The sequence below is a fragment of the Phoenix dactylifera genome, chromosome 7 (genome assembly GCF_051530095.1).
Source record: "Phoenix dactylifera cultivar Ajwa chromosome 7, Ajwa_hap1_PhDact_Kaust_v1.1, whole genome shotgun sequence".
Lineage (NCBI taxonomy): Eukaryota > Viridiplantae > Streptophyta > Magnoliopsida > Arecales > Arecaceae > Phoenix > Phoenix dactylifera.
This window is the reverse complement of record NC_143196.1, coordinates 27,752,343-27,896,521: the sequence shown is the minus strand read 5'-3', so window position 1 is coordinate 27,896,521 and position 144,179 is coordinate 27,752,343. Positions and strand designations below refer to the sequence as shown.

Sequence of the window (144,179 nt, the reverse complement as noted above, 5' to 3'; positions counted from 1 at the left end):
GAAGTGGGCAGAAAATGTGTCATCTTAGAGAACCGATCCACTACCACGAGAATGGAATCATGCTTACTTCTAGTCTTTGGCAATCCTAGCACGAAATCCATACTAATGTCCTGCCAAGGACGATCTGGGACAGAAAGGGGGGTATATAAACCAGTGTTTTGTTTGCGCTGTTTGGATAGATGACAAGTACGACACTGACCAACAATTTTTGCAACATCCCGTTTTAAACTAGGCCAATAAAATCTTTGTTCGACCATATCAATGGTCTTATTTCTACCAAAATAGCCAGCTATTCCTCCCGCATGAAGTTCCCAAACTAGAAAATCTCTAAAGGATGTTTGAGGGATACACAGCTTGTTTCCTCGGAACAGGAAGGCATCAACCACAAGGTAATCACTATTGTCCCTGGTGCAACTTTCTAACACGCTCGCATAGATCTCAACGAAGTCTGAACAAGTTGCATAATCGTCAATCATACGTTCAAATCCAGTAACATTTATGCTTACTGAAAAAAATAATGCTACACGTCGGCTTAAGGCATCAGCTGCTTTGTTGTCAATACCTGCTTTGTGACACAACATGAAAATATATTCTTGAAGAAATTCAGCCCATTTTTCGTATCGTGAACTCAATTGTTTTTGGAAATTTAAGTACCTCAAAGCTTCATGGTCGGAATATAATATGAACTCCTGAGGTAGCAGATAGTGACGCCAGTGACGCAGCGCTTGTACAACAGCATAAAATTCTGTCATAGGCAGAATATTTTCGTTTGGCATCATTCAGCTTCTCACTGAAGTATGCGATAGGATGTTTTTCTTGGCTTAAGACACCACCTATACCTATACCAGATGCATCACAAGAGACTTCAAAAACTTTAGTGAAATTGGGGAGGCATATTACTGGGGCTTCTGTCATTCTAGTCTTGATCTCTTGGAATGCCTTTGAGGCCGCAACGGTCCAGTAAAATTCACCTTTTCGGATACAATCCGTAATCGGTGCAGTGATCGTACTAAAATTCTTGATGAACCTCCTATAAAAGGTGGCTAGGCCATGGAAGCTTCGCACCTCAAATAATGTAGTAGGCTCGGGCCATTCAAGAATAGCTTGGACTTTCTGTGGGTCTGCTGAAACATCCTCAGAAGACACAACAAATCCTAAGAAGATTACACGATCAGTCATAAATGAACACTTCTTAAGGTTCGCATATATGCTTTCTTTCCTTAGTGAATTGCAGACCAAACGTAGGTGTTCAAGGTGTTGTTCCTTGTTTTTGCTATAAATTAAGATATCATCAAAATAGACTACAAGGAATTTTCCCATGAAAGGTCTTAGCACTTGGGTCATAATTCGCATAAATATGCTAGGTGCATTTGTCAACCCAAAGGGCATGACTAGCCACTCGTATAATCCATCCTTGGTTTTGAAAGCTGTTTTCCATTCATCACCCGGGCGGATACGGATTTGGTGATAACCACTCTTAAGGTCAATTTTGGACAAGATGGTGGCACCTGCCATCATGTCAAGCATGTCATCCAATCGTGCAGGCACTGCACACGGGCTAAGACTCTCTCGGATGAACCCCTTTTGGAGTAGTTCATCAACTTGCCGTTTCAATTCAGCATGTTCAATCGGATTGAGTCTATAATGAGGCAAGTTCGGAAGAGTCGCCCCTAGGACCAAGTTTATGGCGTGCTGAATGTCATGCATAGGGAGAAGCTCATCAGGAAGGTCCCCAGGAAAGAGATCCTTAAATTCTTCTAGAACATGATAAACTTCTTTCAAAAAATCTATTTGAAAATTAGGAACAACTTCTTTGGATACTAACACAATGACTATGGATTCTTGGGATGCTGCTTTCTCAAATTCCTTAGGACTAATGATTTGAAGGCGCTTTTCAACCTTCACATCCTTCTTTCCAGCAATAGAAGGCCTAGGAGGCAAAGGGTTTAGTCGAATTTTCTTTCCTTGGTGAACAAAAAAACAGGAATTGGATTTGCCATAAATGGTCACATCCAAATCATAAAGCCACGGTCTACCAAGGATGATGTGTCCAACGTCCAGGAAAATAACATCACACCAGACCTTATCATTATATTCAGAAAAGTTGATTTGGACTAGACAACACTCAGTGACTGGTATAGCGGTTTTATCCACCCAAGACACATTATAAGGGTTAGAATGAGGCACTGTCTTTAACTGTAGCTTCTTGACAGTTCTTGTGGATACAATGTTGACACTACTCCCACTGTCAATGATAACCTTACAGCTATGTTCGCCACATTTGATGTAGGTGTGAAATATGGATCAACGCCTTCAGTCATCATCTTTTTGCTTAGGTTGTGTAAGGACACACCTAACTACGCCTAAAGGGGTGGAACCCTCAAATGAGCCAGGTTCCTCACCTTCATCTGACTCTTCAAGGTCTATCTCTGGTTCATGGACCAACTCATCCTCTTGATCATTTCTATCTTCTTCGATGACCAGTGTTTTCTTAGTAGGACATTGACTAGCTCTATGCCCAAAACCAAAACATCTGTAACACTGATCTCGAAAAATTTTGGGTGGGTCACTTAAAATTCTCTTATTCTTTTGATCATTAATTTTTGGGGATTCTGTCACTGGATTTCTAATATTAGGCTTACTCCAAGTGTTAGTTTGACTACCGTGGGTGAACTTATGATTGGTCTCCTTAAGATCAAATCATCTAAAGGTTGTCTTATTAGTATAACGCTTGATGTCTTGGATAAGTTGATAGGCATGTTCTAATGAATTGACCTCGCGTAGAATAAGCTCTTTTTGTAAATCATCTCGCAATCCGGACCTAAACCTAGAAAGGGTCAATTCCACACTCTCGCGTGCATCGCATCGCATAAAGAACTCATCAAAACGAGCGATGTACTCAGACACAGGTTTATTTCCTTGAATCAGCCGTTGCCACTAATCTAACAGGCGACTCTTATAGGATGTTGGGAAATATTTTTCTTTTAACTTCTCCTTCATTTCATCCCATTGTACCATAGGGGGTTGACTAGCTCTAGCAAGCATATTTTCTATTGTATTCCAATACAACTTTGCGGGACCAGTGAGCTTCATTTTTGCAAAATGAACTCTGCGATCTTCAGATAGATTATACCATTCAAAGTAATGGTCCATATCAGCGAGCCAGTCAATGAAGACTTTTGGGTCGAGACGACCATCATAACTTGGTGCATCGATCCTAATACTGCACATTACATGCTCATCTGGTGTCTCACGCGCTCTTAGATAGTCCCTTTGGTGTTGTTGCCCAATGCCTCTGGGGCGGGGCGGTTCAAACTCACCAAGTTCAGACTCTCCATCGTTGTGAGTAACTTGGAGGTTGGTGATTGAATTTTCAGCCACAGTCAAGCGGGTATTCAGCCTAGCTTCAGGGTCAGTGATCCTTGCCCCTAATCTGGTTTCTAATGCTGCTATGGCATCTAATACCTGTTGGTTTGGGTTGGTAGACATCTCATGTGAGTAGGATGTACCACTACGAGTTGTCATGCTCTAGACTACGAAAATCCTAGATATAAAAATAGCTTTCAGATTAAATTTAACAATTTTGACTAAAAGTCTTATGTCAGAGTCTTGGTTGCTCTCGAATTTGCACAGGTTATAACTAAATATCAGGACCTTAGATACTGCTAACCTTGGTCTGGGTTATGCAAAATCTTCGCAGGTTAATCTAACGAAAGTGGGGTCCTTCAAATTGATTTGGATTTCACCATATTCAAGTAAAATTCCTAGTTGCCTTTTGAGGATTTGAAAATAATTTATAAGGCTCAATATGTATTTTCAAGGGGCATAGGCTATTACAAAATTAAGGTCCTATCTTAAACCGACAACATGAAGTGAAAACAATAATAATCTAAAGATAAACTAGTTTATAGGAAAAGGCTGAAAAATTATTTAAAGAAAAGATACGACCTTTTCTTACAGATCTGAGTCAGTGGATGAGTTTGGATGTCAGAGTGTAGGATGCAGAACCGGAGCCCGACGATTTGTAGAAGATGCTGCTGGAAGACGGTCGACTACGGGTATCGTTGTGGAAGCCCAACTTACTGCAGGGTCTGGCTCCAAGTACAGGGGCCTAAAAGCTGGGCCCGCAAGACAATGGGCCAGAGGATCAACTGGGCTCGCATGACAACGGGCCAAGCACTGGGCCGACCCGCTCGCCCGAAAGCAGGAATTTAGAAGGGACCCGAAGCTTCTGGAATAGCTTCGGATCCCTCTGAGCAATGGAGAAAAGGGCTGAGGGAGATAGGGGGGAGAAGGGAGGAGCGATGTCGGAGGGTGGCGATCTTGGTTTTGGGGAGCGAAGGAAGCGGCGACGGCGGACGATGGAGTCGGCAATGGAGGAGGAGGTGGTGGTGGCAACGGAGAAGATGAAGGGGGGGTGGCAGTGTGACCGAGGCAGCGGTGTGTGCGGTCATGGAAGTGAGCGGCGTCGGCGAACGAGAATGGCCTGGCGGCGGAAAGGAGAGGCGGCTTGGCGGTAGCAAAGGGGAACGCAGCGACCTGCCGGCGGCGGCCCTGTGGACGGCCGGTCGTGAAGAAGAAGAGGTATTCTCTTTTCTAGAATACCTCGGATGCAGCACTGTCTCATGAGAGGGGTGGGAGGCGACGGAAGCGTGGGTGCGGTTGTAAGAGCGGCGACAGCGGCGGTGGTGGTGTGGCAGCGATGCGTCACTTTTTTTTTTTTGGAACAGCACGTGCAAGTCACGTGCTTTCGCCTGAGGTTGTCACGTGCGGGACTCACGTGAGGGTCATGTGACCCTTTCTTCTTTTTTTTTCTTTTTTTTTTCTTTATCCCGGAACGGATCCGGGTTACTGACCGAGGGTTAACGGGTTTGGAGCTTACCCGTTTACCAACTTGAAACTCTCCAACAGTTTCAAGTGAGCGTGCCGAGATTTACGCCCACGGTTGCTGGCGGTTCCCGGCGGCCGATCGTGCCGAAGTTCATGCTAGCAGTGTGGGTGGATCTTAGTGGCCAGTGGTGATGGCCGGCGACCGGTCACCTGCTCTGGCACTGGGTCTCTTCTCACTAGTAATGTCTTCCCATCTCTCTTCGTGTGCGCGGTGGCCGGCGGGCGCTTCAGCGGGTCCGAGGGACAGAGCCGAAAGAAGGGCGGCGATGCTCCTCTTCTTTTTGGCAACGGGAGTCACTCGTGGTCCATCAGCACGCTCCGGTGTCCGAGGTCGGGGTACCGTGTAGATTTCGTGTGCCCACCGAAATCCTGGGATCCGGCAGTGCTCCGCCATACATCGGCATGGTGCTTCTGTGGAAGGAGAAGTGGCCGAGAATGGAAGTGGAGGACCAGCCGCAGAGGCTTCTGCTTTTTTTTTTTTTGTCTGGTGCGAGATCCGAGAGAGAGGGAGGAGGCAGCAAAAGGTGTTTATTTTATCTGAAACCGAAAGAAGAAGAGAACAGTAGGAACAGTGGAAAATATAGAAGAGGGATCGAGGCTTTAGCAACAGTGGCAAGCCTGCCTAAGCTCTGATACCAAACTGATGCGGGACAGATAATTTAGGAAAGAAAATATGAATTGAAAGGGGAGGGGAGAGAAGTTCTGGAGTCTACCAGATGTCAAGACAAAGTTTTCATTTCCAAATTACTCTACTAAAACAGGAGATATGGAGGTGCCATATATAGCCCCCTATGCAACTACCCATGATCCCCACAAATGATCATGTAACTACCCATGATCCAACAACATCATGGGTCACTACACTAGCTAAATACAGTCATACAAGCCAGCAACTAATAAAAGACGAAAATACATAATAAATAAATAAAAATACACAAAAAAAATAAAACTAGGGTGGCCGAAGTGCTATGTACGCCGGCGACGCCTATGTACATGCTGGAAACGGAGGTCTATGTCCCCACCAACTCTGATATGGGACAGATGATTTAGGGAAGAAAATATGAATTGAAAGGGGAGGGGAGAGAAGTTCTGGAGTCCGCCAGATGTCAAGACAAAGTTTTCATTTCCAAATTACTCTACTAAAACAGGAGATATGGAGGTGCCATATATAGCCCCCTATGCAACTACCCATGATCCCCACAAATGATCATGTAACTACCCATGATCCAACAACATCATGGGTCACTACACTAGCTAAATACAGTCATACAAGCCAGCAACTAATAAAAGACGAAAATACATAATAAATAAATAAAAATACACAAAAAAATAAAATTAGGGTGGCCGAAGTGCTATGCACACCAGCGACGCCTATATACATGCTGGAAACGGAGGTCTGTGTCCCCACCACATAACCCATTAGGTCATAGCCAATAAGAAGAGAAACAAATTGTGCGTGCCATGAAGCAAAGTTGGACGACGAGAGCTTCAAAGGAAGCTGGGTGGCTGCGTTGATCGAGATTAGCTGAGACATGGTGGTGGTGGGACTGGTAACCACAGCAAGGGTAGCACTGGATGAATCGCTAGAGGCCATGGGAGGAGATCGATTTCTTCTCGTTGGAGGAAAAAACGTGCTCTGATACCATAAAGATTTTGTAATCTCGATAACTTTATAAATGGAGTATGTGCAGATATATAGTGGAAAGAACAACTGAATGGGAGTGATCGAAGGGATACATAGTTAGTCATATCCCTGTAGATATACATGAGCAATGAACCATATACAGGAAGATCGGATGAGAGTGTGCAAGTTAAAATATCATCTGATATCTCTGTTACCAACCACAAGTGGCCATAAAAAGTTTCTAGCACTAAGAACCTATACTCCTATGGAACTCGAAACACATTTGAAATATAACCTAAGTTCCACTTAAAAGAATAATAAAAGCATTTTGTTTGCTCTCACAGGCATGTTTACGTGCGTGATGACTCACATACACGTAGCTTATAGAAGTAATCACCAACATGACAAGCATATATACAACTTATTAGCAACCATTTATAACTACAAGTGAAGAGGAGAAGCATGTGCACATGAGAAAAACTAGTGCAATTGATGGCTGGTCCTCATAGCAGCGATTGCACTCACTGGGTCTAGGCTCTTTGGGCAGCTAGCCGTGCAACTCCTTATAGTCCTGGACCTGCACAACCTCTTCTCATCTTCCGTCAGTGCTTGCAGCCTCTCTTGGGTGAAATCATCACGGCTTCAAAGATACTGTTGGGGGAAAAATGGACCACCCCACAAATACAATTAAAACACCCAAATCCGACAGGAGGCCTGAGCTCATACAGGCCGAGCTCATTTAGGCCGAGCTCAGAAGACCGAGCTCATGCAGGCCGAGCTCATGAGGCTGAGCTCAGAAGGCCGAGCTCATGCAGTCCGAACCGAGCTCAGAAGATCGAGCTCATGTAGGCCGAGCTCATGAGGCCGAGCTCAGAAGACCGAGCTCATGCAGGCCGAGCTCATGAGGCCGAGCTCATGCAGTCCAAACCGAGCTCAGAAGACTGAGCTCATGCAGGCCGAGCTCATGAGGCCGAGCTTAGAAGACCAAGCTCATGCAGGCCAAGTTCATGAGGCCGAGCTCAGAAGGCCGAGCTCATGCAAACCGAGCTCAGAAGGCCGAGCTCATGCAGGTCGAGCTCATGCAGGCCGAGCTTATGCAGTCCGAGCCGAGCTCATGCAGTCCGAGCCGAGCTCATGCAGTCTGAACCGAGCTCATGCAGGCCGAGCTCAGAAGACTGTCGAGCACAGAAGGCCGAGCTGACCTCAGAAGGCCGACCTCGTCGTCCACATGCTGCGGCCATGCCCTGTAACAACCTTACCGCACCATGCTTTACTTGCCGGCCACGCCACGACATATCAACCATGGATCATACCCTGCTACGACTGTAAACACCTCACCATTCCCAAGAATGGACTGCACTGCGTGCCACAAGCAAGCTTTAGCTGCGCGCCATCTCCTCCCATGATTGGAACGGGTCATCCACGGCAACTCATTACTTCACACGCCTACGTCCAATCGTAACGGTAACCTATTAATTCGTCCAGTTACATCACAGATAATCCTGCCACTCTCCCTATAAAAAGAAAAACTTTTTCCTCCCAAGAGGAGGTTTCGAATTTCTACATGCAGTCCATCTCTTTCTCCAAAATTAAGCCCCCCTCTGACTTAAGCATCGGAGGGCCGACGCCGAAAACCTCGGCCACCGGCTTGTTGCAGGTATTCCGGAGGATGCCGCCCGCCGACGGACCGCCACCCGCCATTCCAGCATCGGAGCTTCTCCTTCTCAGCCGACAGTCGCCCCCGAGTCTAATTTCCAGCAACAGTTGGCGCTAGGGGAAGGGCCCGAGTCGTAGCCATGAAGCTAAGGAGTAAGGAAGCCTCTAACGCCTCTCGGCATCGCGTACCAAGTCCTGGACACTCAATCCAGAACCCATCACCAAGGCCTCCGGTGGATCCAGTCCCCCCAAGTTCAACCAGAGCAGTTCAACCTGCTTGTTCAACAAGTCCAAGCACTCACTGCGGCCGTTCAAGGCCTACAGCAAATAGAAGGACAACCTCTACTCCCTCCTCACGAGCATGAGTCCTCAGGACGCCACTCGCGATGTCATTTCTCTGTAGAGCGTCGCCACCACCGAAGCTCCCACCGAGCTCGACCCCCAAGCCGAGAGGGCTTGTCACGCATCCATTATCCTGAGAGCTCGCGCCGAAGCCTGACGCCTCAAGTACGGGAGCACCCATCTGAGGCGGGGTCCGCCCCATGCCAAGCTGCAACAGGAGCCCCACCCGAGCTCGGCAGAAAAGTCGAGGACTTGGAGCGGCAGATATAGATGCTTCAAGATCGAGGCCCATAGCGAGACGTCGACCTTGACTTTACAACAGAATCTCCATTCCCTCAATGGATCATGGATGAGTCAATCCCCCAGAGGTTCAAGATGCCACAGATTGAGCCATATGATGGCTCATTCGATCCTCTTGATCATTTGGAGAGCTACAAGTCCCTTATGACACTCCAGGGAGCCACAGACGCTCTACTCTGCAAAGCCTTCCCAGCAACTCTCCGCAAGACAGCTCGTTTTTGGTTCTCCGGACTAAAGCCCAGCTCGATTCTCTTCTTTAAACAGTTGGGCAGGCAGCTCGCCACCCATTTTGCTGCTAGCCGGCGTCAGCGCCGGACCTCAGACTCCCTCTTCGCCATCACGCAGAAGGAGGGAGAATCCTTAAAAGACTACATCAGTCGCTTTTCCTCGGCCACATGGGAGGTTCGCGATCTCGACCAGTCAATCGCCATGTCGGCATTGAAGACTGGAGCTCGGTCCTGCAAATTTCTCTTCTCCATCGAGAAGAGCTTCCCCGCCGACTTTGTTGAAATGTTGGCCCTAGCTCGCAAGTACGCCAAGGCTGAGGAAGCCATGGCCTCTCAGTGGGAGGCAGCCGAACGACCTGCCAAGATGCAGAAGACGCGCCACGAGGAGCGCTCCCAACCAAGCAGCAGATCCCCCTGGCATGAGAAAGAGCCTCCTTGGCCCAAGAGCCTAGCTCACTCGAGGTCTCCCCTCCAAAAGTTTCAAATATACACTCCCCTCACATCTACCCGAGCAGAGATCCTCATGGAGATTGAGAGTCAGGGCTACCTCCGACCTCCATTGAGAATTCGACCGACAGAGTCGCGGAAGCACTCGAAAAAGTACTGCCACTTCCACCGAGATCGCGGCCATGATACGGAGGATTGCTACGAGCTCCGTGATGAGATCGAGGCACTTGCCCGCCGAGGTCGGTTGAGTTGTTTTGTCCATGATCATGCCTACAGGAGAGAACCTGAGGAGCAAAACCCAGTGCCGCGTGAGGAGCAGAATGACAACTGACCTCTCGCGGGCATCAACAATATCATCAGAGGGCGGGCAAGTAGAGGCGCCTGAAGCAACGAGCTCGGAAGAAGGAGCTTCCTCAAAGCATCCGTGCATTGCGAAAGTCATCTCCTTTTTCGATGAAGACCAAAGGATTTTATGACGACGTTGTAGCTATTTCCTTCATCATTGCAAGGCTTTAAAAAGAATTTTAGTACATAATAAAAGCTTGGCTGATGCCTTATTTTGTAATGCCTTTCAAAGGATAAGCACTCCTCTGACTAGATTCACAGTAGATTCCACCCCAAGAAAGTACTATGAAGTTAAATTCTCTCATGGTCCAGAAGGCGGAGCTCATGCAGGCCGAGCCGAGCTCAGAAGACCGAGCTCATGCAGGCCGAGCCGAGCTCATGCAGGCTGAGCCGAGCTCAAAAGATCGAGCTCATGCAGACCGAGCTTAGAAGGCCGAGCTCATTTAGGCCGAGCTCATGCAGTCCGAGCCGAGCTCAGAAGACCGAGCTCATGCAGACCGTGCTCACGCAGGCCGAGCTCATGCAGACCGAGCTCAGAAGAACGGGCTCCAAAGGCCAACCTCAGAAAGCCAGTGCTGAGCCAAGTCTTGAGGGACTTCGAAGCTCGAGAGCTATCAAAATATCTCCAAAAGGTACAGGACGCCACTTTGGCTTCAAATAATTTCAATATTTTATTTATTTCCAGGTCGGAGAATCCAAAAAATGACTTACAGGTATCTCTATCTCCAACGTCGCCCCGTTCCGAATAAAGGCGCACGATCGCCAATGGACGAAGTCCGTCTCCTGTATGTGTCTCCAATGATGCCCCAACTAAGCTCAGGACACCTGTTCGACGTCATTCGACGATATTCGACGTCCTTCAACGCCATTCGATGCCATTCGATGACATTCAATGCCATTCGACGATATTCGACGCCATTCGACGACATTCGACGCCCTTCGACGACATTCGATGCCCTTCGACGATATTCGATGCCATTTGACGCCATGTCAACGCCGTTCGACACCCTGTAACGCCATTCGACACCTCCTACGACAACACGCCCCGATCTGAGTGGGGGATCCCTGCTGAGTCGACCACAAGCCAAAGGAGGCTGCTGAGTCGACCTGAAGCACTTAGCTCCAACTACATGAGAGGTACACCCTACTTGGCACGTACATCTCCATAGACATTTGGCTATATTACAAGATGATCGACGACTGAACTACTTCCTTCGCTCGAGCCAAAAAGCAGCTCGAACTCGAAAGTCGGGGGGTAGTGTTGGGGGAAAAATGGACCACCCCACAAATACAATTAAAGCACCCAAATCCGGCCTGAGCTCATGCAAGCCGAGCTCATGAGGCCGAGCTCATGCAGGCCGAGCTCATGAGGCCGAGCTCATGCAGTCCGAGCCGAGCTCAGAAGACCGAGCTCATGCAGGCCGAGCTCATGCAGGCCGAACTCATGAGGCCGAGCTCAGAAGGCCGAGCTCATTTAGGCCGAGCTCATGCAGTCCGAGCTGAGCTCAGAAGACCGAGCTCATGCAGGCCGAGCTCAGAAGACCGAGCTCATGCAGTCCGAGCCGAGCTCATGCAGGCCGAGATCATGCAGTCCGAGCCGAGCTCATGCAGGCCGAGCTTAGAAAGCTGCTGAGCACAGAAGGCCAAGCACAGAAGGCTGAGCTGACCTCAGAAGGCCGACCTCGTCGTCCACATGCTGCGGCCATGCCCTGTAGCAGCCTCACCGCACCATGCTTTACTTGCCGGCCACGCCATGACATATCAACCACGGATCATACCCTACTACGACTGTCAACGCCTCACCATTCCCAAGAATGGACTACACTACACGCCACAAGCAAGCTCTGGCTGCGCGCCATCTCCTTCTATGATGGGAACGAGCCATCCACGGCAACTCATTACTTCGCACGCCCATGTCCAATCGTAACAGTAACCCATTAATTTGTCCAGTCATATCACAGGTAACCCTGCCACTCCCCCTATAAAAAGGGAAACTTCTTCCTCCCAAGAGGAGATTTCGGATTTCTACATACAGTTCATCTCTTTCTCCAAAATTAAGCCCCCCTCTGACTTAAGCATCGGAGGGCCGGCACCGGAAACCCTGGCCACCGGCTTGTTGCAGGTCTCCCGGAGGATGCCGCCCGCCGACGGACCGCCACCCGCCATTTCAGGATCGGAGCTTCTTCTTTTCAGCCGACGGTCGCCTCCGGGTCCAATTTCCAGCAATAGGTACATATATAAAAAGGAAGAATTTTTATCAGCAACCATCAAAAGGTTTTCTTGATCGAGCACAAGAAATGTTAATAAACTTCGTCGTATCACCTATCCGAGATCCATCAATATGCATGTAGTAAAGCAGCTGGACCTCAGAACTCTTCTGAGTTCCACCAATAGGCAGGGCCGGCAGCACCGCAGCAGGCACAGAGAATGCACTCAGGGCCGGAGAAATTCTCTCCCACTCTCTTGCTTCTTTTGATCTTGAGCCATGGCTCAATTAACCTATATACATCATGTTGAGATCCATGGACTAAGCTTAAACAAAATCAGTCACTAAAGATATGACTACAAAGCTGTAAACATGACCTGAAAATCATCAAACAGCTCCTTAATTACTAGGAGAATAGAAAGACTGTAGGCAATTGAATTGGCATGACTATTTATAGCTCAAGCATAACCTACGTGGAATTCCGTTGATTGAAACCTGGTTAAACTTACATACTTCGATATATAAGCTTGACTCATGCATTACCTGACCTGAAACATTTTTGAAAAGTTAATGGTATTTCAAAAATAATGCAACGCTAGCACGAGTGCAAATGTACTCGATTAATTGTTCACTATACAGTCCATCTATATTTATCATGGGTGTTCTATGGAGACCAAGTCAGTAATATGCACGACAGAGACCGACCACAGGCAAAACATGCCAAATAATAAAACCCACCGTTTCCACATTAATTCCTTATCACTGGAATTATGTGGAAAAAATATAAGATGATGTTTTTTTTTAAAGACTATATACTGACTCTTACGAAATGGAGGCACAAGTAGTTATACTTGTATTGGTGGTAGAAAGTTGTGAGATCCACCCGCCAAGTCCTTGACGACAAACATTGAGGGAGAGGAGTTATCATAGTGGCGTTGGAAGTATTGGTGTCGATGGGTTTTAAACAAGCCACCGTGTTGATCCCACCTATGTTCATGGAGCAGGAGCCACAGATGCCGGGGTTTCACCGATATATCCTGAAGTCCTCCACCTTCTTGGACTTGTCTGATCTAGACATCTCCTTCTTCCCTTCTACCCTATCTGGAAGCCTTGCATAGTTCTCTACAATGTCCTTGACATCCTTCTGCCCCTTTCCTTTAATATAGCTCGTCACCTTGCTTACCCCATCACCAAACCAGCCCTTCAATGGCCCCACTCTCTTCAACATCTCCCTCTCCTCTCTACCAAGGAGAAAGGTTTCACTTTATCTGATCATAGTTTTCATGGTGTATAGATGTGTGACATGTAACAGTACTATGGTAGGGAATGGTCACTAATGAGGTCAAGGAAGATCGGCCTCCGACCCGCGCGTCCAGCGTTACAGAGAGATCTGCCGCCCTCCGACCTCATCCCTACCGGTCTCAGATAGCGGAGGCGACTGCTTTTCCTCAGAAGTATTGTCCGCTTTGAAGGAGGTTTCATAGTCTCTTCTCAATGCACGGTTTTGCCCCACAAAAGGCGCCTCTGAAGAGAAAGGGGTAGTCCCTCTCCATTTAAGGAACAGACCTCTTTGCTATCAAGTCGATGTGGGACTAAGTTCGGATCCTTTATTCCCACAACAGTCACTTTACCATGGTAGCGCTGCAAGAAAGTGTGGTGGCACGTGCATGGGTTAGTGGACACGTAGCTAGGAAGATAGGAAGACAACTGTTGCATGTTTGCCGCCTGGACAACTAGAGACCACCTCTGAAAAAAGGTGGTTTGGCATACAAAGGAACTGGCTTAACCCATCGATTACAAATACTTGGATTACTTAGCCAACTTCCCTTCTGAAGCACAATGGATAAATCCAGAGGCCTGTATTGGCTAATTCTCATGCAATCCCAAGATGTGAGGTGACATGCCTAATAAGCAACATTGGCAAGCTTCACTAGAAGGGAAGAAATTAATCCTATGGAGCAGGTATAGATAAGTTGTGTGGGCTCTAAACCATAATCTTTGAAGTTCAATTCAGCTGCCATTTTTTTTTCTTTTTATTACAAAGGCAAGACCAACACTCAGAACAGCAGTATAAAATAGGTCAGGGCCTCAATGACTCTGCACCAGCTCCCACAACTGGGCAGGAAAAGACACTACTCAGTCTTTGTGACCCAGCTTCGGCCAGGTAGCGGAGTCTCCTAGAAGTATAAGGCTGATCCGGTCAGTGAAGTCTCGAAATATGAGTAAAGATGTATATTACGCCCACTGCCTCAACCTCCACCTTCACCTCAAGTAACCAAGAGCATTCAGGCTTCCCCAATCCCTCATTGTTTCCTATCTTCGGTCTCACCACATGTGACAACCCGAGTTCGAAACCAAGGTAGAACCAAACGTGATTTGCTTGAAATATAGATCCATTCAGCACACTTAGTTAGTCTGATCCACGTTTTGGGGCCCAGCCATCTGCAATATACATTGATAAGGAGAAGTTTAGTTTTCCATGGGCGTGAATCCTTCTTTTGATGTCAAATCTCCAGTACACATTAAAGCTAGATACATATGCGCATGGAGGCACATATATGCTTCCCTTGCAAGCAGAAAATACCTAATCATCTCAAGTCTAACACGCACGCACACGCATGTGCGCATATATATATATATATATATATATATATATATCTTGAAAGCAGAGAGTATCTATGTATCTTAAGTCTAAAATTAATAATGAAGCATATAAACCAAACATCCATACCATTAATCATGATTTATACTACTAAAAGTATCTATAAACCTAATATCATATATCCTGATGGATCTAATTTATGCATTATGCAAAAATAGATAGTTTCCATTTTACTAGTAATGATGATTTATACTTGTTAAAAGATGTATAAATTAAAAATAAATAAAATTTAATTCTTAGACCATAACAAACAATGGTCCCATATCATTCTAAGAGTACATTTCGGACCCACTTGGCACATAGTTTAGAGACTATAAAGATACTTGTTTTTTTTTTATTATTTCTGATCATTTTTAACAGCATATATCATGATCAATGGTGCATAACTTTAATTTCACTACAGGAATATTCATTTTTCCCGGCGCTTTTTGGAACCTTTACCGACGCTTATTAGCGTCGGCTAAAGTTCCGGCCACGCTAATCGAAGCGTCGCAAAAACGTCGACGATACTTGCGTGGGAAAAATTTTTTCCGACGCTTTTGGAAAGCGTCGTAATATGTTAGTTTTTAGCGACAGATTTTAGCGACGCTTAAAAGCGTCGCTAAAATAATCAAAGCCGACGCTTATAAGCGTCGGCGTTAGCCAATATTTTTTTAAAAAAAATATTTTTCTCACTGGGTGGACCTGGGGAATGGTGGGGAGACGAGTGAACTCCAGAAGGGGATACCGGAAGCAAGTACCCGGCAGGATTCTCTCATCCATGGCCTATGATCAATCGAAACCAAGAAATCACCCAAAAATAAGACGAAAACGAGGACGACTCCTCCTCTTCTTCGTCTTCGCCTCCCCTGGCCTATGCACGGAGGGGCGAGAGACCCAAACACCAAAAAGAGGGCTTCGGGTTTTCTTTCCTCCAGTACGCCCCAGATCTCCTCCTTTTCCTCCTTTGCCTGGAGTCAAGTTTCTCAAAATAGACAGAAAAATAAATAAACAAGGAGAGGAGAGGAGATCTGAACACCTGGAGCCACGGCCCGCCCCTTCCCGGCCACCGCCTGTCCCCGATGGCGTGACACCGGCGCTCCGGCCCCCCTGCATATCCGTTTACTCCTGTCACCCCTGCAACAAAAATAAAGAAGGGGGAGGCGGCGGATCTACTCTTCGGAAATATAACAACCATTCAAAGACAAACTTTTACCCACCTTGCAAGATGATGCCCCAAAACAGCAGCTTGAGCGTCCTGACCACCACTCTCCTCACAGCGAGAAGTCGGTTCGGTATCCTCTGCATCCAAAACAGAAAAGAGTTTTAAGATTACCTCCACACCGGCGGCAATGGAAATGATTCGAAAAAGAAACCCCAGACCTTGAGAGAGAGGGGAATGGCCATCCCCACAATGAAGAGAAAGAAGGGCATCACGAAATCGGCGAGGTTGCAGCCATTCCACGGTGCATGTCCGATCACCGGCCACTCGCCCCCCGCTCCGTCCACCAAGATCATCATCTGCGGAAAATACCAGATCAGAAGGCTGTGCGTCAACCAGAAAGGAATGAAAGGATTCTATACCGTCCGATTTTTTTCGTAGGATTATCTTCGAATTCGGGAAGCGGGAGGGGTGAAGGAGAGGGAGTACCGCGACGGTGAGGCCTCGGAAAATGTCGAGCGAGGCGACGCACTTCGCCCGGCGGGGCTTCTCGGCCTCGCCGGCGGCGGCGAGGAGGCGGTCGGGGTCCTCGTCAGCGGCGGGGTGGGATCGACGGAGGAGATCTTGGCCGGTGGCCATTTCTTGTTTTAAGGATTGATGTCGGCGCCGGAGGGAGGAGGAGAGGAGAGTGGCTCAGATCCAAGAGAAGGGGGAGGGAAGAGAAGGATTAACGTCGGCGCCGAAGGGAAGAGGAGAGGAGATGATATAAGAGCTAGGGCATCGGGAGGAGTTTTGAGGTATAGAGATGGTTTTGGCCTCCGACGACGCTTATAAGCGTCGTCGTAGATCCCAATTTTCCACAACGCTTAAAAGCGTCGTCAATTGCAAAGCTATACCGACGCTTTTTAGAAGCGTCGGCAGAATTTTGCGCGGGACCAACATTTCCCGACGCTTTTCCCTAGCGTCGGGAAAAAAGCGTCGGGAAATATTACTTTTCCTGTAGTGTTTGGATCTTTAGTTTAAAGACTGCAAAGACGCTCTTTCCTTTTCAAGCAAAGTTGAAACTCATAGCCCAAAGTTGACTCACATTTTACTAATTTCGTGACTCAGTTGAGTTACTTCAACAACTCAGACAAGTCAAATTTCAGTTATTTTAGAGTTCTCTTGCCAATGCATCTAGTTTGGGGAAAAACAATAACAATATAGCTGATGAAAAAACATAGTATAACCTATTTAAATTGAGATATCAAATCACATTGCTCTTGATTGAAATATTATATTTTAAAATTGTTGGGGGAAAAATGGATTGCCCCGAAACAGTTGGAACGCATCGCCGGCACGTGATGACAGGTGCCCCGACAGCAACCCTCAGATGCGCCCGACCACGAGGTGCCCGACCTCGGATGTGCCCGACCGTGAGGCACCCCACCCCGGACGCGCCCGATTTCCAGGCGCCCGACCTCGAGACGTCCGACCTTAAGGCGCCCGACATCGGCATCCCCAACCTCAGCGCCCAAAGCCCTGCGGCCTTGCAGCCCCTAGTCTCGGTCAAGCCAACTCCGATCGACCTCAACCCCGAAGAAGACCCAGTCAAAGGACGAAGCAAACTCCTTCACTCCGTCGGGAACCAAGCCCCTCTCCTCCTCATCCAAGATCCAATCCCGTGATCTCCGCCTGAACAACTGTCAGCAATTAATGCGCATGGCCTTCACAGATCTCCGGCTTACTCAGCAATTAATGCGCATGGCCTCCACAGATCTCCGGCTTCTCAACAATTAATGCGCATGGTCTCCACAAATCTCCAGCTTACTCAAACTCTCAGGCCCTCCACGGCAACCAGTTGACTCACTCAACTACGTCCAGTCACCCACAGCAACTCATCGGCTCTAGTATAGCCCTCCACGGCAATGCATTAATTCACATGATCGTGCTCAATCATGACGGTAACTTATTTAATTCGTCCGGTCACATCACAGGTAACCCTTTATCCCTCCTATAAAATGGGAACCTCTTCTCCTTGAAGGGGGATTCTGATTTTTAGACTCGGATATACAACTCATCTCCCTTTCTCCACTAAAGCCCCTCTCTGACTTAAGCATCGAAAGGCTGGCACCGAAAAACCCGGCCACCGGCTTTTTGCAGGTCCTCCGGAGGACGCAGCCCGCTGACGTAACACCAAGCACCGAAGCTCCTCCTTCCCGGCCAGTGGTCACCCCCGGGTCCAATTTCCAGCAACAAAAATATATAGAGATAAATTTTGAGCTAATTTGCTTGTTTCTAAGGGTAGATGAAACTAAAATGACTTAAGGCTGTTAAAATGGTTTTTTCATTTGATCATGGATAAACAAACTTAGAAATTTGTGATTTTTGGTTTCTAGCTATTTAATATACCATAGGTCATGATCAATAGTGATTTTCATTTTGAGTTGCCCTTGATTAATGTCCATTATGAAGCATGCTGGTAATTCTATATTTTAGATATATTACTCATATGCTTCTACAAAACATTAAGACATATTTGATTGATCGAAATATCTAAAATTAATTTGAATCAATATGCTCAAATCCTCTAATAATATTAACGAAGATTATATAGGTGTCATAAACTCATTTGTGGCAAATACATGCAAAACCCAATTATAAGAAAATAATAATATCAAAATATTCATCCAATAGTCCAAGATGTCAAAACAACCCATCCAACATTCCAAGATATCATAAACTCTAACACAAAAAGAGAAACACTGAAAATTTTATTTTTTTTCTTGCTCATTGCATGTGTATTAATTAATCTTTCAATTTATGCAACAAGATCACAACTATCTCTAGACAATGGAGGAATAGGATCTCGCTTCTGCAACACTTCCTTGTCTCTTAACTCTCACAAACTCGGCAATGACTTAGCCTAACTCAGCGATAACTCAGTCTAACTTGGCATTGACTTGGCCTAACTATGAGGACCCATGTGGGCGTTTGTTTAGTCCCACATTAGTTATTCGCCGCATAAATCTTGGATGCTTATACAGGATCAAAAAACTTAAATAATATCTTTCGACTAGCCATTTTGGGTGAGGTTCTGAATTGTTACAAATGGTATCAGAGTGAATTCGGCCCATAACCTATGTAGACTAGAGGACACTGCAGTGTGGGTTCATGGAGGCTGACCACGAGTCGATCGTGGTAGTTGTAATTAGATTTGAATGAATTTGAACCCTTAGTTTGATGAGGACGTCAGGGCTTAAACGGAGGAAATATGTGAAAAACCGTGCGGGCGTGTGTTTAGTCCCACATCGATTATTCGTCGAGGAGATCTTGGATACTTATACATGACTAAGAAACCCAAAAACTATCTTTCGGCTTGCCATTTTGGGTAAGGTCCTAGGTTGTTACGAATGGTATCAGAGCAAACTTGGTTTATAGCCTATGTGGACTAGAAGAAAATGCAGCACAAATTTATGGAGGCTAACTACGGGCCAATCGTGGTGTTTGTGATTTGATTTGAATGGATTTGAACCTTTAGCCTGATGAGGACTTCAGAGCTTCAACGGAGAGAATATGTGAGGATCCGTGCGGTGTAGTCCCACATCGGTTATTCACCGGATAGATCTTGGGTGCTCGAGATCAAGGAATCTAAATAATACCTTCCGGCTGGCCATTTTGGGTGAGATCTTGAGTTGCTACACTAACTAGGTTAATTTTCTTGAGTCACTAATTCATGTTGCTCATTTGTTAATGCTATCCGATTCACCTTGACTTTAACCTTGACGGCTTTAGTTTTTGACTCGACTCAGCCAAGTCATAAGTTGTGACTCACTTGAGTTTTCCAACCTTATTATTGAAAGAAGCAAAAAACCATATCCACCTCTCTCTCTCTCCCTCCCTCCCTCCCTCCCTCCCTCTCTTGCACGTGCGCATGCGTGCATATATATATATATATATATATATATATATATATATATATATATATATATATATATATATATATATATATATATATATATATAAAGCTTAATTGAATCATCCTAGCTAGTCTCACGTATTTATTAGTGTCTCAAGGTAATTAGTGTGCTTCAGTTTTCTCCTAGTTGGAAGAACGGCACCAAATGTATTGTTTTTTTTTTTTTTTTTTTTTTTTTTTTTTTTTTTTTTTTTTTGCTTAAACCAAATGTATTGTTTGCACGAGCCCTTGGAAACTAGTATTGACCTATTTTTGTTTCAATTACAAGCACAAGCACTTCCAAGAGTTCGCGTGCGACAACTCAAAACTCTGAGAACACCTTAATGGGATTCAAACTTGCCACCTCATCTAAGGGAAAGGCAGTCACCAATTTAGGGTAAACACTAGTTGATAAGTGACATAAAAGTTGTAGATCTTAAAGAGAGCATCACAATATTTATTAGATTGACGTTGAACATATTAAAAAATTGATGATCCCGCGTTTTGCCTGCTTTCATCTTCCATGTACGTAGATGTCGTAAAGCGCAGCAAGTGAACTACATTTTTGAAAGGAAATATCATAGCATACGAACCGTCCCCAGTCTGAAAGAGTTGGGACATAAGAGTTATAAATTCTAGTATCTTATATCTCATCAGCAGTGGTAAATTTGGCACTGACATGCTTCTGGTCTGGTTTGAGACAGCACTAGTTGCTTGTAAGGCCACAGAACCTAGGAAAAGACAGGCAAATTAAAGATAGAAGAAGCCAGACTTTAGTGGTGAAGGTTATAAATGAGTTGCTATCATCTAACATAACACCATAAACGTTCTTTCAGTTACCTCTGCCCAAACTTGCGTCATCCCAGAACCGGCAGATACTACAAGCAAGTCTATATCCGGTGGTACGTACTGGAGTTAAAACCTGTACAAGAAAAATTAGAGAAGGCGACACGATGACTAGGAGAAAGTTTTAGTTATCGTTGTTTGGAAGCCATCACTCTTTTTCACATTCCGTGCTGGACCAGGAGAGTCCTCTATAAAGATTACGAGATCTTGGAAGATTACAGCATTAGGTTTTGGTCAATTATTGTTATTAGGGAGGAGAGACTACAATTGTTGAATGCCAGATGCATAGTTATGGACTTACAACCACACAATGTTATATATAATTGATGTTCGATGTTACTATATATATATATACACACACATATATATTTGAGTGTCCAATTATCTCCCCAAAGATACATATCTTATATATCGATTGGAAAGAAAAGGGAGGATTTTATGCCATGCGAGCAGCCGATAAGATATTTGAAGGAGACATGTCAGCAAAAGATAGAAGTAAAAGCCCAACTTATGCCGAGTGATATGTGTTGAATGTGCCAATACTAGCATTAATCCATACATATAGTCCACATTGTTGATAAAAAAAAAAAAGAAAGCTATAGTATGTTTTCATATTTTAGTGAATAAAAAGATGCATCAAGATCTAGCAATTAACCATTCTTGTTGATGAGCCGAATGTGTCTATTTTCTGGCTTAGGACAATCAGCTAGGGGACATTGTATGTCATGATATATGGCAGTGGCAAGCAATAAAAGCAAGCCGTGTGGGAGTTCAACTCTTCATGTTTATATACTCATGTAGAGCTCTCAATTTTTACTATCTCAAGCACATTAGTACGTTAGAAAATCAATAAAGGCAATCCAATGAGGTGGATAATTGATACAAGAAATAAATTTCAAATGGACGTCTTCCACAAGTTCAGGGATTGTAAGATTCCACGACGGTACGTGCACGGTCAAGCTAATGTGATCCATGGGTTAGCCTTCACGATGGGCGACAACCTGACAGGTCCAAGCAATGTTGGTGGTCAAATTCGCCGGTGCAGCAGATGGACGGGATGGTGACTTAAATCTTTTCTTCTCGTGCATTAGAACTCTCCAGTCTCCATGTTGATCTGTTGTTCTCTCCCATAGGGTCATTAGCTAGTGGGTTCCACCTACCAAACTCCGTGATGGACGATCCACTGCCAGCCACGTAATCCTGTTCTAGGTTGGCTGTACAGAAGCACCAGCCAACCTAAAAGTCAGTTTCATAATTGAATGACCATGTAGAGGTAGTCCTTCGTTTTTTCTTTTTAATAAATCAGTTAAAATAAACTAAACTAAAAGAATACAAATATATCTATCAAAATCAAAAAATAAAATATTTTAACATCCAGCCAATTATCGTATTAATTTTTTTTAAATATGTAATATCTCAGGAGCAAGCAAAATAGGTATCATTCATCAGTAATACTGTAGAAAGGGATCAGATTTAGCATATATTTATGGTGATTATATGGTGGAGGATTTGATAAAAGCATCTCTTTTATTTATTTTTAGACATGATCCGACGTACTTAGCTATAATGCTAGTTTTCTCTGTCGAGTATCCAATGCTGACGAGGTGCAATATTATGTCTCAAGTGGGTCTACGTTGACGGGTCAACGGAGGTGACCGGTCAAGGAATCAAGTTGTAGGGAAGGACCAAATTACAGGGTTGAGGGGTTTGGTTTGAGTCCACGATGGGTACATCCATTAATGCTTGGTAAATTATGCAACCTTGGTTCCATGCACGACACTTGTCCTTTTGATGCCTAGTGTTCGGTGGCCACTCGGTTGATGGAACTGCAAGATTTGTCTTCTGTACCCCATGATTTAACTCAACTAGGATGACTTGCGTTCTTTGCAAGCAATGGATTTGAATAAATGGAGGATACATCTGTAGCTAATGGTTGCAACGAACTTGTGCTTAGCTCAACCAATCTGACCTTCCAAACTAAGAGAAGGTGAGAAAAATTAAAGGAAGATTTTAAACACTTGCCTTTATGAAAAAAAAGGGAATGATATAAAGAGATATGGAGGGTAAAGGTATGAACCATTAACACAGAATAACCGCTTTAAAGATAGGACTGGAACAAGGTTGAAAGGTACATAGGTTGGAGGAAAATGGTGTAAATGGTTCCACCAAACAGGTCCAACAACATGAAGCAACTCTTTTTAAAAGATAAAGAAACTAAATGGTGGTTCTAGGTGTCTATGTATTAAAGGCTCATTAATTGTTACAAGAACATTAATCGTGACCATGTGATGTGAGATTGATATATGTAAAGAATGAAATATAATTATAATTGAATCAAATGAATTGTATTCTGAATGATAAACCTTCTAAATTAGTGCTAATAATTTTTGAACCTAATGTTGGTTCTGGCATTTATTGAAACTATACCGAGCTACCTCCTATTTCATCTCTTGGTCCTTTCTATGTTGGACCGGATGTAGGTTGCATAGACCTATATCCGACTCTATGACATATCCCAGACTCAAACGGTGCCTATAGCAATCTAGCGCTAAACAAGATTCTTAAAAATAAGCTTAATTGATCTATTCACGCTAAACATGTTCAAATGGTCCCATACTAAACTAATTAGATGTACTCAACACTTTCAATAAGTTCATCAGAGATCATAAAATTCCCTATGATCTAATGATCAAATCATGCTCAAGAGCACCCATGGGCATATTTAGTAGCCCAAACCAAACAACATAACAGATCTATGTCCTCAACTGGAGTTGATAGGTCTAAAGGCAACCTAGATTTGCATTATATCGAAATAAAGGTGCAGCTTCATCAAAGGGGCTAGATTAAGATTAACTAAAAAATTATATTTGTTAATTATCTTTTCTATAATCCAAATTATATATCGAGGGGAGAGAGAGAGAGAGAGTAGTGCCATACTGCCATCTCCACCAATATTTCCCCAAACACCTCACCCATCAGTACCTTAGCCTAACCAGCCCTCTAACCCTCTTCTAACGTCTCCGTTCTTGCGCATCCCGTTCACACGTCCTCCCAAATGACACAAACCCTCCTTCCCAGCTCTCTCTCTCTCTCTCTTCAACTTTGACCGGCTACCGCCTATCAACGGCCCCCACCGGGACCCACCACCTTTGCAATCTCTGGAGGATCTTTTAAGTGGAAACGTGAGCTAAAGCCGCCCTCTCTTTTAGACAGAAGCTACAAAGGACCACCTCCTCCTTTCCTCTTCCCTCTTCTCTCTCTTCCCTTCCCAAACCCCCCCACCCCTTCCACCTATCAAAGATCGAACATGCCAACTCCGAGATCTTATGTTTAGATCAAACACCAAAAAGAAACCCACCCAAAAGAACCTTTCTCCCCTTCTTTCTCCTCCTCCTCCTCCTCCTCCTCCTCCCATCCTATGTGCTGAGATCCGCTCTCATTAAAGAGGCAGTACTTTCTGCAACTCCCTCTTCTAGGATGATCACCCCATTTCCCTCTTAATTACTCCTTCTCCAGAAGGAATCTATCTCTCCACTCCTTTTTGCCTCGTATTCTCTCTCCTTCATGGATTCCGCAAACAGCGGCAGCATCCAGTCCTCCAGCGGCGGCGACGAGGAGTACGACTCCCGTGCCGACTCCATCTCCGCCCTCTTCTACCCCACCTCCTCCTCGTCCTCCGCCGCCGCCGCCGCCGCAGCTGCCGCCTCCCTCCCACCTCCTCCCCCTTCCTCCTCCTCCTCCTCGTCCCACCACCCTAACCCCTCCTCCTTCTTCGACTCCTTCTCCTTCCTCGACTCCTCCCCTCTCCTCCCCCTCGACTCCTCCTCCTCCCCCTGGCCTCCACGCCCCCTCCGCCCCTCCCCCGTTCCCACCCCCGACTTCCCCCATCTCAACTCCTCCCTTCCTCGCGGTCCACCAATCGTTCAATCTTCGGTGCAGCAGCCGCCCGAGAATTCCACCGCCATCGCCGCACCGCCGCGGAGCTCCAAGAAGCGCTCCCGCGCCTCGCGCCGTGCCCCGACCACCGTCCTCACCACCGACACCTCCAACTTCCGTGCCATGGTCCAAGAATTCACCGGCATCCCGTCCCCTCCCTTCGGCGCCGCCGCCTCCCCCTTCTCCCGCTCCCGCTTCGATCTCTTCCATTCCTCCTCCTCGCCCTCCTCCCTTGCCCCTCCTTACCTCCTCCGCCCTTTCCCCCAGAAACCCCCCGCCTTAGCTTCTCCCAACCCTTCATCATCTGCTACCACCATTACTGCTATAATCGATGCTCTTGCTTCTACTACTAATACCATTTCTAATGCCAAGGCCAGCGCTACCATTCCCATAACTAGCGCTCCTGCTAGTATGGCTAATTCTACTCCAACTAATAATAACTACCAACTGCCTTCGCCTGATCCTGGCCTTGCCAGCCAAAACCAGTCTCTCTTCAACCTTCAAAGCCAAGGCCCCGTCATCAACTTCCAATCCCTCCTCACCCAGAAGTACACTCTCCCCACCGCGTCACCGGCCTTCGCCACGAGGCCGCAGGCCGTTATTCCATCGCCGGAGTTCGGTTCGAGAGAGCTTGGACTCCCGCCGGGGCTTATCAGGTCGGAGGGCGTGCAGTCGGGCTGGGCTGGTGCGTCGGGGCCGGATGGCGGTGAGCAAGCTCGACTGAGGCCGGTGGTCGGAGGGAACGATAATGGCGCGCAGCAAAGGGTGAGCAGCTGCAAGTTCAACTACTCTGGGCCAGGTTCGTCGGAGCTCAATGGGGAGAAGGGGTCGGAGGGCGTGGCGGCGCGGGGCGAGGGTATGGTGGACTCGTGGATTTGTTCTTCTGATTAGGAGATATTTATGAATAGGTGCAGGCAAAGAGGAAGGAGGAAAGGCAAGCTCTTGTTTACTTCTTGGAGCTATATATGGCTGGTACTAGTTAGTATACACCCCTCTCTTCTTTTTATCTCCGCTTTTATTTGCATGTAAATAGGGTTTCTCTTGTGATGAGTTCTCTTTATCATTATACAACCTACAACGACTTGTTCGATAACAGTTTTGGTGGGCTTCCTTGTGTCTTTATCTTTGTTTGAAGTGCATCTCATTTCCCTTGTTTCTTTGTGGATGTGATCTCTTTGGACATTGTTACACCAGAGAGAGACTTCGTGGATGTGGTTTTTGGACGTTGTTATACTCCTACGGAAGAAGGGGAAGCAGGGGATGGACAAGAGAGTATGCTTTGTAGGTTTGGTCTTCGGACACCGTTCTAATGAGAGGGACAGAGGGAGAGGCCATGAAGAATATAGAGGTGGTGGAATATTTGATGTTTGAGAGGAAGTAGGCATGGTTTCTTGTGCTCAGCTTCCATGCTTGTTCTTGGGCTACAAAATATTAGTATTTCTATACCTTTGGCTCGTGGTGCGGGAGTGATTGGTGGCGAGATTTGGGAAATCGTTATCCGCCAAGATGTGAAAAATTTGGAACAGGAGTGCCTCTCAGCCTTGAGCATGAAACAAAAGGGCCATGAAGGGAAGCGTGTTCTTTAGAGGCTTCTTCTAACTGCTCCACATGAAAGTTTCTCTAGAACGCGCTCTACCCAATAAACAACAGCAGCAGCAACAACCATATCTTCGCAGCAACCAGTCAAACTAGTAAAATAAACAAAAGGATCAGTCTAGTGGTATGCTGTTCATTTAAAAAATCCGGGGTCCAATAAGCCTATGGTACGAATGGTTCCATACAAAATTAATAGCTCAAGCCTGATCCTTAATTTTCATTTCTTTTCTTCGGTTTTTGGGAAACTACGCCTTCGGAATGATAGAAATCTCTCTCTCTCTCTCTCTCTCTCTCACACACACACACACACACACACACACACACAGACACAGACAGAGATCAGATCTCCTTTTTAGAATGATCTGGGGGATGATTAGCCACTGGTTTTTGGGAGACTGGGCAAGGAGAGAAAAGGTAAATTGTTTATTGTTTTTTGAATCAAAATTGATTGATTTTACAAAAGTGGAGATGATTAGGTATGGGATTTGGGGTGTTGGGAGGGGAGCCTTTGAGGTGTGACATGTGACCCTTATATTGAAATCATGGTGGCCCATGGCAGGGAATAATCTGTTCTATAGCAATGATGGCTTTCCCCTTCCCCCTCCGATGGTCATGTGAGGGAGACCTCTTGAGGGCTGCTTAAAGGGGAAGGATGGGGGGGGCTCCCCAATCCCCATCTCTCCCTCTCCATCCTCTCTACAGAAAGAGACCTACAATTTAGAGCCAAACTAAAAAGATACCAAGCTTTTCAGTATCTAAAAGGTCTGGCAACCATACACTCTCTTAGAAAGCAGGTATTCTCATGCCAACTTATTGTAAGAGCGGCAAATCAAGACATGGTCATAGGTATGGAGGGAAAAGAACAGGATGTAACAGACCATTCAGACCCTTTCCCTTACTAAACCCTATGATGGTTAACTAAAACCTAAGGGGTTGGAAATTGAAAAAAAAAAAAAATAAAGGAAGAAGACTTGGGTGTGAGGAAGAATCTCATGAAGAAAAATTAGTACCACACATGTTTATGATCATTAACATAAATGAAAACTAAAACTAAAGAGACCCTGGACCTCTAGTAACCCCTTTTTTTTTCCCTAGACAATAGGAGGGGGGAGAGGAAACCTCATCCGCGTAGCAGCCCTTACTGGGCCTCCCTTCCACCAGAAAATGTTCGATGTGGGTAGAAATTTTTGTTCATACTCTTTCGATTCGTGGGTCACCCTATGTGTGAATACGTCAACCCAATGCCATCTCAGTGCCAGCTGGACCAGATAGCATTTCCATCGAGCGTGTCCAGACGGGGGACATTCGGTCTCCAACATTTAATCGACGTCCGCATGTTTTAAATATGAACCATGCTAGTAGAAGCAAAACTTCATTCCGACTATGTTACCATTTTGGTGGCTTAAGCGTGTGCTGCAAATTGTGATAGGAATTCCTAACAAGGTAAACAAAAGTTTTTGCTCACATTGGATTGCAAAGTGAGGTGTTTTTTTCCAGCGTGACGTGCACCAAATTGAGGTGTGAGTGTGGGGTAACAAAAGCAACCCACCAACTAAAGTCAAGTGGGCATAATTACTGCAACCAGACTGGCAAGTACATGGAGCTCTGTCCCTGCTTTTGTCCCCTTACCATGTCCACTGGATCTAGATCAGATGATTCCTGTCAAATTATATCATAGGTCGATCATCAGAATAACTGGCTTCGCAACCAAAGGTGCCAAATATGCTTATCTTAGGAGAAACAAAAGTTTTAGCCTAGGATGAGGTTTGCATGTGACTAAGTTAGCAGCATTATGTTGCTCCCCTCAAATGAATCACGCCATTGGACGTGCTTTTAGCATCTATGGATGCAAGCTGGTAGTCAGTTCTTTTCTATTTTTTTAAATTAAATTTGTAACAATTCAATAAAATTTATAACAATTCATGTTCTCATTCAAAAAAAAAAAAAAAAAAAAAAGCTATCCAGAAGTTATTATTTAAATTTTTTAATTCTATATAAATATCCAAAATTCACTAAGCGAATAACCGATATAGGACTAAATACTTGTCCGCATGGCTTCTCACATACTTCCTCCGTTTAAATTCCGACGTTTTCAATTCAAATCTAATCACAAGTACCACGATCGGTCCGTGATCAGCCCTAATGGATCTATACCGCAGTGTCTCTTGGTCCACATAAATAATAAGTCGGATATGCCCTGATACTATTTGTAACAATTAAAGACGTATCTTATTAAAAAGACTAGCCGGAAGTTATTATCTCGGTATTTGATCCTATATAAGTACTCAAGATCTACCCAATAAATAACTGATATAGAACTAAACACATATCCGTATAAAATTTATTAAATTAATTTTAAATAAATATATTTTTGAGCACCAAAAAATAAAACATCCAACACCTCGTATCCGTCGCAGCGTTCATAAAGTAAATCCCGTGTGCCATCAGGCTCTTTTTTATCTTTAATAATCTACTCTCTTTCTCTCTCACACACACACACATCTGGATAGATACTTTCGAGTAGAATTTAAACTCTGATGTAGACAAGATTTATTTTACGGACAAGACTCTTTGCCAACTTTTGGCGTTGAAAGGTAAGCCCGTGGGAGTCTTTTAATATTTCGCTTAATTAGTAGTATATCTAACTATGTGATATAAGCTGTACGTAAGCTATGATGAAAGTAGACTGCGAGTTGACGCGACCGGTTCCGTGAGAAGATTCGGACCCATGAGAGGTGTGGCTTGGACCAACAAGGCTCCTGTTGACCTGACCCGGGAACAGTGCTCCGTTGACTGGTCAACGAAAGTGGAAGGGTGGTCCCCCAAGGAACTTCCCTCGAATTAAGATCATATGACGTTCATCCTGTAGGTGGCGCTTTGTTATTGTCCAGCATCATGGACCACAGCAAGTACCATACACCCATCCGCCTACTACTAGCCCGAGGCTTTAGGGTTAGGTTGGAGTGAGGGTCAGGGTTAGGGTTAGGCTTAGGGCTAGGGTTAGCGTCAGCCAATGCGAATTCTCATTGTTTGAAATCCTACACTTGTCTTCTTTTCCTTCCTGTCAACAAATATTGTTCCCTACAATTAATTTATTAATTTGTCAAATCATAATATATTTTTTAAATAATGAAACTCCATATATATATCTATTATATATTATATTTAAAGATTGTTTAATCATACTTAGAATATGAAAGACTATATTGGTGATAAGAGTAGCTTTCTCAGGATGTGTGACCCTTTACAATTTCATTTTATTTTTATTTTTTTGTGTGCACGCATGTAATCAGGTGTGTGGCAGTGGAAGGGTCACCTTTCTGAGTACCTTTATCCAACACGAGAGCTGGCGAGGGATGGAAATGAAGCAAAATACATCTACTTAGTGTGTGATCTCCAACATTACTCCATTCCTTGATAAGTGTACAATTACATGGGGGATAAGCAAGCCACGTATCCATCACGGTAATTTCCATCTGGAGGCCGGATTCGTGTAGACATATATTCATTCTCATATTTATTGGATGAATATTTCGTATTTATATATGATCAAAAAATTTAAATAATATATTTCAGTTAATTTTGTTAGATGAAATACTGAATTGTTATCGATAGCATTGAAATGGTTTCTGCTTATGGCTCATATAGACTAGGAGATATCATGCTCGAGTCTATTTGGATTGGCCATGGGCTAATCATAATATTTATGGTGAGATTCTGGATCAGAACATAAGTGGAATTGGAGAGCATATGTGGCCACTTTGGCTGAAGGGGTAGAACTACCACATGCACCGTAAAAAAATATAATGGATCGTATCATATTAAGGAGATTATTGAATTTTTTATATATATATTTGCTAATAAATCTTAGAGGATTGTATTTGTTTGGTGAGCATGCAATGTTAGGAGATTACTTTAAACATGCGAGATACTTTATAGGTCCCAGATCATAGTGATGCTCTTATTTTATATAGTGGCCATTACATCACCATCTAATCTTTAAATAGACGCAACTGAAGGGTGTGGTCTTCTCTATCGTCTCCATCCTATTGGAGTTAGGTAGCCCGATGTAGAAAAAGGATCCTGTTGGAAAGACTCCCCAAGCAAGTTTTGCATCTCTTATTTAGGTTTGTTGAGAAGGTCGACTATCTACTAGCCTCCTAGCTTCATTATTTTATCTCATGAATCCTGGAGACAGGATATATAATTCATATAGAGAAGAGGTTTTATAATCTTACATGATTTAGATTGTTACATAATGGAATCTACTAGAGAAGGCATTCAATCAAGGTGGGGCTGTTAGCATTTGTAATGAACATATTTTAGCGAGCACTACATCAAACAACAAGCAGGAGAACTACTCTAAAATTATGGAAATTTACGGGGAGAAAAATGATGGTCACTAGATGTAATTCCTTGGCTCCGAGAGACGTTGGATCTTGTATCGTCCAATTTGAAGGAATCGAGCAAAAAATTCATATGAAATGGATGAGTTCTAGGGTTATGAAAATAGGAACTTCTGGCAATCAGGGTTGGTAGAGGAACTGAACTTGTTCTGGAAGGTGCAGAGTTTTAGAAATTTTATATTACTTGGCCATATGATAGACATTATCTCTGTAGGAACGGGTTGTATCTTACTATGCGATGGAAGGATTCACCCTCCTTCCTGCAAATCCACCATCGGATCGCCCACTGTACAGATCTCAAGCACACTTGCACAGATTTTGAAGCAAACAGTGGATGATCCGATGGGGGATTCAAATAAAGGAAGGTGAATCCCTTTTTCGTGCGAAAGATACAACCCTAGTCTTATTTTTATAACATTGCTTCCAACTAGGGTAGCAATTAACCTAAGTTGCACCGAGGATTGGGTTGTTTAAAGCTGGTTTGCGCTTCGCTAAGTGAGCGAAGGAGTCCAATAATTTTTGAATGATATTTGTAAAAGCAAGGATAAGCTTGCTCAGCTCTGTTGCAAGCTTGGCTCAAATCTTATATGACCCAAGCTTGAACATCTTCTACTAGGCTTGGTTTGCGCCCGGGTAGAGTCCTAAAAGATTTGCTATATGATGAGATGAGCCTGAGCTAAAACATAGCTCAGCTCAGGTCAGCTCATCTGCTTCGCAACATTTTTGTTAGTATTATGGATGCATCGTATAGTTTCATCAATGCAGGACTTGGTGGCATACACCTTTTATGTTCTGTAGCCTCCTCCTCATTAAATAGTTATACATGTGTAATAATCTTTATACATAACATAATTGCAAAGAAAATTTTAAAACACCCAAACTACTACATTTTTTCCAAAACACCCCTGATTATATCCTCAGGAGCACCAAATTTGTCAAAAAAAAATCCACTTATTCCTTTCTCTCTATATCGATGACCATGCGGCTATTACAATCCGATCGAAACCAGTTTGAATATATCGCCAGAACAAATGGAAACAAGATTTATCAAGAGGATTGCTCATAATATATTGGAAGGAAGTAGGCTACCATCTCTTTACCAAGATATCAGAAGTTAAAAAAAAAAGTGACATACTTACAAAATTACTATTTCCCAATCAAGGAGATATCTTTGCTCATTAATTACATGCCCTTAGCAAAAGCCATGAACAATATGCTATTGTTACAACTAAAACAAGAAAATCACCTTGTTGGGTTAGAATTATGTGTAAAGAGCCAAACCATTTTTATTAATGTTTGAAATATGACAAAGAGGAAGGTTGGAAAATTTTTGATCAGTTCAGAATTAGGTGGTTGGTGCAACATCAACATGCCCCACTAATCATTATGTGGTGCGACGAAAGTATCCCTTCATGGATTGGATTCGGGATCACAAAAAATATATTTTAAGTTGCCCAAAGTACATCTTCAATAATAATAATATTCCACATAACCTTCACAGTTGACGCATATCCTCAAACCTAATAAATGTTAAGAGCAAGGGATGAGCAGGGCTCAAGCGCCCTTGACTTTCTTCTTGCTCAAACTAGTACAGCCCATGCCTTGGCTGGACAAAGAAAGATAGGTGTTGTTTAAGATTGCAAATTGGCAAGCTTTTGTACCTTTGTGGCCTCGTGGCAATTTCCAAAACATGCTCTCCAAACTTTCCAAGGCAAAATGGTCCATACAGGATAATGTTCTTTTTCAGCCTTTATGGCTCATTAGAGAGAATTGTATGGGACAGTCTTTCTTTTTTGCTACATATTCTATTGCATCCATTTTAAAGTGGAAATTGAAGAGTCAAGCAAGATAGGTCTCTTCCTATTAATGGAGTCCGTCAATCTTATGACATGCAAGGAAAAAAGAGATACGTAAAAAAACATCCATGAGACTATTTGTCTGTACCCCTCACTTCTTCCTCATCTAGCTATTTTTCTCTTTCTGAGGCCTCTCTCCTTTTTCTCGAGTACTTTTCTTCTCCTTTGAAATATGGAGTCCCTCCTCGTGGCCGTGGACTGTGTTCACTAGTACACAATACATGGCCAGATGATACACACCTAATAAATAAGTCATCCAACAAGTCATACATATCTCTAGATAAATGGATATATAGTTTTCAGAACATTATACTTACCGGTATATAGTATATGTTCAGGTGATATACACTCGACGGATTTTTAATGCATACTTTAAGCTTCTTTGGTACATACTTAGCAGTGATCCAATATATACTTTCAGAAAAATCGATACTTATCTAGATAAACTGATACATAGTTTCCAAAACATCATTTCTACCAGTATATAGTACATATCCAGGTGATACAAAATCGACAAGTTTTTGATACATACTTTAAGCCTTTTTGAAACATGCCTAGCAACAATCTAATATACACCTTCAGACAAATTGATACATATTCAGGCAAACTGATACACAGTTCTCAAATATTATGTTCACCATTACATAGTACATGTCCAAATGATATATACTCAATGGAATTTTTAATATATACTTGAAGCTTTTATGATACATGCTTAGCAACAACTTAATATATACTTTCAAGCAAATCGATATATAGTTTTCAGAATATGACATCCACCAATGCACAGTCTATGAAGATGTGATACACATTTGGAATGAACACTTTTACAAGGAAGAAAACTTGAAGGAGGAGAAAGAGACTTGGTGAGGAGGAAGAAGGCCTCACATATGGATGGTGAGGGAAGGACTATTTGTTGTGGAAGAAGAGAGGGATATGGATGGATGGCCTCACAGAGGATGTTTCATATATTTTCTTTTTTTTTTTAATTATAGGATAGACAGACTCCGTTAGTTGGAGGAGTCCTATAGGATACGTGGCAAAAAAGGAAAGATCTCTATATGATCTCCTCTGATACATGTACTAGAAGATTTTTGTTCAACTCACTTGGTGTGACAACTCTCTTACAAGAAATTATTAGTCGGACGAGATCCACCAAAGACTAGTCCAACCAGAAAGCAACATGTGTAATAGTAATCCCGTTTTCCTCCTCTTTCTTCTTTCTATGCATAATAGCAAGGTGAATGATCCAACCAATAATTTATCCCATGAGACAATATGGGTTAAAAGTCTTTGTTTTGAGTGTACTTCTCTCAGCTTCAGTTATCCAACGGAAGAAGGCTCAAGGTTAGGTTACAACATTTTTCAAACCACCTGTCCCTGAGTTCATGCTTGTTCGCTGCTTGTAGGGAGCCTCGTGACCAAAAGGTCACTTCGGCATTTTCCTTTTTTTATCATTTGTTTTCCTTTTCAATAAATGATCTTGGAAACTTGGGATTAGTGGCAAACACCTGGAAAAACCTCTCAAATGTTCAAATCCATAACCATATCAATAATAATCTCTGAATTATTAATTTTTCACTGATTTTTTTCAAATTTTTCTCTGAAGAGTACTATTCAATTGCTCATAATTTTTTAATGAATCTCACTAGTTATTTATGAATCGTTCATGGCTGCTTAGAAATACCTTTATGAATTTCCAATTAGTTATTCTCTATGTCGTTGTTGGTAGGTTGTGTTTGCTCTTATCACTGCTTTTACCTTTCTGCGCTGCTTCTTCATGTGAATAAATAGATAAAATTATTTTCAGACATTACATTCTTTATTTTTATTAATGTTATTACATGCTATAATTATCTTAACTTATGGGAAATCGATTATTTTTCTAGATTATTACGAAATTCTAAATCCTTTTCTTGAAAAAACCGTTCCCTTTTTAAGCAATTAAATGGAGACAAATTGTTTACCAAATTTATGACCACACATAGAACCTCAGTCATTGAACTATAGCTCCATTCTCCCTAAGTTAATATATCTTTATATTTGCTCGTAGTTGCATACCTTTGCATTAGAAATCATGAATTGGCTCGCCTATTCTCTTCTTGCACACCATAACAAATACAACATGTAGAGAGGCCTTAAACATTGCCTCCTAAGAAGAGGAGGTGATGACAAGTAGTTATGCACAACTTGATCGACTCCAAGAGGGACTCTCAATTAGTAGATGGAGCCACAGGGGGTTCAAGTCTAAACAATCCAAAAACCTATGCATTCAAAATCCAAATCTAGTCTAGGGCTAGATCTTGTTTGGTGAGATATCACATGACCAACAAGCAAAGGATCAAGCAAAGCATAGACTACATGGCAGGTAGGTGGTAGAAAGGGAACCTTAATGATATAACTTCAAAATATAATTAATTGACTTATAAGAATTGGGAAGACAAAAAAGTTCATATTAGTGTTCGTGCATGCATGTGCATGTATCTAGACACAAAGTCATGCATACATACACCTATAGTGTGGACAGGGAAAATTACATCCATTATTATATTCAATAATTAAAGTTGCCAAAGAAAAATCTACATTTCTAGATGCGATCGATGTAAGATATCTAGAATGCCTATAAATAAAAAATTTGAAAATCTCGCATCTAAAAAGGTTTTATTAATCCTAATATTACTTGCGATAATGACATTAGATTGAAGATTTAAACTAACATGACTAATATTACATTATAAAAACAACTAAAAATACAATCATCAGTTATGTTATTTCTGTCATAATTACAATTTTTAGATAGAATAAATTTATAGAATATAATAGCTTAAAATAGGAAAATAATGACACTACAAATATGTTATATGTGCTAAAATTAAGTTTTCCATGAATTTTATTAATAAAAAAAGGTAAAATGGGGTCATGACATGATGTCTTACTCATAGTCATTCAATACCCTCTATCTATATTCAATTATGAATTTTTTGGTACGGCCAGCATGCACAGATGTTGCAGGCAATGTTGGACTCATTAGGTCCATATTTCTTCACATCCCAACTTCGCCAATTGCACCAAGCTTAGTTAGGATATTATAAAACAAAAGAGTGCGAGTTAAAATTGACTTTGAAATAAAAAATATGGACATAATATTTCAACTCAAAAAAATAATTAAGAACTTTTAATTAAGCATATCGATACGAACTAAGAATACCAAGAGATGTCATAACTTATCACTTAAGAATAAATTTGTTACAAAATGGCAAAAACAGGCTCGTTCCAATATTTTGAACTCCAGACAGCTCAATGTTTATATGCTAAACTCATGCACGAGAAATGAAGTTAAAAACAGCATATGTAACGACCTTCCGATGCAGGCCTTCAAATATCGTGATGGATCACGGGCGGTCCGATGTGATTTTATTCTTGCCTACATGTCTCCCACTGCTATAATTCTAAGCTTTCATGTGTTTCTTAAGCTAAGCTCCTAAATTCTATCATGCCGAGTCTGTGTAAAAAGTTTGGCATCATGTATCAATCTTTGCAAAATTATTGGATTGCAATATTCGTGGCATAAAGTTTTCATGCAAGGCTCTTTTAATCCGACAATTGTTGTGAGAAGCTATAGATCATAATCGATGTCCATCATTTCCTTCACCATTAGAATTTCATGGTATTCTACTAATGATTGAAGAAAAGCATAAATGTAGGACTTGCAGATATCATGCTAGTATAGTTTGTTTTGAGCTGCAGTCTCTGAGGATGATTCAAAGAATTAGAGTTGAATGGTATGATATTGGCCAATTGATCATGATCAATTGTTGATGAGGCTGCTGTTAATTTATTGCCTCCGATCTAATCAAAACTTTAATTATTATTTTATCATATAAAAAGACCAAAGGGAATGATTCTTCCATATGGTGATATTAATTTAAAGTACTGTTATTGTAACATTTCAGGTGATCCACCTTGCATTGCATATAAACTATGTACATAACTGACATCTAAGTAATGATCCTCAGTGGTAGTCTAGCTCATCAGGAAAAAAAATACAACTTTGAGTATTAGACCGAAGCAAATAGAACTCAGCAGGGACATCTTAAGCCCTAACATAATAGTTGTAATTGGAGACTGTCCATTTTAGCTATCATCCTATTAGAATGAGCTTTTTTTTTTATAAGGTGAAATTAGAATGACCTTACTAATATAACAATCATTGTAGTCCTTAATTTTAACTTTTTTTCCCTGTTCATCTTATTTGTGTAATATTTTAATTTCAATATTTATTTTTTTTCTTTATAAATTAATGTCTTTTAAGGTTGTACTTCTTGATCTAGGCCGCCGAGCTACTAATATGTCCAAGCCTGTCGAAAATAAATAAGTGGATAAGCGTCACTATAATTGGGTTAGATTCTAGTTCATTCAAATATAAATGATTTTGCTTGGTATTTAAGTTACAATAGCCTGTAGGAACATTTAAGATATAACTCTAGGCCTTGCGAATAGTGGTAATAGTGCAATAAACCATGGACTAATTAAAAGCATGATTTGGATGATTAAAAAAACATATAATTAACTATTAAGAGAAAAAAAATCAAAAAATACTGGAGAAAAATGGGGTGGATAATATGTTAACAATCTATCATGTTTTTTCTCAACTACAATTTCTTCTCTTCTTCATTTTACTTTGTGAAGCCCATTCCATCAAAAACTTGATGGGACAAGTAAAGGCCTAATTCTTTGCACCCAAAAAAAAAAACAGCTTAGTGTCGTGCTAGCTAATGGTGCTACCTACCCCTTGCCTATAGGTCAAATTGTAATTTTGTTGTTAAATTTTAATTGTATTGCCATGTACTTCGTAATTTTATAGATTGATAGGGGTTAACGCTAAATTGTGGTTCATTATTGATCTAAATTAGCATCTAGCTTTTGTGCTAAACTCCAACTAGTCTAGCTAGAATGCAACTTTTTTCCTCCTCTCCCTTTTTAGTCTGCAAAACAAGATATATTGCACTTGACTTTGACAATTTTTTTGACCAAAAACTAGCAAAATTCATCAAGTTTGATTAAAATTTATCATTTTCGAATAGGTCAAACTTCGAATGTGTCTCTGACCTAATACCACTGGCTGCCATACAGATGTATGGTTTGAAAAGTTAGGCTGCCTTGTGAAGTCTTCGATTTCAATATCATGAATCGTAGTAATTGTTTTTTTCAATATAAATATCAAGAATGAGACTTTTAGAAGAAAATCATTAGCTAGAAAACAAAAATGCTAAGAAGATAGAAAAGTTTAAACCAGGAAATTTGAATCCTAGTCATGGTCTCAACGTTGAATGCTATTTTGGATAAGTAGTGGGCTCCTTCTCATTAATATATATGTTCTGTTGGGTAAATCTTTAACAAATCTCCCAAACCATATCAAAACGACTCCCTAATTCTTATATTGTAAGTCGGTTTCTTTAGACGAGAGATAAAATCACAAATTACTCTATCTTTCTATGATAATATAAGCTTAACTCAACTATTGTTAATTTGCGAGAGATCTGTTGTTAATTATTAAAAATAATCATCAGATCATCTTCAATGCACCATGGAAACCTAGATGTCATTCCCACAAGACTCGGACCAACTAAAGACAGGAAAGTGCTATACCTAAGGCTAAGGGTCCTCCCTGTCTCACCTCATGATGGCTGTTCCCAAACCCTACCTCTCCCCTCCCTCTAATGATGCCATCTCCCACAAATACCATGTTATCACATTGCTACCATCATGAGAAAGGCTAGTTGGGGCAAAGCTTGGGGCCCATTTGGCCATCAACCAACCATACAGCCCACACATCATATTATGGCTATGTTATGTAGCCTTCCTACCTTTCCTAAAGGCATGATATTTGTTGATGATGGATAATGTAAGATGGGGCTCAGATGAGGAGATGAGAGTTGGTGGCTTTGGTGGATCACAACACCACACAAATTGTCTCCAAGAATTACTCTCTGGTTGGATCTCATCTAGAGAAGTCCGGTTTAGTAAATAAGCTTGAAATATATCAAAATATTGACATGTGTTCTTGTTAAAAAAATGAACAAGGACATAATGTTACATATTTAGATGCATTGTGCAATTTCAGGAAATTTCGAGTTATGATTACGAACCCTAAAATCGCCTATACAATAAGGTTCGAGATTTGTTCGTCTATAGAGCCCAAGACTAAGAATTACATTAAGAGTTATAAGTTGCAAAGCATTCTCCCACTTAAACATCTCATGGCTATGACTTATGACATTAGCTGCAAGTCTTTTTATGACAAAGCAATCAAAACTTCTTGAATGGATGGAAGAGCCTCCTAGATGCTCTTTCTTGAAGCAATGCTTGAGCCTAAACACTAAAAGCAGCATTTGAGCCATTTACTTCAACTTGCTTGTTTAGCTTTTAGTATTTCTTAGTTCATTTTAAGGTTGATGGGTCCAGTATAAGACTAAAGTTTCTGTATCAGTTGAGGTTAGCTTACAAAGGTTTCTTCTAGCAACAAACCTATTTTTGGATTGAATAGACGTGAGCTTTATTACTCTTTCCTACAGTTACATTCAAGGCAAACCAAGATGATTGACATATAAAACTATCAGTTTTAACTTGTTTTCGATGTTTTTCAGATCGCCTTTGGAGTAAGATGTCCATTGAGTGCAAAAGTCTTAAGTAGTGTATGCCGTTGAATATGCCATCCACACGACCTACGGTATAATAAGCCATGTTCCATTAATGAGGCAACCTAAGCATGCTGCAAGCCTAAATATAGGCTTTCATATGATATCTGAGATGTCACTAAACAAAGTGAGCTCAGCAATTAAACCCCCACCAAAGAGGGCATCCATAAAAAATAAAATACCGAAATACAAGATGTGACACAAAGTTTTAGTACTAAAGATTAGTTTTGGTAAAGAAAAAGAGTTTACGAGCCAAGATTAATAGGATCAAGCTAGTGCAATGATTCCATGACTATTGCTAAATGTTCCTAGCTAGCTAATCGGCTGGTTGATCACTTTCCCAATATACAAAATTTTTGTCTTTAAATTGTAGCATTAAAAGTTTTATAGAGTCCTCATGACACCTTATCATCTAACAGAATCTGCTAACCCTAAATATTGGCTCCAATGCATCATGTGCATAACAAAAATCAATTGGAAGTTTTCATGTGGTGAGGTTGTTGGAGAATTTAATAATCTAGGATACTCCTTAAAAAAAGGACAAGACTCTATGTAGCATCAATTGCAAGAAGTTGTAGGGCATGGAATGTTTGCTACTTATAATAACTCCAATAATGCAACAATTGAGGGTCCCCAATTCATGGGATCCTTAAATATCACAAAAGTATCGCAAGTATGTTGGTGCTAATGGTGCAATCACTGTCTCATCTACCTGGAAAAAAATAACAAAATAATAAGAGTGTATTTAGTTGTCTAATAAATATTGAACGCGTGTGGGTGGGTGTCACTTTTTGCTTCAAGATATTCGGGCTATAGTTAGTGGCGACTTTGCCTTCCAAGCAGAGCATATTTATAGAGAGGTTAATGGAGCTGCGGATTGAATGATCTTGTATGTGGCCGATCACTCAGAGAGCCCTATGGGTTGGAGAGAGAGAAAGAGAGTTGCCTAGAGCACTCTGAGGCTTGCTATTTCTTGACTTTTTTAGATGTATTTAGATGTGTATGAGTCAAAAAAAAAAAAAAAAATTACTGAAGGCACTAACTTTGTTCAATTAGGGCATCACTTGAGTTGGACTTCCCGCGTCACACGCAACCCAACCCAAGCTGAGACTGCCAACTGAGAGAATCGAAGGCCCATCCAAGACCCAACGGGCCCATCTAGTCGTCAGCAATGCGTCAGGCTGACGCTGGGGCCCACACGGGTACTCATGGGGCCCAGTGGTGGTCACCTTGTCCCAGTGGGCCCCGGGCACGGGGGGCCGAGAATTGCGGCCGAAAGCTGCACGACGTCTTTATGAGGGGATGAGGGGATGGGTGGTGCAATGGGTTTCCGTGATCCCGATTGCGACGGGCGGGTCAATATCAGACGGTCGTGCGTGCCGGTGCACCCCTCTGTATGGTGTGTCATCAGAATCCAGCGCCCACGTGGCCTGCCAGGCTTGTCCCTCTTACGTGGGCACCTGGGCCCACAGACTTTGCTTTGGACAGCATAAACGGCATGACGAAATTAAAAGGTAATAAGTGCTATGCAGCACGTATCAACTCCCCACATGTTTCCTATCTGATGTGGCATTTAATGAACAGCGTTTTTTTTTTTCATTATGGACATCCCTCTGTTATTTTTCTAATAATCCTACAGCCTTGTATTACTTATTACTATTGTTTGAAGGGAAAATATTAAGAATCACTTGCCTTAGTTTACAGTAAGCAGGGGGCTTGATGGATGCCATTGATCCACGCATGTACTGCACTATTTTTTTTTTTTTGCTGGAAAAAAAAGGGGAAGAGGGGAGAAAGAGACAAGCCCACCCCGCGTAGCAGCCCCCACTGGGCCTCCACCCCACCAGGAGAATGTTCAATGCAGGCAGAAATGACCGTGTGTTGGACACCCCGGCCGGTTTTACTCATACCCTTCCCACCCGTGGGCCGGCTCGGTTATCCGACCCGATCCTCCATGTGAGTACGTCACACCTGACACCACACAGGCTACCAACCGACCAGTAGCGCTTTCAGACCCCGTGTCCAGGCGTGGGGCATCCGGTCCCCAAATTTAATCGACGCCCGCGCGTTTCAAACCTGAAACCACTTGGTTGAAAGTAAACGCCCTGTTCCAACTGGGCTACCACCTTGGTGGCTACTGCACCAATTTTTAGCTACCACACAAATAACATTATGGGTGATCTGGTGAGCAATCAATAGCTGTATTTTATTTAACGAAACTTATAATCGTCGATAATTAGTTTAGTTGGCTGCTATTTCTCAAACAAAAATGTCTAATTTCTTAGCAACCACTAATTGCACTAGCAGCTATTCATATATATTTGCTTTAAAATATGTTCGATTTCTTTTCTAGCTTTTAATTTGATGCAAATTTTATAGTGTGCATTCAATTTTTGTTATATATATTCCATTAGTAGCCATTTGTATAATTCCGTTCGAATGAATGTGTAATTTCTTTCGCAACTTTTTCTTTCATGTTGGACTCTTTTTGTCGGAAACCAAATGTAAAATTTGAAATATCAAATAAATTCCTAAACAAAGTACTCATTCATGAGGACATTGAAGTTATTAAACCCAGTAGGCAATTCTCTTAGGGCACATCCAAGATTATAAAATCTATATATTTTGGGACTAGGTCTCTCTTTTACATTGTTGGGTCATATATGGCATATGATATTTTTCTTTCCTTTTATTTTCATGTATTATTATCAAATCAATATTCTAAAATTTGGAAAATCTGTTCACTCACTTTTAGACTGATTTAAGTGAATCGATAACTCAGATAAGTTAACACATGAGACAATATGACAATATTATATAATATCTAAAAAATAGCATATATACAATAAAATTAAGAGGAAAGAGAAAAAAATAATAGTACATATAGAGAAATGTTTCAAATTATTGATCTGAGTTTATACTTTATAGTATAATTTCTAAAATATATAAAAATTATAAATATATAAATACAATAAATTGTCTAAACTAATTAGTTTTGGTCATTTTTCACAATTACAAATTTGTTCTTAGTACTTAACCTCTGGTCCTCATAATTATGCCAAACGACCAGTCAAGATAAGGCTCTGTATATACACACATGCTTCTGTTTTTATTTTTTTCAGAACACATATGCTTATGTAATTACTAGGAGAAGAAGTTTAGGATGAAAAAAAAAACTATTAAACAATAGAATGAAACCAGAAGAGAAAGGGCAAAACTCTAATGCATGGGAGGTGGCAAAACTCTACTTACATAGCAAAGAGTTTAGTATACAAATTAATTGAATACTAGCCTGTAACCTGCATGATGTATATAGTATACAATTTTTTTATCTTTTTTAAATGGCTATGTAGGCCAGTCAAAACCATCATGATGCCATTATGACATCATAAAAGTCATTAATATATATATTTTTTGAAAAAAAAATTAAATAAGAGCGATACTTATAATCCGAGCCTCATTAAGTATTAATACTGATTGTTAACAATATGCCAATATTGATTAGCAAGTTTATAAGGATAATCAGAATGGCTTACACTTATATAGCACATCTATATAGAGTTAGAATTGTTGGCCCTTGTTCTTTTATTTGGAAAGCAAATGGAACCAAATCAGTGGCTTCATAAACTGTTGGCGAGAGTGATGAAGAGCCAGATCATCAGGTACAGGTAATTCCAAACAGTGATTCAGCCTATTGGTTCCTCTTTCCCTTTCTTGGGCATTTTGCTGCCTATCTATGAATTGTTCTTACAGGAGTTCATTAGTTTTACCATATAATTCTTGCAGCTTGTATACATAGCCTTCTTTTGTGACTAACATTGACCAAAGCTAGCCTGGAAGTTGACTGGCAATCTTCCTAGACTTGTTTATAAGATTACCTGTTGCCTTTCACATGCTTGAAGAATCAACGAATCGTTAAACCTCTTTCGATCAAGTATGAAATTAGGTGTTCTTATCGGTCACCTAAAGTTGTTGAAGGATAAACATATGTTCAAACATCAACTGTAGATTCAATAGATTTGTTAATTTTGATATCATACAAGTTCAATCTACTTAGACTATGTAAATTTTGTAAACTAGGTTAAATGCGATCAGGAGATAATTGTTAGAATGTGTTGAATGGGGATGCTAGTTCCATCCATAGCATATTGAGGGGTAAGTTTTATTTCTTAGGTTGGACTGGCCTGTTTGACAAGGATGTATAAACCCAATGACCTATTTTAGTGTCATTTTTCTAAAAAAATTGAATAATTTAAACTTGATATACTAAATGGAATAAAAGAAAGAAGACATTGGAAGATAAAAAAAGAATGATAAATATAGCAAATAAAATTGAGCTTGAGCTTACTTTGATTATAATTGTGCTCTGCTAGCTAGGGTATGGTCAGGCTCATTCATGTTGCTTGGCTGAAGAATGTGCAAGTAATATGATATTTCAAGTACATGACAACAGCTAGCAATAGTTAATCCTTATTTTTCAGGGGTAATTGATTCCAAAGTGCCTCCCCTCATTTTTCATAAAAGAGGCCTTGCCTGGAAAAATATTATTGGAGACAAATGGAGCTACTTGGTGACCTTTTTCTTTGCATAAATTTTCTGTGGTTTTGCATAATTAGGCACCCAAACAGCTACCTCATTATAAATATGGATCTACAAATTATAGCCTACAAATTAATAAAATATCTTCTGCATGCATGTATATCCTTCTAAATACTTAATTTTCGAATAGTTATCCTTTCAAAAGCATTATTTTCAGGCATAAATTTCTACAGCCTTCCTATTTGTTCATATATCCTTGCCATCACCATGCATTGGTTAACATTAGCATAACTAGACTTAAATTGAGTTCAAATTTCTAGAGTTGCAATTTGACTATTTTGTGCCTGCTTAAAATCTTCAACACTCAACTTTCTTATCATTGGATTTGGGGCATTTAGATCTTTTTATTTTAAATTACTAGTTTTTGATGATGTTGGACAATAGGCTAACCTAGTGCAAATGGCAAATAGAAGGGATTTTAAGAAAATATCTCGAAAATTCTTTTTGGAAGACTATCCTCGGAAAATCATTACGGTATATCATGCAAAATTAACACCTAAAAATTTTAAACTACAAGAACATGCTACCAATACAGGTCCTGTGTTTTAATTTCTCTTTATTAATCTCCTACATTTAGAGATTCAGAAATCCTATTTTTCTAAAATTTTACTTTATTTAAAGTTTTCACATATCTTTCTTTCTCCCTCCTCTCGCATTAGCATTGAACTAGATATTGGATTCTTGAAGTTGCTGGGCATGAGTGTTTTCATAGATCGGATATAGTTTGCCAGACTAATGTGCTTATCAATAGCAAATGAGTATAAGCTTGGGAGAGTCTTGTGTAGTGGCTTGGTTCCCCACCTCAGTGAAAGAGTTCAGCGAGGTCGGCACACTTGATGCCATGCAGCTAAGCATTTGATTCTACTCCCTTGATTTCGGATTCCCCATAAGAAGGTCTTGTAGTTCCTTTTGATTTTCTAGATGATAGAGGCTGATGTGGGGTGCACTACCTGTTGAAAATATTTTGTCTAGAAACTGCTATATTGTCATTTTATAATAGTATTATAAAAGAATAATTTATTAATATAAATTCAGAAAATTAAAAAGAGCTTGCTTGTATCGAGGCGTGTGATATACACTGCCCTAAAACGTAATTTGTCCCTACGTCCTAAAGACCGAAGAGATGCGATGGTTCCGAATATACGTATTATTTCGGCAATACTATATCTTTTTGGAAACCAACAATCCCTTTCGAAGAGTCGCAACTCTTCTAAAAGAGATGCCTTACAAAAAAATATTTTAAAACATTTAAAACAACTAAAACTCCAACACTACTATCCAGTAGATTGGAATGCATCTCAACACCAAACTGATGGGTGCAAGCCGGCTTGCCAATGAGAGAGCTTTTTTGCTTCCAACCTGATAATTTTTTTTCTATCTTTTCTACTAGGAAGTTCCAATCATCCGGTTTGGTGCTGAAAATTTTTAACGGAATGCTTAGGTATGGTAGAAGGAAGGAGAGATGGCAGTATCTTCAGTTATGTCGAAACTGATGAATTTGGACGTGAAACTTGATCTCGAGCCCTCTTAGCAGCTCATGTGAGTATAAGATGAATTTAAGTGACTTTATGCTGTCCTTGGAAGCTTCACACGATGCCAGGATGTCGTCTACGAATTGTAAGCAATTGGTTTTGCCAACGATATATGTCCTAGTTAATTTGAAACCTACCTTTTCTAATATTAATGATGCTACTCCTCGGGGTAATGTTTCTTTGCTTTTGTAGGATAATACTTAAAATTTAACTCATTTACACCAGATTTTTCATCATGGAGTTATCAAAGTAATATAGTGTGAGGATTCGTACGGACTTATATTTAGTTCTACAGTAATTATACACTAGAAAAATTTTAGATACTTATATAAGATCAAAAAAATAAAATAATGTATTTGGGTTAGTCTTTTTAGAAATGATATGAGAGCAAACTTGGTCCATAGCCTATATGGCAATGCGGATAATGGAACATTTTAGTATTGGCCCATTTGAGCCTAACCATAGACCAATTGGTGTGTTTGTGATTGATCGATGGAACTCGTGAATGCATTTTGGTGTTGTAGTTTGATAAAAAAAATCAAGACTAAAATAGAGAAAGTACGAGGATCCGTGCGAAATTATATTTAGTCCTATTTTAATTATGCATTAGAGTACTTATACAAAAACTTTTTAGGTGGCCTACGCATACATACAAGAAGGCTAAGAAATCCGACTAACGTGATGCAAATATGATCCTCAATGTATGATATCCTAATTAGGCGAACCGGACTCTAACCATGTGTTTCTTCATGGTTAGAGAGCGAATCCAACGTTGCAAACATGGCGCCTACGTGCCACGTACGAGGAATTAGCCGAGGTGGTGGTTGGCTACGTACCGAGAAATTATATCAGTATTGGGCGGGCCGGGGATGGGAGTTTAGCGAATACCTTCTTCTTAATTACACACTCAGCACAATTAAGTACACTGTTACCCCATCTCCGTACCTCCGACTTTATCTGCCACGATTGTCAACTCACCTACCGACCCACGATCTTCGCCAATCAACACCGCCCAATGACCGGCCCCACCATTCTCCTTCCCTTTTTGAACCTCACAACTGTCAGGTCCGTTTCCAGGTCCCAGATCCGAACCCCACAAGTCTCTTTAGACGTAGGAATATTCCACCAAGGCAGGGACATATCCGCTTCCTCGATCCTGGATCCCGTGTGACGGCTCAACATTCCCATTTCTCTCCTTGCAGTGTTTCTCTTTGGATCAATCCAGAGAGGAGAAAGAGGGGAGAGGAGGGGATGGGGTCGACGGGGGTGCAGCGCCGGACGCTGGTGCTGGTGAACCTCGCCGGAATCATGGAGAGGGCCGACGAGGCGCTCCTGCCGGCGGTCTACAAGGAGGTGGGGGCGGCGCTGCACGCCACCCCTACGGGGCTGGGCTCCCTCACCCTCCTCCGGTCCGTCGTCCAGGCCGCTTGCTACCCCCTCGCCATCTACATGGCCGTCCGCTACGACAGGACCCACATCATAGCGCTCGGCGCCTTCCTCTGGGCCGCTGCCACCTTCCTTGTCGCCCTCTCCGACACCTTCCTCCAGGTTTGGAACCCCACAAAGCTGCAATCTTTGCCGCTTTTCTGTTTGCCTTTTTGATGGGTTTGGTTTGAATCGAGGCGGGCGGGATGCGGGTTTTGCGGATTTGAGCAAAAGTTTCGATTTTTAGCGGGAAAGATTGAATCTTAGATTGGTTTATTAGGTTAATTATTTATATTTGTGATACTTAGGGAGTGTTTTGATGGGGTTGAGCGTTAACTGTTTGGGATATTCTGTGGAACCGAATAGGGTTTTTTGTTGTTGTAGGGCTCATATAAATTCGTAAGACTTGGCTTCTGTTTTGTTGTTGTAGACAAAAACCCTTAACTTGTGAGTTGAACTATTGCCATTTGTGAAAATAGTGTTTGGATCAACTGTTGTTTAGAAGAGCATGACTAACGGGTTTCTTGGCCTCTTTTGAAACATGATTGATTTGGTTCTGAGATTTCTGTTTTACTTCAAGTAATTGGTATTAATTGTGCCATCAATGATCAAATAAGGCATTATCTGCTGCACCTTCTTGGATTACTTGCCAAACTAATTTCCCCACCTGCTAGGTGATTCATAACTTGGCTGCTTTCCAATGGCCGAAACCATGTCAATAACCATCAAGCCTTGTCCCAATTATTGGGGGTTTCATTTTTTGCGGAATCCTTATCTATCACTCTTTTCTTGCTGAGGGCTTCCTGACTAGGAAACACCCAACAAAATTGTTTGATTGGTGGATTTGTTGAATCTTTGATGCTGTCTGAATGTTTGTATATTCTAAAGTCTAGTTTCTCTTCTTCACTCTAGAAATCTTTGATATGTCTACTTTCTTTTGTTGCTCTCTTGTTGCTTAAATCCTTAATTTGCTCCATTTATGAAGCAACCTAATGTTTTAAATGCTTCTTGAAAGCAGAATGAACCAAAAAAAAAGCCTCGATATGCAAATAATCTGATATAATTTACATATATTTCATACTATGGTTGTTATGCAGGTAGCAATCTCAAGAGCCTTGAATGGGATTGGGCTAGCCCTAGTGGCCCCGGCTATCCAGTCCGTTGTAGCTGACTCCACTGATGACAGCACACGTGGTTCGGCTTTTGGATGGCTACAACTGACTGGTAATGTTGGTTCCATCATTGGTGGCTTCTTCTCACTACTACTGGCATCAACTTCGTTTATGGGAATTGCGGGTTGGAGAGTTGCTTTCCATCTGGTCGGCATAATAAGCATCATTGTAGGAATCTTGGTCCGACTCTTTGCAGTGGATCCTCATTTTCATAATGATAGTTCAAGTAACGAAGCGATTTCACGCAAGTCTGTGTGGACAGAAGCCAAGGACCTTGTTAATGAAGCCAAAGCTGTTATGAAGATTCCATCATTTCAGATTATCGTGGCGCAGGGGATCACTGGTTCATTTCCATGGTCTTCTCTTTCGTTTGCACCCATGTGGCTGGAGCTTATTGGATTCTCGCATGGCGTAACTGGATTCCTCATGGGCATTTTCGTGGTTGCAAATTCTCTAGGAGGACTATTTGGAGGAAAGATGGGGGATATTTTAGCCAAGCGTTTCCCAAATTCTGGCAGGATAGTTATGTCCCAGATAAGCTCCAGCTCTGCCATTCCTCTTGCAGCTCTATTGATGTTGGTCTTACCTGATGACCCCTCCACAGGACTTGTGTATGGCCTTGTCTTGTTCGTCATGGGATTTAGCATATCTTGGAACGCTCCAGCTACAAACAAGTAAGTTATTGTGATTCTGTTCTCCCAAATCTTGATATATGGCTAGCAGAATTAGTAAGATCATGACAGAATTGTACCATGAACATGGGAACAATGAGCTCATTAAAAAAGCTAATCTCATTTGATGCTGCCATGAACTTTAGATAATGGCTAAAACCATTGGACCACTGATAGTAAATAGGAATGGAACCCTTGTGTGGTTCTTCACATATATACGTATAATCTCGACATGGAACCATAATCATTGATTTCCCTTTTTAACAAATAATTATTTTCTTCCATGCTATTTTCAGCAAAAGAATGGAGTCATCTTGTGAAGAACTCTCTTTCGAAAATAAACTCAATCATAATACTATAATATTTCAAGGTCCTTTTTCTTCAATGGCAAAAGAAACCTTTCAAAGCATTCTCTTTCAGAATAAACTTTCTTTTACCATGCTATGGCACCTTCTATTCATTTTGGTAATTTCTCTCTCTGTGGTGCACACAGTCCTATATTTGCAGAGATTGTCCCAGAGAAATCAAGGACAAGCATCTATGCTTTGGATAAATCCTTTGAGTCTGTACTATCATCGTTCGCTCCTCCTCTTGTTGGCATTTTAGCTGAGCATCTTTATGGGTACAAACCAATTTCTTATGGAGCAGGTGAGAATACCACTGTTGAGACAGATAGAGAGAATGCTGCCTCCCTTGCCAAGGCACTCTACACAGCAATAGCAATTCCCATGTCACTCTGTTGCTTCATCTACTCCTTCCTGTACCACACCTATCCCAGAGATAGAGAAAGGGCAAGGATGGATTCCTTGATAGAATCAGAATTGCAGCAGATAGAATTGGAGAATGCTTGTGAAGTGGGACGTGATTCTGGAAGCCAACATTCTGAATTGCAGTTGAATGGAAGCGAAAGAAGCGTGATTGATTTGGCTTATGGAGAGGAAGACTTTGAGACTGATGACAATGATGAGAGGACACTGCTTTCTTGGCAAGTGGAAGTATCAAATGGGAGGGATTAGCATACGAATTAATGAAAACTTTCTGCTTCCCACGGTTACTTTTAGATTTAGACCAGTCTAGTACAAAGAGTGCTCTCGAGAACCACAAATGCGGTTTATTTCTGAATCTGGTGTTTGGCTTTGGAGGCCAGATGTTACTGGGAGTCGGCTTTTGGAGGAAGTTCATAGGTCATTTCAGATCATGTACTTATAGACCACAAAATGATAGATATAAATAGTGTTTGAAGTGAGTGGAGAATTCAAGTTTTTGTCTGAGGGGACTAGTATACAAATGAAATAGTTTACCTTGGATGGTAATCTCTCTATTGACAAATCTTGTACACGACTGCTTCTTGAGCAACTACTTTGGTTTCTCTGAGTCCGGTGACTGCTTCAGAGACTACATGGTAGCTTGGGACTTGGGGTTAGTTCCTGTAGGAGGTTGCCATTTTCAGTTGGTAGCTGGAAGACTTAATGGCTTTTTTATTGTTTTGAATTATTTTTATGTTGCTTTTAAAGAAAGTGTGGATTGTAATTGTAAAAACAAGTGGAAAGAAAAAAATCCACTTAATTGTAACAAGATTGCAAGTGTAATTGACAATTTTTGAAATTCCAATTTCTATGTACAAACTCCTGTTTCACATTTTTGAAAAACTTTATTCCTGACCACATCATCAAATCACTTGAAGAGCATGGGAACATCATGATTATAGCTAGTGATAGTGCTATATGACGATGTTGAGCCACATTTACAAACATCTTGATTCCATCTTGTTGCAGGACGATTATGTATGTTAATGTGGATTTCAAGAAAGGAACGACAGACTATATAAGCTCTTGACTTGTGAAATTGGAATTTGGTTAATTTGAATTGAAGAAAAGTTGTCTTACTATTCCTTACTTCTATATAGCACTATTAATCAGCTTGAGATTCTATTTTCTAAATTTTTTCAAGATTGAATTGTTGCCAATAAGAGATGCTTTAATGGTAATTCTTTAAGGTATATTGTACGGGTTTTTTTTGGAGATAAAAGGTCAAAGTTACAAACCACCTAAACATAATGCTCTGTAAAAGTTGGTTATATCAAATGTTAGTTGATCTCTAATTACATCAAGGATTCCAATCTGGCAATACAATTAGCACAAACATTTGCTTCTCCATAGACATGGCAAGCACTTTCAATGATGATGCAGGAATGGTGAACAATTTCTCCATTTGGAGAGCTTCTCGAACGGTTTCTCTATTGGAAATAATTAATGAATGTATTATATTGCACATCATATCAGACTAGTTAGGAATGATTGTATCTTCCAAAGCCTATGTTGAAGTACCAGAGTGGTTTATTTTAGAGCATCTACACATACTCGTGAGTTTATCCAGGTAATTTATTCAAATGGATCTTTCGCAATAAAAGTAACTTGTGGTTCTTCTCATGCAGATTCTACGATCCTAAGAATGATATATTTTTTTAGGAGCTACCACCGTTGATTCTCTTAAGATCAATTTTGATGGTAGTGCGTAAAGAAAAAAATGAGTGCTTTCAGCGAAGTAGGTTTTGTTATTAAAAATGCTAATAGGGCTTTTATAGTTGTAGGAGTTAGGGTTTTTGATACTATAATTACTATGGCTGAATTGCATACTGCATGATAAAGATTGATTTATGCTAAAATGATGTCAAGGACATCTCACATATATTTAAAGGGCAACTTCTTATTAGTCATCCACTGGTTTTTTGATACGTCTTAGCAAACAGCAGATCTCATCCTCTTGTATATGATTGCTAAAAAAATATATGTATAGAGAAGTTAATAGTAATGTGGATTGGACTTTTATGCCGGGGAACCTATATTATGAAAACCACTGATTTTTCGGTTTAGTTTTTGAATATTTTATTTTTTGATTCTCTGGATGTGTCTATGGCTATAATATATTCGTTAAAAAAGCCAACAAAACTGACGCATGGTCATTGACCACAATCAGATGGGGCCACCTATCCAACTTCGTAACGTCTGGTTGACAAGTCATGGTCCTTTTGTGGTCCTTTTATTCGTCCAGATAAAAATGAAGGTCTACAGTTTATAAAGTCTCTGGACCGGATGGGTGAGACTTAGTCAACAAGGACTTTTTTGTCACAGAGGAGTCCACGGAAGGGTAGGGAATTAATTTCCCGATATTTTTTCCCGCGGTCCGGAGGTCAACCTCGAATCCAATGATCCTTCTCTCCGCTGCCTTCTCTCTAGATCGATTCGAAGGGAGGTCAAGGAGCAGAGATTGGGGATGGGGGAGGAGCGGCGGACGCTGGTGCTGGTGAACCTCGCCGGAATCATGGAGAGGGCCGACGAGGCGCTCCTGCCGGCAGTCTACAAGGAGGTCGGGGCGGCGCTTCACGCCTCCCCGACGGGGCTGGGTTCCCTCACCCTCCTCCGGTCCATCGTCCAGGCCGCTTGCTACCCCCTCGCCACCTACATGGCCGTCCGCTACAACCGGACCCACGTCATAGCTCTCGGCGCCTTCCTCTGGGCCGCTGCCACCTTCCTCGTCGCCCTCTCCAACACTTTTCTCCAGGTCCGCGATTCCATAAAGTCGGCCTTTTTATTACTCTTCGCGTGTTGTTTTATTGGGTTTCGGTCTATTTTCGCTTCTTTTTTTGGATTTTGAGCTGAATCTAACTGGATTAGGTTTGTGTTTGTAGATCTGAGAAATTGGAGCTTATTCTCAGCTTAAAAATTGAAACTTGATCGACTTTTCGGGTTTTATTGTGTGTGTCTTTTTTCCGGTGTTTTAGCAAGGTCTGAGATCGAGTGGTGAGTTATTGGGATTTTTGGTTGGAAGCTTTTGATGAGTTTACAATGTTTCAGTTGCTGCCGGAGATTTTGGAGAAGACGCACAGTTATTAATGAGTGGAGTTTGACTTCTGGACTGCTGAAATTTCTGTCTAAGACTCAGCTTCCGTTTGTTGTTTAAAGACACAAACTCCTTTTCCTGTGACTTTGACCACTGCTATTTGAGAAATAAAACATCTACATTACTTGTGTTTAGAAGATCTTTCTTCTTTTTGTTACTTATGGGGTAGGAGTTGGGAGAAGCATGCTCTTCGGGTCACCTTCAAAACATGGTTGAATTGGTTTTCTACATGTTTGTCTAGATTTCAGCAAATAAATAACTTAACATCGTACCATTAAATGGAGCTTCACTTGCTTTTGATTGTAAGGCAGCTACTGAACTGATCTCTTTATCTGGCATTTCATTTTTAACGCCTGTTGTGTCCCATTAATGATTTGTTATGGTCCTGTTTCATAATCTAGGAGTGGCCTAAGTAAATTTACCTCTAATGTCCTTCTTCTTGACCATGCTCATTTAATGAAGCAATCTAATGCTTTAACTGTTTATGACTTCTCTGGTTTTGAATCTGTAGTAATATCCGGTCTCTCTGGAGACATCCAATAAAATTGGAAATTGTACTAAGATCTGATACATAATTCTTATAGTTGATAGGATCTTTGTTGTGCAGGTAGCAATCTCAAGAGCCTTGAATGGTATTGGACTAGCCCTGGTGGTACCAGCCATCCAGTCCCTTGTAGCTGACTCTACTGATAACAGCACTCGTGGTATTGCTTTCGGATGGCTACAACTCACTGGTAATATTGGTTCCATCATGGGCAACTTCTTCGCTCTCCTGCTAGCATCGACGTCGATCATGGGAATTGCTGGTTGGAGAATTGCTTTCCATCTAGTCGCTGCAATTAGTGTAGTTGTAGGAATCTTGGTCCGGCTATTTGCCGTAGACCCGCATTTCTCCTCCAATGTTATCTCCAGCGATGACCTTATTTCGCGCAAGTCTGTGTGGGCAGAAGTGAAGGACCTCATCAAAGAAGCCAAAGCTGTTATGAGAATCCCATCATTTCAGATTATAGTGGCTCAGGGTGTCACTGGATCATTCCCATGGTCAGCGCTGTCGTTCGCACCCTTGTGGCTGGAGCTCATTGGATTCTCGCATAAAGGAACTGGATTACTCATGACATTGTTCTCGGTCGCAACGTCCCTTGGAGGACTGTTTGGAGGAAAGATGGGGGATTTTCTCGCCAGACACTTTCCAGACTCCGGTAGGATAGTTCTATCGCAGATAAGCTCTGCCTCTTTCATTCCACTTGCAGCTGTGCTGTTGTTGGTCTTACCTGATGACCCTTCCACGGGACTTGCCCATGCCATTGTCTTGTTCATCATGGGATTGAGCGTCTCTTGGAATGCTCCTGCTACAAACAAGTATGTTACTTATTTTATTTCTAATCTTCCATGTCTTACTGCATGCTTTCCTTCCTAAATTTATAACAAAATTAGTAGATCAGAACAGAATTGTGCCAAGGATATAGTGACATGATGATCGGGCTGAAACAGTAAATACCATTTGATTCAGACATGAATCATATAGAATGTTTCAAAGTGCCAAACCACTGATAGAGATCAGAAATAGCACACATTTTGTGGTCTCTCACTGATATACAAAATTCGAACTCTTCACTAACAATGATTTCCTTTTTTAACAGTCAGTTCCTTTTTCCCCATACAACTTTCAGCAAGTATGGCCAAACCATAACTATTTCTATCACCAGATGAACCCGCTCATAGATCATGCTTTTCAAAAATTATCTGTAAGGTCTTCTTGAACGGGATAAACCTTCATCGACAGTACATAGTTACTATTAGCTTCATTGCCAATCTTTTGTTCTTTAAAAGAATAAAGAAGGGATGAGACCGCACAAATTCCCAAGCATTACTAATTTGTAAGCTGGGCATGGCTCTGTTGCTAAATTTTTGCAACATCGTTGTCTGTCTATTTCCATGACTCCTAGAATGTTATAATTTTCTAATTATCAGGGTAATATTAGCATTGTTTCGGTACTAGCTGCTCTTTATCTTATTGTTTTGTTTATGGTGCAAACAGTCCTATATTTGCAGAGATTGTCCCTGAGAGATCAAGAACCAGTATCTATGCTTTGGATAGATCTTTTGAGTCCGTACTTGCTTCATTTGCTCCTCCAGTTGTTGGCTTGTTAGCTGAGCACGTTTATGGCTACAAACCAGTTTCCGATGGATCAGGTGAGGGTGCTGCTGTCGAGACAGACAGAGAGAATGCTACTTCCCTAGCCAAAGCACTTTACATTGCAATGGCGATTCCAATGTCGCTTTGTTGCTCCATCTACTCCTTTCTATACTGCACCTATCCTAGAGACAGGGAGAGGGCACGAATGGAATCTCTGATAGCATCAGAATTGCAGCATATAGAGTTGGAAAATCCTCCGAGAGCAGGAGATTATTCTGAGATCCGACTTTCTGAACCAGCTTTGTATAAAAACAAACCGGTCGTGATTGATATGGTTTATGGAGAGGAAAATTTTGAGACTGGCGAGGATGATGGGAGGAAATTGCTATCTGATGAGGTGGTGTTATCGGATGCAAGGGGTTAGCATATAAATCAAAGCAAAGACTCCGCATCCCATGGTAAGGTATCCAAATGATCAATCCAATTCTCATGCCAGTGCTTCCAAAAACAATCAGTATGATTTGTTCTAGTCCTTGCTTCTAAAAACCACGTATCTGAGATTCAGGATTCAAGGAGGAAGATGGGCTGCTTGCATAGGAGTTCATTCCATGCAGATGGAATTTATTGTTGTTTGATAATCTGAGAGATTTGTAATTGTAATTCAGAGACAGAAACCATTGATCAAGAAAAGATAGAGACACACAAAAAATTCCAAATAGTATTGGATTCATTGGGGCTGATCATGAGCTAATTGTGGTATTTGTGATTAGATTTAAATGAATTTGAACTCTTAGCCATACGGACATAATATATTTGTTTCGTGTCATATATATATATAGCCCAAGGCTCATTTTTCACCATCCAATTAGCCAAATGGACTTCTTCATCTCCAATATGGCAGTATAAAAACTATTTTGTCACCCAATATGTTCGTTCTCAGGAAAATTACTAGCTATCCATCACCCATCATGGATAGAGTTCGATCAGACATGGAGAAACTATTTTTTTCAAAAATATTTTACAAAGAAATAAACAATGCTATGCATTTATTTATTATAAAAAATATTTTGTCAGAACGACTACAAATGGTGTATTTTATTTTTTCTGATCAACCCAATTTTCCTATACTCGTTATTCTCCCTTTCAAATAATGCATTTCTTGATGGGAATTTCGCATGTTTTGTGCAAGTTATAAACAGCCAATAAGATAATGCAATATAGACTCCAATCATGGTCCGTTTTGCATGAACCTCTGGAATGAAAACACTATTAAATAATGAGTATTGCAATAAATTCTTCCAACATTGTTTTTCTATAGACACGTTCTCATGCTTACCAATTAATTAATGTGATGTAATGCAGATGTAAATTGATGTGGAATCTCTAGTTTGATATTTGAGAAAGGGTTATCACCATCCTATGGTCATTATCCATTATTGATATAGGTAAAATCTCTCAAAACTCATACTTATCTGTGACAGTATAAGGAAAAGGAACTAGAGACTTGGTTCTCCTGCAATTGACCAATCAATCGACTAATTCTCATATATCGTTTTGTTGAATCTGAGTATCTAATACTTGATAGGCATTATATGTCACTAATTACATCCAAAAAAAAAAAAATCATTTAATTGATGCCTTCAAAAATGTATCTCCTGCAAAATTATAGCTTTGTTAGGACACCATTTCCAACAGTAGGCTCGAAATGGAAACATTGAAAAGTGTAGTGGGAGAACCAAAGAAATCAATTCAAAGTTTTGACAAGAGGTGGAAAGTCATATTGCCAAAAAAAAAAAAGAAGAGGCTAAGGGAATGACTAATAGGAACTCATATTGGGCAAAAGATGCAAAATATAATACAGTTTTTTATTTCATTCCTAAACAAAAGAAACCTAAAAATCTCAAACAAGCCATTTTCTTTTGATTTTCATCCCTCCTTCTCATAGCCACTTGATTAGTAATCCAGAGCAGTTGGGTAAGCCTTCAATAGCCAGACTTGCAATATGCTACCGAAGAGGTATTTAAAATTTTGAACTTTAAATGCAATATGAGAGCAATGTTTGCAGTATTTTTATTTTCATCTAGAATTCAAGTTCAATGATTCTTTGCCTTTGATGCCTTATATAGTGAAAAGCTCATCGTTACCACAAAAAAAAAAAAAAAAAAGATCAAGTAGGTAATGTTGTAGCACATTTGCAATGAACTTCATTAGTTGATTTCCTTTATGGAGGACGTGAGAGGCATCGTACCTTAGTAAAAAGGAAACTAGGATAGAGATATTTTTAAGATAAAGATAAGTTGAAGATTGAAAACCCTTGAGCCAAGTGATCACCTTAGCAATGTTCCCCTCTGCCTGCACCTTCGGGGTGCTTTGAATAGTTATAGTAGCTTTTAGGCTTTTCCATACCATGGTTATCTCTACAATTAGGATTGATCTAATGAGTAAAGGGATATAACCAGTAAGAAAGGTCTTGCTTGCCAACATCGATGGGTAAAGCTGGCGCCAAAGGTATGAATATGGATAGACCCATCGAAAGTTACTTTCCATTGGTGCCCCGGTAACATAGCTATTTTGAAACAAGGGTTTGAAAAAGATAAGGTGTAGATACACTGGGCAAAGTACCCCAAAGACTACTATAATTAGAAGAAGCCATTATCAACAATCCTTTCTTCACTATTAGTTGTCTAGTTATCTTGAAAATAAGTCATTAGGAGTTGCAAGAATCAGGGTTAGACAAGTTAGTGTGTGTTGGTTAACAATTAAGAAATGAAAATTACATGTCTCATAGGTCAAATGGGTTAAGTCAGTTCACAGGGGTAGACTTTATAGATTGAAGATTTTCTACCTGTGATCAGATTGGCTCAAACATAAGGTGAAAGTTTCCTACATTGTTTCCCTAACTTGATCAACCTGACCCATCTTTCGGATAAAATCAGGGTTGAGAAGCTTTTCTACCTCCTCCTCAATCATCTTCCGCCTTTTAAGGGCGAAGCTCTTTTTCTTCTACCAGACCAACAGGTGAGTGGGGTCCACACTCAGCCTGTGGGTGATAACCTCCGGGTGTATACCTGGTATATCAAAAGCCGACCAAAAAAATGCATCAACATTAACGCAAATGAATTCTAAGAGCTACACTAGGACATTGTCATCAAGACGGGCTCCAATTTCCATTCTTCAGTCCGGTGCTGTCACATCAAGAGGCACAGAATAAAGGTCTTTAGCTAGCTCCCCGCACTGTTATCCCTAGCTATCATGGGAATTAAAGCTTTCGATGGGAAGCTCCTCCATTGGCTTCTTTCCTTTAAGCGTAGCCACGTAGCATGCCTGAGCGAGCACTTGGTCACCTCAGATTTCTCCTACTCTGCTTCTAGTCGGGAACTTCATTAGTAGGTGGTAGGTGGAGACCACGACATGCAGGGCGTTTCAGCCTGGTTGTCCCAGAATGGCGTTGTAGGCCGATGGAACTTTGACGACTAGAAAATCTATTATGACGGTGGTTTGCTGGGGGAGTCGTCCTGCTATGACAGGAAGAGTGATGACTTCCTCCACAGGAATTGGGTCTCCAGAAAAGCCAACCAAGAGGGAGGTGATCCTCCGAAGCCTGTCATCTAGTAGATTCATTCTAAAAAAGGCCTCATAAAATAAGATGTCTCCCAAACCTCCATTATCTATTAGAATTCTTTTTATATCATAATTTGCAATATCAAGGGGAATTACAATGGCATCATCATGGAGAGTTTGTACTCCTTTTCTGTCAGCATCCGAGAAGAAAATGCCTTCTTTTGTCCTCAATCTCTTTATTGACGAGCTCCCCATGTAGGCAGCTCGCGCGTAGGCTCTTCGGGCAGATGAACTAGCTCCACCAGCAGTAGTTTCGCTGACTATGGTATTAATGACTTCGGTCGTCAGTTGATTATTGGGCTTCGCCTCAAGAGAGGTTTGCTTTCGACTAGGATTGGCTCGGCCTCGAGGGTTCTGAACATAGGCGTCAAGGTAGCCTCGTTGAATTAAGGCCTTAATCTCATCCTATAGTTGGAAGCAATCCTCGGTGTCATGCCTATGATCGCGGTGGAACTAGCAGTATCGTGTCATGTCCTTAAGAGTCATAGACTTCATGTTCCATGGCTACTTTATATAGTTGCAGTCATGGATCTCCTTGAGAATCTGCCAGTGTGGATTGTTTAGAGGTGTATATTTTCCAAACCTCTGAGCAGGGCTTCTCGATTGGTAGGAGGTTTCTTTATCCCTGGTCTTTTTGGTGGGGGCTTCAAGTTGTCTCAGGCTCACTTGTTGTTTTCTTTTGGCCGGGTGCACCCCTAGCTAACTCTCATCGAGTCGCTATAGCCTCCTTGACGTTGATGTATTTGTCCGCCCGAGCTAGTAGCTCAACGTAATCTCTCGAAAACTTTTTCTCTAAAGAAAAAAGAAATCAAGAGGTCTTGAGTTTGCTCCTTAAGATAGACAAGCGACCGAATCATTAAGGTCACATACTTCCAGAGTGGCGACATTAAAGTAGCTGGCGTAGTCTCGTAAGGCTCATTATTTCATTGCTTGATGGCAAAAAAGATCTCTGAACTTCTCCTCAGCCTCAGAGGCACTCAGTGTACCATAATTGAGCTGTCTTGCAAAGGGTAGCTAGAAAAGCTCTATACAACACTGCATCAAAGGCACCTTGGAGCATCATGAGAACTTTGAAGCTCTCCAAATGATCTAAAAGATTTCAGGTGCCGTCATATGTCTCCAGTTGCGACATCTTGAAACGGGGAGGAACCAGCTCCCCCATTATCTTCATCGAGAATGGGGGTTCAATGGTGAACTCCACATCTTGATCTTGACTAGCCTGGTGCTGACAAAGTTCTTTGAGGCACTGGCACATCTCCTCGAGCTTATGATCGAGGCAGGCCTCCCTCTGGGAGACCCCATCAGGTCAGTGGGAGGAGAAATGGCTAGAGGCCGACTCCTCCCAAGAGGGAGAGTCAATGGATCGGGATGGGTCCTCCTGTACATGTCTCCGTAGCTGATTGTATGAGATGCATCGAGCTTTGCCAGGGTTGGGACGACAGGAAGGTTGGTTAGGAGGCACTTGCCCCCTCTCCGAGGTGGGGAGTGTCGACCTGAGTACTTCAGACCCTCACAGTGATCCTGCTTGTAGGCCTCTTGTTGCTATGGCTATTGGGGGGCAACTGGCTGCTGCATGTGTTGGATCGCAATAGTCAGTGCCTGGACTTTTTGAAGGGGCACTTGAAATTGTTCATAGATCACCACTGGAACCGTTTGTGGCTCTGGCAGGGGTAGAGCCCTCTGTGGGCTTTGTAAAAAGCCACTGGATTCTTTCAACGTATTTGGCTGAGGATTAGAAGATGTTGGCTGCACCCTTTGAGACTTTATAGTGACGAAAAGATGAAACCTCTTAGGGTAATCTCTGCCTTTCCTTTAGTGCCAATCTGTTGCCACTAAGAATTGATTGGCCTCAGGCACTACGACGAATGGCATGACAATGCTGGAGAGCTCGAAGTCGGCTGCTTCGGCTTGGGTTGGGGAAGGTGAGTGGCGCTCGGTCACTATGGCTGAGATTCTCGTGGATGGCAGTGCTCCGACCCGAAACAACATAGAGCAAAGAAGTTTTCTAGCCGGAGTGTATCTGGCAGGGACAGTCCAATGCTTAAGTTAGTGTAGTTATTCTAGAATAGAAAAAGATTGTCTCTCAGTTTGTTAGGGTGTTCTTCTTACTTTTTTACCTCCTCTGCCCCCTCCATTTTGTGTATAGTCAGTGGAGGAGTTTACCTACAATCAGAGAATTAGGGCACATGGGTCGACTGGAAGTGACTGGCTAAAGTACGACCTAAACATTAGGTATGATGCTTCGCATGCAAACGGCATCATGCTTGTCACATCATGGGATCTCGATGATCACTAGGTCCCCCTGTTAGAATGTAGCTAAATGTGGAGAGCTTCTGATATGCAAGCTCGACGGTATGGGGCTAAGTTCGCCCAGTGGCCGCTCCCGATCTGCCACGTATTGGGGCCGTAGCGCATTTTGATTGGTTGGATCTTCTGGTAAGCTATAGCCAGTTTGGAGGCGTATCACAACCCATCGCTGCCTAACCCGACCCCAACCGAGACATTAAGCCGAGTGCACCATTTTAGACAACCCAAGTTGGGTTCAACATTAGCTTTAAAAACTTAGCAGTTGAGTTACCAAAAAACAAAAAAAACTCGGCAATCGTCGAGTTAGCGTTGCCGACTTTCTCGCTAGAACCCAATAAGCCCTAAACCGACGTCAGTCGCAGCTTTCGGCTTTCCGCCTTCCCCAACTCCTCCGGCGATCTCTCCATTCGACAGCGCTCACCCTCCGCTAGGATTCTTGCCGTCTAGGGGTAGGGTTTTCGTTCCAAGGTCTCGCTTCGTTTATCGAAGGGGATATCTAGGGCATCGCTGAGGAGCTCGCAAGATGAGGCCGATCCTGATGAAGGGCCACGAGAGGCCGCTCACGTTCCTCAAGTACAACCGGGAGGGAGATCTCCTTTTCTCCTGCGCCAAGGACCACACGCCGACCGTCTGGTTCGCCGACAATGGCGAGCGCCTCGGCACCTATAAAGGCCACAACGGCGCTGTCTGGTGCTGTGATGTCTCCCGTGAGTTCCACCTTGTCTTTTAGCTTCTTTATCCTTACCTTTCTTGTTTTTTTTTGGGGGAGGGGGGATTTTATTTCTGGGATTTTATTATATTTTCTATGAAACTTTTCTTTTTAGCATCGATTAAGTTGTACTGAGGGAAAAATATTTTTTTTTCTCGTTTTCCTTGGTGAATTGGTCATGTATCTAGAGAGAAGTTTGGCTTCTTTACCTATATGTGATAAAAAGGAGGGATTTTGGAAGGGCTCATGGTTAGGTGTCATCCCTAGGGGATCTGCTATGAAATTCTGAAGAAAGTTTTGTGAGGTCATCCACATAATGCAATGTCTTATTGGTCTTTCCTGTCGTTGGCATCTTGCTCGCACTCAATGCTCAATATAGCTCAATGCTCAATATAGGACATGCCCATGCCTCTCTTCTAGCAGGATGGGACAGATGGGTTTGAGGGAATAATTCTGGGAATTTCATTTTGCTGGTCCGTATCTTTCATTGCTTATCGATAGTACTTTGAAACGTCTGTCTCATCAAGCAATATGATAACATTTACATCCCAACTAACAAACTACTTTTGTTCTTACCAGTATTTACTATGTACCATAATTTGTGTATCAATTGAATGAGAAGGAAAGTGTGTGAAGTAGGGTAACCTTCTAAGCATTAAACATATTGCTTCTTGGGGGATTATCATCATTGATCATTTGGTGTCAATTGCATATGCCACCACCCTCCTCAATAACACCATATTATGGTTTGACTTATAATTTGCAACTACTGGTGCATTTTGGTACATTATCTATACCCTTTAAATTTGCACTATATTTATATCATTTTTATTTTCCAAGATAGAGTATGGGTAATGGATACAACTGAAAATTTCTAAAAGAAAGTTAAAAGCATGCAGATAAGGAAAACCAATAAATTGACTATTAATCATGATTTAAGGGAATTTAGCTTGAAGAACTGAACGGTATATTACGGTGGGATGGTTTGGAGCCTTTAATGATATGTACAGTATAGAAGAACTCTGTTGTAGTTGAGTAATGGGGACTATGCTCTGAATAAAGTCTTTGATGTGTGACATGCAATGAATCATTGGAATTCTTGAGAGTTTTTATGAGAAGTTGCATCAGAATTTGGTTTGAAGCAAACTCTTTTGCTGGGAAATTCTATTTTACTCTAGTTTTTCTAATACATAATCTTAAATAACAATTGGAGCATTTGTGTGAAGTATTTAAGGAAGAGAAAATTGATACAATTTGGAAACGTTTACACCAACCTTAAGAGTGAGAGGTACATGCTTTGACTTGAGATGTTTGGAAGGTTGTTTGTTTGACTATAAATGCTTGTTGCTAGAAGAGGGAGTAGATTCCTTTTGTGCAGTCCAAAAGAACTCAGGAAGCATGACTGCTTGAAATATAGCTTGAAGATGTAATATGTACAGTCATGCGCATCTGAACTTGTGTGGTTGTTCATTTCATCTTCTTTTTCATGGTCAGTGGATGGGTGATTTTAGTTAGCTGTAATGGATGACATCTATAGGCGCACAATGTTAAAACATACCATATAAGTTAGGAGACATTACATTAGTAATTTTCCTTATGATTTTCGTTGAATATGTCAACCTTCTTCAGTTCTTTTTGACATAAACTAGTGGGACTAGGTTACATATTTAGATTGAGATCCACAAGCAGGAAACTTCTTAAATAAAATACTAACCTGAGGTAAAATTCTACACATTTCTTATTAATGACTCCTAACAATAATACATATATAACAAATGTTACACAGTTTTAAAATTTTTTGCAACATAAATATTAATATTGTTAGGCATTAGTTGTAATAGTTGATGTGTTAAAATTATAATCATATTGGCATGTTAGAGTAGCTCGTGCTAGGAGCAAGAAACTTTATGTGTTCCCTGAAGTTGGAGTGGGAGCTCATGGATGACCCTTGATTGAAGCTACATATGATTAAAGATTTCAAGCTTCCAACAATTCTTGAAACTATGAATTCAATCCCTTCTTTGCTTTGAGAAAGTGGGAGTATTGTACTATGGTTAGAATTGCAAATTATTTCTTAGGTCTTGTAGGTCCTGTTAGGATGCTTGATTTTGTTGTCACTTGGATTTCTCTCATGTGGGTAGAAGGGAGTGAGGAGATGAAGTGGGGAGGAGTTTGTCTGACTGGGAGTAGACATGGGATATATTACTTCTGATTTTTGGGATAACCGGTTTCAATATAAAAGTTACTTATACTATCCCTGTGAATTTATATTTCGGTGGCATCCTCAATATCAGGAATTTTTCCTTTTCTGGGCCACTTTCATCCTCCTCCTCATCAGTTGTGTGCCATGTCAAATGGATACCTGATGCCTGTATCCAAGCAGGGCCATGTTGTAAACTATAATAACAGTTCCCCTTGCTAGTGGTCAAAACATGATGTCAAAATGAATTTGAACTTAGAAAATGGTAAGAGATGTATGAAGCATGCTTCTGCTTTTCTTTGATAGTGTAAAAGTACTTTCTTTATCTTCTGGAATATGGAGCAAAAACCATTTTGTGCTTTGTTATAGGATTTGAACTGTGAAGCTTTTTTGAAACAAATAATAGATATTAAGAGTTTGGCAAAGAGTTCAAGACAAACATATCTTTGTGTGCCATAACTTGTATTGAAGATTGACGTAGATTTGAAGTTTTAATGGAAGTTACAACCTTTTGCATATGTTTATAGGTGCACTAGTTAATGTTTCTTCTTATTAGGTGTCAATGGCAACTGTAGTTGGAACATTAGGGATGTTAAAAAGGATTAATTTTTCTTGTTGTATGTTTGCCTGATTGTGCAAGTGCACTGAAGTGGAGAAAAATTTTGTTTGCATCAAAAGAGTTGGGAGAGAGAGATAATTCTCATATTTGTGTGGTTGTAGGTAAGTCTTTTACTATGATGGCCCGAGCTAAGCATAAACAAGACCACCTTTGGCAAAAGGTCGAGCTAGGATTAGATTTATCAATTCTCATCCAAAGAGTTGGAAAGAGACAGACAAATCTCATATTTGTGTGTAGTTGTAGGTAAGTCCTTTAATATGATGGTCTGAGCTACAAGCATGAACAAGATCAGGTTTGGCAACAGTTAGAGTTAGGTTTAGTTAATCTTGTAACCAAGCCAAAGTCACGTATATAGAACTAGGAGCTGAACCTAAACTTAATTTGCAAGCATAGATCCATATTAGATGATAATTAGGTATGGAGTAATTCTCAAGTATTTGTTGGTTAGAGAGGAGAAATAAGCAGGGGGGCAGGCGGCAGGGGGCGGGGTGGGTGTTTGAGAGCATTGGTGAGCAAAGGAGGCAAGGATGAGTTTTTGGGGGGGGGGGGGATGCGTAGTGTTGGGGCCAAGAGAGAGAGAACAATTATATCTAATATATAGTGGAGAAATATAATATGTGCAGCATTGAGAATGAGTTTTCTGGTTTTCAGGTGTGGAATATTCTATACCTGAAACCAGCTTGATAAAGTTTTGGAACAATTATACTGCTTTGTCCCTGTTTGTTGATGCTAGAGAAGAAAATGTTCATATACTTATCTTCATCTTTCTTTTTTTTAATCCATTTAGGGGATTCTACACGACTTATCACTGGCAGTGCTGACCAGAGTGTGAAGCTGTGGAATGTGCAGACAGGGGTCCAGCTGTACTCTTTTAACTTTGATTCTCCAGCTAGAGCTGTAGATTTTTCTGTTGGTGATAAGCTTGCTGTAATCACAACAGACCCATTTATGGGCCTGCCTTCCACCATTCAAGTGAAAAGAATTGCCAGAGATCCTAGTCAACGTATGATTTAATTTCCCTTTTCCTTTTATACTTTTTTTTGGCAATGTTCTGATACAATATGGAGTCTAGGAGTATGGACACATTGCTGTTAACAATTTCCCTTGTTTTGGTTTTCTGGAGCTTATATCTCCATTGAAGATTATGACATTGCCAACTTATATGTGAAGATGATGACATTTGAATTTTAAGGGAAGATGTTAAGGGGAGCATTATTTTAAGCTCACTCTATACTATCCTCTCAAATAGGCACCCTTGCTTTGACCTACATGATTTAGTTTGGTAGCCCCAAGTTCTGTGGGTGGTCTAGTTGTCCTGGTATAATCTCTCTCCTTCCCAACTTTCTAGTAAAATGAAAGATGACGTTAGTTGCGTTGGTGAGTTTGAGGTTGCTGCCAGGATATCTTAGTTATTTTCCAATCAGCCATATGATAATATTAGCCTCATTTGGACTGCCTTTCATTTGGTTGGAGTTGTTGGACCGAACACGGGTTGTTAACACTTTGAAGTATCCAGTTGGACATGCTTCTTGATCATTTGGTTGGAGGTCTGAAGTTGATCTTCATTTATTATCTCTTCTTAATATATATTCTTTTAGATGAGTGAGTCCTGTATGGGGTCTTTATCGTTTTCTGGTTCTGGTTGTGACTCCATTTTCTGCCGCATTTATGTCAAAGTGTTGCCTGCTCTATATCATTTTATGTATCACACATTACATTCATATATATATATATATATATATATATATATATTTGTATGTATGTATGGATGTATATACATATATGAATATGTATGTATATCTATATATATGTGCATATGTGTATATATATAAGGTACATATACATGGTACTGCCTAGCATGAACTCAGTTGAATAAGCTTAATCAATCAACTGAAAAACAAATGATACAATGATTTTGCATACTTAGTTTTTTGTGTAAGTTTTCTAGGCCCACCTCTCTCTCTCTCTCTTTCTCTCTCTCTCTCTCTCTCTCTCTCGTGGAAGAGTAGGATCTTTGCAGTGCACACCATTAACTGCCAGATTGTTGGCTGCTGCTTGTATTTTTTGTTTAGGCAATATCATTGCTGCTGACTGGTGTGCATTGTGTATTTCTTGCCCTTCTTTTGTTTTATACTTATGCCACATTTCTTTTGGTAAAGTATGGAATAATCGAGTATTCACATCATTTCTGTTAAAAATTTCTTTTTTTTTCCCCGCTTTGCTGGAGCTTAGAGGCCCATTGAAGCTCTGATGGCATTACTAACTTACAAGTGAGGTTGATGACAATAGAATTTGAAGGCAGGATGTTGAGGGAGCTTCATTTTAAGCTCACTCTGTTCAGTTCTCACAAAAGAGGCGTTCATGCTTTGACCTGCATGGTTCAGTTTGGTAGTTCCATGTTTTACGGGTGGTCTAGATGTCCTGGGATGTTAGCTCTGTCATTACCTTCTAATAAAAGGAAAGATGGGAAATGAGTTTAGTTGTAATGGTGAGTTTGGGACCATTTTGTCATATGCATATTTTTTCTCCTGCCAGGAGATCTTTCGAGATCTTCCAGTCAATATTAGCCTTATTTTAACTACCTTTTCATTTTGTCGAAGTTGTTGGATTGAGCAAGGATGTTAACACTTCAGAAGGTCCAGTTGGGACTTGCTTCTCCACATCATTTGGTTGGAGGTTTGAAGTTGATCATCATTTATTATCTCTTTTAAATAATATTTTCTTTTTAGCTGAGCAAGTCCTCTGTGGGGCACTAATTTTATTTTTTTCTTTTTGTGTTGCTCCATTTTCTGCCCCATTGTTGTGAAAAGTGTTGCCTTCCTCTATATCATTTTATGTATTGCATATACACTAAAAAATGGAGAAAGCAATCTGCATGATGTCATTTGAATGAGCTTAATTAATTAACTGAAAAAATGATACGTGTGATTTTGCATGCTTTGGATATTTTTATAAGTTTTGTAAGCTCTTCCTCCCCACCCCTCCTCTCTCTCTCTTTCTTGTTGATGTTTGCGGTGATCTTGCAGTGCACCATCAACAGCCTTACGGTTGGCTGCTGCTTGGTCATCTTTTTTTTTTTTTGTTTAGGCAACATTATTGCTGCTGACTGGTATGCATTGCATATTTCTTGCTATCTACTTTGGACAGGTGAACTTAGGATTTTGACTCTATTTTAAAGCCATTCATTGTTGAAAGTTAAAACTTTCTGATGGCTGAGAGGCTGTCTTTCTTGACAAGGGGCTGACTACGTAAGACATATTAGAAAGCAAAATTAACAATATGACATATGTTTGACTGTTCACTGCCTTGTTGTTATACAAAATTCTTGGCCTTTTTCTCTTTGGGCAGAGACTGGTGAATCAGTGCTTACAATCAAGGGTCCTCATGGGAGAATCAATAGGGCTGTCTGGGGACCTTTAAATAAGACCATAATAAGTGCCGGAGAAGATGCTGTGATCCGTATATGGGATTCGGAGGTCGGTCACTGAATATCTCATCTATAAAATTTTATCCAATCTGAATGGCTTGCACTTGTTTGCTTATTTGGCATTATATTTATAGAACATGATTATATGTGCACCCATTCTTTTATGTATACCTCACATGTGAGGATTGCCGAACTGGGATTGGATGACGTACCTGTCAACACCTAGTCCGGTTCGGTACCAGTTCGAACCGGACGGAACCGTTCGGTTCGTCCGGTTCCGGCCAGTGTTACTGTGGTTTCGGCCGAAACCGTTTTCCATAAGCAAATCGACCCGGTCTCTGACGGGGTCGGCTCGATTTGGCCCAAACCGGGCGGTACGGTCCGGTTCGGCAATCCTTGCTCACATGTATCTCTTACTGTCATGGCAAAAATGTTGTGATAAAAACTCTGTCATGTTTCTTGCATCATCGCTTGTGAATCTCTAGAATATAATGGCTAAACAAAGTTATAAAACCTCCTTTCATTGTGAAGATAATAGTACTTTCCATTATTTTCTATTTGTTTCTTTCAACCATCTTGACCTTTCCTCATGTGTACCTTGGAATCAAAATTAAAGACTCTTTCATTTCTTGACATCATACCTGGGTATTCTTATTTGATTTTTTTTTATTCTTAGTTTCCTTGTTGGGGATTTTAAGCCCTTTTTCAATGACTGGAATGCTTGCACTGATGTTTGTTTCTGAGTGATCTTCTGTTCTTGTCAATTGTTATCTTATTGCCCCCTATATGACTGAGGAACACCCCTGGTCATTTTCTCTATAGCTTAAAATCGTGCTGCAGTTGATACATGAGGATTCATACCAGTCCTTGAATAGTTAGGATGAGTTTTTGATGATTGTAGTTATAATTATGGATATTATTCCCTTAGCAGATAAATTATTCTCATTTATTTTTGCATGTGAGATTGTTGTTTGTGTCATCAAAACTTTTGATCAACTCTAGTTGCTTTTCTGTTCGTTTAGTCTGCTTGAGTAATTATTAGCTCTATATGAGATAAGTTTCTCTCTCCAGGTGATTTCTATCTCTGTTTAAATTTTCTTCTCACATTCATTTCAGATATCTAGAGTTTAGCGCTTTTTAAATATATATGCACCTTGTTTTTGTAATGTAGTGTAGATCTATGCTGGCATCAGCCTCTTCTTTATTGCTCGCCTTAAAGTTTGTTCACTTTTACTTGCTTCATTCAGGGTCAGACTTGTAATTTGCAATTTGCTTTTCCTTAATAACTTTGGTAGGTTGAGAAAATTTTGTTTTCTTGATTCATATAACCTTTGATTTTTTCTTTTTCAATCAAGAGCCATGAGATAGATGATAAAATTAATTTTTAGAAGGAACTATATAAGCAAAATTTGCTGCGTATAAGATTTATTTGACCATTCTATAGTATTTCTTATGCACTCATTTTGTTTTTCATATTTCATTGCACTATATCGTGAATTGGTTCAATTCCTACCAATTTGTAATCCTCTTTTGACCTAATGAATTAGGAATTTACAGTTTGATTCTTTTAGTTCTTCACTCGATTAACATTGTAGACTTTACATAGTCTCTAACTACTGTTACCTGGACCCTCCAAAGTTGGACACTTGGTACACTTTATGACATTCCTTGATACTTCATTCCATCATGCCGTGATGTCATCAACATCATGTATCCATTTTTGCAACTTCTATGTGAAAATCATCAAATCTAACATAAAATTCGCAAGCATTTTATCAAATTTTATGTACTTAACGGTGCATAGCTCAAGCTTATTATTCATTATACATGTATATAGGCACATATTTACACATGCATATATAATGTAATTATGTGTTCCGATGTCAATTTCTTGAAGATTCCTGTATTGGATTTTCCAGACGGGACGCTTGGTACCTGCGTCACGTGTCCAACTAACATTTGTAATAATGTGTGATGTATGTAGTGAAAAAATTAAATTGCAGAAGACTCCTGGTTGGTGAAGTAGCTTAAAACCTATAGCTTTTAAATTGACCTGGTAAGTCTAGCAAGTGTTATATGAAGCCCTGATGCTTCTTGTGTCAGGTCAATCTGAACATGTATCTCCATCATTCATGAACTCCGCTGGGAAAAAAAATAGGGATCACCAGACTAGGGAAATCTGCTTCCGTAAAATTAGTACTCTAGCAGATACAATTCTTTTACTTCATATTTTTGCTTTGGTTTGAACTTCGTATCCTAACTTCTGGATGTCCTGCTTTTCCCATTCAAACCACTCGCCCCCAAATTCATATATTCAGCTTGGTTGATTTTTTCTTCCTTGCATTACCAGCTAGAGGTTTGGAAACTGGAACCCTTTTTTTTGGTTAATGAGTTAATTCTTTTTTATTTTGAATGATGCCATAGTAGAACTTAAATGAGCAAGAGACTTGTCATAATGGTTAACATTGATGCTTTTTTTTCCATATAGTTATCCATGAAATTTCTTCTTAATCACTGCCGTTTCATGAAAATATATGATTTTGGGGGCTTTCTTTTCTGTAGACTGGGCAGCTGCTGAAAGAATCCGATAAAGAAACTGGTCATCAGAAACCTATCACTTCTCTGTCAAAGTCTGCCAAGGGGTCTCATTTCCTCTCTGGATCATTGGATAAATCTGCCAAGGTATTGTAGCTTATCGATTTTCATGATCTATATCAAATAAGATTTCCCCTCACAGTAATTCTATTTGGACAATAGTATCTCTGCTAATACCAATTTTATGTAATTTCCTTAGCTCTGGGATGCCAGAACACTAACTCTTATCAAGGCATACGTGACTGAACGCCCAGTCAATGCATGTGCGATATCTCCGCTTCTTGATCATGTAAGCTCTAAATGGACCCCCCTTTTGTTTATCTGCATTTGAGCAATTATTGGTTGGTGTGAAGCATCCAGATGCAGCATAGCACTCAGACACAGAGCCAGCCACCCAGTCACAACCGGACAACTGCACAAGCATGCATGAATTTGTCAGTTTAGACTTTATAATATTGGAATCACTTCCATCTTGTCTGCACTACAAGGCTTTGCAAACTATCTGATTTGCATCTTATTTGCCTTTGCCTGCCAGTGTTCAGGACTTCTGTTTTTCATTAAAGTCTGTTACAAAAATGATATTCTGTGCTACCATGTTGCTTTTGATATATGCAACTGTACACTTTTTACAATTCTATATACTTTTATCTAAATCATCTGGTAAAAGTCCAGTTGGTGTTCTGCCCGTTCAGACTGGAACTTTGATTGATTAATGACTCACAAGATGCAAATCAGAACTTTGTAGTTTAATGCACCTAAAGGATGAATCTGTTTCTGAGAAATAATCATGGCATTTGATTTCCTTCAGGTGGTGATTGGAGGTGGTCAGGATGCATCGCATGTTACAACTACTGATCGTCGTGCTGGGAAGTTTGAAGCAAAATTCTTTCACAAGGTAAGCAATGTTTATATTACCTTTTCAACTAAGGTTTGAATTCCTTGAGTAATGTTATGCCATTGATTCAATTCTTTAGGCTTTAAGAATTTGTTTTTTCTCTTTGTTGAACAGATTCTTCAAGAGGAAATTGGGGGTGTGAAAGGGCATTTTGGACCAATTAATGCTTTGGCCTTCAATCCTGATGGAAGAAGGTTATTTCTGTTCTCCTTTTGTTACATTTTAACTTTTGAATTTTCTATTTTTGAAACTTAAATTCTAAACTCGCTAAACAACATTATAGCATTGTGCACGTGTATGAATGGTGCCATTGCATTTATCATTTCATGCATTTCACATGTTTTATATGTTTTCCACATATATGCTTTTCTTTAAGGTCTTGTTTTTGAATCTTGATCATTCTTTGGTTCCCAATCACAAATTCTAGTGACTTTTTTTGCAACATTCTTAATGTATTCTTTTGGATGCCTTTTTTCTACAATTTATCAGAGTTATTTAGGTGTTACTGAAGCTGGAAGCTTGCATGTCTTTAGTCAGTTGTATGGGCAAAAGGTTGAGTTTCTCATACATGAATGTACCTACCACATGACGGTACAGTGTATACACATACTTTGGGAAAGTTATATAACTTTATGCTAGGCAAGTGTTTCAGTCAAAGTTGGAAAGTATTAGTCTATACCGCACAACATCATAATTTAAGGAAAGCCCTAAGTTCAATACTCCAATGGGAATTAGATTTTTGTTGAATGGCTGGTTTTAAGTTCATGGTTCTAAATACCAGTGGAACAGTGGGGCATCCCACTGCCCCAAGTGTGGGGACGGTACATTCCTGACTCCTGAGTGTTGGGAAATGAGCTGGGATGGGTTGGGATAGGACATCCACCATCCCGAGTGTTGGGCGCATGCAAAAACTAGGACGGCAGGATACCACAGTATTTAAAACCTTAACAGAGTTGCACTAGGGCCATGGGTTTTCTGTGTTATTTTTTCTTCAAAATTATTTTATTTTAGGTTTTCGGTCATATTTTGAAGCATGCTGGTTTTTGGCCAATGCCTTCTGAAAAATACACTCAGAATAATGATTACGTTACTTTTCAAGTGAAAACATAGTTGGATTCTCTGTAACGATCAATAAAAAGAGCTTGTCTTTTCAGGGATGATTAAGGATACAAAGCTTGTATATCAGTTTAGCTAATCTCTCTAGGGTGGATGCTGTTCCTCCACTGCCTATGCTTCTTTATGCTTTGTCTATGTTTTGTGTATATTTTTTCCCACTTCATATTGACACGTATCTACATAGGGCCTATTTGGAAACAAGTTTATACTTTCCAATATTTATTCTCTACGACCCTTCTTAAGCTTGTTCCATATTAGTCAATTCATCTAATATAAAAGTTAGCACTTTGGCAGAACTTTCAGTAAAGTTAGAATAACTTTAGTTTATCAGAGATTATTCAACCATAATGAACAAGCCTAATGCCACTTTTTGTTGGATCAGATCTATGCATTTCATTTTTGTACCATGTAGACATATGCCTTATGCTGTTAATGCAATTAATGTGAGATTTTCTAAATTTTATTCTTATCCATGTGCAGACTTTCTCATCTTCTGGGCCTTAATAATCATATTGCACATGCATATGCTATAGCACAATAATATTGATCACCATATCGAGAATACTTAAGTTATTCTTCTGTTTTGTGTTTTTTTTTTTGAGTAGGATCTAATAGTTCACTAGGGAAAATGATAATCCAAAGTTGAATATTCTGTATAGTACCTTTAGTTCAGCAATCTTAAGCAATGCCCTTAATGGTTGAATCTTTATTAATTTGCATTTTTAAGTGGAAAGAATTACTTGAGGCAGGGGAGATCCTTTAGTGCCTATCAATACTTCTTCTGGTCGCCCTTGTCTATGAGCACTGAAAATTCTATGTGCACTCAAAATTCTGGTTGCACCCTTCTTGGTTCATTGCATCATGTTGAGAAGATCCGAACGTTGCCAGTTCATGATGGTTTTCTTAGAGTTTATATTGAAAAAATCCATCTACAAAACCCAAAGGAGAAGGAGAGTAAGAGAAAACAAGACTACAGTCAAGTTAGATCAAAGAAGGATTTTGGATGCTCTCCAATTCCTTGTATACAGCTGACTCCAAAATCGATCTCTTGTCGTACTTCCGATTTCAAGAATCAAAAGAAAGGAATTGGGGTAGGTTCCAAGAGCCGAGCTTCATGACAAGATAGTGGGGCTTGAAAGAGATGAGACACCCCATGAGGCACGAGGGCCATCTCCCCCACCCATTGCAGCTGCTTTAGCTGCCGGGCAATGACGCCATTGGCTCCTTATCGATTGGCAGGATGAGGAGGCACCGGTGGCTGGAGTGGTGAGGGGAAGAGATGGTGAGATAAAGAAGGGGTGATTGGTGGTTGTCCGAGTGGGGAGGAGACCCATGAAAAAGGATTAGGGTTAGGGCTGAACCACTGAAGGGAAAATACACACATATATCAGGGTTGGTTTTTTCAAAAATCCAAAATGAAACTGAACCAATTTTTTCGGTTTGAATTTTTTTTAGACTGAAACTAAACTGACTATAGAAAAACCCTGCTTAAACTCAACTGAAGTGACCTGATCGGTTTGGGTTCGTAGTTTGGCCTGCTTTTTTTCACACCCCTACTGCCATGCCATTATCATCAGTAATTGATCATTGAGATGTCATAGGCCATGTAGTTGGATTTAGTCTTTTGTATGCATATATAGTTCTTGAATATGAGGATATATGGGTGGATTGACCTGCCTTTCCCTTGAAAAAAAAGAATATCAGGACATTTTCATAACCTTTTCTCATTACCATGAATTTAGCTTGTGATACACCTAGGCATATAGGCGAAATGTGCTCTTATTCGACATGAATGGCCTATCTTGCGTATGAGTTATGGCCCGCCAAAGACAGAAAAGTACAGAGATGCATAACTTGTTTGTTACGACTAGAAACAATGAGTCTTGGCATGAGATGTGGTAATGGAGTCATCAAGTTCTAATATATGATGTTGAGGGGCTCTAGCTGCAGGAGGCCTTCACCAAAGGCATGTATGCTTTTAGTGCAGGCAAGTATTCATTGGTCCACATGCTGTATTAAAAAAGATCTTAATATATATATATATTAAGTTGATGTCCTTGTTGAGTATCCCAAATCTTCCATAATTTGGCAAGGCATTTCTTGCTTAATTGAACATCAACGACTTGTCCACTATATTATCATTCAAATCTTTTGCTGCAACCTATGTATAATGTTTAGAAAGAGCTTAAATTGGTTGCCTTTTTTTTTTTGAGGGATGGTGTTGGTATTAGTATTACACCCTTTTCTTAAGGGAATTATTGTCTTGTTATTTAAATTGCTATAAATGCCATTTACGATATACTTGCTGTACATTATTTTTTTTTCGGGGCTAGAATTTGCTGTATATTGCTGGCAATTAATGGGATATGAGATTCATGCTACAGAAATCTTTCAAACATGTGACGCCATACTAATTATTATTTTCTGTGTTGGATAGCTTCACAAGTGGTGGTGAGGATGGTTACGTGAGGTTGCATCACTTTGACCCTGATTACTTCAACATCAAAATGTGATTTCAGCACATTACCTGAATTTGAGGATGACTGGTTCATTAATTCTTTTTCCCCGTCATACTTTTTTGTTTCTTGTAAGTGCGATACCCTAGAGATGATTTGATGCTAATCTATAGACACATTTCCCTCTTTGGTTTGTGTCCGAAATTCTATAGGTAACATTATTTCCAATGATTGGTTACTCTGCGAAGGTGTCTTGCAGCTTTGCTGCCTCCTTAAATTAGATCTTATGTAATAATTCAACACTGCAGATGGTGGATTTATATCATGCTTCCCTAAAATTTTGAAGTCTTTGCTTTGCAAGCATTCTTCCATGCACGATTTATACGACCTGACAATCATATTTTTCTCCATACCACTGGCTTTGAGAAATATAAACTGCTATCGAAAGTGTTACTTATGCTGATGTGCTAGGGTTGCCCCAGTTGCTGGCTATTGGTTGGGCGGGGATTTCGTATCGAACTAGGGCTGAGTTTTGGGATCCTGGCATGGTTGATGTTCTGCTGTCAGTTGTCTTTTTGCCTGATCTCAGTGTATTCGGCTTATTGGTGGTCCTCATAGCTTAAATGATTTAGGTGTTTTGGATACCACCTTGAACTCACCATGATCCACCCTGCAGTACCCACAGCACTTTCAGAGCCTCTGAAGCTTGAGTTAGCCTTCTGATGAGGCCCTCTTCAATCCAATTGTAGTAGAAAGCCTGTTGTTAAATTAACCCAGTCCACCAAACTATCCATTACTTGCCACCCGGTACCATTGTCAACAGCTGACATTCTATACCATCTTAAGTGCCACCATTTCCTCTGACGTTTGATGGAAGACCAAAAAAAATAAAGACAGAAGACGTGGTTGTTTATGTGATGGATCTCTTATAAAATTTCTTTTATCAGTATTAAAAATCTTGGTCCTACTGAAACATTAGAGTCAGAGGATCTCGGTGGGTGATCTTTGCGAAGTTCTGTAATAATATCATACCATGGGCATGATAATTTTATTTTTAATTATGAAGTAAATGTAAATATATGATGACAAGACTTGATTTTTTGAATTTTTATTTATTTTTAATAAAAAAAATTACTTAAATAAAATCAATAACTGTTTTTAGAAAATTTGAATCTTTGATCTTGTGGTTAAAATCTGAAAATGGAGGGAGAGGAAATGTGCGAGATGGGAAAAAATGCGTTGGGGTCAGACATATGACATATCTCATGCAGTGTAGCTATGTGTAAATTTTATAAATCACTTTCCCTTCCCCTTTCTTCAGTGATCATAACTTCCATTTTCCTAGTTTTGTAAGAAATTTCCTTACCAGAGTCTTGGCTATTAAAAATCCCTAAATAAAAATTTAGGGCACATTCGTTCAGCAAATGTCCTTAAACTAGTGAAAAATTGAATCAAGATTTCATTCGCTCTGAGCTTTCTGAAGTGTCTGTAGCTGCATCAACATCCCGCTTTATTTCTTCCAAGCTTGACACTGCAATCTACGGTGAATGAGGGGGGGAAAATAAGCAGATTTCAGACGCCACAAACTTGGAACCTTTTTTGGATGATTGCTGGTTTCCAATTTTTATTCTTATTGAAATATAAAAACCAAGACAACAAAAGGTAATCCAATTTTTAGTTTTAGTTTTTCGAAACTAGGATCCAATTTTCAAAAATTGTAAAAGCTAAAAGCTATAGTTCTTAACCGTTATTGAAAATTAGCAGCTGCCTACTACCACCTCCTTCACCCACCACTGCCATCTCTCGCTACCGCCGGCTATTATTCGCCGGCCACTACTTGCCATCAAGTGCATCAATACTCAACGCCAGTAATCAATCATATTTCAGTTGTTCACACGTCTCCCTAAGGACGTTCATTTGTTGTAATGATAAGGAAGAGAGCCCCTTGCTCATGAAAGAAATCTACCATCTCAAAGTAACAGTCAAGCTCGCACTGCAGAACTAGAACATTTCTTTAATTGATAGGTCTGATAGGAAGTAGGGATACAAACCAAGTTATAAATCAATAGATCAGATGATTAACTGCCTCCCTCTTGCTAGCTAAAATGGGGTGAATCTTCTCATGCAAATTTTGATTATTTAAGGAAGCGACTAAGCCAATCTCGATCAAGCAAAGGGGGGTAAACGCATAGGAGTATCCTTTAGATGTATTCTATTAACAAACATATGCAGATGTCCCCTTTTTCTAACAAAACTATAATCATGTCCTTCAATGGTGTATGGATGACTTGGGCCATGCACCCGCCAGAGTAATCTGTATTAAGTTTCTTGAAAGACAAGAAGCCACCACCAACCACCAAAAACCTTAACCCATGTACAAGAGAACAAACAAATATTGGCCATTCCAATGATGCAGCTTTAAAAATAACTTGTTATAGAGACTACTGATGATCAGCACAATGGTTGACATCGACAGGATGATTAGCCCGGTTTGGTTGCAGAGATCATGATAAAGGATCCATTCCTGATGCGCGTAAAACCAATCAAACCACATGCACTGCAGATATCTTCGAGTTCGCCTTCTGACAGATAGAGGTGTTGGCCTGAGGTTCGGGTATAAAGCTGTAAGGATAAAAAAGAAAAGGCAAATTAAGCGATTTGAGGTTATATTTGGTATTACATTCAATTTCCTATTTATAAAAATAAAAAAATATTTTATTTTAAAAAATCAACAATATAAAAACTACATTTATTTTTGTAAACATAAAAAAATAAAAACCATCCCTATTCTAGCTTCTAGCAACGGTTGTTATTAGAAGTGAAGGCAGAGGTAGAGGCAAGCAGGATAGTGGCAGTGGCAGCAGCTGCAATGGTGGCAGCAACGGTAATGGTGGTCGCCGCTGGCTGGTGGTGGAGTGATTGATAACACTAAACCTATTTTTCTCTTGATTCTTTTTTTTTAAAAAAAACAGAAAGTAGGAAAAAGGCGATATGAAACATGCCAATTTTTTTTAGGACACAGCTTAGCCAATTAAAATTTCCTCCTCAAAAGGTTTAAAAAAAACATAGCCAGTTAGAAGTGCACAAGAATACAAAAAGAAAAAAAAACAAAAGGAACCTAGCTTTTTCCATGCAAAAGCATACTACGTTTATCATAACATTGTTAGCAAGCATGTGGGATTTTGAGATCATGAATTTCCCATTGGTTGATGGTTAACGTTTATACTCATTTCAAATTGGAAAAGTGGGGCTGTCTAAGCAACTAATGAAATTCCAACAGTAGCACTGTATAGATGAGAAAATATTATTTTTTCCTCCTGCTTGCAGCCCATTATTTTTATTTTCATATATAAATGAATCAAATGTTTTCTATATTGGCTGAATAAGGTATTACCTCACGTATTGCTCTGAAGATTGGAACAGCTGGAGGAATAGTATCAAGAACAAATGTTGTGGCAACAAATACACCTCCAGGGCGGAGTACTCGACTTATTTCTGCGACCTACAAGACAATTCAGGTAAGAGAAGGAAAATTCAGATTGGAGAAGGAAAGTACTTTTCTTTCATTGCCATAAAGTTATTTATTATGGGGGAGACAAAAGCAAGGAGCTGAATTCGTTATTCCTTCTTTCAATAATTAAACAAAACCAACTCAAAAGTTTTATTGGAAAGAATATGAACATAAATAATAATTTAATTTACTGATGCACTATGGTATGCTTTCTTTTTACTGGATAATCTAAAGAAATGGATAAGAAAACCAACTATAAGAACCGTGACTAGCTAACTGATGTTCGAAACTTTTAGTTCTGCAATGAATAGTATGCAGACACCACCAAAATCCAATAAGCAGCTTTAGATGAATTAGGAAAATTATCAACGAAAGAGCCTATGGAATTGGATGTGAGATAAACCCAACATAGGGAGGATCATATTATAATATAAGGTTAGAGGTTTGAAGATCAGGACTATAGAATATACAAACAAAATCATGCTGGCCTTTGGCCTACTAATGATTGAGAATTAAGGCTTAAATAGGTAAAAAACCATGCTGCGAAGCTCAACACAGATTGAGAAATGACTGTCCTTTGTCTTTCACTATTTCATGACGCGAGTTCCAGACTAATCAAAGGACCATGGCAACAAGATATAGGTTTGGTGTTGGAACTAGGACCCTGGTAAAAGCTGAACCAAGCCTCTGTGACCACCTTAGTGTCAACCTTTTTTTCCAACACCAACCAGTAAACAATCATGACTCGGAGAACCACTAAGATGAGCAGTACAACTGCACAAAGGCTTCAAACCAAGTCAATCAACTAGCGGGCATAATATTAGGTCAGCATTGATCATAAAGTAGTCTCTAGTAATTTAATATAGGGTTAGATCATAGAGGAGAAGACAAGCTTTTGGTAGGCTCGGATTTGTCATGGTGGTGATGGTTAGAGGGTACGGTGATGGCGCCAAGCAGAGAGAGCGAGCTTAACACCACACAGTAGAGCACCTTCTCGAACACATAATCTTTATATCCTAATTTAACTGCTTAAGCTCCTAGACATATCTTGCACTGTGAAACTCGGTCTCCTGAGTTTAAACTTGTTCACTAAAGAAAAGTTGAGCGGAGAATGCACTCACAGCAGTGGATGGTGAAGGCCAACAATGTAATGCAGCACCAGCATGCACAGCATCAATGGAACTTGAAACAAATGGAAGTCTAGAGATATCAGCTCTGACCAAGATTAAATTCCTGCAGAAAACTTGCATGATTTTAGTTCTTTTAAAAAATTGCAACCTGAGATATAAACTACCAGTAAGATACTAAGCCTTCATATAACTTTTTATTTTGAAAGATTTTTGCAAGATAATTCTGAAGGTCCTGACAATCTCTATTGATATATAAGAACATTAGCTTATGTGGAAGGAGAAAAACCAACTCTTTTGAAATGCCCTTCTGCTTAATGAATTCATCACACTGCAGCAGCATATTCTCTGAGAAATCCAAAGCAACAACAAGTGAATACATTCCACTTTCAGCAAATAGCCTTGAAAACAAGCCACTTCCACAACTTGCATCGACAATAGTTCCTCCAATGGTTGGTGTAAGGTAAACTTTAGCCATTTCAAACTGCAGTACAAGAATATCAGCGAAATTTTGATATTGGACAAATGTGAAAACCACAAGGAAAATAAACCTGAAAAATTCATATCACACAATGTATATTATAAAGTGGTTCAATTATGCTTCTTATTGGTACTTCAGAGAAAACTTTCCAAACTTTTGATGAGTTTTCTCAGAATTCTAAGAAGAGTAAAATTGTTAGTATCTCCTAGCTCATACTTGTATAAACTGCATAAAAAAAAAGTTGCTGAAATGAAAGACTGCAACAATACAAATGAGTCATTTATCAATTTACAATGGACAACAATATATAGTTGGAAGTCGGTAAACTACAAAACCTCTCTTTGTGGGCCAGGGAAACCACCCCATATGAAATTTTGTCGCCATCCCCTTTCATAAAGAAATGAAACCAATTGACTCCTGTTCCAATAAACAGTCAGTAAGAATGAAACGTGCAAGTTCAACTCAAAGTGAATCAGTTTCTTGCTCTTTGACTACCTATAGCTCAATAAAATAGGTCAACGTAGCAGGAGTTTCTTATCGTCTCTTTACAAGGGTGACGTAGTCAAGATGTTCTGCAAAGTTGTTTTGCATCAGATTTCCAAGCCATCATTTACTCCCACACATAATATGTAAATACTAAACAAGGTGTTTTTTTTTTAAATTTTCCTCTATTTATCATTTTTATAGCATTCAATGCAAACAAAGAGATGCACATTAATTCCCTAGATCCAGGACTAAGATATTAAAATAGGTAATCAGTCAGTAACATACCTGATGAAATGATACATAGTTTAAACAAAGAACCATTTGATAACCAATCTGCTAACTTGTTAACAGACAACAATGCAACATCACAAATGGTGCCGAAGGACCCTATTCTTTTAAATAGGCTGCATGGATAGGGGAAAAATGTACTATTGAATGAAAAAAAGAATCTCATGCTAATTGAGATAAATTTTATTTATCTAAGAGGCAAGCTCAAAAGGCTTACAGATCTGATTGGCATGATATTCTTCAGCAGTCAAATCAGGATTAAATTTTGGATACCAAATGACAATTGACACACACACACACACATACACACAAACACGCGCGCGCGTGCGCGCGCGCGCACACACAGAGAGAGAGAGAGAGAGAGAGAGAGAGAGAGACTCCATGAAAGTTGAGAAAGTCTCAACATTAATGTTGAGAAAGCCTTTTCCTACCAAATATGGTTCAGCCACAGCACACAACTCAATGATGAGAAAGGCTATCTAAAAGCATAGAACAGATTCTAGGACCACCATATTGGGTTAGCATAGCACACAACTCGATGTTAAGAAAAAGGCTCCCTAAAAGGATAGAGCACATTTTATGACCAGTAGTCAAACTTACATCAATATTGAATCCCTAGCATGGCAAATCTAGGTAAGTGAAGAGCTTTTCATATAACCTATATGCTTGGTGCACAGGTAGGGAAATCTACATTATTGGTCACAGCTGAGCTTGTGGAACTAAAGAGCAATCCTTCAAAATTTCCCTAGACTTGCAAAGTATCTAGACTAAGGGGAAAGATACCTTTTGCTGCCGTTAAGTTTTATGTATTTTAGATGCACAAACAAGGCAAAGAGCCAAAAGAATGCTGTTCCAACAGGATGGCACAAACTTAGGAAATATTCATACATTCATAAAAGAGATTATCAGAAAGAGATCAACAATCGTTTGAGATTTAAGAGTATTCATGACAAAGCTAGTAGGAGAAAAGTATGTTTTGACACAACCTTGTAGGACCTAAATGGATGACACATTGGAAACCACAGTGAGAAATGCTCCTAAAGCTTCCTTGCAAAGCTAGTTACAAGTTCCATTTTTGCTCGTATTAGCATCAGTTTCCATTGGCCTCCTACAACCTAAAATTTGATGTCAAAACAGTGGAGCTATTAAGTACTGACTAAAGTAAAAGTATCCAGAAAACCTGAATAGAACATTTTCATTCTTCAAAAATTTAGAATCCCTCTTGGGTTGTGAAAGGGCCTTCTGCTGATACTCTAGAAGAAGCACTAGACTTAGAAGGGAACTCCAGCAGGAAGAGAAAACCTAAACAAATCTAAGCAGCTTCAGCTCCAGTATTCATACTGAGGCAAAACCAATGAATGCTGAACCGGGCTGTACCGCCTGGCTCAGGCCGAACTGTGTCGACCCGATCGTTGATCGGATCGGTACGGGCATACAAAACGGTTCCGGCCCCTAACAGGCCGATATAAGAGCGAACCGGACGGAACCAGATTGGTTCCGTCCAGTTTGGCCAGGACTCAGTGCGAACCGGCATAGAGTCTGGATCGATCTGCCATAGCGCGTCGTGCGTTGTGGCTGTGGCGCCGCGTGCGTGCTGCACCTGTGGCCTTTTTTGCTGGTTCAGTACCGGTCCGAATCGATCCGGGCGCCGACTAGTACCCGGTACAGTACCGGTTCGGTGATCCTTGGGCAAAACCAAGACAAAACCCCACCCCAGCTCCCTCCTTCAAATCCTTCATGATACATGCAGGTACAGTCCTCTATACATGACCCTAACAACTCAAGTACCAAGAACAACTACATGATATTGGATGGAAAATTGCAAACCGTGACTCATTGAGAGGAGGAATAGCTACTGTACTTTAAACTAACAAGTATACAAAAAAAAAATCACAAGTGAAAGGCTTGTTCCACCCCCCCCCCCCCCCCCCCCCCAAATAAAAAAGAAGGAAAAAAATTAAAAAAATTGGCAGGGAGAACTTTAGGATTTAGAATTTTCATTTTGAGTAACCTAGAAGATAGAGGTAGCAAGAGATTTTCTATAGCATTAGTAGATAACCCCTTCTTATTTTTATCCTATTTTGCATCAGTTTTAAGGTAAAACTCTTTTTCAGTGTTCCTCTTTAGATGATTTTGGACAGATTGAGCATTACCTACCCTTGGACTCCTAAGGAATGAAATGGGAAAAAATAAGTTCCCATGCCCACTCATTCCACTCCAGTTTCTGCTATTATTTTATCTATGACCCAATCACTAGAGCTCAACAATGATAACCAGAGACAATCATGTGGAGCAACACCCTTCTTGTCAAAATCTCCCAATCCCTTTCCTTGCATCTCACTATTAGTCTTGCATCCCTCTCCTTAACTGATCATGGCTCCTAACATTTATAACGCAACATGGAATTGCAAAGAATTGTGTGTTTTAGTAATGATTTGAGTGTCATTCATAGTTAATCTCTTCAATACATAGAACTTGCAAATCTGTTTGGGATTCCCTCACCCCTGCAAATAGCATATATCTTCCAAAAAAAAACTTGCTCGATTTTATAATACACAGCGAATGCATAAGGATCAAACAACAAAGCAATTTTTACTTAGTGACTTCACAAATATAGTGAAATTTTTATGTTAACTTATGAATTTTTTTGGGGAAAGTTTTATGTTAACCTACGCAAATCATATCAAGTAATTTGATACATATATGAGGATCCATTTGAGACATTTGTGCATCCTATAAGAGGTCAAGGATCACGCTATGGACAAAATCATAGTTCCATTACTTAACTATGTGTATAGGTCTGTAAATGCTGAGATGGAAAGTCTGTAATGATCTAATGTGATTTTATCATTTAAAATTAGCAACAGATATGATATAGAATTCTTTAAAAGTTTAAAGGTAAATAGGTACCTAAAAAGTTCTGTTCCAGCTGGCACAGTTTCAGTGTACTCTTTTGAGCCACTAGATACTGTCAGATCCAGATATATTCCATTATTGAAGTAATCTTTCTTGCAAATATGGCATTCAACATCAGACCCAGCTGGTGATGCTCTGTAATAAACTCATCCAGTGCAACATAAAATAAACGATTAGCATATGATTTAAAAGTGTAAGAACACTGGGGAAACGATCTTCATTATCTTAGGGATCAAAAGCTGACAGGTAGAGAAGAGCCTCCTTCTATCAAGGCAAAATCAGATAACTTACACAGTTTGGCTTGCATTACTTTTACTGATTAATGGATAATAACAAACAGGACAGCCTAAATTATTCATCCCAGTGCTAACTTTTGCATCTGGAATAGGATCCTGAAAACACAAGAGCAGAGAAAAGGTTATCAGAGACAACAACATTCATAATTTAAGTGCCAACCAGCAAAGCACAACACTGAACAATATGCAATTTGCTAGTCAGTCCCTTACCTCAATGCTGCATTGGCATGATATGGGGCATGCACACTACTTGGCATGCTGCCATCCAAACCGTGCCAGTATTGAGATGGCACATGGCAAGGCATAGTAAAAATTTTATCATGCCAATGCCAGGCTGGCGCACCACCACAATGAAAGACTTTAATCCTTCTACAGCAATATGTATAATATTTTTGAAAAATAAAGCTCGAAGATGAATTGTCAAAGCATTATTAATTACTTCATTTAAGAATAGTTACTAAGTTGATGTGTTTGTGGCTTCATGCTAACAGGCCCTAACTATTAGCTTTTGGATCCATTGGAAGTGGTGTAATAGGTTTTACGTGACCAGTTATTACAACATGGTTGCACAACTATATGTACATAGATATATGCTAGAGTGAGAGTGAGATGGACATTCTTTCCAGAAGGATTGAAAACAAAATCTATCAATTCAAAATCAGAGATGGACATTCTGGATGGAAAATTCACACTATTGGTCATAATCTATGTTATCAAAATACCTAGAAACCTAAATCATATATTTGGGAGGTCATTTGCTTGTGCACGAAGTGGATATTAAAGTCAAATATAGTCTTGGTGAGCATAAAGGACCAAGAAGTGCTCCTTTGTGATAACTTCCTTTATGTTTGATCTATTATACATGAGAAAGGAGGTATACTTTTGTCTTATCTTTGTACAGACTAAAGGATAACATAATGATGCAATGATGTGGCTAGTACTACCAACAAAAATTTGGAGCACTAAATAAGGTCTAGGCAGATAATACATAAGATGAGAATGATGGATGTGTTAAAAACTAGGACTAAGTCTAGACAGATAATACGTATGATGAGAATGATGGATGTGTAAAAAACTAGGAATAAGTATGGTGGAAGCTAGAATATTATATGAATCATTAGTTGTACCAGTATAGTTCAAGGATAATGGAGGTAGAGCTACGCATATACCCAGAAGAGAATTCAAAGAGATCACAATAAATAGTTATTAGAATTTAATGGTCAAAAACACAAAGGATGGTACCTAAAAAAAATGGATGGAAGTGATGATTTCCTTTTTTTGTTGGAAGAAGGTTGTAGACAGTTACTAGGAATGGATGTTGAAAGAAAGTAAGCCCAACTCCACACGTTTTCAATAAGGCATGTTGGGTTATGCTCAGACCCAAGTTTCATTTTTCAATTTTCCCAGTTCAATTGCTTGAGAGGTAACTTATCAGGCTTCACTATTTTGCTATTTTTGTCTCTTGTAGGATGCTCCTATTGTAGCAAAATAGGCATGCTGGTTGATGCTGAGACCCAAGTTTCTTTTTTTCCAAGTTCAATTGCTTGAGAGGTAACTTACAAGGCTCCATAATTCTGCCATTTTTGTCTCTTGTCGGATGCTCCTATAGCAAAATTACAGCAAATAAAAAATAAAAAATCCTCTGTTCCATCTCATTGCGATCAAAAATTAGATTTTGATCAGGTGATAAAAAGACTATAACATCATCTATCTGAGACAACACCCTGTTCATCTCTGTTGAAATTCTAAATCCGTGACCCTCAACAGCCTATCACCCTCCAAACTACTGCCTATATTACCAATAAATTCATCCACCAAAAATGTCATATTTTTTAAATTTTTTGAACTAAAATGAACTAAAAAATCCCACATTTTTAATCATCCGACATCCCATTTTCCTCTTCTTTTCTCCCTACTTTACAGGGAACCTGTAAATTCTTTCTCCTTTTTCCTCTAATAGAAGCTGGTGGACTTCGGCCCTCCATTACATTCACAAGAAAGGGGGGCAAAAAAGGGACATCCCGTAAACGTTTAAGCTAACTGTTGGGGGAATAAGGTTTTTCCCCCAAATGACACGAATGCCCCAAAGAAGCCGCACAATCGTCGATCCTGAAAGGCCGAAGTCGGCACCCGAACTCGGAATCTCCGACCTAAGAGAAACCCCAATGCCCGAGGCCTACTTTTGTCAGCCACCTACTACGGCTATACGTCTCCGAGGTCCGGCCAGAGACCGTACTATGACGCCCCTCCGGCATTTATGGTGCATGACCGCTGTGATCCTCCGGCACACTCCACAATAAATATGGATCTCCAGCTTACTCCACAATAAATGTGGATCTCCGGCTCACTCAACAATTAATGCACGTGACTCCTGTCATCTACGGACTCCCAGCTCTCCACGGCAAATAAGCCCAGCAGGGTCTAGTCAACTGTGATAAGTCTCTGATCTCGGCCATACCTCCGACACTGATGCAATAAATTCGCCTGGTAGCGTGCTAGTTCGGGTTGTACAACGCCCTCATCGCCGACATCAGTGCAATTATTCGCCTGACCAAGCGCCGACCTGAACGACATGCCGAGCCGTACTACGGCTTCGCCCCGTTACATCGCAGGTAAACCGACCCCCGGTCTATAAAAGGGGGTTGGAAAATCGATACTGGGGACGGGCACTGTTTACCTCTACTCTACACGATTTGCCCCCTCCCTGACTTGAGCGTCGGAGGGCCAGCGCCGGAAGACCCGGCCACCGGCTCGTGTGCAGGCACCCAGACGGAGGACGCCGCCCACTGTCGGATCGTCGCCCAGCCGCGGGAATCAGCCGCTCCTTCTCGCCGATCGCCCCAGACGGAGGACGCCGCCCGTCGACGGACCACCGCCCCGCCGTGAGTAACCACCTCCCGCTCCCTCTCCTCGACCGAAGATTGCCCCCGGGTCCAATTTCCAGCAACAGTTGGCGCTAGAAGAAGGGCCCGAGTAGCAGTCATGAAGTTGAGAAGTAAGGGAGCCTCTAACGTCTCCCGGCGTCCCCCGCAAAGTCCTGGACACTCCGTCCAGAATTCCCCAACTCCAGCTGACCCAGGTCCTCAGGTCCAGCTGGAACAGTTCAATGCCCTGGTACAGCAAGTCCAGGCCCTGGCCGCCGCCGTGCAGGGCCTACGGCGCGTGGAAGCTTCATCGGCGCTTCCCCCGCAGGCCCAGGCCCCGCCGGAGTGTCTCCCCAACGGCCCGGTTCTCCCCAGTCAAAATCTGCATGGCTCCTCCAGAGCCAACAACGGAGAACGGGCTACTCCCCGTAGGGAGTTACCGAGAGAAGGTTTCGATCGGAGACCCCAACTTTCCGAGGCGGAGTCAGCCCCGGACCGCCAAGGGCCGGCGCAAACCACAACGACAATCCCACGGGTGGGGGAGCTCGACCGAAAAGTTGAGCATCTGGAGCGCCAGATTGCGGCACTCCACGGCAAGAAGGCAAGACAGGAAGGGGACTTTGAGTTCACTGCCAAGTCCCCCTTCTCCCGCCAGATCGAGGACGAGCCGGTTCCCGTGAGATTCAAAATGCCTCAGGTGGAGCCCTACAGCGGAATCACCGACCCCCTCGACCACTTGGAGAGTTATCGGGCCCTCATGGCCCTACAAGGGTCCTCGGAGGCCATACTCTGCAAAGCCTTTCCAGCGACCCTCCGAGGGACCGCTCGGCTTTGGTTTTCTGGACTGAAGCCGAACACGGTGTCCTCCTTTGAGCAGCTCGGCAGGCAGTTCGCCACCAACTTTGCTGCCAGCCGGCGCCAGCGACGGACATCAGACTCCCTCCTGGACATCAAGCAGAAGGAGGGGGAGTCCCTCAAAGAGTACCTGGACCGCTTTACCGCCGCCACATGGGAGGTCCGCGAGCTAGACCAATCGATAGCCATGTCGGCTCTGAAAACTGGGGTTCGCTCCTACCGATTCCTCTTCTCCATCGAGAAGAGCTTCCCGGCCGACTTCACCGAAATGCTGGCCCGAGCCCGGAAGTATGCCAAGGCCGAGGAGGCAGTCGCCTCCAGGCGGGGAGCAATCGAGCCCGCCTCTAAGAAGCAGAAGAAGCGCCGCGAGGAGCGCGGCCGACAAAGGAGCCGGTCTCCCCGCAGAGAGAAAAATCTCCCCAGACTGAGGAGTCCGCCCCGTCAGCAGGGGCGACCTCAGCAGAGGACACCTCCTCGTCCGAGGTCTCCACCACGGCCCCGGACGTACCAGGCGAGGTACGAGAACTATACACCCGTCAATGCTCCCCGGGCCGAGATCCTGATGGAAATTGAGGGTCGGGACTTCTTCCGACCCCCGCCTCCTATGCGAGACACGGGATTTCCCCGAAATACCAGGAAGTATTGCCGCTTCCACCGAGACCGTGGGCACGACACGGAGGACTGCTTCCAACTCCGGGACGAGATAGAAGCGCTCATCCGACGGGGAGTACTCAACCGGTTCGTGAGGAATCGACCTGAGGAAAGAAGGCCGGCGGAGAATGTCGCACCAACCGAAAATCCAGGCGACAACAGGCCCATCGCCGGCACCATCAACATGATCGGGCGGGCCTCGGCAGGAACGGCCGCCCAGGGAACACCCCCGAAGCGCCCACGTACTGATGAAGTCATCTCGTTCTCGGACGAGGACTTAGAAGGGGTCGAGACCCCTCACGATGACGCTGTGGTCATCTCCATGATTGTAAATAGGTTTGATGTAAAGCGTGTCCTAGTTGACAATGGAAGTTCAGCCAACATTTTGTACTACCATGCCTACCAAAAAATGGGGTTGACAGGAAGACATCTCCGGAGAATCAATGCCTCGCTAGTCGGGTTTACCGGAGATGCGGTCTCGGTTGAAGGTGAGGCTAGCTTCCTTGTCACAGTTGGCCTCGCCCCCCGGGAGAGCACTGTGAGGATGGACTTCTTGGTGGTCCGTCTGCCCTCGGTCTACAACGCCATCCTTGGGCGCCCAGGGTTAAACACCCTTCGAGCCGTGGTTTCAACTCGCCATTTACTCATGAGGTTCCCCACCGGCCAAGGAGTAGGCGAGGTCCACGGAGACCAACTGGTCGCCAAGCAATGCTACATGGCGGCCCACACAGTGAAACAACCAGCTGAGGCGCCAGACCGCCCGACGCGCCCCTCACTCCCCATAGAAACCCTCGATGCGAGGGACACCCCCTGGAAGAAGCAAGTAGAGCCCGGTGAGCTCCTTATTCAAATCCCACTACGAGAAAATTTTCCCAAGCTAACCGTGCAGGTCGGCTCCGGCCTCGGCGCCCATGAGAGGGATCGCCTCGTCAGCTTCCTGCAGGATAATGCCGACGTCTTCGCCTGGTCGCCCGCGGACGTGCCAGGAATTGACCCTGAGGTCATGGTCCACCGACTTCAGGTGAAACCAACCAGCAGGCCTGTAAAGCAGAAGAAAAGAGGCTCCGCCCCCGAGCGACAACGAGCTGCGGCCGAGGAGGTGGACAAACTCCTCGGAGCCGGCTTCATCCGGGAGGTCTCCTACCCGGACTGGCTCGCCAACATAGTCCTCGTAAAGAAGGCTAACGGAAAATGGCGTATGTGTGTGGACTACACCGACCTGAACAAGGCCTGCCCAAAAGACAGTTTCCCCCTCCCGAGCATCGACCAGCTCGTCGACTCCACCTCAGGACACCAACTGCTAACTTTTATGGACGCCTTTTCAGGATACAATCAAATCCGAATGGCGCCAGAAGACGAGGAGAAGACGGCCTTCATCACCGACAAGGGCACCTACTGCTATAAGGTGATGCCCTTTGGCCTGAAAAACGCTGGGGCCACCTATCAGAGGCTGGTCAGCCAGATTTTTAAAGACCAGATCGGCCGGAACATGGAAGTCTACGTGGACGACATGTTGGTGAAGAGCCGAGCGGCGGAACACCACATAGCCGATCTCGACGAGACGTTCGCCAAGCTCAGAAAATATCAAATGAAACTCAATCCGGCGAAGTGCGCGTTCGGGGTCACCTCGGGCAAGTTCCTGGGTTTCATAGTGACCCAGCGCGGAATTGAGGCCAACCCGGAGAAAATCCGGGCACTGCAAGAGATGTCGCCTCCAAAGACAGTTAAGGAGGTGCAGCGGCTCGCGGGGCGGGTAGCCGCCCTGGGAAGGTTCGTCTCTCGGTCAGCCGAGCGTTGCCTCCCCTTCTTCAAGAGCCTCAAACGGCCGAAAGACTTCCGGTGGACAGAAGAATGCCAGCAGGCCTTTGAAGATCTTCGGAGCCTTCTGGCTTCTCCCCCGCTGCTCACCAAGCCCCGGAAAGGCGAGGTCCTTTATTTATATCTGGCCGCCTCCCCAGCCGCAGTGAGCTCAGTTCTCGTCCGGGAAGAGGACAAGCTCCAAAAGCCGGTCTATTACACCAGCCGGGTTCTCAGGGATGCCGAGACCCGTTATTCTAAACTTGAGAAGACCATCTTAGCTCTCATCATCTCGGCTCGGAGACTCAGGCCTTACTTCCAAGCCCACACGATAGCTATATTGACCGACCAGCCCATGAAGCAAATATTGCAGAGGTCGGATCGTGCGGGGAGGATCGCCAAATGGGCGGTCGAGCTCGGAGAATTCGACCTCGAATATCGGCCCAGGCCGGCTATCAAAGCTCAGATACTCGCCGACTTCATCGTGGAGTGCACCCTTCCGGACGACCCCGACCTGCCATCTGGACCCGCGGAGGAGGCCCCGAGGCAGCCATGGGTCCTGCACTCGGACGGGTCTTCGACCTCGGGGGGTAGCGGGGCCGGACTTATCCTCACTAGTCCAGACGGAGTGGTGGCTGAGCAAGCCCTGCGCCTCGAGTTTCCGGCCTCGAACAATGAGGCCGAGTATGAGGCCCTCATCGCCGGGCTCAAACTGGCGAAAGAACTAAACGTGGGAGACTTGACGGCATTCAGCGACTCCCAGCTGGTGGTGAACCAGGTCCAAGGAGATTTTGAAGCTAAAGAGCCATCCATGCAAAAGTATCTCCAAAAGGTGCGGGAACTCATATCTGCCCTGAATTCTTTCAACATTCAGTACATTCCCAGAACGGAAAACCTCAGGGCAGACCAGCTATCCAAGCTGGCAAGCTCCCGCATGAGCGAGCTTCCTAAGGGAACCGCGCTCGAGTATCTTCAGACCCCCAGCACGGAGGGACCCGAGCCTACCATGTGCATCGGCTCCGAGCCAAGCTGGATCGACGGGCTCGTCTGCTACCTTCAGGACGGAACCCTACCTCATGACGAGATGGAGGCTCGCCGAATCAAGCGCCAGGCCCCCCGGTATGTCCTATACGAGAACAGGCTCTATCGACGATCATTTACTTCCCCCCTTCTCAGATGCCTCCGCCCCTCCGAGGCGGACTATGCTCTCCGAGAGGTCCATGAAGGGATCTGCGGAAATCACCTGGGGGGCCGGGCCTTGGCCCATAAGATCCTGCGGCAGGGATATTACTGGCCCACACTCCAAAAAGACGCAACAGATTTCGTCCGCAAGTGCGATCGGTGCCAGCGAAACGCCAATATCCAGCGCCGACCTTCAGCTCTGCTGACCTCCATCATCGCCCCCTGGCCGTTTGCCCAATGGGGGATCGACATCCTGGGGCCCTTTCCCCTCGCCACCGGACAGAGAAAGTTCCTGGTCGTCTCCATCGACTATTTCACCAAATGGGTCGAGGCCGAACCTGTCGCCCGGATCACCGAGCAAAAGATGCGGGATTTCGTGTGGAAGTCTATAATCTGCCGATTCGGACTACCCCGTATCCTTATATCTGATAATGGTCGACAATTTGACAATATTCATTTCAGGGAGTTTTGCTCTGAACTCGGCATTGATCATCGCTTCACCTCGGTTGCCCATCCCCAGACAAACGGAGAAACCGAGGTAACTAACCGAACTATTTTGCAGGGACTTAAAGCTAGGCTTGATCGGTCCAAAGGACAGTGGGTCGAGGACTTGTACAATGTCCTTTGGGCGTACCGGACCACGTTCCGACTACCCACGGGAGAGACCCCCTTCAACCTAGCATACGGCACTGAGGCCGTCATCCCGCTGGAGATCGGCCTGCCTTCTCCCAGAATGGAGCATTACGACCCCGACACCAACTCTTCCCAGCTAAGGAGCAACTTGGACCTTGTCGAAGAAACGAGAGAGATCGCCCGGGTTCGCATGGCGAGATACCAACAGCGAACGGCCCAATACTACAACTCCAGAGTCAAGCCCAAGCTCTTCAAAGTAGGGGACCTCGTCCTCAGGAGAGCCGAGGCTTCTCAACCGACCGAGCAAGGAAAGCTCGCCCCAAATTGGGAAGGGCCGTATCAAATCGCCCGGGTACAACGACCAGGGGCGTACAAATTGAAGTCCCTGGAGGGGACTCTGATCCCACGAAGCTGGAACTCCGAGAATCTACGGATGTATTACCAATGAAACCTTAAGGGGTTCAAAACAATCAGGACAATGGACTCAGCTCCTTTTTCTGCAAATATTTCTCTCACCTTGATAACTGTAATCCTCTTTTAATATTGGGTCGTCTGTGATCCTCAGATTCCCCGGCCAAAATCGGGATGCCTCGAGGCTCGACCGTAGAGTCCCAAACTCCCTCGACCTCGGGAAGAATCGCAAGAACGATGAGACGTGGAATGGAGCAGGATTCCTCGACTTAGGCCGAGATGCCCCGAGTGTCGACAGTGCGTGCCCAGACCCCTCGACACTTCGGAAAGACGGGGTAGTACCTTCGCGGCCCCCCGTGGCGCTCATCACCAACAACGGGGTAGTACCTTCGCGGCCCCCCGTAGCGCCCCCTCGACTAAGGTCGGGATGCCCCGAGGGTCGACCGTAGAGAACCAGACTCCCTCGACCTCGGGAAGGCGCCGTGAGGGGTGGAAAGGGTGGCTCCACCTGGGGCGCCACGAAGTGGACCCCCAGGAGCGGTCGACGATCCCCGATCCCCGAAGCGAGCGATCCCTCGACTAAGGTCGAGATGCCCCGAGTGTCGACAGTGCGTACCCAGACCCCTCGACACTTCGGGAAGACGGGGTAGTACCTTCGCGGCCCCCCGTGGCGCTCATCACCAACAACGGGGTAGTACCTTCGCGGCCCCCCGTAGCGCCCCCTCGACTAAGGTCGGGATGCCCCGAGGGTCGACCGTAGAGAACCAGACTCCCTCGACCTCGGAAAGGCGCCGTGAGGGGTGGAAAGGGTGGCTCCACCTGGGGCGCCACGAAGTGGACCCCCAGGAGCGGTCGACGATCCCCGATCCCCGAAGCGAGCGATCCCTCGACTAAGGTCGAGATGCCCCGAGTGTCGACAGTGCGTACCCAGACCCCTCGACACTTCGGGAAGACGGGGTAGTACCTTCGCGGCCCCCCGTGGCGCTCATCACCAACAACGGGGTAGTACCTTCGCGGCCCCCCGTAGCGCCCCCTCGACTAAGGTCGGGATGCCCCGAGGGTCGACCGTAGAGAACCAGACTCCCTCGACCTCGGGAGGTACCACAGGTCAGCAAAGCGTCCGCAGACCCGCCGACCTGACACAAGACCCCTCGACCAAGGTTGAGGTGCCCCGAGGTCCGACCACTGGGTCTCAAACTCCCTCGACCTCGCAAAGAGCTACAAATCAATAAAGTCTCCCCAAGCCCTCTCAACCTCGGCGGGTGCTGTCGGGTCCGTGAGAAGCCCGAGCCCCCTTAAAGTCAAAAATGACTCCGCAGGTCGACAAGGAAGGGAGGCAGCCTACTCCACCATGCGAAGCATAACTCTGAGAATGAAAGAGGTACCTTCAACTGGACGCCCTCCTTGTCAAATTTTATTTACATATTACTGAGCGGAATCTTAATGTTGGAGCCTTATCTCGCCCCAAAGTCGGGCCTCTCTAACGGGTCGGCTTAGGGTCGACCTCCTAATTACATTATGCATGCACCGTTCGTCAAGCCTCCGAAACTGGTACAGAGGATTTCATAAATTAGTGCCCAACTCGGCTCTTCGACGTAAACTCCTACGTCCGGCTGAAAAAGTGGTCCCGGCCACGAATGTGCCAGCCAACGCGGGTACCAAGGCAATCTCTGGAAACCCAGCCTTGCTCACCGAAGCCTCGGCAGAGTCCGAGAACAATAACTACGAAAACCGTCGGTAATGACCTGCCTATTGGCCCGCGCTCCCTCTGAGGGGTTTGGAGTTAAGTTCGGAGACCCGACTAAACTCCCCGATTAGCGGCACGCACAGACCTAGTCCGGTCTTAGTTAAAGGGCTAAGGCCCGACCTCGACGCCTTGGGACTCCCCTAAAGGCTAAACGCAATGACCTCCACGACTCCCAAATCCGAGCTATAGGACTTAGAGAAATTTTCTAAAAAACTCAAGACTCGGAGCTCCTCTTCGTTGGGATGACTGGAACCGAGAAGGCTAAGATGTAGCCCGGGAAGAAGGACAATTTCGTTAAGCAGCCCGGAAATTAAAATGCGAAGCTAGGCCATCGAGGCGGTTCGCTAAGGCCCTGGCCTCGGTCATGACAACAGAGGGAAAGATGAACACGGAATGGCAAAAATACTTTTTCATTAACAAAGGGCCGGAAGGCCAATTACAAAACTGGAAGTCGGCCGCTCAAGGGCCGACCCCGGATACAATGAAAAAGAAAAGAAAAATATGCTATGTCCTAAGCGGCGGGAGCCACATCCGGGGGGTCGTCCGGCACATTGATGACCTCAAGACCTTCCTCCGGAACAGGCTCGGGGTCAGGAGCAGGAGCTTCGGGCACCACCTCTGGGACAGCGTCCGTCTCGGCCGCCAGAGCCACCTCCATGACACCGTCCGCCTCGGCTACCCTCGTCGAAGGCTCGGCGGGGTCTTGCTCATATATTCCCGCCTCGGATGTCAGGATGGTGGGAAGGGCTCGCACGTCGGACCCCCAGCCCCGGTCCTCCCTCGGACGGACCGTCGAGAAGTCATACTGAGGGCAGTACAGGCGCACCTGCTCTCGGAAGTTCTCGAAGCCTCGAAGGAAACCGTCGACCGTCTCCTCCTCCAACATGTCGCGGAACTCTTACGACTCTTTGAAGAGCTCCACGGCGTGCTCGGCTCGTTCGAGAGCCCTCCTCTCCCGGGCCTCAAGTTGCTCGAGTCGGAGGCGAAGGGCCCTCTCCTCATACTCGAGGGCCGCGACCCTGGCCTGGACCTCCCCCAAGCGCGCCTCCGTGCCGCGCATGGTTGCCTTGGTCATGGCGTGAGCCGCCTTCTCCTCCTCAAGCGCCCCCACCACGGCAAGGCGCTCGGCCTCGGTGGCCGCCCACCGAGCCTCGGCCGCGGCCGACACCGCTTCTAGCTCGGCGATTCTTTTCTTGGCCGGCTCCAGCTGCTGGCCGAGCTGCCGAACTTCTTCTCGATACCCGTGGGCGAGGAACGCCATGGTGTCGAGCTCGAGAATATGCTGAAAAAAAAAAAAAAAGAGAAGCGAGGGTATTGTGAGTTGAAAGGCACGTATGCACGCTAATAACTCAGGAAAATTAAGAAGGGAACTTACCCGGGCGGTGCTGCAGTAAGCACTGCCGGCGACCTCCTCCAGCGAAATCCCCCGGAACACGGCCCGGTCCGCTGGGAGCACTGCACGCCGCAACATGGAGCGTGCGACCTCGGCATCCTGAAGGGCCGAGCTCCCCTCAGGAACGGAAGAGTCTGGCTCAACCGACTCTTCTCGGAAAGCTCGGGAAGAGCTCGGCACGATCGGACCCGAGGTCCCGGAGCCGCTCGCCTCGGGGCCTCGGGCAGGCCTGGGTCCTGGCTGCTGCGGCCAGGCCACGGATGATTCCCCCCGCTGGGCAAGGGGGGCAGGGCAAGGAGGGGCCGATGGGCTCGCACCACTGACCACCCGCTCCCGCCTCGGGTCGGCCGCAGGGGCCCCCGTCTCGGGGCCACTCGTCCCGGCCGACGAGGAAGCGCCGTCTGTCCTCGCCCTCCTCCGAGGCTGGGGGGGCTCCCAGCCTCGGCCTCCCGCCTCCTCAGGCGGGAAAAAGCGACGTGTTACTGGTCGGCATGCGGGGAATATCTGAAATCAAAAATTTTGTTAAGTGTCAGGCCAGTGGCAGTAAAAGCGAAAGACAAAGAATGAAAATAACGTAGCCGCCCTTACCCTCGGGGCGCGCCGAGCTCAGACCCACGCTCGCCAGGGCGTCCTCCCGCAGGAGCTCGGTCAGGTCGTTGCCCCTCCCGAGGGCTCGCACAGAGTCTAGGATCCTCAGCTCCCTCCCCGTGGGCTCGGAGAGTCTGTTGAGGGCCTTCAGCCGTGGGTGTCCCCACCTCGGCTCAAACCCCCAAGGCGCCGCGGACGCCAGGAAGAAAAACTTCACCTTCCACTCGTGGATCGAGGAAGGGGCGCCCCGGAAGAGTGACATACCGCCCCGAAAGGCGAAATATAGCCACCCTGCGTCCGCCGGGTTCTTCTTTAACAGAAAACACTGGCGGAAAAGGCCTACCGTGATCGGGATCCCGTGCCCGAGGCACAGGGACAAAAACCCGATTATGGTCCTCCATGAGTTCGGAGCCAACTGCGCCGGGACGAGCTGGTACTCGGCCAGCAAGCTGCTCACGAACTCATGGGTGGGAAAACGCAGGCCCGCCCAGAGTGTCTCGCGGTAAACCGCGATCCGACCTGGGGGCGGCTGCGTCACCCTGTCCCCCGGCCCTGCGGTTTCAAGACGAAACCCGGGCTGGAAGAAGAAACGGGAGCGGATTGTCTCCAGTTCCTCCTCTGACATATTCGACCCAACTTCTTCGGGACCGAGACTCATTCTCACAGAAGAATGGAGTAAAAATTAAGAGCAGAAAATGGAAGTTGGCAAGGAGAAGAAAAGAGGAAACTCTAGTGAAAACAGGAAGAAAACCTACTGGACATTGCCAGAAATTGCTCCGGGCACCGCCGGCAAAATTCGGTTGAGGGAGAAAACAAGGAAAAAAAAAGACGACGAAAATGAGGGGAAGCCAAACAAGACCTTTAGGGCAGACTCGTGGGGATTATATAGACCCCCCTGACGGCCCGGATCGATGGGGTCGGTTCCCATCCCCCGATCGGGCTGCGCCACGTGGCGACCTCTAAGGCCGAGGCACTGCATCCACTCCGGATCAATAAATCGAATACGAAATCAAAGTGTTGTCCCATCGGATCTCGGGACCTCATTATGGGTCCACAGAATCCCATCGCCTCGAAGAATGAGCGGACGGCACCCCCGCTCCCCTCGTTTAATAAAATCTGGGACACGTGGAGCCCCGGTGTGGCCTCCACTCCCCCGAAATTATGACCCGGTAACACGAAATCGGAAGCGTCCGACCCCTGGTCATGCCGCGTGTCCGTTTTGAAACCCAAAATGGCACGCTCATTGATGAGCGGGAACTCTCGATTGTGGGGCCGAGGCGCCGCCTCGTCGAACCCGAGGACCCTCATCCTGGGTCCGCCTCACAAACCAACCTCGGTAATCCAAGAGACACCGCCCCCGCTATAGTCGCCTCGAAAGACGTAGGGATATGGACCCCATCATTAATTCGCCGAACAAAGTAACCTCGAAACGCCCAAGGGCGCAGGTCCTGCCACGAAAATTCCAAGAAACATGAGGGTGCGGACGAAGTTCGCCCCCCAACTTTAACGATGGACTTTACTTCCTACGTCCGAGCCCACAAGCCGCTCGAACTCGGAAGTCGGGGGGTAGTGTTGGGGGAATAAGGTTTTTCCCCCAAATGACACGAATGCCCCAAAGAAGCCGCACAATCGTCGACCCTGGAAGGCCGAAGTCGGCACCCGAACTCGGAATCTCCGACCTAAGAGAAACCCCAATGCCCGAGGCCTACTTTTGTCAGCCACCTACTACGGCTATACGTCTCCGAGGTCCGGCCAGAGACCGTACTATGACGCCCCTCCGGCATTTATGGCGCATGACCGCTGTGATCCTCCGGCACACTCCACAATAAATATGGATCTCCAGCTTACTCCACAATAAATGTGGATCTCCGGCTCACTCAACAATTAATGCACGTGACTCCTGTCATCTACGGACTCCCAGCTCTCCACGGCAAATAAGCCCAGCAGGGTCTAGTCAACTGTGATAAGTCTCTGATCTCGGCCATACCTCCGACACTGATGCAATAAATTCGCCTGGTAGCGTGCTAGTTCGGGTTGTACAACGCCCTCATCGCCGACATCAGTGCAATTATTCGCCTGACCAAGCGCCGACCTGAACGACATGCCGAGCCGTACTACGGCTTCGCCCCGTTACATCGCAGGTAAACCGACCCCCGGTCTATAAAAGGGGGTTGGAAAATCGATACTGGGGACGGGCACTGTTTACCTCTACTCTACACGATTTGCCCCCTCCCTGACTTGAGCGTCGGAGGGCCGGCGCCGGAAGACCCGGCCACCGGCTCGTGTGCAGGCACCCAGACGGAGGACGCCGCCCACTGTCGGATCGTCGCCCAGCCGCGGGAATCAGCCGCTCCTTCTCGCCGATCGCCCCAGACGGAGGACGCCGCCCGTCGACGGACCACCGCCCCGCCGTGAGTAACCACCTCCCGCTCCCTCTCCTCGACCGAAGATTGCCCCCGGGTCCAATTTCCAGCAACACTAACCATCACAAAACTTAAGGACAAAAAATCGACTGAATTTGTTAATCATAATCTAATTTTTCGAAACAATGATAGTAGCATGGTGGATACAGGTCACGTAAATTGCGATTCTTCATTCCCTGTTACATAAACATCATTTGTAGTTCTTTGCAATGATCAGCATCAAACTCTATTCAAGATTTACGATGGTTGAAGAAAACCCATCAAGAAAGAAAGATCGGCTTGGTAACCAAAATGAAGAATAAGAACCACGAAATTTTAGATCAAGAGAGAGCCCTGTTTACCACGGGGTTAGCCTCGACGCTGGCGGTGACGGAAGAGGAGGCTCGAATCCGAACCGAGAGCGGAGGCTTCGCGCTTGGACACCCACGGTTGCGGAGGCAGCGACGAGGAACGAAGGCCCTCAGGCTCCCCACGGCCGCGGCCATTCTCTCCGCTGTTCTTCCTCGTCCCCCCTGCTATATATTTTCTGAGTAGATGTCGAAGGCTCGAGGCCTATCTTAAATTAGGCGCCGCAGGCAGTTTTAGTCGCTCCCACCAGCGATCGGACGGTGCAGATTATGTTAAGGATATCAATCATCCGTTCGCGCGAAATATACACCCCGAACCCGCGGTTGCATGCGTTGATGGCTTGATGCAAGGATTGTGTGCAGTAAAGTGTTTACGTCGCAACTTTGGCACCGCAAAGGATGCTTTTGTGGTGAATTGGAGGCAAGATTTAGGCGTCTCCTGTGTCTTTCCCAGGATTTGTCTTCATGGTTGCTGTGGTGACTCGTAGACACCTTTATTTTTCCTGAAACCTCATTAAAAAAATATGTATCTCGGATAAATCTATTCTTATTGATACAGGTTTGTTTGTTTTTTTTTTTTTGTAACGGCAGCTCATACGCAGTGGGTGTGAATGCGGCCAATAAAATCAGAAAACAGTAGCTCACTAAAGAGCTTCGGCAGAGAGGCTTGGTTTCTCTATAAAAAGCCACCGAAGTTGTGAGCAACAAAGGAAGCAACCTAGTCAGCCGCACCATTTGCTTTCGTATAAACATGAATGGCCATGTAGGAGCCACACTCTTTCAGAAGTCTGCAGATGTCGTAGAGCAGTGGTCTTTCCTTCGCAGTGCCTTTCCGACCTTGGATCTACTCGATCACCACAACCGAGTCACTCTCGAGGAGGAGACGATTTACACCCAGGACACGCCTCTCAAAAGTAATATCCTCCTGAGCAGTTCTGAGCTCGGTACAAACCACAATCATGTCGAAGATACGTCGATCCCCGGCCGTCACCAGTTTGGCCCCATGGTTTTTGAATTGATGCCAAATGATACTCACTAGTGACACATTGCATTTTGTTTGGGGTGGAATAATTCGTTGTAGCGCCTAGCTATATACGGTCAAGGAATTTTGGGGTTCTGGGATAAATGGAATATGAAGATTGTGGTGAAACGGCTAGGCTCAGAGCCACCCGTTGTCTCATTTTTGGAATTCAGTATCATTGGTTTTTTATTGAATATTGGAGGTGGTTTTGTTCGTAGATCCAACAGCAGAGGCTTGGGCTGCCAATTAGTGGAAAAGTGCTAGTTTATCTTCTTAATACACAGAGAACTGCCTTGGCAACTTGGAGCTTTTTTTTTTCACTATTGTTAACTTTTCCAAAGAGGTTATAATGAAGTTCTTCCAACAGAGATGCAAATCAAGTAGCAGACTACGTTACTTATGCAGGAATTGTCTTGGCTTTTCTAAAATTTGTGGGTGTGGGTGTGGGTGTGGGTGTGTGCGCGACTGGGAACGGGCCCAAATCCAAACCCCTGCCCAGTCCGTTCATCGAGTAAGGTTGAGTTAAGGTTATAAATTTAGATTTTGGGTTGTGCTTGGGTTCACAAATCCCAACCCGATCTTGGGTTTCCAACCCAACCTTTTCTTAGATTGAGTTATTGTTGATTTCCAACCCAAGCTGTCCTGATCCAAACGATAAATAATAAATAAATAAAAATCATATTTAGATTTCATATGGGATTTATATGTTTTTGTAGCCTTGTGAGTCATCATTTAAATTGATGAATGGTTGAAATATGTTATAGTGATCATAGTGCGAAAAATTTGTGAACATTATTTTAAATAAAAATATGGATAAATAGTAAACATTTAGCGATCATGAATGTTTTAAATTGCACTTGTAAGGATTTGTGTTGGTATATGTTTAGTCCCACATCCGTTATTCGTCGAAGAGATTTTGGATACTTATATAGGACTAAGAAACCCAAAAAACAGTACCTTTCAGCTAGCCTTTTTAGGTGAGACCTTGGATTATAACAAATGGTATCAAAGCAAACATGGTCCATAGCCTATGTGGATTGGGAGGCACCGTAGCATGAGTTCATAGAGGCTGACCACGAGCCAATCATGGTGTTTATGATTAAATTTGAATAAATTTGAATCCTAAACCTCATAAGGATGTTAGGCTTAAACAGAAAGAGTATGTAAGGATTCATGTGGGTGTATGTTTAGTCTCACATCGGTTATTCGCCGAGAAGATTTTGGGTACTTATACAAGACTAAGTAACTCAAAAAAATACCTTCCAACTAGTTTTTTAAGTAAGATCCAAAGTTGTGACAATTTTTTTATTTTAATTTTTTTTGATTCAACGTAATGTAACATAGTTGGCGTTGCTAGATCCAACCCAAATTTAGCTTAAGTTGGGGTTAGGTTGTGTTGGGTTAAGGAAATCTCAATCTGAGAGGTTGGGAAAAGGCCGAGGGATATGTATATTTGACTGGGCTAGGATTTGTGGCCTTACGAGAAGGTATAGGTTCAATCAACATACTAGCATTATAGAACTTACCCCCAATTGCTTGGAGATATTTTTATAAGATATCATCTTGATACTGGTTGGCATAAATTAGCAAGAAAAGCGAAGTGTCAGAATTTCTACTGTAGTTGCAACTGCCCTCTCATCCGATGGAACTCAAACTAAGGCCCAACGGCTATGAAAAGAGAACTTTAAATTTGTCTATCATGCCCTACCAAAAAACAAAATTGTGCCATGGTAGAATTGCCCAACTTCAAATCAATGCAAAGTAACAGCCAGATAAAAGTATTGAAACTCAAATGTTTTAATCTGTATAGCAAGGGCACAAAAAGATTGTTACTTTTATCTAATCTTGATTTTACTGTCATAAAAAAAATAAAAATAAAAATGCCTAACCATACCATCCAGTTTAATTTTATTATCACATCATGAAATCTTATAGAGACAACTTTCCAAGAGGGAGAGACCTAAAGGTTTATCATGGTTGAAAAAGGCATAGGCGAATGCAGTGTGTGAGAGCATGCAAAATTAACCCTGCTTGGCAACATAAGTAAAATGAAAAAATAGAATTATTACATTTTGAATACGGTATAAGTTTTTTTTTTTTCTTTTTCTCCTTATTTTGCAGGTGAAATGGAGACTGAAGCCCATCGGAAAAATAGGATGTAATGTAGAAAAAAAGGTAAGTATGGTCGAGCTGTGCTATCGGAGATGGCGGCACCATTACCCTAGAGATTGAAGGATATTCTTATACTTAAACAAAAAAAAAAAAAATCTATCAATTTTATCCATATCCAGAATTTTTTGGCTTGGGATAAGATGAAACAAGCGTTGATCCAAAAAATAATAATAATAATAATGTTTGTCTGACAACGAAACAAGATCTGTTAATTTCAAGTTTGTATGATGGTGAGAATCCAAGTTTTTTTAAAGAAACGATGGTCCCTAAAGATGGCTGCTGGATCGCACAGAAAAAGTTACGAAAAACTCCATGAAGAAGAATGAAGAATATTTACGATAAAGCTGGCAAGAGGTTAATGACTTTTTCTTGGGCAATAATAGAGTTCCACTATGTGTCTAAGGCCGGGAGCTTTGGATACGGTAATACATTAATATATTATATTAAATTATTATACTATAATAGATAATTTTATAATATTATATTATAATAATATTATATTGATATTATACTATATTATATATTTATGTATTAATATATATTATATTTTATTATGTTATATTATATATTATTATGTAATATTATTTATGGTTATTTTGTCATACTAAAGAATAGTTGTCAAACAAACAGTAAATAATTTTTTATAAAATCTCCACATTCAACATCTTTCTCAAATAGGATCTAAGTTAACAAATCTAGGAAAGAAGAGATGGAAACCTATAAAATTCTGTTGTCATCCTGGGTCTATCATGGTCCTATCCGGAGCTATCGAATGTTGCACAGTATTTTACGGTGCGTACTGAAGAGAACTCTAGATTTATCAGGGGTGGGGCCATAAAATGCCACATTGTCAAATGATGGGTCCTTTCTACCAACTCTTTCGTGTTGGATCCGCCACCAGGTGGCAGTCGGCCAGATTCCATCGATCTGAGTTCCGCCGCATTGGTTCCAAGCAATAACGGAAGGTTCTGGGTGGAGCCATGGTGTAGTGCGGCGGTTGACCTATCGCTCTTACTTGTCGGTGGTTTTAAAATGGAAACTGAGGAAAATATCTGACACCATGCACTAAGGATTTCCACTAAATAAGTGCACCTACTCTAAATTGAACAATTTATGTGGTGGACCAAATCTAAAGATTATGATCCTCCTGCCCCGATAGTTTCAGCTTATAGATTAACTAATTTTCGAAGAGAGACGGTGAGAGAAAATAGTACATGCTTTACTTTTTCATTAAAGTTTTATACTAGAAATGACGCAAGTTATATGGCCAATCATATTATATCTACACTATAAGATTCTTCAACATAACTATGGCTCTAATTTTTGGATAATTTATTTTTGAATTTTCGTAAATGTATGTATACTTGTCTTAATTAATAGATTGGGCTAGAAATGAAATGCTTTGCCATGTTAGCTTACAAATAGGCTAGTAAGCCACCAAATGTTGAGTTGATCCAGGGTTCGAACAATGCATGGCTCATGCAAGCATGGGGACAAATGGCACATTAGAGTAGAAAGTGGCCTGTGGACGAATCCATTCTTATGGCTTAACCCACATGTTAATTGTTGGAAGTGTTCTATTAAATAAATAGCCTAATAAAAGGAAAAAAAATACTTTACTTTTTAATCCCGGAACAGATATTCCAACTTAATGCATTGTAATTACCCAAAGCAATTGCTGTACTATGCCCAATGCACGCTATGATTTTTTTTTTTTTAAAGTATGGACATTTTGATTTGTTAGCTACTTAGCTGAATAAACGGGAGTTAGTGAAAAAAACTAAAATACTGTTTATGTTGGAAGAGGATAGGTTGGAGTGCCGGCAGAGCTTGGACGTGTCATAGAGCTTTTTACTGACATCTTTTGATATTTCTATTATAAGCCTAAAGAGGTATTCTTGGTTATCTGAGTATATGAATTAATTTGAAATTTGTTTATACCATATATTTTTGGTGACATGCTTCCGGTTCAAGTTTCCATATCAGAGGCCTCATGCAGGTTTGCCTAAGTTCACTTATCATGGACAATATATTTTTGTATAAAATTAATATTTATTATGGTTTATATATTATATATAAAGCTTAGTACTTTTTATGAGACTATGTTAACCATATATCTCTTACATATCTCCTATTATATGAAACTCAATGGCTCCTTGTCTTTGTCGGGTGACACTCTGTAACAATAATGTGTGACAAGCATTCTCTTCTATGATCAATAAACGCCTTTTGATTTTCACTCTTTAGATTTCATGGTAGGAACAAGGGTAGCCATTAACCAAGAAAGGAAAAAAAAAAGAGAAAAAAATTATGGATCAATTGCCACATAAAAAGATCATATGACCTAGGGGTGGCGGCGCAATTGGCTAGCACTCGTAGTTGTTGAGTTATCCTAAGGTTGGAAATTCAAACCTCAATCATGCGCAGTAGCATAAATTTTATAGGTTGATGGCTTCTCAACCATCTATCCAATGCTCCATCTGCTTCAGTCAATCATATACTTCGCTTGTGCTAGATGCCAGTATAATTTATATGGTGTAAGCATGGGGCCATGTACTAAATTTGGCCAAGACACTTGCAACTTAAAGTGAGGCCAATACCTGTACAGCCCAGCCCAGCGTAGCTGGGGAAACCCCACCTTGCCTACTGATTAGATACTGTACTGCTTCCTTTGTTCCCATCATATGGAAAACTCCTATAATTACAAAAGTTCAGGACCAAGATGGATTAGAAACTGATTCAATTTGACCTCCAAATGTTATCTTCTAACAGTTTTTTTTTTATTTATGCTAAAACGGATGGCTCATAAACTTCTAGTATAAATACACCTAAAAAAATCAAAAAACAACAAGTTTGGAAGTGCTCTGGGCAGCTCCCTGTCTATAACCCATAGCCCTCTGAAGTGGTCAGCCATGTACGAGACCACCCAATCCGCAACCCTATTAGCCTTTCTGAAAATATCCTTGGCTTGAAAAGCAACATCACCCCCTTTTTACCTAAATGTTATCCGCACCAAATGATATAGGGTACTTGCAGAGGGACTGAATGCAAAAGAATGCCCATCAAAAGCAGCAATTTTCTTTTCATCGAAGATCTCAATAGCAGGAAATAGCTTGCAGGTTTACAAACAAATTCTTAGGAAAAGAAATGGAATGCTGAAATCCAAAAATACGTGTGCTGGTGAGCGAACCCTTCAGGAAGAGACTTGGTTGTCTAACTAGGTGGCTTTGATTACACTAGAGATCCCAACTGGATTTGGCTTTGGAGACTTGATGAGGCCAACATCAGATCAAGCTAGGTGAATATAGTCCTTGAGCCGTATTAATTCTCGTCGGAGCAATGCTAACATGTCTTAGTAACTACTAAGAGAGAACTAATTTTTCACAAATTGTAAAAGGTCTATTAAAAGTGTAAAATGCTCCATTAAAATCTTCTCCTGAATGCAATAATTTTTGCAGCAAAAGCATTTCTAGCAAGGTGTTATCAATTGCAATTTTTCTAGACAATGAGGAACTAAAGCCACATGTCCAATAAAGCCATTTTTATCAAGACATGAGAATAGTTATGATGCATTAATTTGCTTCCTTTCTGTTCACAAAGAAAGAGCAAATCTGCCACCTTGTCATGTCCTCTAGCTCTTAGTTTCCTGCACATAGGAAGGACCCACTAGTCACCTGCCATTCATGTGGGTCTCGCCATATCGATGCCTTTCAATTATTTTTATTGTTTGTGCTGGTCACACTATTGCACAAATAGAAGATGTCATTTCAACTATTAACAGTACCTAATTATAAAATAAACAAGATTAACTTAATATGGCTTTCATAGAAAGGGCACCTGCAAGGCATTCAAAGCCCATTATGAAGTGGTCAATGTTCAGGCCTATGAGAACTTTGTGATAAAGGTTCTCTTTTCTCGCACCACATTCTTAGGGAACATGGCCTGTTTCTCTCCTTTCACCCCATCTTTTCCTTATTTTTTTCTGTGAAACTTTATATTCTTTCTATCAAAATTGTTTGGAAGATAGCTTATTACCTTTTCACTGACCGTTTTATATTTTTTAACTCCAGTTTTTCCATTCTTCAAATTATGTGGAAAGACTGGAATAATGGAAAAGATTCTGGTTTACAGATGGCTTTGGGAGATTTCTTATTGATTTCCATGTCAAAATAGAGAGCTGAGCCTCCTGCAAGGATATGTACGAAACATTCAGTATATTTTTCATTACATGTCTCATGCGCAAGGAAATATATTGATGCATATATTGACAGCTATATAATATACATGCAGTATGTTAACATATTTGTAGAAGAAGAGGAAAACAAGAGAAAAAGAGAGAGAGAAAAATGATTTTATTTTTCTACTCCATCATATTCGGTATATCTCAAGGGTTATATATGCTCGTGTACAAACTTCATACAAGAAAACTAATACATGATGATATAAGATCATGTTAATAAAGAAAAATATTACTCGCTGATATAAGTTATTATGTAATTTCTAAAATTACTCTAACAAGATAAAAATAATACTGACTGATACAGGATCACACTAACAAAGAAAAATATTATGGGCTGATATAGGTTATTACGTGATTTCTAAAATTATGCAACACGATACTAAGTTGGAGTTTGAAAGTATAAGCCAGTAAAAACCCAAAACCGAACCTCCAATCGCAACTTTATTTACTCAACCTACTCCATGTTTTTAAGCTACAAAATTCTGGGAGTTAATTATTCAGTCTTTCTTTTCCCTTGTGAACCTTCAAATAGAAATGAAATATAATAACTGCTCTTTCTAATGCAAGACTGAAGAAAGTAGCCCACATCGAAATCGCATGCATGTTCCTTTCAAGATGTTCATGGTTCAATATCTTCAGAATTTTTGCTAATCCTAAAGCTAAAGTAAAAAGAAGAAAGAGAAGCAGAAATTCACCTGAACTCAGGATTTGATATAGCACGACCAGCGAAAGGAAATGTCGAACAAAGAAATTTTGTACGAGCGTCGATGTTATATTTTACTGAGGAACTCAATGATCCTCTTTGGGAATGAAGAAGAGTGATCCAGGGTATTCACTTCGTTCAAACATCAACTCCAAGAAGACAAAGTTCAGCGAAAACAATCCTCTCTTTCACCTGAAGGTAAAACAACCAAATAGAGCAGGAGATCACACCATCTTCTAAGAAATATTAGAAAAAGAGAACTCGTCACAACAACAAAATTATTCATAAATAAACTCCTTATAGTAGCTAAATATTAGAAACAAACCCATGGCTAACATATTTTGTCCATTCTATAATTTCATGATACTTGTATTGTTATGTGGCTGTAATAGTCTCACTCTTCTACTCTGAAACAGCCAATATTTCCATAATGGCTTGACATGCTATAGCTGATATATTGTAGAACTACTGATAAACTACATTACCCAGTTATGATCCCGACGATCTGCGGTTGTAGAAGGGGTGAACTGGGAGAAATCCTAATCATTGATTCCTTTGATTTTTTTTTTTTTTTGCATGATGTGGCTGTCCAAGGATTCGAACCCATGCTATTGTTCTTGTAATACTACTGATACATCTGAAAAATCCTCAAAACTGTCATTTCAACTGAGATAAACCAATATACTTGCATACTTGTTCATCTTGATATTTGTTTGCCAAGATAACTAGGATACCAGCATTCCAAAACTCTGTGACATCGTCAAGGCACATCCCATTAGCATATATCCCCATAGTCCTTAGGACCTATTTCCTCATTTCTGCAATATTAACACATGCACATGTTAACAGTGTTTCATCTAACAGGAAGTAGTGACATTTGGTATCAAACTAATACGTGGATATTTGAACTGATATAGCATCATTTTAAGTTTTTTTTTATATTAAAAAAACCTAGAGGTTTGCTGTTATTTTCTAAAACACAAGGAAGCTGTTCGGCCTATGTGGCTTCATTCAGTTAGAGGCACCAAGTCAATTGTTCCACCTATGTCAACTTTGTGTGCTTTCTAAATTTTGAGGCATACAAATTGCCTATGATGGATCAAGAACCAGAATAACTGCATGGATAATGTCTTTCCTAGTTCTAGATACAAATAGGATCTCTCATACTAGGAAAACAAAAAAGAGACCCAGAGATAGAAGGGGATTCGCATGGCATGAGCCTAAATCACTGTGCTAGTGCAGGCTATACTGTTGAGACAATTCTAACCAAGATGCTTCACCATTCTTAACTATAATATAACTCTAATTGAAAACTAAATAGCATTTTCTCAAAAACAGAATTTCTTTGATAAAGATCTTCTGGAAGGCGCAACTGGAGGACAGTAACCACTAGTATGTCACAAGGCTTCATAAGAAGTGGTCCTCATGGCCTTCTTTTGACAAGTTAATAAAAGTTCTCTTTGCCACCTCCACTTTTTGGGTAACAAAATTATTGCTATCTGCTTCTCAGCTGCTGGACTTTTTTTTCCTGATACTAACATTTTCTTTTCCTGCACAACTTAAAATTTTTCTCAATGTTTGTCCTTAAAAATGGTCAATAACCTTTTAACCGTACAGTACCTATAAAGGTTCACGGGCTCATACCTAAAATCAGTCTTTAGTGGCCTTGACAACAGTCAACACATAAATCTATTACATCCATTACAGACTCTGATCATTCAAGGATCAGTCCTCTGTTGGTTGAAACAAAGTTAAAAACCGTCAAAGGAATTGTTGTGGTTAAAGATAGAATTTTTACTCCTCCAAAAGAAGACTTCAGGGGAGTTTTCAGGGATTTCCAGCTCAAGGAGAAAACCAAGCAAGTGAAATCAAGATTGTGGACATTAACCAAATTTGTCTAATAAGACTAGAGGCCTCTGCATTGTCTGTAGAGAAATCCTTGGTTTTCAACAAGAATGTATAAGAACAAATTACAGGGTCAACTACTCTCAAGATACATGAAGTCCATTTTTTTTCCCATTTTTTACCTACTTGTCTATCATGCTTCCACCAGAAGTGCAGATTGTTGCCTCTAATATCTGCGCGAAAGGAAAAGAAGTTAATCACTGAAAAAAGACTAGATAAAGAAAGGTATCTTAGTAGCAAAGGAGAAGGCTAGATGCAATCAAGCTAGCAGCATCATGCTGTTACCATCGACTGTATGCAAGGCAAATAGCTTATGTCACATGTATCATGCATGTTGGTTTCATTTTTAGCCGAAAAATACATGGAAAGCAAGAACTCTACCTTCAACACTTGCAAACACAAGAAGATTAACAGTGGCATGACATAGCCAGGATTCAAAACTTAGGTTCTTAAATAGGCAATGTATTGTCGCTATATTACCATACTGCAAGAGTTACATTGCAACATTATATAGTGAACATTTTAATAGTGTAAATGGTGTCAATAAGAACAGATATCAAGACCTAAATATACCGCCAGAACTGTAGGGTTTTTTTTTTTTAATAACAAAAGAAGAAACGGTCATAGATCTACCATTATATGTCATGATAGTAAAATAAGATTAGAGCTGCCTGCCCTAAAACAAAGGACCCAACCTTCAATAGTCACCTAGTACAGTAAGCATATTAATATAACTTTCCACCATCAAGTCTAAATTACAAAGTACATAGGTGATAGGTCTATTTTTCAACCTTCAAATTAAAAAGAAAGGTAAAAGTAATCCTTCCCACTGTGGGACCAGAAAAGGTAGCTAGGATGAAAACCACAAGGATTGCTGGTCTTTGATGGTTCCATGTGTTCAGGAGTCATGCTGTAATTCTTAAAGGCAGAGCAAGCATAGAAGGAGAAGCAAAAAAAATTTCACCTTATTTGAGGATTTTACCAAGACCAACTCCCAAATGCAAAATGTGAAACTAAGAAGCTTTGGACCAAAGCATTAATATCGACTTATCTAAGCATCAGAAACCAATGAATAAAAAGGTCTTTTTACTCACTTTCAAACATTAACTCCTGCAAGACAAGTTCAAAGAAAATCCATCCCATGTTTCACGCGATTGCATAGCAACCAGGTAGCACAGGAAGCCACACCAATAAAAGCTCATCCATCTACCAAGAAAGATTATAAAGAAAGGAGCACTGGCCAACACTTGCAAAACTAACTTAGGTGATTCATAAAGAAAGGAGCACTGGCCAACACTTGCAAAACCAAGTCAAGTGATTCATAAAAGCATTACTCAGTAGGTGAGAGAGATAAATAAAATAGGTGGGAATGCATCTACTAGAAAAGATGGAACCATTTATCAAACTCTGTTACAACAAAGGTTGGAAACTTTTTGTACTATTATTCTGCCTATAACAATAATGGATCTACTATGCTTACACTCCTACCGGCTTGACTCCCCTGACCCTCCCCCTTTGTCTCCACATTGCCTCCATGTGACCTTGCGACCTTTCTCTCCCTTCCTCTCCTGTCAACAATTTGTGGCGGTTCCATTCCCATTAAATACCTCTCTCTTCCACTCTGCTCCCAATCCCTCCCCCCCTTCCCTGCTTCTTAAAAATCCAAACTTTAGCTAGTCTAATTTACCGAAATCCAAACTTTAGATCTGCCAATGGCTTCTCTGCTCTCTCCCACTATCCTTCTACTCTTTCTCCTCTTCCTCCACCTCAGTTTCTCCATTTCTTTCTCGGCCCCTGCTTCCCAACTCCAAAAATCGCAGCTTCTGAGCAGAAGAAAGTTCATCTCCATGGAGGGTGAGGAGGAACCGGCCTCAAAACCCCTCCTTTCCAAGAAAAAACCTATCTTGGGGACCAAAAACCAAACCAAACTCATCAAACCCAAGAAAACCAACTCCACCACCACCATTTCCACCGCCGCCACCCCGAAATCCAAGCTCAATAAAACTCTCACCTCCACCCCCAAAACCTCCAATTCCACCAAGCTCGTCAAACCCACCAAACTGACCAAATCCAACTCTACCAATTCCGCCAAATCCGAGCTCAAATCGCTCAAATTATCCTCCAATTCCACCAAATCTTCCAAGAAAATCCTAGATCCACCCGTTCCCAGGAACAAGACCGCCACCTCCAAACCGGCCACCGCCGGCGAGAAGAATTCCAAACCAAAGCCGAAGCCGAAGTCCGCCACCGCCAAACCAGAACCCTGGCTCGCCGGCGACGAGGGCGACGACCTCATCGCCGAGTTCCGCGACCTCCCGACCCGCCTCCAACAATCCCTCTTCCCCGACCTCCAGCGCCTCTCCACCACCTCGAAGGCCTACCTCTCCCGCGCCAACCGCGAGATCGCCGAGGGCGTCAAGCCCTTTGTGGGAAAAAGTTTCGCTCCCAAAATAGCCTCCATCGCCTCCGTTCTATTTCTCGTTCTGCCCCTGCTTCTCGTCACCGCGCTCTTCCGCCGCCTCCGCTCTTACCTCTCCCTCCACCGGCTCCTCGTCTTCATCCAGGCCTACCTCGCCATCTACTTCGCGACGCTCGCGGTCACCGCCCTCGTGACCGGACTCGAGCCGCTGAGATTTTTCTACGCGACGTCGCCGTCGTCGTACGCGTGGACGCAGGCGGCGCAGACGTTCGGGTATTTGCTATACTTGGTGGTGCAGCTGATCAATTTAGTGGTGGTGTTCTCCGCCGGTGAGGGGGCGGGTGCCGGGGCGAGGGTGTTTGGGCTGGCGCAGATGCTGGTCGGGCTGGCGGTGGGGATGCACTACTACGCGGCGGTGTTCCACCGGGCGGTGACTGGAGATCCCCCGCGGGCCAACTGGCGGGTCCACGCGGTCTACGCCGCGTGCTTCCTCGTGATCTGCGCGTGCGCGCGGGCAGAGCGCCGGAAGAAGACCTACCTCAACGACGGGGGAGAAGACGGGAAAAAAAGCTAAAAAAATAAAAAATATATATATTGGGGCATTTTGGGAACGAGGAGAGGGCATAATGGGAAGAGGAATAATGTTTCTATTATATTGTAGACTTTTAGCCGGTGGGAGAATCTCGCTGGTGGGGGCAGGGTTGGGAAACTTTTATTTTTTCTGCTGTTTGAATTTTTTAATTTAGTTTAAAACTTAAATGATGTATGGAGTGAAGCTGATCAGTGTTATGAAGGCAGATTGGGAATAAAGTAGGGGTATTTTGGAAATGATCGTGATGTCGGCAGTATAGTGGCTTTGGGAGATCCCGGTTTTTATAGTTTTGGGTAGTGAGTTGGGTTATCTGGTAAAAATGATAGGGGTATTTGGGAATAAGCAAATTTTACAAGGTGGGAGACATTTTGGGAAGAATTCTTAATGTGAGGGCAAGGGAGGAGGAACATAGTGTTGTGAAATTGTAATGGGAGCAAAAATAGGATAAGGGGATCAATAAAACAAAACTATTTTTTGGCAATGTTTGGTTGTGTCTGATGTCATGCATTGATAGATTCCAAGAATTATACAATTTTTTGTTATTGGCATTGGCAAAGCTAATCATTGAAGGGCTTTTTTTACAAAAAGGACCTTAGGGAATTGATGAAATGATTTTTTTTTGTTGTTGGAACGAAATGATTACATGAAATAGACATTGGTGAACCAGATCCTTCTATTAAACCTAACAATTTAAACTAGTGAGAAATGGATCGATAGTACATGCTAGGCCTTACATTTTGAGCTAATTTTCTGAGAGTGTTTTCTATTAATTATGCCAGTATTTTAAATATGACATGCACATGATTAGTATAGAAAAAATAAAGGATGGATTTTGATTTCCATAAAACTTGCGTGGAGGAGGGAAATAAAACAACGGTGGAGTGGATTATAAGGGAATCTCATGAAGCTTCACTGTTGCAGTCTGATTTTACATGGCCAATCCTAAGAATTACTTTATATCTGGTAGATAGATTAGGGTTTTCTCCTCCTGCGAAAAAAAAAAAAAATCTCGAACTGGTCTCATGCACCAACAATTAAATTGCAAACACCTAGACTATAAAATTGCCATAAGTTCCATATTGTTATATACAGCCAAAAAAAAAGCCATATGCAAGAAGATTGCACCATGAAAATATGATCAGGTATTAAATTGGTTATTAGCCAAATCAAGCGTCAAGCTTTTTCTCTAATAATGATTTTGCATTCATTTTATCATCCACATTATTTATCACCATCTCAATACCTCTTGCCATTTATAAGTACAACATTCTTGATTAGAAAATCTTCACCATGCCACTTCATTCTAGACTCTAGGCACCAACTCTATGTGAACGTTAATACAAACTACATAGTCCCCCACTCCTTGTGCTCCAAGTAGAGAAATGAAGTGGTTCGAGATATCAATATCTTTCTTGGTTCGCTTGCAAACTTTCATAGAATATGTAAATAAGTATAGTTAGCACACAATTTGAAAGCAATGTTTATCGCAATGGATAAATACTAAAAAGATTAATGAAACAAAATATCATGATCGTCCGTGCCTTCCCTGATATGCCCAAACATCCAAAAATGAGAAGCCATTGTTGATCCCAATTTGGTCAAAATTTCAACATATCCGCCTATTCATCCGTTTTCCCGGCGTGTTATTTGACGAAACTATCTCCTCGATATATCTTGCGCAGACCATCGGCAAACTACGAGGAAGAAAGAATACAATTGTCAACCTTGGCAAGGCCCTTTCTAGCGAAATTAGTTAGGTGGACTCCATCAATTGATGAAGCAAATAATAAACCATGGTTCTCTAATCCATCCAACAATGATTACAGGAGAGATATGTGAGAAGGATGAGTGGAGTTAGTCTAGATGGGTAGGCAATGGTCCATTTAGGGACCATACCCACTAAACAACATAGTCCTTCCTTTCCCGTCAACACGATTCCATCCAAACAACTATATTGTATCATATAAAAGTAATGCTACATATAAAGTACTTATGTAATTCACCCCTTTGGATTTTATTTTTCAGTCAATTATAGGCAACACAATATATATATATATATATATATATATATATATATATATATATATATATTATTGTAAATAACTCTATTAGAGCAGTGGAGGCATAAGGCAAAGCCTTTCTTCCAGGCTAGAAACAGGGGTCATGTTGATCAAGTTATGTGGGGGCCATGGTGTCGTTATTCGAGGGGTGGACCTGCAAGCTTCACAACCTTGATGGCTGCCGGTGCTACTCACCGACACAAAACGAGCCATTTAATGCCCGAACTGCCCCTTAGATTTTCTCCATGCAAACCGAAATCGATCACGCGCTCTCAAGGAAAAGGGGAATGGAGAAAGGGAGAATGGGAGATGAATCCACTGTGCGTTTGGATGCCTCAGGAGATTTTAAAATTTTATATTAGATATTTATCAAAATATAAATCTGATTAAATATAAAAATTTATCTCAAATCTCTAAATAATTTACTTTCCTATTTTTTTTTTATCTCTATCTCCTGTTCTATCTTAAAATTTTATGTAAATTCTACTAACACAACTGCAGTATCTTAAAAAAGAGCATAGAGATGCGCAAACAGATTTTTCGAGAAATTTACGTAGATGAAAGATATTCCGGTGACATAATTTTTTATGAATGGATGGATTATGTTAAGAAATGCATTCAATGACATAATGCTGAAGCAGTTAATCATATTTATCCTTTCACATCTATAAATAAAAAAATAGATCATATTTTTCATTGATTATAACAACTTTTCTTATCTATCTGAATAACTTCAAATTACAGAAGAGAATTGAGAGCACTAAGTGAGTGGACTTAAGTGCGCTTAATAAGCATTTGAAAAAAAAGATGGTGTCCACGTATAAGAGGGTTGAGAGAGATTGCTTCAATCAAAATTGTTGATTTTTAATGTATTTGGATTTGGCTAGATAGATAAATGGATGGATAGATGTCGGATTATAAAATAAGAGGTGCCTTTCTGTTCTGTCAATTCATTTTTCTAGCACCACCTCTTTACCTCTTCTCGCCCTACGAAAGATAGGAACTGAAACCCAAGCATGCAAACAACCCCAAGGAGGGTAGAAGAAGCTGATGGAGTCACGGGTTTGGAATCAAAATTTCCAATCATTTCAAAACATAGGATTATAAAGAAAAGCTAAAATTGTAAAGAACTCTCACAACTAGTGATTAGGGGGTGAAGGTCCATGTACATTTGTGAAAAGCACTCCATAAGCAAAAATTTTGGTACACGAGCCATATTCTTTGATGGTTGCTTAAGACGGTTGTCAGTAGTAATATTAGCACTGACCTATATTCATGCCCTCTACAATACAACTCAAAGTGAAATAAAAAGAGGAAGGAAGAAGCTAAACAAGCCACTAATCTTTGTGTTCTTTGATTTTTAGGTACCATAAATCATCTTAGAAATAAATTGTGTCAGCTTAATAAATACATGCCCATTCCACAATCCTTCAGAGCTCATGTTCCATTCATGTGTGTGGTGATCCAACATTCAATGCACGCTTCTAAGTATCTCATGAACTTTGAGAGGAGTAAGATGGTATAAAGGTTCATTTAAGTCAAGATTAAGTGACAGCTGACCTACATTTGTCATATCACAAGATTTGATCAATTCATGCCTAACATCAAATCTATTTCGCATGTGTCGGGCTCCTTTCGGTGCATCGCCATGCCATGGATTCGGTTTCAGCACCATAAGGCAAGCAACTCATTTTGGTTTAGTGGATCTGAGCCTAACCATTTCCTACTTGTGTATACAAGTCTTGTGCAACATGACCAACTGTGACCCTATGAGATCTAGAAGGGAACACAGAATAAAAAAAAAGATGGACAAGATCATAAGCGTTATCAGTAACACCCCCTTTACTTTGTGATATGTCCCTGCCTAATGATTTCATCGGCCTCTGCCGCTAAGCAAAGTTCAGATAATATCGATGAAATATCAAAATTTCAGTAGAGCATGATCCAATTTTAGCACATCAATCTGACAGAGCCATAAATATCATCATCCTAGCATACATCTCCAATTCCAATCACACAGGGATTAATTCTAGTGCAAGCTTGTTTTTATAATATTTTTGGCTTTGCATTGATGATTGATGGTAGTTTCTTCTCCTCTATAGCTTAGTATGGCAGCCTTGTATATGACAATGGAAATCAAAACTAATATCCTTATTCCCTCCCATTGCAAAAGCATTTCCAGCAGCTTTGCCATGGACACAATCATGACTTGGAATTGGTGGTTCTTCTTATTTGGTTAGAAGACATGAAGTCTTGACTTGGAAGGTTCTAGCCCACTAGCTTTGATTCGTGCAACTAGCACTCACACGGCCAGAAAGATTAGTCCACTTTGACTATATGACTGATTATTTTCATGACTTAACAAAAAATCCATCAGTGTCTGAGTCAACAGTGACACGGTTTCTTTGTCAAACAATAAGACAATAGGCTTTTTTGACAATAAGAACAAGTCAACTGTCAACAATAGATGCTTGACCTCTCGTCCAATCTCGTCGGCTATAAAACTACATAGTTTCCACCTCAGCGTATATCTGGCTTGCCGGGCTTGAAGAATGCCGGTGGTAATTAGAAAGAATTTTTCTGGGGAAAAAAAATTGGGCATGGTGTGTACATGGTGCTGTACTCAAGTTGACCTTTTGAGTGTTGGTCTAAGGCTCCATTTGGCAGAGCTTTTGGTAGGCCAAAAAGCACTTTCTGACCATTCAAAAGTATTTTTGGAAATACTTTTGGATGGAATAGAGATGTTTAATAAAAAAAATTGGAAAGTTATTTTAGCTTTTTGATAAAGCTAAAACAGCTTATTAGGAGAAACTTCAAAAATAAAACCTCTTCAAAAAAGTACTTCTAGCATGAATTGGAAAGCTATTTCGATTTATAATTTTTTTTGGACCAAAATACCATAATAAAATATTATAATTATAAGAAATGTCCCTTTATATTTATTAATATATAATGATAATAATTATAATATTTTATATTATTATTATTATTATATTATACTATAAATATAATATTATATTACATTATATCATAATACACTAATATGTTATGTTATATAATATCAAATAATGTTATATTATTATGATATAATATACAATATTATAATAATATTATAGTATGTTATAATAATATTATACTATATCATATATTTATGTATTAATATATATTATGTTTTATTATACTTTGCTGTATAATACTATGCAATATCCTTTACAGTTATTTTGTCATACCAAAAATATTTTCTTATTTTGTTAGCTAAACATATATTAAAGTTTCATAGCATTTTAGAAATGTAGTTAAAAAACAACAAATATTTTTTTATAAAAGTTCTACTGCAAACAGTTCTATCGAACGGAGCTTAAGTCAGCAACCAGTTTCCAATTTATTGTGGTATTTGACCCTCCTTACTTTTTTTTTTTGTATGGATCAGTCTGACATGAGATTGTATGCCTTAACCTCGAGAACAAGAGCTGGGCTTGCTAAGTATAAGGTGGAATCCAAGCTTTCAGCATCATACAAGTTCTCCAATCCAAGCTTTTCTAAGGGGGGAAAAAGAAAAACTTCAATCTAAGCTTAATTTGGGCAGCAAAATAACTAACCTAACTAGAATCAAGCAGAGAATTAAGCCAATTACCAAAAGATGAACCCATCAGTTAGACAGTAAATTGTTTGGTTCTCCTTAAGTTGGATAAGAGCTTATTATGTTCAGGATGTCTGGGCTTAAGTTGTTGCTAGTTTTGGGTTTAGTTGGCTATAGAGATTATTATATTCAGTATGGCTTGGCTTTGTAGGCTTCTCATATGAATTCGGATTAGGGTTGGGATGTTCTCACATCTAAGAAAACCTAAATAAATATGAAATTAGGGTAAATTTCTCATCCTTAGCTCAACTTAAGTTAGCCTGATAAAGTTGCAGTTCTAATTGCAAGTCTTGGAGTTGCTGCCAACTGAAATTATAGCCTGCCAATAGCAGGAAACCAAACAACCCCTAGGATGGGTTGGGTAGCAGAGTCCATCAATTGGTAAACCAAGAACCACTCAAGCCAACAAAAACTAATTAAAATCTTCAATCTGGAATCCCAAAATTAGACCCCAGCCACCTGGCATGTCCAGAAACTAGGTCTAACATGGATCTAACTGAGATCACAAACCGGTTCAAGACTCCAACTTGGTCTTACCTGGGCTGGATCCAAGCTGCTACTTAGCCTGTGACATCACCAGAGTTTGTCGTTGAAGTGCGCAGCCGAACCAGCTGAGAACTTAAAAACTTTCAGCTCAAATCTCATGTAATCCTTTATGTATAGTATATACTTTTTTAAAACCATGTTCTCATGTTTATCGGCTTTCATGATGTAAAACATGGATTGTTTCAAAATATTGTCCCTCGTTTCAATTTCTTTGGCAACTCGATAATCTGAAGGCGGATCATGTATATTTTTCTCATTAGTAACAGCAGGAGTAATTTAGCAATGATTTTTTGAGGATTTACTGCGGTAAAGATAGCCATAGTTTAGAGGTGAAAGTGAATCCGAAAATAACTATTCAATTTTCATATCTGAATATAGACAGAAATTCGAGCATTAGATTAACATCCGTATTTCTATCATATACGTAAAAAAAAAGATATGTATATAGATAAACAACTATCCGATTCACATCCAAATATCAAATTCTATTTATAATCCTATTTTATTTTATATAACAGTCATAATTTTTCTTAAAAAAAAATGATCATCTTAATATGCTATTAACTTGATTTATCATCCAACTTAGTAATATTTTTGATTATATGGTTATAAAGTTTAATTATTTGAATTATATCCATATATATATATATATATATTTGGTATTCAATTTGTATCTATATATATTTAAAATAATTATAAATATAAATTTTTATATTTGTCTAATATTTTTATCTATACTCATCAAATAAAATAAATAGAAATATAGATATATTAATATTTGATCGATATTTTCAGCATTATTGCTGTCAAAAAGGCTCTTTGTCACACCATTTTTCACAGCCGCCTCCCCAAAAGGTTCAATTGCTGCCAAATTTTCCAGCAGGCTACAGCGACAATTTTGTTTGTGGCAGCAGTGTACCCTCCTTTGTTTTGCTCTTCGCCCATTTTTTTTGAGCCCTACTCTGGCATTTAGTGTTAAAGGAAAGCAGGGAAAAGCGAAAAAACTCCCTTCGTTTTATGATCAAGCATATTCTCTGGCCAGAGCCAACCGAGCTTTAGAATAATGGCGGCACCCTCTTGGGTATATATAAGAGATTAGGTGTTCAACACAGTTATGGTATCCCATGATAGAAGAGAAAAGATCTTCAATAGCTTGTTCTTCCGCCAACCTCTGGGCTATGTACCCTCTCAGGTGGATGAGAGCTTATACTTGACCTAAACCAACTAGGCCGAAGCTTAGTATTAAAGAACTTGCAGCCCAAAAGCTTAAGTTATTGGAAGGAAAAACGGATTAGGCTGACATCTCTTTTATTAATCGGTGTAGGACTATGATAATCTTTCCCACTCAACTTTATGACACTCTCATTATGATTAGCTCAGACTCGAAAGAGAAAAGGCCCGCTCATGGGCTGAGTCCTAGTTGACCCTACTAAGTCCTTCTCGATCCTAATATTCTCTAGCAAGATACCTATATGATTAATAAAGATTGGGACGTATGATGGATTTGGCTCTGATGCCATTTATCATGGACTTTCAATTTAAAAGCTTAAGCTGTTCGGAGGAAGACCAGCTAGACCAATAAAACTATATGATATTTTTTTTATTAGCCAATATGAGGACTATGACACTAGGCCCCTAGTCGAAAGAATCATCCAAACACTAACGTTATAATATTCACCTAATTTTAATGTTCTTACCTTCTTAGAGGTCACACCCCTTGTATTCCTTTGTGGATCTAATCGTTGGACCGGATCGCAGGGACATTTCTAGTACCTGGTCCCAAATGGCTTGATTTGTAACCTAGCAAACCCAAATTTTTTGGGCTCTGCGTCAGCTCGAGATGTTGGAATACCAGAAAAAGTTTCACCTCCGAAGGTGTGCTGATGGAACTTAAGAAAGAAGAAGGTACATCGAATTTCTGTGCATGGAAACTTTAGTGGGATGGGTCCATTAAGTGGACGGACATAGCTCAAGCGGGGCACTTATCTAGCTGGCTTGGACCCACATATACCAACTTGAAGCACACACCTTGTGGGTGCCAGCTAGCCTAGTGATATGTCTCTTGGCAGTTAGAATCAATTTCTAGCTTTGTCGGGTTGGAAGGTGGGATAAGGGCTTTCACTCGAGTGTCACAAAATTTTGCCTGGCCTTGCCTATCTGGGAAAGTTGAAATGAAGGGATTAGAATTATTGACCGCCACTATATCCAGCCAACAGCCCATTTTTGTTGCCTTATAGTTGCTAGTTGCTACCAAATAACTAAATATCAAATCTATCATTAACTAGCAATAACATTGAATCTCCAGTTGTTACGATAATATAACAAGAAGGAAACTAGAGATATAGTCTCCTGAGGGTGTTTCAAGTTTTGCATCCTTGAGTGTCGAGCTGAAAGTATCCAATCATATTTCTGGGAGGAATGAGAACTATCCATCTCCGTAATGAATAATCTGGCAGCTATCCACAATGGTACAATACTTTATGGTACAAAAGTTGTATTGTAGACGATCCGAATTCGTTGGATAATGAACTCTTTGGATAATACTTGGTTTAGCTATCCTTCGGTGCCTAGTGAAGGCTAATTGAAATTGAACCAAACAAAGATGATTGAGAAGTGAAGAGAGCTGTATAAAACAAGAAGTAGAATTACCACATTGACCTTTGCATTTCTTTGAAGAAAAAGAGATAGTATTTGAACATTGTTAAGTGGAATCAATTAGTAAAAGATCTAGCATATTCATTATCCGATAAAATGCTTTCTTTAAGACTTTATCCCAAGAAAGATTAGTGGTCATAAGGCTTGATTTTTGTTGGTGAAAAATTTGTCGAACCATCAATCAAGATGCTAAACATTTATCTCTCTAGGAGTCGCAAGCAGAAAATGAATAAACTATGCATATGGGGGACACATTGTCCTAATATTCCATCTTGCACATGTTTTGTATTGGGATAGCCACACAAGAAGCAACATACATTGGTCCTTGTCGGTTATTTTGGAAATATTCGAGTACCATCTCATTTATTTGATTATGCGATCAACTCCTAACTATTATTGATGTAGATTGATTCATTTCATCTTAAGGTAGAGTAACGTGATATAAAATAAGAGTGTAGGTATGTCAGTTTCCACCAATGACCCACATACAATAGATCATGGAGTTTGAATTTCTGAATAACAACAGGATAACTTGCTAGTGTATTACTAAGTAGAAATGGTAACAGTAATACTTAAAAAAAAATCTTCAGAATGTAACAAAACCATGTCATGACTAGGAAAATATCTATATCACCTCTTATATTAGGTTAATGGAAGGAAGGTCGAAAAGAATTGTCTTTGTCTCATGATTAAAAAGCTACATATATATATATATATATATATATATATATATATATATATATATATATATATATATATATATATATATATATATATAAAGCTACATATAAATATCCATCAAGCTTGGATGCAAAATTAAGATATGGACAAGAATGAAAGCTATTGCAAGATAATTTTTTTTTGAAAAAATGACGATGTCGTAAGAAAAACCTTCGTAACACTAATATCACGAAACAATTAATGACCTCTCTATTTTTTTTAAATACTAAAAATTATTTTCAAGAAACAAAGTGAGATAAAATATCTTATAGTGAAAAATGTGAGAAGGGGGGGGGGGGGGGGGGGGGGGTGAGGAAAGAGGAGAGTTAAATATAGACAATTGCATGCTATTTGCCTATTTTAGCTCTAGAAAGAATTTTATGAGAATGAAGTGATAGCTTTTACAAATCAACTTTAGCCATTATAATTAAAAATTATAAACAAATAAGGTAATGACATTATTTAACTAGTATGGACGCTGGAATTTTTGAAAAAATCCAACCAGGAATGATCTCAAATGAGTAGCTCCTTTCTTAACTAAGCATCTACTCCAGCAAAATACAGCTAAAAATCTTTTTGAATATATATTACTTGTACATATAGCATAACAAGGGCCTTGAAACAATCATAATAGGCCAACATTAGGCTCTTGTTTCTCATCCAAATTTTGGTATCAAAGGCCCTTCCAAGATAATGAATACAACAGTATCCAGAGGAATTTTGCCCTCTGTAAGTAACCATTGCCCCTTATGTTAAGCAATAAAATAAAATTCTCTTAAAACAAATAGTAGGAAAGAAGATAATGTAAAATAGTATCAATGGATGCCATAGTTAATAAATAAAATCCACAGTAGGAAAAAGAAATCTAAGATTTACGCTGGATCCAACGTGCACGGAGAGAGGAAGCCCAGGAGGGAGCTTTCTGAGAGAGAGAGAGAGAGAGAGAGAGAGAGAAGGGGGTGGCGAGGGAGGGCGGAGAAAAGGAGAGAGCTTTCTCTAAAAGAGTAGCAGCACTTGCAACAGTATACACAAGCTTCGTCCTCTTGGTAGGGGACAGCCCAACGGCTAAAAAAGCAAGCAGGATCCGGAGGCTTTTCTTTCTCTTTAATTCACAAGAGGAGAGGCGAGAGAGGCTCTCTCAAGCCGCCACACGACAAGAGGTCTTCTGGCCCGTTAGAATCCCAACCACTGTTCTCCTTCTTGTCGCCTCTTCAGTCCTTCTTCCTGCTGTCTTCTTCGCTCTCAATTCCCGAAAAAATCTGAGCTTTTTTTTTCCCGCAATATCTAGCATTGTATTTGGATTCTAATTGAATCCAGATGCTCATTTACTCGAGAGCTCGGCGGGATGGTTCTGCTTCGCCTTCGGCTTAGGCTTTGGTTAGAGGTATTCAAAATTCCATTTTTTTTTCCATGTTCCTGTTTTTATTTGTTCAATAACTTAATCGGCATGGTTCCTTTAATTGTCTTGAGCGTTATTTTGAGAAAGGATCGTTGCTTTTCTGATTAGGGTTTGTCGTTTTCCCCCTTCCTTTTGTTTAGAGTAGGAAAGATCCTCTTTTTGGGGGGTTATTCATATCCAAGAATAGTAACTTGGGGTGCCTGTTTGCTTAAGGAAATGGAGAACGTAGCGTAGGTCAGGAGAGCGGGGGAATGGGGTGGTTCTTAGCTTATTCTAAGTTGTACTAAGGATCGAGGGAGAGCTTATTGCGATAAGCGTTGAGGAATGGGTAGTGAAGGGAGGTGGACTACTGCAGCCCCCATGCTTTGAGAAGCCTTTGGAGATGGTAAGGGGTTTGGTTGCCTTCTTTGATTGTGAGCACAGAGATGATGGCTTACTACTGGCTTGGAAAAGGCGGAGTAAAAATAAATTAAATAAATTAATGACGGAAGAAATGGTATATCAAAATTCATTCTCTTGATCACAGGTTCTATTTCCAAATGGTGTGATCTTTCTTAATTTATGTTTGCATTGAAAAATAGGCATTATTCCTTTCCTTTCTCTAACAGACCAGGCCAAACCCCCCAAAAAAGCTGGAGACTTGAAAATCCCTGATGGTCAAAACTTGATAAGTTAAGATTTGAAAGAGAACCTTTGGAAAAGAGTTTTGAAACATCTACCATTTAAGGATTTGGCCATCTGGATTTCTGATTAACGCATCCTTATTTGAGCTAAATTGTTAGAACATTGATGATTTAAGACTAGCAGAACATTTTTGGATTTTGAATCTGCCACCAATTTATTTCTTTATTTTCTGTAGCTGTATTAAAAAACTTTTGCTATTCTTTGTAGTTGAAACCTACAGGCAATGCTCTGGCTAGTTGCCTTCTCAACTTTCTTTAAGAAGTTAGAAATTGCTTATGGGTCACTGATTAATTTCCTTTGGCTTAAACGAATGTCTAATAATTAAGGTAGATATATTACTTCTTTATTTCTTTCCATACTTATAGTTTTTATATTTTAACCGTTAACATTTATCTTTATATTAATTGTTAACTTTTATTTGTGTCGATGCATGAGTTTATAGTTTTATATCTGTAGGAAAAAGTACAAAATTATGATTGATAATAATCTCAGAACATTTTTAGAACTATATATTTTGGAGGTACCGTTTTGTAGATGCTTTGTCCAGATTATGTTTAACTCTTTTGGTTGCATTAGACTATACATTGAATCTTTGTTAAGATTGAGATCATATTTTGAATGCTAAACTATGTGCATAATTTCATGCCCCCACTAAGACTGGATCAAGAAACCTTTTTTTTTACATGCAACAGCCTTACACTATCAGGAGACCTAGATTTCAGGTTTCCCACTTCCATTGCTGGTTTTCTGTAGCGAATTTTTTTGATAATTTTTCAAGGGAGATTTTTGTATCTAATATGACCTTTTTACTGGAGTTTGGAGTAGGCTTAGCTTGCTTTGACAAAATTTGAATGGTCTAAATCGATGTTATCTAGCATGAAACTGAACAACTTAGCTTAGCGCCCGCAAATATGCACCTTTTTTTTACTCCTATCACAGAAAGAATGGCATGCTAGAAAAGAAAAGAAAAGGAAAACTGAATTCTTTTAACATACTGTCATTGCCAGCCCCAAGTCTGGATGAGAAAGGTGAAGAGTTGACATCAAGTTGTTAGTTTGCTGTAAAAAAATGTCAAAAACTATGGAAAACTGCTGACTCCAAATAGTTGGGAAAGGGGCAAGGATGGCCAATCCGTGCAGAACTAGCTTGTTCGGATCATACTAAATTGGACTGGATGGGGGCTGGCACGGTTCAATCTATTTATTCGAGATCGGGCTCATTCGCTTAGAAACCACACTCGAATATAAGTCATGCCCCACCCCTCTTGCATCGTTGCCAAACATCCTTCCCTCTCTCTATCTCTCGCTCCACTAGGGTTAGGGTTAGGATTTACTTAGCCCTCCCTCCCTCCCTCTCTCTCTCTCTCTCTCGCCTCGCTACGGTTAGGGTTCCCCTCCTTCCCTCCTCCTTCCTCCCTCCTTCCCTCCCTCTTCCTCTCCCTCCCTCTCTCTCTTCCTCTCTCATTTTCTCCCTCTCTCCCTCCCTCCTTGTTTTCAATACGCTCCAAGATGGCATGGTACGAGTCCATGTTGTACCAAACCGGTCACCAGTTGGTACGACCTTCGGTATTGGTTTACAAAGCTAAATGCCCGGCAGTATTTGTTGCAGCTTCCGAATATCTAAGGGAAGTAGATAATCTAGATACTTTGCTTTGTAATTGCACATGATACTTAATTCAATCCTTTTTTGGTGAGGAGACATGCAATACTCTCAATCATTTTTCCATGCTTCCTCATTTGTATTTTAGCAGTTGCTTGAACATTTATCCTGCAAAACATTCCCATGCAGGACTCTTTTTATGCAATATAACTTTATTTGCTTCAATAACCTCTTCAGCTTGATATGCCAAACTAGACATAAGTTATACTGCATACAAGTACTCTCCTGCTTTGTTACAAATCAACTTTGCAGTTGTTCTGCAATCATAATAGGATTTCTCTGATTATCATGGTCTTATTCTTACTTTCCAAATACTTGCATATCAATTCATATTTGAATAATTTGATGCATTAACTCATGTGGTTAAATGTTGCAGCTATAAGAGTACCCAGATACAATGAGGAATTAAAATGAATGAACCAAGGCTAACAGTTGGTCCTTCCACCATGGATAACATTGCACCTGACTGTCCTTACCCAGGATGCTTCTTCTGTGTCATGAAGGAGGGAAATGCAAACAAACGAAGAACAAGTATACTGAAGTTTTTTAGAGAGCTTCCTTCTCAAGATGATGAAGGCCAAGTTCTCCCGATCAGTGGCCTTTGGAACACTGCCATGGCACATCCAAATGATTCCGAGTTTATTAACTTGGGAATATTTGAATGCATGGCTGCATTGATATGGAAGGGCTTAAAGAACAAGCGTTGGCTTACACACGACCAGAACATATACATCCCCTACTATGCAGCTCATATAATCGGATCTTACACCATGAATATGGAAGAGTTTGCAGAAACTGCGGTGCATGCTGGAGTCATTCCTCCCTTAGTTGAACTTTTACGAGGTAGGCTGACCTGGGTGGAGCAAAGGGTAGCAGTTAGGGCCCTGGGACACTTGGCTACATATCCTAGTACATTCCCTGCAGTGGCAAGTCACGGAGAAGTCCTTGAGCTTGCCATTCAGCTGGCATCAAGTTCTCTAGAGATTGTCTACTCTCACTTTTACCAGTTTGTGGATAGGAGACTAAGCTATCACTGCGATCTACTTACACGGGGCATGGGTGGTGTGGATATGGAGTCCAGGAAAGCAGAGGAATGGGCCAGTCAGTTACAGTGCTGGTCTCTTCAGCTCATTAACTGCTTTGCTTTCAAGCCTGAGTTTCTCCCTGATATATGCAAGCCAGAATTTTTAATAAAATTACCAGGCATGTGGGGAGGGCTTGTCAATGAGAACTCCCCAGCAGGTATTGGTTTACTGCGAACAATTTGCCAGCATAAGCTTGGGAGGAGTCCTGTTGCTAACTGTCCTGGTATCATTGACGCGCTATGTAATATAGCTCGTTCATCTGATGACTGGCAGTACATGGCTATTGATTGTCTTCTTTGGTTACTTCAAGATCCAAGTGCCTGCCATAAGGTAATATGCTACATCTATGTATGTTCCTTTCATTATATTTGCTTATCCATTTTTTGTAATGGAAGCTGGCATCTTCATCTGTCTGCTATGGTGAAATTTGATAAGGTGATTATTTGTTTTTATGTTATCTACATCTGATCATTTTTTCCTCTAGCTTTCAAATGAAGCTGCGCTATGTGTTCAACCCCCTCTACTGAACATGGTTAGGACAAAGAGCAATTAGAAATGAATCTGGCAACTGATGCCCTGGAATGGAATATGTAAAGGCTGTTAGCCTTACAGCCACATCTTGAGATTCTAAACACCCTCACACATGAGATTTCTTGTTTATTGATGTACGAGACACTGTGATTATGAAAACAATGTTGACGTCATACATAAGCCACTCCTTTCCACGGGACTGTATTCGAACAAATGCAAGATCTGCTTCATTTCTTTACATGCTGGTTGTTCCTTTCAGGCAGATAAGATCATCTGCACAACCTTCCATGTTCTAACCTCAAAAAGAAACCAATCCCTAACATAATAGCGGCACTTTACAATGATGGACGTTTCAAATTCAGTTATTAGCTAATCTAGATCATCACATGAAGAAACTGGAGCATAGAGCAATCAGCAGACTGACAGTCCTGTAGGCCCCATCTTCCTCCAGAAGATGCTGTCTGAGAAATCTAGCACAAGCTTTAATAGCTTTGTCCACAGTTCCAAGCTTGAGAATGTTGTGGGTAAATGGGAAACCCGATTCTATGAACTTGAGGAAAGACTGCACAGCTTCCGTAAGGGCGTTAAAACCGGAGCTTTTCGTAGTGCTAGCAGGAATGCTTGTGAATGAATCCCATCTCCCAGCAAGCTTTAAAATCAGCAAGAGAAACAGCCCTTATTGAATTAGGGCACGCTATGGCAACACAGGACTTACGGGGTGGGGGCTTGCTAGCTACTTTGCGAGCCTTCACTACCCCAAATTCTGTAACTTCCCTTCTTTCGTCCATCCATGAGGCCGTCAAGAGTAGTAAGGTGATGCAACACTTTATTTCCAGAACACTGCAATTCAAACAGAAGAATTGACTTGGTTTCTTGACATTGCCAAACTTAACCATAGCCAATTATTCTAGTGGAAAATTTGCCAACTATCTTAGGCATTTGTTCATTTTATGAAGGAGCTATACTCAGATAAGATCATCTATAGATCAATTATAAACAAAATATGTCCTATCTCACGCTTTTCCTAAACTTTTAGACATGATCACTTTGATCAACATCTTAAATTCTGTGACAAATGACATAGCAAACATTGTGCAAAAGAGTAGACAATTGATAATTCTATTTCTGGTTAAAATTAAGATACTATTGCTCTAAAAGTTCTTGTTCAGGCTCGTGGAGTTATTGGCTTTTTAATTAGCACAATTAGCAATAATCATCATATACTGTTAACCAGTTGGGGATTTTATTGGAAATACATCAAGAGTTCTTTAGCCATAGAATTTGTTGTATTTCTCTGAAGGGCGCTGTATTGGGTGTTTAATAGGTGATAGATAAGGCAGCCCCAGCACTTACAGATTTAGCAGAAATTTCAACTCTTGGTGATCATAAAAGACTTGGCGACAGTATTGTTAGTGTTCTTCAAGCATGTATACAGTCAATTGGGACAGCATGCAGTAGCCATACGAAAGAACAGATTGATGAACTTTTGAGTTCCAGGCAGAGATTAAAATGGGAGAAGAATATGCCAAAGGAGGATCTACATATAAAGCAGGCAGCAGCACTGGTTGTTAAGCTGGAAGGGAATTCTTTATTTTCTTCCGGTAATATTGCAGGAGCTGCGTCAAAGTACTCCGAAGCACTGGCATTGTGCCCCGTGAAGTCAAAAAAAGAGAGAGTTGTGTTGTACAGCAATAGGGCTCAGTGCTATCTTCTCTTGCAGCAACCATTGGCAGCCATAAGCGATGCTACACATGCATTGTGCCTTCATAACCCTCCTAATCATCATGCCAAAAGCCTGTGGAGAAGAGCCCAAGCATATGATATGCTTGGTTTAGCTAAGGAGAGCTTGTTAGATGCTATTCTATTCGTTAATGAGTGTTCTCAGTCAAATGATCCTGACCTGTCCTTGAGGCAGAATAAAGTTCCTGATTATGCTGAAAGGTTAGTGAAGAAGCAGATGCGTGCTGCATGGCTATTCGGAGAAGCAGCTATAAAGCATGGGGGAGTTCATTGTGATGGTGATTCTGGAGATGTATTTGGCGAACGGGCTGATGACTCTGAGTGGGAGACAGCCAGTGAAAGTGATATTGGAAATGATAGAAGAGGAGAAGCAGATGATGATGAGAGTGAATGGAAAAATGATGACAGCCGGAAAAATATATATCGCAAGGCTTCTACAAAAGGTATCAAAACTCTTTATTAATTTAAAAACACAGAGAAACATTTTGAGTTCATACAATTTAATGATAACTATGGTATCAATATACTAAACACATATTATGTTATTTATTTTGATGATGTTCGCTAAATGCACTAAAAAGAGTTTTTTTTAATTAATCTATTTTGCGATTCTTCTTTGTATGCCTAGAGAAGCTAGTTGATATGAGAGTATTATTTGTTTTTCCCTGTTATGTTCCATATTCAGAAAAATTACTTAGTGGCATGGAGTAGATGATATTTATCTCAAATCTCTTAGAAAACATACTGGATGTGTAAATATTTATCTTGTGGTATGGCTGATGCACATTCGCCCATATTCTTTGACACTAGATCAAGATAACATACATGCAGCTGTGTTGCATTGAATTTTCACTTCCAGGAGTATGATCCAATGATAAATGTATCAACACTCTTTATTAATTTAAAAACACAGAGAACCATGTTTGAATGCATATGGTTTAGTGATAACTATGGTATCAATATACTAAATATGTATTATGTTACTTATTTTGATGAGTTTTGCTAAATGCACTAAAAAGAGTACTGTTTTTCAATTAATCTGTTTCGTGATTCTTCTTTGTATACCTAGAGAAGGTAGCTGCATGAGAATAAAATTGTTTGTGTCTCTAATGTGTTTCTTCTGCAGAAAATTTACTTAGTGGCATAGAGTAGATGATATTTATCTCAATCCTCTTAGGAAAAAAAAAATACTGAATGTGTAAATATTTATCTGATTGTGGTATGGATGATGCACATTTGCATTGAATTTTCATTTCCAGGAGTAATATCCAATAATAAAATTAAGGCATGAATACTTCTTTATCTACACCATCTGATCTCATGTGAGAGTATGCTTTGACATAGAGAGCTTCAAAGAATCGTTTTCTTTTCCTTCTTTTTTTAATAAACAGGCTGCAGCTTGATTCAAAGTGGACTTGGAGATGTTTCTTGGGCTTGGAAAGTTCATGCCACTCTGGCATCTCCCCCCTTTTGGTCTCACTGCACAACCATTTGTCGAACAATGCCCATACACAACCAATCCTACTTAGATGGAACCTAACTAATTAGTTCTAATCTGATGGAGCATATCCGTTTGTGATAATCTTGATTAGGTAATTAAAAGGTAGAAACGATGGATGTTGTCTGACCCATGGTCTGCTGTGCGGGTACCGGGCATCGGACCGGTTGCTCGGTGGCACGAGTCGGTACGGGACTGCGTCGTGCTATGTCGGACCTGTACCGACATAGTAGATGAGGTGGAAGAGAGGGCGAACGGGAGAGGAAAAGAGAGAGATGGGGAAGAGAGGGAGGGAGACCGGCGGAGGGTGGCGGAGGCCGGTGAAGGGCCGGCGGAGGCCGATGCCCGAGCAGCGGAGGCTACATCCATTCCTCTGCTGCTCGGGTGCCGGCCCTCTGCCACCCTCTGCCGGCCTCCCTCCCTCTCTCTTTCCCGCCCCCGCCCCTTTTTCTATCTTTTCTTCTCGTTTTTCTCCTTCGGCAACAGTTTCGTTTCCGTTTTCGGAACCATCCCGATCCATTGCCGGGATGGCTTGGTACGAGCGGAGCTGTCCAGTTCGGGACGGTTCCACCGACCTTGGTCTAACCTGTACCAATGGGATCAAATTAGGGCCAAAAATCAGGACTCACTTCCACATGGGTTGAGTTTGGATCATGTGCCCCATTATCCTTTTGTACCCTTATGTGATCATGAAACTGAGAGTCAATATGAAGTCACTGAAAGATTAGTCAAGAAAAGTTCATTAATAAACAATGATATTTGACTATTATTACTTTATGTTGGGAAGGCCCACTTTTAAGGCTATTTTCATCTCCTTTTCACCTTCTCTTCTTGTCTCATTCCTTCTTATTTTGGCATTTGCATGCTTAGTTTGGAGCATATTACCTATCTCATGCATGCCTGGGAAGGCATGAAGAGCATTTTTTCCGTATCTTTCACTACATCAAATCCTAATTTAGATTGCTTAGCCTCTTAAAAGCGATTTTTTTAATTACTGTTTTCTCAACATCTAATAATGTCACAGCTGTGGTTTTGGGAATTACTGGGCCTCTGAATTGAGTTGTCCTAAATCTAACCCAATCTTTTGCAGGAATGTAGAAGTTAGATCATATATAGAATGAGCCGCACCAATATTTTTATTTTTTTAAACGCTATCTTTTCTTTTAGTTTGTTTCTTTTCTTGTTCTTCTTTGAAGTTCTCTGTAATGGCTCAAATGTCCTAACTAGATTTCTTAGCCTTAAAACCTGAGATGGACGTGCTTCTTCTCCAGTTATTGATCTAGTTCGTGATATGTTTCAGGTGTCCATACATATATTGAGGAGGGGAAGAAGCACAACCATCTCAACTATTTGCGGTTGTAAACATTTGTTGTTAATCTTGTTCTTGTAGAGGTCCTAGGTTCAGCCTTCCCTACATGACAATTTGTGACTTCCAGAAGGTTTTTTTAAAAATATTACAATGATTGTACTCTTCATTTTCTCTAACACTTTGAGGGGCAGCACATTCTCAAACTTATGCTGATAATTGAGGCCTTGGTAGGCTGTATCTTCCATGAAAGATCTGTTTTTCAAGTTAGTTTCAAACCACAACCTTTGACTGATTGGTAGCGATTTTGAGCAAAAGCTGTTGTTTTTTTCTCCCTGTTGTTCTCACCTTTTCGTTCAAAACAAAATTCTTTCCATCAATTCTGAAATAAATATGAGACAAATGCTATTGACTCTGAAATGCATTGTTTGTGCTGGAGTTTGTTAAGGAATCAATATGAGCAATAAGTCTTGCAAAACATTGAAAGAGGATATCAATAAAATTTTCTCGTAGTATCATCCAAATTAGATTTGCTGACTGTTTTGATTCTGGACTGACTAATCGTGAACAAAACTGGTCCATTTCATTCAAATTATATGCCATTCTGCATCTTTCCTACCCACTTAAGGTCCTCATTTTTACTTCCTCATTATGTATGCTTTTCTGGTCTTTTAGTCTATGTGCCTTTATTTCCAGCAACTAAAGCTCCAGCAAAATTCCTACCATCAACCTAGATGACTTCATATTTTTCTCCTACGAACAGAAAGCACACTAGTGGTTACATTCCTCTCCTAGTGGGTGGTTCCAAGTTTGAGTCCTGAGTGGTGCATCCTACGGTATTTGAACCTGGGTAACTTTCCTTGGGCGGGCATGTCTTCTCTTTCTTCCTCTCAGTTAAACAAATGAAAAAAAGTCATCTTTTTTCAATTTGGTTGCCCTTAAGATCTTACTTCGGAAAAGTTGTACTGTGCTAAGTATATTCCACTTTAGGCATGAAAGACTTTAATGGATCCACATTTCCTGCTCATCCACCAAAATAGATGAATTGCCTCGGTAGTTTCCATAATCATGCTGCTCTCTATCTTTTTTATTTTTTTGTTAGTGATATGTCATATCATAGATATTAAAGATTAAAAGAGCTAGGGTCAAGTGAGGAGATTTCTACTGCTTTTCTTTTATCTAATTCTGCAATCAGTTTACATGATCTTGTTTTGACCTTTTGAAATAGATACCAATCATGGATATAATGTGCTGCTTGCAGAAGATGATGCATGATTTGCTTAGTATTTGCACAAATGAGATCAGAGTCTGTGAACCGTCATCAGAGGTTGAAGTGTGAAAGGCATTGTTCTTCATTTCTTCGAAAGTGTAAGTTCTACTGAGGTATTCATATCCCTTGGTTTAATGTTGAACTGAAAAAGGACTCTTTTCCTATTCATTAATGTTGTTGTTTCTCAGTATGAAAATTTTCAAGTTGTGTTTGGTGATATTGTGGGTTGATGAGGCCTTCATTTGCTTTGGAGTGGTTGGCAGAGCTGGATTTGTATTTCATTGGATTTACTGCTCTATGGTGTCTTCTGAGTCGGTAGTTTGATGATAATCCTTTTTATCTCTTGTGAATATATGCCAGGTATTGCTGCTTTTCAGAGATCAAATGAATCAAAATGTTGAATATTAGAATATGTCATATATACTTGTGCAAAAAATGCAGCATAGTTAAATGGTTTTATTCTTGTTAAAACATTTTCCTCAGAGGTTTCTATTTTAGATATCTATTGTAGTTGCTTGTTGCTTTAAGGGTAAGAAGAGATCAATGTTACAGGTTTTTCATCCTATACAATTTAAAATGGGGTGTTTCTCATTCTAGCTGGGGCCCCTAAAGCATGAAATAACTACTATACATCTCTCTCTATACTGGGCCTTCTGTTATGCTCCACAGGTGCTGCCATGCGCCTTCTTCTAAACAATTTAACCTGTACAGCTCGAACTCATTCTTTCTAAACTTAAAAACATTTATTTTCCTTGATATTTTTTTTTAACTGATGCCATCTACTTTCTGGCATTTTGGGCCATACAACATAGCCAGTTTAATATATTTTTTGCTTAATTTCTTCCAGAAATTTTTGTGGTGCCATGTCACTATGCTTATGGTGAATGGATATCTCTTTCTTCTGTTCTACTTTCACACATCTCTAAGCAAGTTTTGCACTAAGAATTAATATTTTTTGGTATATTCCTTCAAGAAGCTCTTTCTGGTACCATGTCAATGTATTTATGATGACTGGATTCTCTTTCTTGTGTTTAAACTATACTATATCCACTTTTTCTCATCTCTAGGCATGCTTTTACAATAAGAAAATTCTTTGTAAAGTAGCTTTGCTCGTATATTATAGTTAGAAATGTGAAAAGCCAATATATGATATGTTTGGCTTTTGCTCCTAAGTGATATTTTAAGATAAGCCTCTTGCTCTTGGAACTTATCTCTTTATACCCTTTTAGGCTTAAACATGACTAAATTCCTGGACGTTTGGAACTGAGAGCCCAAGTTTCAGAAGATAGCTCAATACTATATTAGCCTTAAGGATTATATTTGTTGTTTTTTTTTAATGGTGGCCTTTCCTTTTTAACTAAGCTTTGGCCACATATTAATCTCACTCATTAGCCACCGCTGCCACTGATCAACTCATTCACTCATGCCATTTGCTCTTACAACAATAAGCTTAAAGCTTTGGTTGGTTCCTTCCAAGATCCTTGAAGGAAGCACATCCTCCATGGCCAATCAATGAAAAGCCATCTCTCTTCATGGTGTGCATAACAAGATTATCCAAGGGGGGTGTTGGAGTCCAATCTCAATGAAGGACCGAATGGTACTTCTAAAAGACACTTAGACCTCATGATTCATCAGATGAGGAATGCTAAATATATGATGAAAATTACGTACTTTCAGCGAAAACAGTTAGAATAAAATGTCATGCATTTGAAAATGAAAGGGATGGCTACATATTTGTACATATGATTCTTGACGGTAACCAAATAATGTAACAGGTCAGATTTGGTTCTTCATGGATACACATACACACACAAAAAAAATATAAAGGGAATCATAGTTTGAGACCTATAATTCTTCTAAAGCACATTAATTGCCTAGGTCAAAAGAATGCATTTTAAGAAACACCAAACGACATTATAAATCTCTTAATCTAGACATGACATGATAGTGAATTCAATCCCTTCTTCAAATCAAGCATATTGTCCATGCAGAATTGAAACCAGCTGGATACTTCGATTTGCTCATAATCGATAATTTCATTTCAATTTTATAAGATTCATTGAAGATCCATGCCCGAAAAATCTATAGTTCTTGTTGGATCCAGTGCATGTCAAATTTCACAATATAAGGACTCAATTATCGAACCTCTGCATTCGAACAGGATGAACTGTCTTAAGTTCTGGTGTAAGAGGTTGATACTCCTAAATCTATATTTCTTTTTGTCCTTTCTAATCTTACATATCAAGTTGCCATCTTCACTTATCAAATTCATTAGTTTACTGAAATGTTTTTTGGCAAACACTCCGAAATTGTTGCCATTTTGCACCATTTGTTTGATGGGGTTGTTCAGATTATATTTTGGGGTGCCTTTGCAGAATCAAACCACCCTAAAAATAGGAGATGAAAGCCAAGAAAATGCCCACAAAAGCTATAAAGCCCCATTGTACCAACTCAACCTAACCTCTACCAACACACTCCTATTCAATCTCTTAGGCCATTTGACCTTTGGGATTTCTTAAAGGACATGATTGACCATCTACCATTGCCTAAAGTTTACTCAAGAACAACCTAGATTTGGATGGGTATCATGGCTATCATGAGGGTTTCATTCTTTGTTGTTGAGTACTCTAGTGAAGTGTTGCGGATTAGTGGTGCGACCTTGCCATCTCCTTTTTGGGATATTTTTGTTTTTTTGGCTCTTTTGGATATATTCGTACTAGAATTATATGATTCATCTGTCCTATCAAAAAAAATAAAAGGTAAGTAATACTGCTTTATGTTGCCCTAGAGCTTCATTAATCACTCTAGCGATCTTCTTAGATGACTTACGATGAGCAATGGCTAAGGATGGGGGTAAAGGTAAAGATGATAAAGATTTTCAACAGTTTGACTACAAGTATGCCATACCCTTTTCAAGATTGCATCATGACAAGTGTACCAACTATTGCCACTACCATATGAATGGTCAATGCCATCATGCAAGAGTTGTTAAACAGGCGAGTAAACTTGAAAATCCAGATGCATTCATCATTGCAAACTCTAAGATCTACAACAACAGGGCGGTAATAGGCGCATAGGGTAAGCTCCAACGGTCACTCCCTTTTTTTGAGGGAGGTTCAGTGTCCCCAGTCACCGTGGATTCTTCCCCACAACCCTCCAAAAAATAAAAAATAAAGTTTGATCAAATCTCGCATAACTTTTTGCTTTTGCAAACCATAATCCTCCTCGCCAAAAGAGCAAGGGTTGGAACTTCAAATTCAAAATTTTTGTGAAGATCTATGCAAATATATGTTTAGTCTCATGTCGGTTATTTGCATGGTAGATTTTGGATACTTATATAGAATCCAGAAATCCAAATAATAATTTTCGGCTCGTCATTTTAGGTAAGATAGCATCAGAGCGACTCGGTTTATAATCTAAGTGGACTCAGGGACGTTGCAGTGCAGATCCATTAGGATTAATCATGTGCTAACCACGGTGATTGTGATTGGATTTGAATTTTTAGTCTGATGGAAACGGCATGGCTTAAACGAGAGAGTATGTAAAGATCCCTATGGGCGTTGTCACGCCCCGAACCCAGCACCCGGGTCCGGCACGCGACCGGCCGTATGAGCCCTAGAGCAGTGCCCTAAAGATCATGCAAGGCCTAAGATAAACAAAAATTCCAATAAATCCATAATTAATGTATTTAAACCAAACCAACTAAAATGTACTCATTTATTACATAATTTCAAATATCCATAAATAAAAGATAGATTAACTTCTATCTATCCAGCAATCAGACTCCATGCTGATCTTATTTCTCGTCCCACCCAATGGTCTCTACAAATCCAGTGCCTCTGAAAAAGAAAGTAAGTGTAGTATGAGCTTTTCCAGCCTAGTAAGAATCCCAACAGCCACACATAGTAATAATCAAAAAATAATCAATGCATCAAAATAATATCATTTCATCATTTCAAAGGCTCAACAAACAAGTGTATATAATCAATACATATACACAATTCCTTTTTCACATTATGTGATCCATTCCCGTATTACTCTGATTCCTAAGTTTTCAGACTTTTCACTACTGGCTTTGGACTAACCAAGTTTATGACCCAGTCCAAGACTGCACAAATCCCACGCATAAGCTCGTGGCAGCTATCCCACGCGTAAGCCCGTGGAGGCTATCCTACGCATAAGCTCGTAGAGGCTATCCCACGCATAAGCCCGTGGAGGCTATCCTACGCATAAGCTCGTAGAGGCTATCCCACGCATAAGCCCGTGGCAGCTATCCTACGCATAAGCTCGTAGAGGCTATCTCATGACAAGGTTAGTCCAACCCATTCTACATGTCCAGTTTTACATGTTTAATCACATTTCCAATCACATCACATATTTTCATAATTTCTCAAAAATATGTTAATTCTTTCCAATTTAATTATTTCAATATTTTCATAGCAACCAAAATGCACATCTCATATGTGTCATACAAGCTCATAAAATTAATATCAACATACTGATAAAAATATATCCAAAGATAAATTCCATACATGCATAAATAGAGGTGCTCAGTTGTAGGGATTCTTACAGAGATTGTAGACTGACTCAAACACGGATCCGAATCACAACCTATGCGTTGAGGTGCTGAGTCCCATGATCAAAATCTTCTGGCATCGCCGACTCTTCCTCTACAACATCAATTATAAATCACAACTAAATTATTTAATATTTAAATATTCTAAACTATAATTCACATCTACTATGGGGTCCATCACTAGGTTCCCAAACATCTCAATCCCTCCAAATCTAGGGCAGTCGGGTTGGCCCGACTCCCACCCTTGTACCACCGGCCTATGTCGTCGCCAGCCATGCCGGCGACGTGGCCGGTCCCGGTGAAGAGACCAAAAGAAGGGATGAATCCTCTCTCTCTTCATGGTTGGGAATACATCTCCCTCCCTCAAATCCTTTTGATCCAAGGGCAACAGCCATGGTGGCTGTGCCCCCTCCTTCCCCAACCCGACAACACCACTGGCCGAACCATCATCGGCCACCACTTTGGCAATGTTGGCTGGCCAAGAGAGAAGAGAAGAAGAGGTCTTTTCCTCTTCTTCTCCAAGAACAGGCAGGGCCTCATTCGTCCCTTCCCCCTCCTTCATCATCCATGGAAGACCCGCACGACTCCTCACAGCCACCGTGATGGTGGCTCGACCCCCACCCGACGGCACCCAACTGCCGTCGTCACCGCCGGTGGCTAATCGACGAGGGGAAAAGGAGGAGAGGATCGGATCCTGAGGAAGAAGACCTCGGATCCACCCTCCCTCATCACCAACCAAAACCAGAAATCCATCTCCGACCCTCACACAAACCCGACCAACCCCACCGCCATGGATCCCGACCAACCCGGCGGCCGCCGGCGGCGGAATCCAGAAGAGAGAGGCCGAAACAGGGGTACCCTATTTCGGATCCCTCTCCGACGGCTTCACCAGCCAAAATCCCACCAACTCGACCCAAAAATCTAGTAAATGAAATGCAAGGGAAGGAGCCACGCTTACCTCGGTCCGGTGGGGGTGCTCCGGCGGCCTTTCCGGCGACGAAAATCGAAGAGGAAGCCTTGAGAAAACCCTCGGATCCCAAGCTGTGGAGGGTCTTCATCGAAGGGAAGAGGAAGGCTACCCCCCCCCCCCCCCCCCCGGGGCCGGCCGGATCTCGGTCTCCTTCGGCAAGTCGCCTCCCCCGACGACCGGCCTCCCCTCACGCCGCCGCCTCCCCCCCTTGCAACCCCTCTTCCATGATCGTGCCTAGGGCACGATCGTAAAAGGGAGACGGGCCCGGTATTTTCGGGCCGGCCGTTAACCCTTTTCCCTTTTTTTTTTTGGGTTTTCACATTCTCCCCTCCTAAAAAAAATTTCGTCCGCGAAATTAACGTACCTAGTATACCAAAGAGTTGAGGGTGTTTGGCTTTTATTTCTTCCTCGAGCTTCTAAGTGGCCTCTCTTTCTGAGTGATTGCTCCATTGCACCTTTACATAAGGAATGGTCCGACGTCGCAACACTTGATTCTTTCTATCCACAATCCATACTAGGTACTCTTCATAAGTTAGGTCCTCATGCAGACTTACAGGCTCAAAATCTACCATATGGTTCGGGTCCGGAATATATTTTCTCAGCCTTGAAACATGGAATACATTATGTACACCTGATAAAGCTGGTGGTAGAGCCAAACAATATGGCATTTCTCCAACTCTGTCCAGGATCTCGAACGGACCAACATACTTAGAGCTCAATTTGCCACGAACCCCGAACCTCATCACACTTTTAGTAGGAGATGCTTTCAAGAAAACATAATCACCAACCTGAAACTCCAGTTCTCTTCTCCTATTGTCAGAATAACTCTTTTGTCTACTATGAGCTATAAGGAGCCGTTCTCTGATCACCTTTATCTTATCCACAGTTTGCTGTACTATCTCTGGTCCCAATACTTTTCTTTCTCCCACATCATCCCTGAGATTTCAAATAGTCTCCCTCTCGGAGTACCTACTCATAAGATTTTGACATACAAAAATCACAACATCTCAAAACTTGATTCTTTCTATTTACCACACGTAGTAAGTTCTTTTGATCTCCTTCAAAAGAATTTCAAACTCCCAACCTTGGATTAAAATGCCATAATTATATCCCAAAGAAATTAATTTCTCTTGATTCTACATAGAGATCATAATTGGCTTAATAGAAATAGAAGAAATCTTTAGTATCAAATGCTCTTAATATTCTATAATCATTTTTCTTTTCTTAACTTTGCCTGTGATTAAATGATCAACCTTCATCCTAAGAAAACCGCAAACCTGTTCAAATAGGTATATTAACAATGTCAGAGCTAGAAGTCGAAGAACTATATTAAATCATTCCATGCCCAAGCTTAATCACAGAGTTATCAATCCGTTAATGCTAAATTTGAGATGCCCCAAAATTCTTCTTAGAATTATCAAAAATAGGAGCCCATAACTACTTCCAGTAGGCAAAGAATCAACGACATTCCCCTCTACTAGAAAACTAACTCAAGTCTTCTATAATAATACCTTTCAGATCAAGATTTTATCATTATTATTATTATTATTTTATTTATTTTTTTTAATCGGTTTCAAAATAACTCAAACCACTACACTTCCGCTGCGCACTCTGATCTAACTCATCAAATTCTTTAAAGTCACAAAATGATTTCTGACTAAAGTATCACTTTGCGATTCATCAATTTGGTGGGAGTAGTTCCAACTCTCCCTACGAGCTAACGCAGTCCCGATTCCTACCTAAACCAGAATCATTCTCAACGAATCCATAAGAAGTGATCCAATTTTTTTTTTTTTTTTCATCGGGTCCGGGTGAAGACCAAAGATCTTGAGACTAATAAAATCCAAATTTCAAATTTTCAAGTAGAACTAGAGCAAAACCTCTAGATCTTTTTGTCCTCAATTTATGTAGAGTGTACTTACCATAACTAACCCCCAATCCTTTAGTCAAGTTTAAGGTCACTACGTAATCTCCACAACCTTTTTAGAGTCCAAAATATCTAGGTTTAATTTAAAGGGGTAATTCTTGTATTTCCTTAGCAATTTAATCAGAAAATCTACATTGATTTTCTTTCCAACAAAATTTACTTCAAATTCAATAGGTTAGAACTGTTGAGCCAATATCACTATGAGTAGAAATTAACTCTATCAACCTCCAAATCCTTCTTCACCAAAATTCTTAATGTCTATGATCAATGCTACACATAATAACTCACATAAGCATCTCAAAATCGAAATCTCTACTCAATATTGATTTTACAATGACAAAGATTTCTGGTTAGATCATAAACCTAGACTTGAGTTCAAGTTAACACATCCAACAATCTCCAACAATTATAATAAAAATTCAGGAGCCCAATCCAAATATACAAATTCAAATAATTAGAATACTCCACTAATTTGCATACTATGTGGCCTTAAGAATTTAATCCACTAATACAAATATGCCAATTTACAATATTCAAACATGTCAATTCCAAATATAATCCCCATACAGATTTAACCTCGAAAACATCCTGCACTAATACTACGAAAAATCTTTCTTAGCCCACTTCAATAATACGGAAGATCAATATATAAATCACACTTTAATAATTAGTAGCAAAACCAAAAGTATGATCATATCACAACCCATATCAAGTTTGAACTTCCAAGTCATTTAAATAATATCTTAACATGGTATAACCGATATGCCATTGTTGACCTTTCTACAGTTATCTTAGGTCAAACCTCTCTTATCATGATCAAAGACAATTTATACTTTCCTTCCACACTCATCGAAAACCAAACCCGATACATACATTTTATTACAATGCCCAGTGATCTTACACCATAAGCACTGAATTTAATTATCATGTTTCAAGTAATCATAACCTTAAGCTATGATATATTTCTGTCACAATACCTAGTGATCTTAAACATATGCTCATATTCCGATTTTGTCACTATCCCCAGTGATCTTAAACCTCAAACTCTAATGCCACTAAGCCCACAGTCTCTAGTGGTCCTAAACCTTAGATTACAATATCATTCCTGTTACAATCTCAAATGATTATAAACCAAGGCTCTGATAGTTTTCCTATCATAATTTCCCACTCACACTTACCTGAACCTAAACCTTAGGATACCTTAACCTGGCTCTGATACCACTCTGTCACGCCCCGAACCCAGCACCCGGGTCCGGCACGCGATCGGCCGCATGAGCCCTAGAGCAGTGCCCTAAAGATCATGCAAGACCTAAGATAAACAAAAATTTCAATAAATCCATAATTAATGTATTTAAATTAAACCAACTAAAATGTACTGATTTATTACATAATTTCAAATATCCATAAATAAAAGATAAATTAACTTCTATCTATCCAGCAATCAGACTCCATGCTGATCTTATTTCTCGTCCCACTAAATGGTCTCTACAAATCCAGTGCCTCTGAAAAAGAAAGTAAGTGTAGTATGAGCTTTTCCAGCCCAGTAAGAATCCCAACAGCCACACATAGTAATAATCATAAAATAATCAATGCATCAAAATAATATCATTTCATTATTTCAAAGGCTCAACAAACAAGTGTATATAATCAGTACATATACACAAATCCTTTTTCACATTATGTGATCCATTCCCGTATTACTCTGATTCCCAAGTTTTTAGACTTTTCACTACCGGCTTTGGACTAACCAAGTTCATGACCCAGTCCAAGACTGCACAAATCCCACGCATAAGCTCGTAGCAGCTATCCCACGCGTAAGCCCGTGAAGGCTATCCTACGCATAAGCTCGTAGAGGCTATCCCACGCGTAAGCCCGTGGAGGCTATCTTATGTATAAGCTCGTAGAGGCTATCCCACGCATAAGCTCGTGGCAGCTATCCTACGCATAAGCTCGTAGAGGCTATCTCATGACAAGGTTAGTCCAACCCATTCTACATGTCCAGTTTTACATGTTTAATCACATTTCCAATCACATCACATATTTTCATAATTTCTCAAAAATATGTTAATTCTTTCCAATTTAATTATTTCAATATTTTCATAGCAATTAAAATGCACATCTCATATGTGTCATACAAGCTCATAAAATTAATATCAACATACTGATAAAAATATATCCAAAGATAAATTCCATACGTGCATAAATAGAGGTGCTCAGTTGTAGGGATTCTTACAGAGATTGTAGACTGACTCAAACACGGATCCGAATCACAACCTATGCGCTGAGGTGCTGAGTCCCCTGATCAAAATCTCCTAGCACCGCCGACTTCCTCTACAACATCAATTATAAATCACAACTAAATTATTTAATATTTAAATATTCTAAACTATAATTCACATCTACTATGAGGTCCATCACCAGGTCCCCAAACATCTCAATCCCTCCAAATCTAGGGCAGTCGGGGTGGCCCGACTCCCACCCTTGTACCACCGGCCTATGTCGTCGCCAGCCATGCCGGCGACATGGCCGGTCCCGGTGAAGAGACCAAAAGAAGGGATGAATCCTCTCTCTCTTCATGGTTGGGAATACATCTCCCTCCCTCAAATTCTTTTGATCCAAGGGCAACAGCCATGGTGGTTGTGCCCCCTCCTTCCCCAACCCGACAACACCACTGGCCGAACCATCATCGGCCACCACTCCGGCAATGTTGGCCGGCCAAGAGAGAAGAGAAGAAGAGGTCTTTTCCTCTTCTTCTCCAAGAACAGGCAGGGCCTCATTCCTCCCTTCCCCCTCCTTCATCATCCACGAAAGACCCGCACGGCTCCTCACAGCCACCGTGATGGTGGCTCGACCCCCACCCGACGGCACCCAACCGCCGTTGTCACCGCCGGTGGCCAACCGACGAGGGGAAAAGGAGGAGAGGATGGGATCCCGAGGAAGAAGACCTCGGATCCACCCTCCCTCATCACCAACCAAAACCAGAAATCCATCTCCGACCCTCACACAAACCCGACCAACCCCACCGCCATGGATCCCGACCAACCCGACGGCCGGGGCGGCGGAATCCAGAAGAGAGAGGCCGAAATAGGGGTACCCTGTTTCGGATCCCTCTCCGACGGCTTCACCGGCCAAAACCCCACCAACTCGACCCAAAAATCTAGCAAATGAAATGCAAGGGAAGGAGCCATGCTTACCTCAGTCCGGTGGGGGTGCTCCGGCGGCCTTTCCGGCGACAAAAATCGAAGAGGAAGTCTTGAGAAAACCCTCGGATCCCAAGCTGTGGAGGGTCTTCATCGAAGGGAAGAGGAAGGCTCCCCCCCCCCCCCCCCGCGGCCGGCCGGATCTCGGTCTCCTCCGGCAAGTCGCCTCCCCCGACGACCGGCCTCCCCTCACGCTGCCGCCTCCCCCCCCTTGCAACCCCTCTTCCACGATCGTGCCTAGGGCACGATCGTAAAAGGGAGACGGGCCCGGTATTTTCGGGCCGGCCTGTTAACCCTTTCCCCTTTTTTTTGGGGGGGGGGGTTTCACATGCGTGTGTTTAGTCCCACATCGTTTATTTGCTTGATAAATCTTGAGTACTTATATAGGATTAAGAAATTCAAATAATATCTATCAACTAGTCATTTTTGGTAAAGTTCTGAGTTGATACAATTATAATCTTATTGGTGGTATTTTTTCTCTATTTCTCAAAAGAAAGAAAAAGTGTGGAACCGGCAATCTACTAGGATAGGAGCAAACACATCTCATGAGCCAATCACATCGCACAGCCACAAGGAAGGGAACAGGGAATCGAATTTTGGGCAAGGTTCAAGGAATCGAACAGAAAGGAATCATGTGAAGCAAACGCTCAGATAGGAGCTGTGTTCGAGGGTGGAATCAATCTCCAAAGCGTCGTGAAATTATAATAAAGAAGAGATTTACCAAAGTTTGTTCTTATCTAGATATCCTCTTCACATGATGAGCATGTGCAAGCTTAGGTCATCAATATCTTTTTCTTCTTAAACTTCGATCTCATGTCAGAACTTTGATTCTTCTCTTTGTGCACACGCGATAAGCTAAGCTTTTCTTAACTCGCTTGCCGTTTCTTACGGCATCTGCCAAGGCCACCAAAAAACTTCAAGAACTTATCCGTAAAACATTATGTCCTGAGTAGGATAATATAAACAATGCCAATTAGTGAACTTATCAGCTATAATTAAATAGAGGCACAGAGGCTAAGTTTTTACTTTACTTTGATAACCCAACTTTGCTTCTGAAAAATAGTGCACTTGTTAGGGCGTTCACATCACCATTTACAAGCTTACACCAAAAATGCAAACGACGACAAATGTATCACTCATTGTGACGATATTATAGCGTCGAACTATAA

General features: G+C 41.4%; 7 protein-coding genes and 1 pseudogene across 12 annotated transcripts; 6 read left to right on the top strand and 2 right to left on the bottom strand.

Moving 5' to 3' along the window:
• Positions 1 to 6,994: 6,994 nt before the first annotated feature.
• Positions 6,995 to 13,061, bottom strand: LOC120107372 (succinate dehydrogenase [ubiquinone] iron-sulfur subunit 2, mitochondrial-like; annotated as a pseudogene).
• A 10,752-nt stretch (positions 13,062 to 23,813) lies between these two features.
• Positions 23,814 to 25,654, top strand: LOC120107366 (uncharacterized). The gene has a single exon (XM_039120624.3). It carries the CDS (start codon positions 24,188 to 24,190, stop codon positions 25,448 to 25,450), a length of 1,263 nt encoding a protein of 420 aa, XP_038976552.3. The 5' UTR covers positions 23,814 to 24,187; the 3' UTR covers positions 25,451 to 25,654.
• Positions 25,655 to 46,375: 20,721 nt separating this feature from the next.
• On the top strand, positions 46,376 to 50,139 carry LOC120107365 (uncharacterized). Its single transcript, XM_039120622.3, has 3 exons — positions 46,376 to 46,794; positions 47,769 to 48,517; positions 49,008 to 50,139. The coding sequence occupies exons 1-3, from the start codon at positions 46,498 to 46,500 to the stop codon at positions 49,528 to 49,530; spliced, it is 1,569 nt and encodes a 522-aa protein (XP_038976550.1). The 5' UTR covers positions 46,376 to 46,497; the 3' UTR covers positions 49,531 to 50,139.
• A 1,480-nt stretch (positions 50,140 to 51,619) lies between these two features.
• LOC103720238 (uncharacterized) lies at positions 51,620 to 55,269 on the top strand. The gene is made up of 3 exons (XM_026809668.3): positions 51,620 to 52,075; positions 53,022 to 53,773; positions 54,453 to 55,269. Exons 1-3 carry the CDS (start codon positions 51,788 to 51,790, stop codon positions 54,973 to 54,975), a joined length of 1,563 nt encoding a protein of 520 aa, XP_026665469.3. The 5' UTR covers positions 51,620 to 51,787; the 3' UTR covers positions 54,976 to 55,269.
• A 5,552-nt stretch (positions 55,270 to 60,821) lies between these two features.
• Positions 60,822 to 82,308, top strand: LOC120107370 (eukaryotic translation initiation factor 3 subunit I-like). Of its 2 annotated transcripts, XM_039120630.3 has the most exons (8): positions 60,823 to 61,186; positions 64,795 to 65,010; positions 67,356 to 67,483; positions 69,997 to 70,116; positions 70,229 to 70,318; positions 70,838 to 70,924; positions 71,039 to 71,118; positions 74,478 to 82,308. In XM_039120630.3, the coding sequence occupies exons 1-8, from the start codon at positions 61,003 to 61,005 to the stop codon at positions 74,551 to 74,553; spliced, it is 981 nt and encodes a 326-aa protein (XP_038976558.2). In that variant the 5' UTR covers positions 60,823 to 61,002; the 3' UTR covers positions 74,554 to 82,308. The 2 variants fall into 2 exon arrangements, with proteins under 2 accessions (XP_088557591.2, XP_038976558.2); XM_088701465.2 differs by lacking the exon at positions 64,795 to 65,010 and having other exon boundaries at positions 60,822 to 61,186.
• On the bottom strand, positions 76,575 to 98,760 carry LOC103720236 (putative methyltransferase At1g78140, chloroplastic). Its single transcript, XM_008809846.5, has 8 exons — positions 98,487 to 98,760; positions 83,597 to 83,697; positions 83,300 to 83,440; positions 79,951 to 80,032; positions 79,428 to 79,618; positions 79,129 to 79,240; positions 77,891 to 77,998; positions 76,575 to 77,118 (listed from the first exon to the last, which is right to left on the bottom strand). Exons 1-8 carry the CDS (start codon positions 98,628 to 98,630, stop codon positions 76,978 to 76,980), a joined length of 1,020 nt encoding a protein of 339 aa, XP_008808068.4. The 5' UTR covers positions 98,631 to 98,760; the 3' UTR covers positions 76,575 to 76,977.
• A 10,844-nt stretch (positions 98,761 to 109,604) lies between these two features.
• Positions 109,605 to 112,025, top strand: LOC103720235 (cell wall integrity/stress response component-like protein). Its single transcript, XM_026809667.4, has one exon. It carries the CDS (start codon positions 110,246 to 110,248, stop codon positions 111,524 to 111,526), a length of 1,281 nt encoding a protein of 426 aa, XP_026665468.1. The 5' UTR covers positions 109,605 to 110,245; the 3' UTR covers positions 111,527 to 112,025.
• A 10,007-nt stretch (positions 112,026 to 122,032) lies between these two features.
• On the top strand, positions 122,033 to 132,713 carry LOC103720234 (uncharacterized). Of its 5 annotated transcripts, none has more exons than XR_606120.6 (5): positions 122,065 to 122,549; positions 125,284 to 126,322; positions 127,848 to 128,706; positions 131,062 to 131,200; positions 132,329 to 132,713. XR_606120.6 is itself a non-coding variant. In XM_088701463.2 (5 exons), exons 2-5 carry the CDS (start codon positions 125,318 to 125,320, stop codon positions 132,333 to 132,335), a joined length of 1,926 nt encoding a protein of 641 aa, XP_088557589.2. In that variant the 5' UTR covers positions 122,067 to 122,549; positions 125,284 to 125,317; the 3' UTR covers positions 132,336 to 132,554. The 5 variants fall into 5 exon arrangements, 4 of the variants coding, with proteins under 4 accessions (XP_008808065.4, XP_008808064.4, XP_088557589.2 ...); XM_088701463.2 differs by having other exon boundaries at positions 122,067 to 122,549; positions 131,062 to 131,116; positions 132,329 to 132,554; XM_008809843.6 differs by lacking the exon at positions 131,062 to 131,200 and having other exon boundaries at positions 122,033 to 122,549.
• The last annotated feature ends 11,466 nt before the right edge of the window (positions 132,714 to 144,179 follow it).

Bases quoted from the DNA above. Each gene is read 5' to 3' on its own strand.
- LOC120107366 (XM_039120624.3), top strand. From the start codon at position 24,188: ATGGATTCCGCAAACAGCGGCAGCATCCAGTCCTCCAGCGGCGGCGAC.
- LOC120107365 (XM_039120622.3), top strand. From the start codon at position 46,498: ATGGGGTCGACGGGGGTGCAGCGCCGGACGCTGGTGCTGGTGAACCTC. The intron at 46,795-47,768 runs GTTTGGAACCCC...GTTGTTATGCAG, and splicing joins TCTCCGACACCTTCCTCCAG to GTAGCAATCTCAAGAGCCTT. The intron at 48,518-49,007 runs GTAAGTTATTGT...TGGTGCACACAG, and splicing joins AACGCTCCAGCTACAAACAA to TCCTATATTTGCAGAGATTG.
- LOC103720238 (XM_026809668.3), top strand. From the start codon at position 51,788: ATGGGGGAGGAGCGGCGGACGCTGGTGCTGGTGAACCTCGCCGGAATC. The intron at 52,076-53,021 runs GTCCGCGATTCC...TTTGTTGTGCAG, and splicing joins TCTCCAACACTTTTCTCCAG to GTAGCAATCTCAAGAGCCTT. The intron at 53,774-54,452 runs GTATGTTACTTA...TGGTGCAAACAG, and splicing joins AATGCTCCTGCTACAAACAA to TCCTATATTTGCAGAGATTG.
- LOC120107370 (XM_039120630.3), top strand. From the start codon at position 61,003: ATGAGGCCGATCCTGATGAAGGGCCACGAGAGGCCGCTCACGTTCCTC. The intron at 70,117-70,228 runs GTATTGTAGCTT...TAATTTCCTTAG, and splicing joins CATTGGATAAATCTGCCAAG to CTCTGGGATGCCAGAACACT. The intron at 70,319-70,837 runs GTAAGCTCTAAA...GATTTCCTTCAG, and splicing joins TATCTCCGCTTCTTGATCAT to GTGGTGATTGGAGGTGGTCA.
- LOC103720236 (XM_008809846.5), bottom strand. From the start codon at position 98,630: ATGGCCGCGGCCGTGGGGAGCCTGAGGGCCTTCGTTCCTCGTCGCTGC. The intron at 79,241-79,427 runs GTTGGTTTTTCT...AGTTTTCTGCAG, and splicing joins CAGAAGGGCATTTCAAAAGA to GAATTTAATCTTGGTCAGAG. The intron at 77,999-79,128 runs GTGAGTGCATTC...ATTGTCTTGTAG, and splicing joins GGCCTTCACCATCCACTGCT to GTCGCAGAAATAAGTCGAGT.
- LOC103720235 (XM_026809667.4), top strand. From the start codon at position 110,246: ATGGCTTCTCTGCTCTCTCCCACTATCCTTCTACTCTTTCTCCTCTTC.
- LOC103720234 (XM_088701463.2), top strand. From the start codon at position 125,318: ATGAATGAACCAAGGCTAACAGTTGGTCCTTCCACCATGGATAACATT. The intron at 126,323-127,847 runs GTAATATGCTAC...GGTGTTTAATAG, and splicing joins ATCCAAGTGCCTGCCATAAG to GTGATAGATAAGGCAGCCCC. The intron at 128,707-131,061 runs GTATCAAAACTC...GATATGTTTCAG, and splicing joins TCGCAAGGCTTCTACAAAAG to GTGTCCATACATATATTGAG.